Source organism: Pristis pectinata, chromosome 21 (genome assembly GCF_009764475.1).
Source record: "Pristis pectinata isolate sPriPec2 chromosome 21, sPriPec2.1.pri, whole genome shotgun sequence".
NCBI lineage: Eukaryota > Metazoa > Chordata > Chondrichthyes > Rhinopristiformes > Pristidae > Pristis > Pristis pectinata.
Genome location: NC_067425.1, coordinates 36,503,131 through 36,645,032, shown reverse-complemented (window position 1 = coordinate 36,645,032; position 141,902 = coordinate 36,503,131). Strand labels below are relative to the sequence as shown.

Here is a 141,902-nt window from a genome sequence, read left to right as displayed (position 1 = left end):
CAATCACAGTGCTTTGTCAATCGATTTTGTAATCCCTTCAAAAAAATTCAGTCAAATTGGTCAGGCAGGATCTCCCCCTAACAAAGCCATGCTGACTATCTTTGATCAAGCCCTGCCTTTCCAGATGTAGGCTAATGCTGTCCCTCATATTTTTTCCAATAACATCTCCATCCCTGACATTAGACTCACAGGTCTGTAATTATCTGGTGTATCTTAGTGAATGGGGTGTCTTATTAATCTAATTTTTGCTTTCTTTGATAGAGACCTTGGGAGAGAGACACACAAAGTGAAATGGGAGGGGGTTGGAGGGAGATGCCTATATGAGGATTGGGTGATGGTGTGGTGAGGAGGGGTTGGATGGGTATGTGTGCATTAGGGTAGAGTGATGGTGAGGTGAGGAGGGGTTTGCACAAGTCTGCCTACACTAATGAGAGTGACGATGAAGTGAGGGAAGTTGTTGGAGCAGAAGGGGAGAATAAATCATCTATAATCTCTGCAGCTTCGTTTACTAAAGGTTCTGCCGTAGTGGTGGAAGCAGAGTCGCTAACAGATGAGCACTTGAAGCCCTAGTGCTCATCTAGGGCATTGAAGGCCTTGAAGCCTATTGGCCAAGTGCTGGGAGATATAATGAATATTATCCATGGCTTGGTGGGCCAGGACAAAAGCAATGGATCTGGGGAACGGGAATGGGGTTTAATCATGTTAACAATGTTTTACCTCCAGACTACTTGCGCAGAAGTCAAGATCTTAAACTGCTCAAATGGGTTTTGATGTTCCTATTCTCACAAGCCACAAATGAAATGCCAGTGTGTAGGACAGTGTAGGGCATGAAAAGAAGGAGTTGTACTGACAAAGCTGAACTTTTGAGCTGGCAGAATTACAGCTGGTGGTAAATCTGGTGTGGTTGTCATGAGGGAACTGTGAAGAGGCAATGTCACCATTCACTGTGGTGATTCTGTAGTCTGGTGAGTTCCAGAAAATGTTGACTTTTGACATTTTTCCTGCATTTGGAACTACAGATGCAGCATTTGAAGTCAAAATTAGCTTATTATGATAAGATTCCAGTTATTTTAAATGTGAATTGCCTGTAGCTGTGTCCTGCTGATACATACCCTCCAAACCCAACCCAATCCCTCAGGACTCTGTTACTGGACAAACCTTTGCTTTCTAATTAACAAATAATTTAAAATCATCCTTGTTCCGTTCACCCTCTTATCTGCTGCATATTTCCAAATTCCACATGAGCAGTAAATTCTCACCACTTCCTGCAGCTTAATTGAAGGGAAATAGTTTCGAGTTTGTGAGTAATTTTCTTCCTCAGATCAAGGAGTCTGATGGGACACACTGGTTCCTCCGAGATGTTTACCTAAAGAGCAGCAAACAATGTCCCACACCAATGCTTGTAGTTTGTCTGATTCACCATGAAGCAACTCATTCCAGCAGCTGCAGGTGAGATACCCAACCCAGTGGTGGGCTGGGGGGGCAGTGAGGGGACTGTTCAGATGTGGTTTTTACAGAAGTGGAAGTCCACAATCTTCTCCTGTGATGCAGGAGACTACTGCAGAGTGACCAGGGTGGGGTAACACCGCGGGGTGATGCAGAGTAATACTTCAGCTCAGCCAGGCGGGGATGATCTAGGCACTCACAGTAGTGTGTCCCTTTCTCACATCAGGCTGAAATTTTAAACTGCTTTTGGGTAGGGTTGTGATATCATTTAAAAAAACAATCACAAGTTACCTCTGAATTCAGTCACACTATTAATCAATAATAGATTTTTGCATATACAAAAGGAAAACATTTCACCTTAAAAAAAACCTCTAAATTCTCGTCATGTTCAGATCCCCCTCTCTAACCTCTTCCATCCTGGAACCATTTGATTTCTCCGCTCTCTCAGCTTTGGTCTCCTGCACACGCCCCAGTTTCCTGACCTCACCTTGGGCCGTTCTGAGACCTATTCACGAATTGTTATACCAGGAACTTCCTTGGATGAGAAACCATAGAACCATACAGCACAAAACAGGCCCTTCAGCCCACCATGTTGTGCCGTCCATCAGACCACCCTCACACTACCTAACCCCTTCCTCCCGCATATCCCTCTATCTCACGTTCCTCCATATGCCTATCCAACAAGCTCTTGAACCTGTTCAATGTATCTGCCTCCACCACCACCCCAGGCAGTGCATTCCATGCACCAACCACTCTTTGGGTGAAAAACCTCCCTCTGACATCTCCCCTGAACCTCCCACCCATAACCTTAAAGCCATGACCTCTCGTCTTGAGCATTGGTGCCCTGGGAAGGAGGCGCTGACTGTTTACTCTATCTATTCCTCTCAATATTTTATATACCTCTATTATGTCTCCTCTCATCCTCCTCCTTTCCAGTGAATAAAGCCCTAGCACCTTAAGCCTCTCCTCATATTCAATACTCTCCAATCCAGGCAGCATCCTGGTAAATCTCCTCTGCACCCTCTCCAATGCCTCCATATCCTTCCTATAATGAGGCGACCAGAACTGAACACAGTACTCTAAGTGTGGCCTAGAGTTTTGTAAAGCTGCATCATCACCTCGCGGCTCTTAAACTCAGTCCCGCGACTTATGAAAGCCAACATCCCATTGGCCTTCTTAACTGCTCTTTCCACCTGTGAGGCAACTTTCAATGAACTGTGAATATGAACACCCAGATACCTCTGCTCCTCCACACTGCCAAGTACCTTGCCATTTACCCAGTACTCTGCCCTGGAGTTCGTCCTTCCAAAGTGTACCACCTCACACTTCTCCGGATTGAACTCCATCTGCCACTTCTCAGCCCAGCCCTGCATCCTATCAATATCCCTCTGTAAGCTCCGACAGCCCTCCACACTATCCACAACACCGCCTATCTTAGTGTCGTCCGCAAACTTACTAACCCAGCCCTCCACCCCCTCATCTGAGTCGTCTATAAATATCACAAAAAGTAGAGGTCCCAGAACCGATCCGTGCGGGACACCACTAGTCACTGCCTTCCAATCCGAGGGCACTCCTTCCACCACAACCCTCTGCTTTCTACATGCAAGCCAATTCCTAATCCACACAGCCAAGCTTCCTTGGATCACGGACACACTTCCCTCCTGGACACACTTAACATTCACTAGCCATAGAATGTAAGTTCAGGGAGGTCTTGGTACAACTTTCTAAAACTTTGGTTAGGTTACAGCTGGAACACTGCAACCATCCCTAGGGTACTTCATAGTTGGCATAGACATGGTGGGCTGACTTCTGTGCATTATGACTCTACAGCTCTTATGAATGGCAAAGCAGTCTCGAAGGGTGAAAAGGCCTACTCCTGCCTCTATATCGTATGATTAAGATATATTGCTTTGACCAAGCAGTTGGACATGTGTTGTGATAACTCCTCCTTTGGCTCATTATGAAAAATGTTTTTGATATTCTTCTAGCAAAGCACTTTCAGTCATCTTCCAGTTAATGATGATATCTAAAAGTGGAGATGTTTGTTACCCCCTCCTCCTCCCCCACCAAGCAGCTATTGCCCTTATACCAGTAATTACCTTCTCCTGTTCCTGTGTCCATGGGTCACTTTTGGGAAATGCCAATATCGGGTAACTCATCCAATTGTTGGAAAATACCACATGGTTTGAAGAGATGTAAACAGTAGGTGGCACTTTGCATCCATATAGCGCCTTCAATATCACTCCAAAGAACTTCATAGGAGCATTTTCAGACAAACTTCTTAGGCACAGAAGGAGACATTAGGACAGATGACCAATAATGTGTGGGGTCTTTAGGAGGCAGAATACTTGAGGTTCAGGAGGGGAGTTGCTGAGCTCCAGCACAAGTGGATGGTAAATCCTGGGGATGTGCAGGATGAGAGAACTGCAGTGACCTGGTGACATTGGTGATAATGGACGGGAGAAATGAGGCCACAACAGAATGTTAAATCGAGACTTGGCCAGTCTTGGAACCATTAGGTGAGGGGTTAGGACAGGCTGAGTTCTGGTTTGGGCAAGGTGGAAGATGGGAGAGTGGCCTGCAAAATGTTGGAATTGTCAAAGGTTTGTCAGCAGGGGCAAGATCAGGAAATGGTAAAGAGATGCCCACTACCAGGTTCCATTCCACATAAGATCAAGATCCAAAACCAGAGCTTCAGAATGAAGAGGTGAAACCAGATCGAGGACAGAAGTCTACAATCTGGATCCAGTGCCAGGGTGAGAAGCGGTAGCAGATCTGTAGCCAGTGCTGGAGCATGGAATAGTGAAAACAGATCTAGAACAGCGTGCTAAGATCTTGATCCAGAACCAGAGTGGGGAGTAGTGATACCAGATCTAGAGCCAGATCTTAGTGCATGAGCCCACCAATCACAATGAAATTTCACATCCAAAGTTGCAAATCCAACACAGGGTCTGAGTTTTCCATGGTTAACTAATCTGCATTTTGTATGGTGCAAAGACTAGTCACTGATTGATAATATTCAAGTGCATTTAAGAAGTTTTCATCTTCAGTGAAGATCAGCTTCTGTGCAGATTGGGCCCTTCTCACCCAAAGTCTGCATACCAAACCCAGGAATAACTCAGCGTTGAAGCCCAGACCCACTCTTCGAGGCCACGGTGTTGCTGCACCACTGCATTCCAATGTGGTCATTGTGGCCTCATTTTGTCCAACAAAACTTTCTACTTGGAGCATGGGATTGTACTCACTTTCTCAATCTTAATTCATAATGTTACATCACTGCAGTCCTACCTCACAAGATGCTGGGCTCTGGGTTATACCAGGCTCCCATGAGCTTAACCCCCATACCAACTTACCTTCCTCGCAGCTGTTTCCCATGAATCCTGGGCAGCATCTCCTTTCCAGGACACTCACATTCTTGTAGGTCACCTTGTATGTGGGCTTGAAAATAGTCCTATAACTAGCAGAATAAACCAGTGGATGATTACGATATAGTTCAAAACTTCAGCTTGTTATTCCTTAAACAAATAACAAAACAATAATTTAAGCATCTAGCCAAGTACCTGAATTGCCAAGGCATGGAAGACTATGAAACAAATACAGTAAATTGGATCAATACAGATGGGTACAACAGGAGGGCCAAAGGGCCTGTGATTTATGACTCCACAACTTCTTGACTCTAAATGTTTTATCTCCATTTTATCTCAAGAATAATATAACCTAACGCATTAGAACAAGTATAGTTGAGATTGGAAAATTTGTTATGTATTTAAAAATTCTCTACAATGACTCAGTCTGTACAGGTAGGATTGCCTCCGATAACCTCCTCTGATGTGCTCTGGTGTAATCAGTTGACTCCAGTGGGGTGTCCCAGCTGGTAACTTGTCATGACTGAGCTGTGCCTGACACCTCATGGTGTCCTCCAGATACAGCACAACCCTCTCCTGGCAATGCACTTGACTGAAGATGCAGCTCCAGAATGTTGCCAGAGATATGTGGAGTCTCCATCCTTCCTAGTAATGGCTTCTACACTGAATAAATCATGATATCATTATGCTCACTTCCAATTACTCAAAGGCCTCTCACCCCATTCCAAGGCACCACGCCAGGAGTGTGATGGAATAGTCACAACTTGCTTGGCCGAGTTCAGCTCCAACATTGCTCAAGCACCTCAGTGCCATCCAAAGTAGCCTGTGTGATTAGCAACCTATCCATCACCTGGACATTCATTCCCTCCACCACCAGCACACAGCAGCTGTACCTTCCCTTTCTCTGCAGCACCCTTGTCACTGTACACTACCCTTTTGGTTACACTGTTCATGTCACCATATTAAGCTGCATGGGATCCTTGGTAACTTGGCCATTTGAAATCAGAACTGACTTGTCCATAGAAGACAGAGGATAGTGGTTGATAGGACTTATTCTGGCTGGAGGTCTGTGACTAGTGGTGTTCTGCAGGGACCCGTACTGGGACCTCTGCTGTTTGTGTTATATATAAATGACTTGGATGAAAACATGGATGGGTGGGCTAGTAAGTTCACAGGCAATACAAAGGCTGGTGGCATTGTGGATAGTGTCAAAGATTGCCAAAGGATACAGCGTGTGGAGAAATGGGAAAGTAAACAGATAATGACAGGACCGTTAACAGTGTTGATGTACAGAGAGATCTTGGGGTCCAAGTTCATTGCTTCCTGAAAGTGGCTACACAAGTTCATAAGGTGGTAAAGAAGGCATACGGCAAGCTTGCATTTATTAGTTGAGGCATTGAGTTCAAGAGTCAGGAAGTTATGATGCAGCTTTATAAAACTGTGGTTAGGCTGCATCTAAAGTATTGCAGTCGCTCCATTATAGGAAGGATGTGGAGGCTTTGAAGAGGGTGCAGAAGAGGTTTACCAGGATGCTGCCTGGACTAGAGGGCAGGTGCTATAAATTGGACAAACTGGGGTTGTTTCCTCTGGAGAAGCAAAGGCTGAGGGGAGACCTGACAGAGGTTTATAAGATTGAGAGGCATAGACAGCTGGTATCTTCCAGGGTAAAATGTCTAATACTAGAGGGCATGCATTTAAGGTGAGAGGGGGAAGTTCAAAGGAGATGTGCGGGGCAAGTTTTTTTTTTTACACAGAGAGTGATGGGTGGAGGCAAATGTGCTATGGTGGTGGAGGCAGATATGATGGAGGTGTTTAAAAGGCTCTTAATTAGGCAGATGAATTTACAGAGAATGGAGCGATTATAGACATCGTGCGAGCAGAAGGGATTAGTTTAATTAGCTTAATTAGTTTGGCACAACATCGTACATGTTCTATATCACTGTACTGAGCTATTATCTTGTTTTTAAACATCCCCTTATTTGAACCCTTCCTAATCCTCATTATTTAGGTTAAAACCTAAATGGAGTGAAATAACAATTTCTGTTGAAAAGTCTCTTACCTCACTAAACTGGAACATTGCCTAGGCCAGCGACAATTCTGATAAACCCGATGAAACATTTTCTCAGAACCATTGTGGACTTGGCATGGTATCATCTTCCACACTGTGTAGTGGCACCAATTTCTGCAGGGAAATGAACATGCTCCATTTAGTCAAGTGGTTGTTTCTTGGTGGCACTGAGAGGCCAACATCGGGACCTGAAAATATTATGATGGAATTGGTTAGCAAGATATCGGGAAAAGGCTTCCTCTAACAGAGGGAATGTTAAGAGTCAGAGCCACACAGCACAGACACAGGTCCTTGAGCCAACATGCCCAAGCTGACCATTGAATCGCATAGGTAGGAAAGGGATTCAGGTTTCGCTGAGAGAGTTTAAGGAGCTAGGGTTCAAACCTCAAACCTCTAGATTACCACACTTCAAGCCTCTAGATTACCACCCAAGCTGAATGCAGGTTGGATAGGGTGAAATTGCTCACAGATTTCAATGTGTGCGTCAAAGTCTGGGAGATCAGATTCTATATGGGACGATCCAGTACAGAGAATCGTGCAGTGCTGGTCTGAGGAAGCAGATGAGCTCCTACGTGATTGCTTTGAGACAGTGGATTGGTCCATGTTCAAAGACTCAGCTGCCAGCCTTGATGAATACGCTACTACCATCACAGACTTTATCAGCAAGTGTGTGGAGGACTGTGTACCAAGGAGGACAATACAGGTGTTCCCAAACAGGAAACCATGGATGAACTGGGAGATCCACTCCCTACTGAAGGCGAGGACTGCTGCACACAAATCTGGTGATCCTGATCTGTACAAGAAATCCATATATGACCTTTGGAAAGCTATCAGGGATGCCAAGAGGCAATACCAACTCAAAATAGAGTCCCTGACCAGCCGCCAGTTATGGCAGGGCTTACATGCCATAACAGGCTACAAGACGAAGTCGGGCTGCATAGCTAACAACAGCGCATCCCTTCCTGATGAACTTAACGCATTCTATGCGCATTTTGAACAGAAGGGAAGTGGATTGTCACCATCCACCCTGACAGCCACCAATGAAGCTGAACCTGTGATCACAGTGGAGGATGTAAGATCAGTCTTCCGGAAAGTGAACACGAGGGAAGCACCTGACCCAGATGGTGTCCCGGGCCGTGTGCTCAGATCTTGTGCTGATCAGCTGGCAGAAGTATTTGCGGACATATTTAACCTCTCCCTGCTTCAATCTGAGGTTCCCACCTGTTTTAAGAAGACCACTATCATCCTGGCACTAAAGAAAAGCAAGGTAACATGCCTCAATGACTACCGACCAGTGGTTCTTACATCCACCATCATGAAGTGCTTTGCGAGGTTGGTCATGGCATGCATCAACTCCAGCCTCCCAGACAATCGACTCACTACAATTCGCCTATCGCCAAAACAGGTCTACAGCGGACACCATCTCCCTGGCCTTACACTCAGCTCTGGAGCATCTGGACAGTAAAGACACATACGTTAGACTATTGTTTATTGACTACAGGTCTGACTTCAATACAATAATCCCAAGCAAGCTTGTCAACAAACTCCCTAGGACTCAACAGCTCCCTCTCTAATTGGATCCTTGACTTTCTAACCAACAGACCGCAATCAGTAAGGATAGGCAGCAATACCTCCGGCATGATTATTCTCAACACTGGTGCCCCACAAGGCTGCATCCTCAGCCCTCTACTCTACTCCCTATACACTCATGACTGTGTGGCCAGATCCTGCTCTAACTCCATCTATGTTTGCAGATGATAGCACCGTTGTAGGCCGTATCTCAAACAGCGATGAGTTGGAGTACGGGAAGGAGATAGAGAGCTTAGTGGAATGGTGTCATGACAACAACCTCTCCCTTAATGTCAACAAAAGAGCCGGTCATTGACTTTAAGAAAGGGGGCAGTGTACATGCACCTGTCTACATCAATGGTGCTGAGGTTGAGAGCTTCAAGTTCCTGGAAGTGAACATCACCAACAGCCTGTCTTGGTCAAATCACGTAGACGCCACGGCCAAGAAAGATCACCAGTGCCTCTACTTCCTCAGGAGGCTAAAGAAATTCAGTTTGTCCCCTTTGACTCTCACCAACTTTTACCGATGCACCGTAGAAAGCATCCTATCTGGATGTATCATGGCTTGGTACAGCAACTGCTCTGCCCAGGACCACAAGAAACTGCAGAGAGTTGTGGACACAGCCCAGCACATCACGGACACCAGCCTCCCCCTCCTTGGACTCTTTACCTCTCGCTGTCTTGGCGAAGTAGCCAGCATAATCAAAGACCCCACCCACCCGGGTCATTCTCTCTTCTCTCCTCTTCCATTGGGTAGAAGATACAGGAGCCTGAGGGCACGTACCACCAGACTTAAGGACAGCTTCTACCCCACTGTGATAAGACTATTGGACAGTTCCCTTATACAATGAGATGGACTGTGACCTCACGATCTACCTTGTTATGACCTTGCACCTTATTGCACTGCACTTTCTCTGTAGCTGTGACACTTTACTCTGTACTGTTATTGTTTTTACCTGTACAACGTCAATGGACTCTGTACTAACTCAATGTAACTGCACTGTGTAATGAATTGACCAGCATGCAAGACAAGTTTTTCACTGTACCTCAGTTCAAGTGACAATAATAAACCAATACCAATTCCCAGGACACTGTCACCACCGCTGAGGCAAGATGGAACTGTTCTTTTTGAATGGGCTTCACTTAAATTGAGTTGGAACCAGTTTTTGAAAGCGCTGTAGACAAGACTCTAAATAAAAAAAACTGCTCGAGGAACTCAGCCGGTCAAACAGCATCGGTGGAGGGAAAGGAATTGTTGACGTTTTGGGTTGAGACCCTCCATCAGATCCTGGAGATCCAGATTTTAAACCCAGCGACGATGTAGGACTATCAATATGTTTCCAAGTCAGAATGGTGTGCAGTTTGGAGGGGTGCCAGCAGGAGGTGGTGATCCCATGCTCTTACTGCCCCTGTCCTGGAAGGCACAGATCACAGGACTGGGACGTGCTCTCGGAATAGCTTGGGCATGTAATGGCACTGCATTTTGCAGATGAAACACACCGAAACTGTGTGCTATTAGTGAAGAGAGTGAACATTTAGGGTGTCTGGTGGGGTGCTCATCAAGTAGCTGCTTTGCCCTGATGGTATTGAGTTTCTTGAGAGTTGTTAGAACCGTGCTTATCTGGGTAGGTGCAGAGCATTCCATCACATGCCTGACTGGTGCCTTGCAGATAGTGTGAGGATTTGAATATCAGGAGGCAATGCCGACATTCTCCCTCCTCACTCTGAGATCAAGCTCCCTCCCCACCTGCGCTTCATGATCCCTCTGTTCACTCCCCCTCCCCAACCTCTGTTCTCGCTCACACTTTGAGAGCAGCAGTTTAGAGGTTAAAGTGCTGTGTGTGAGGTGGAAGAGCTGAGGCGTTGTCTCCAGAGGCTTCAGCGAGGATCTGAGTACTGGTGAGATCTGTTACATTCTTCTGTCGTCCTGGTGGTTTAGAGATGGCAGTCAGGGCAGTGACATGCTCCTCCTGCAGGATGTGGGAGATCAGGGAGACTGCCAGTGTTCCTGAGGACTATACCCAAGGGAAGTGCATCCAGCAGCTGGAGCTGCAGCTGGACTCACTCTGGAGCATCCATGACAGGAGCTTTAGTGAGGTGGTCACACCTAAGGTGTAAGCAGCAAGTAGCTGGGTGACCACCAGTGGAGGTAAAAGGAATAGGCAGAGAATGCAGGATTCCCCTGTGGCCATTCCCCTCGGTAACAAATATATCATTTTGGATGCTGTTGGGGAGGATGGCCTTTCAGAGGAGAGCAGCAGCATCAGCCAGGTCTGTGGCGTGAGCGAGACTCAGGGGTGGTGTGTTGCCTCCCAGATGTCTGGGTCAAGGACGTCTCTGAGCGGTTCAGAACATTCTCAAGGGGGAGGGCAAGCAGCCAGAGGTCATTATACATATTGTTACCAATGACATAGGTAGAAAATGAGGTCCTGCAGAGTAAATATAGGGAATTAAGCAGAAGGTAGGATTCAGAGGATTGGGCAAATGAATGTGTGACTGAGGAGCTGGTGCAGGAGGGAGGGATTCAGGTTCTTGGGAGATCAGGGAGACTGCCAGTGTTCCTGAGGACATGCCCAGTGTTCCTGAACCTGATCAGGTTCTTCAGTAGGAGAGCTGACCTGTACAAGAGGAACAGGTTGCATCTGAACTGGAGGGGGACCGATATTCTGGTGAGGAGATTTGTTGGAGCAACTTGGGGTGGGGCCCAAAGCAGTAGTGTGCTAAATGAGAAATTTGACACAAATATAGCAGTTAAAGCAAACAAGTTCAATAGGCAGGACATGCAGGGGCAGGACGGGGAGTGGGGAAGGTCTGAAATGCTGAAGTGCATTTATTTTAATGCAAGAAGCCTGACAGGTGAGGCAGATGAACTCAGGGCATGGATCAGTACATGGGACTGGGATTTAAAGCTATTACTGAATCATGGTTGAGGGATGGGCAGGACTGGCAGCTCAGTGTTCTGGGGTACAGATGCTACAGGTGTGAGAGCTGGAGGTAAGGGGGGGGGGAGCTGTTTTTTTGATTAGGGAGAACGTCACAGCAGTACTTACAGAGGATATTCCCAGGGGAATGTCCCACGAGACTACACAAAAGAAGTGGGGGTGGGGGGGGGGGAGTGATCACTTTAATGGGATTGTACTGTAGGCCCCCCCCCAGTAGTCAGTGGGAATTAGAGGAGCAAATATGTAGGGAGATCGCTGATAGCTGTAGGAATAATGGGGTTGAAATACTAGGTGATTTCAGCTTCCATAACGTTGACTGTCATTGTCTATGGTCTATTGACTATAGACTGCCATAGTGCTCAGGGATTAAATGGGCAGGATTTGTAAAGTGTGTCCAGGAAAGTTTTCTCATGCAATATGCAGATAGCCCTACTTGGGGGGGGGGGGGGGGGGGGTGGGGAAACAACACTCAACTTCTCTTGGGAAATGAGGCAGGGCAAGTGGCTGAAGTGTCAGTGGGGGAGCACTTTGAAACCGGTGACCATAATTCTATTAGTGTTTAAATAGTTATGGTAAAAGGTCAGAATGGTCCACAAATTAAAGTTCTAAATTGGGGCAAGGCTGATTTTGATGGCATTATAAAGAAACTTGCAAAAGTTGATTGGGAGAGGCTGTTAGCAAGTAAAGGGGTGTTTAGCAAGTGGGAGGCTTTTAAAAATGAGAGAGAGGGCGAGTTCAGAGTGAACCTGTTCCTGTTAGTGAAGGACAAGGCTAGCAGGATTAGGGAATCCTGATTGACGAGAGACATTGAGGCACCGGTCAGGAAAAAGGAGGTGGCATATATCAGGTATAGGCAGTTGGGATCAAGTGAGTCCCTTCAGGGATGTAGGAGTACATGTACAAAGAAAATCAGAGGGCAAAAAGGAGATGTGAGATATCCTTGGCAGATAAGGTAAAGGAGAATGCTATTAGGGGTATATTAAGAGAGAAAGGGTAACTAGGGCAAGAACCAATGTGGTCATCTATGTGTGGAGCCACAGGACATGGGCAAGGTCATAAATGACACAAGGACAGCTGCTGCCCCGCTGTTATAAGACTATTGAACGGTTCCCTAGTGCGATACGATGGACTCTTGACCTCACAATCTATCTCATTATGACCTTGCACCTTATTGTCTGCCTGCACTGCACTTTCTCCATAGCTGTGAAACTTTACTCCGTATTCTGTATTGTTTTACCCTGTACTACCTCAATGCACTGTGTAATGAATTGATCTGTATGAATGGTATGCAAGACAAGTTCTTCCACTGTACCTCAGTACATGTGACAATAATAAACCAATTTTAATTCCAATTCATCTTCATTTACCGTTAAGGTCATGGAAGCTATGGAACTCAGGGAAGAGATAGTGACTTCCTGAAACATATTGATATTGTGAAAGAGGATGTGTTTGTGGTCTTGAGGAACATAAAGGTGAATAAATCCCTAGGACCTGACAAGTGTTTGCTACAAAAGTGTGGGAAGCAAGGGAAGAAATTGGTGGGGCCCTACCAGAGATTTTTGTGTCTTCATTAGCCATAGGCGAGGTACCGGAATACTGGAGGATGGCTAATGTTGTGCTTTTTACCGCTGCCAGGGAACTACAGGCCAGTGGATAGATTGGATGTTTTCCCTGTAGTGAAGGAAGCTGACGGGTGACTTTATAAAAGATTATAAAATCATGAGGGACATAGATAAGGTGGATGGTCACTGTCTTTTTCCCAGGGTAGGGGATTGTAAAGCCTCAGGGCATAGGTTTAAGGTGAGAGGAAAAAGATTTAGAGGGGACCTGAGGGGCAACTTTTTCCACACACAGGCTGGTGGGTATATGGAACGAGCTGCCAGAGGAAGTGGTAGAGGTGGGTACAATTACAGTGTTTAAAAGACATTTCGACAGGTATGTGGATAGGAAAGGTTTAAAGGGATATGGGCCAAACACAAATGGGACTAGTTCAGGTAGGCAACTTGGTCAGCATGGACGATTTGGGCCGAAGGGCCTGCTTCCGTGCTGTGTAACTCTATGACTCTACTGCTCACGCTGCCTTTGCTCTCAGGTAATGCTCCCACCCTTACTCCACTCTCACTCACCTGTTCACCCTCACATTCACTCTCCCTACCATCATCTAATTCTTCTCGGCAGGCAGCCCCTTGGGGTTAAGGATGACTTGCTTCCACTCCAGTTCTTTTCTTTGTGAGGTGGCTGATGAGGCCGATGTATGAACGGCAGGCACAGGTGCATGTGGGGCAGGAGATGTGTAATGGGGTGGGTGGGCATTTTGTGAGGGGCTGTGCTCCTTCTGTCATGTGCCCTGGACTTCTGTGTGCTCCCGATACATGGACTCAAAGTTCTCTGTGCCAATCTCAATGCTCCTTCTCCATTTTAAGCAGTCACGGGCCGGAGAGTCCCACAAGTTGTTGGGGATGTTACACTTTTTGAAGAGGCTTTGAGTACATCCTTGAATTGTTTTTCCTGACTTTCTGGTGATCCCTTGAGAAAGTGTGTGTTTCAGGAGCCTGTATCACACACTCACAAGAACCGGCGGCCTCACACCACCTGCTCCCCCGGCCTCATGCTGACCTCTCAGTGACCACAGTCACTGCCCACGCTCTCACACTCACGCCTTGCTTTCACTATCTTCTCCCATTATCAACGCACTCTCGGTAATTCCAAACATGAATCTCCAACCTCTGCCAAGCCTGTCACTCTCCCTCTGCTCATGTCTCAGTACCAGCCCCCGCTGAGTTCCTGTTCCTATATTCCCTACCTCTCCCCCACATTTTCCCAGCTCTTAATTTTCCGAAGATCTCCCCACACCCTCACGCATCTCTCTAAGGCAATGGTTCAGTGAAAGGGACGTTGTGTTCTGCCGTTGGCCCCACACTGACCAGTTGAAGTGACCCCACACTCAATGTCTCCTGTGGCCACACAAGGACCCACCAAATGTCCCCACACTAACTGGCCCAAGTAACCCTGCACTGACTCGCTCCCGCAATGGCCTGAAATGACCCTTCACGGACCGGCACAAGTGACCCCACGTTTTCCGGGTGAGGTGGGCGCGGACTGCCATGACCAAGGAACCCCTCCCTGAGCACCGACCTGCGCCGACCCTCCTCCCCACCCCGAGCCTTGCATCTTACCGGCGCCCGGTGCCCAGCTCTCCTGCCGCTTGCTCCATCAGATGCGTTAGACTGAGTTGGCGAACCGGGGGTGGAAACGGGTGGTGGAGTAAGGTGGCGCCGCCGAAGCCCGACAGTAGAAGCAGGCAGCAGACAAGGAGTGGGGTCATCCTGGTCACGGCCACCGCTGGAGAGCTGGACTCCGCTCTGTCAGACACCAGCTCCCTCTCCGGCCACTCCCCCGCCCCTCCTCTTCCTCCCTCCCCTCCTCTTCCTCCCTCCCCTCCTCTTCCTCCCTCCCCTCCCCTCGCTCACTCCCACTCCCAGCACCCACCCCGACCAGCTTTTAATCCCCCTGATGAATTCCAACAGCCCGGAGCGGCCCCTTGCTGCCGGCCCTGCTCCCGACTCCCCCGGACGCTGCGGGAAAGGGTGGAGAGGAGGACATCTTCACCCCCTATTCCTTCCTGCTCCTGGCACTTGATGTGGACCGAAGTAACTTCCAACCCTCACCGAATGGAACACACCTAACACCCGTGGTCGGTAACGCACACACACTGCTCGCCCTCAGCCCTGACAGCTCCCCAGTGTAATCCCAATCCATTCCCCGCAACCATAGAACACTACAGCACAGAAAACAGGCCATTCGGCCCTTCTAGTCTGTGCCAAAACAGTATTCCGCTAGTCCCATCTACCTGCACCCAGTCCATAACCCTCCAGACCTCTCCCGTCCATGTATCTATCCAATTTATTCTTAAAACTCAAGAGTGAGCCCGTATTTACTATGTCAGATGGCAGCCCAATCCACACTCCCACCAGTCTTTGATTGAAGAAGTTCCCCCTAAACTTTTCCCCTTTCACCCTAAAGCCATGTCCTCTTGTACTTATCTCTCCTAATCTAGGTGGAAAGAGCCTACTCGCATTAACTCTGTCTATACCCCTCATAATTTTGTAAACCTCTATCAAATCTCCTCTCATTCTTCTGCGCTCTAAGGAATAAAGTCCTAACCCGTTCAATCTTTCCCTGCAGCTCAACTCCTGAAGACCCGGCAACATTCTAGTAAATCTCCTCTGCACTCTTTCAATCTTACAAATATCCTTCCTATAGTTAGGTGACCAGAACTGCACACAATAAATTTGGCCTCACCAATGTCTCATACAACCTCACCATAACATCCCAACTCCTATACTCAATACTTTGATTTATGAATGCCAGGATACCTGCGACGCCACTTTCAGGGAATTATGCATCTGAACTCCCAGATCCCTTTATTCCTCCGCACTCCTCAGTGTCCTACCTTAATTTGTCCTTCCAAAATGCAACACCTCACACTTGTCTGCATTAGATTCCATCTGCCATTTTCTGGCCCATTCTTCCAGTTGGTTCAGATCCCTCTGCAAGCTTAGAAAGCCTTCCTCGCTGTCCACTACGCCTCCAATCTTAGTATCATCAGCAAACTTGCTGATCCAATTTACTACATTATCATCTAGATCATTGATATAGACAACAAACAACAATGGCCCCAGCACAGGTCCCTGAGGCACACCACTAGTCACAGGCCTCCAGTCTGAGAAAATCATCCACTACCACTCTGTCTTCTCCCACACAGCCAATTTCGAATCCAGTTTACCACCTCTCCATAGATACCTAGTGTCTGAACCTTCTGAACTAACCCCCCATGTGGGACCTTGTCAAAGGCCTTACTAAAGTCCATGTAGACAACATCCACAGCCTTTCCTTCATCTACTTTCTTGGTAACCTCCTCGAAAAACTCCACAAGATTCGTTCAACACGATCTATCACGCACAAAGCCATGCTGACTATCCTTAATCAGCCCTTGGCTGTCCAAATACTTGTATATCCGATCTCTCAGAACACCTTCCAATAATTTACCCACTACTGATGTCAGGCTCACTGGCTTGTAATCACCTGGTTTACTTTTAGATCCTTTTTTTAAAACAATGGAACTACATGAGCTACCCTCCAGTCCTCCGGCACCACATCCATGGCTAAGGACATTTTAAATATCTGCCAGGGCCCCTGCAATTTCTACATTCGTCTCTCTCAATGTCCGAGGAAATATCAGGCCCGGGGGATTTATCCACCTTTATTCGCTGTAAAGCAGCAAGCACCTCCTCCTCTTTAATCTCTATATGTTCCATGACACTATTGCTTGTTTCCCTTCCTTCCATATCCACGATGCCAGTTTCCTGAGTAAATACTGATGCAAAAAAACTGTTTAAGATCTCCCCCATCTCCTGAGGCTCCACACATAAACGACCACTCTGATCTTCTAGGGGACCAATTTTGTCCCTTACTATCCTTTTATTCTTAACATACTTGTAGAAACCCTTCGGGTTTACCTTCATATTATCTGCCAAAGCAACCTCATGTCTTCTTTTTGCCTTCCTGATTTCCTTCTTTAGTATTTTCTTACTTTTTCTATACTCTTCAAGTACCTCATTTGTTCCTAGTTGCCTATACCTGCTATACACCTCTCTCTTTTTCTTAACCAGATCACCAATATCCCTTGAAAACCAAGGTTCCCTATGCTTGTTAACTTTGCCTTTAATCCTGGCAGGAACATGCAAACTCTGCACTCTCAAAATTTCGCCTTTGAAGGCCTTCCACTGACTGAGCACATCCTTGCCAGAGAACAACTTATCCCAATCCACTCTTTCTAGAACCTCAACCCGAGGACCAGACCTGTCCTTATCCATAAGGAACTTGAAACTAATGACATTATGGTCACTGGACCCAAAATGCTCACCTACACATACTTCTGTCACCTGACCTGCCTGGTTCCCTAATAGGAGATCACATGTGACAAATTCCAAGCCATCCAACCCTTTCACAGTGTGGGAGTCCCAGTCAATATGTGGAAAGTTAAAATCCCCTACTATTACAACTTTCTGTTTCTTACATCGGTCTGCTATCTCCCTACAGATTTGTTCCTCCAATTCCCTCTGACTATTGGGCAGTCTATAATACAACCCTATTAGTGTGGCCACACCTTTCCTGTTCCTCAGCTCCGCCCATATGGCCTCTGTAGGTGAGCCCTCCGGGCTGTCCTGTCTACGCACGGCTGTGGTCTGTTCCCTGACCAGTAATGCCACTCCTCCCCCTTTCATCCCTCCCCCTCTATCATGTCTGAAACAATGGAACCCCAGAACATTAAGCTGCCAGTCCTGCCCTTCCTGCATCCAAGTCTCACTAATAGCAATAATGTCGTAATCCCACGTGCCAATCCACGCCCTAAACTCATCTGCCTTACCTACAATACTCCTTGCATTGAAATAGATGTACCTGAGAACATTTCTATCACATACAAACCTTTGATTTCTGTCGATACCTGTAGAATATTGAGAACTCAATCCGAGATATCGCGGACCCTGGCACCAGGGAGACAACGGACCATCCGGGATTCTCGATCTCTCCCACAGAACCTCCTATCTGTCCCCCTAACTATCAAATCCCCTATCACTACTGCTCTCTTCTTTTCCCTCCTTCCTTTCTGAGCTGAGGGTCCCGCCTCAGTGCCAGAGACACGACCACTGCAACTTGTCCCTGGTAGGTCGTCCCCACCAGCAGTATCCAAAATGATATACTTACTGTTGATGGGAACGGCCACAGGGGTGCTCTGCTCTTTCGGTCTGTACCCCTTCCCTTTCCTGACAGTCACCCAGCTACCTGCCTCCTGACTTATAGGTGTGACTATCTCCCTGAAACTCCTGTCTATTTCTGCCTCTGCCTCACGAATGCTCCAAAGTTCATCCAGCTCCAGTTCCCTAACTCAGTTTGTCAGGAGCTGCAGCTGAATGCACCTTTTACAGGTGTAGTCATCAGGGACAACCATGTTGTCCCTGACTTCCCACATACTGCATACAGAGCACACGACTGCCCTAACTGCTGCCATCACTACCTTATAATTAATAAGTTAATTAAAGAAACTTACCAGCCTTACCTCTCTGGGAGCAAGCTCTTCCTCAGCTCACTGAAGCCTCTTGAGCCAAAGCCTCAAAGCTCCACTCCTATCCTGGGCCGCTCTTCACTAGCCGCTCCTCTTCAGTTACTCCTCCTCATATTTGTCCCTGCCAATTACCTCAAGTGCACACTCCCTCTAATCAACCACTCAACACTCTGTTTAACCCTTCAGTTGCCCTCCACTTATTAAGCTTTTTAAATACACTCACCGTACCTGAAAGGGAACTGCTGCTCCAACGGCTGCCGGGCTCCTTCTGTAAAAGAAGCAGGGAATGGGCACTGACCCGCACACATTCAGCCCCGCACACATTCAGCCCCATTCCCTCACATACCATCCCAGAAATGCAAAGCCCCAGAAATGCCCTACCCCTCCCCTGAAAATAAAACCATAGCACAGAATGAGGCCATTCGGTCTATCGTTTGTCTGCTGGTTGAGTAATTCCAAGCTCTCCTCACCTTCCGGCAACTCCATGCCTCTTCAAGCACACTTCCTGGTACTATTTACATATAGGGAGGGTTTCTGCCTCTCTCATCCTGTTAGGTAGTGAGTTCCAGACCACAGCACCCTCTGGTTGAAAGGAATTCTCTTCTTCTGACATTTATTGTCAGAGGGTGATGGTCCCAGTGTGCAGCAGAAACCCAAGTGGTCATGGGGATAACATGTAAACCCTTTGCAGACAATACACTCGTCCTGTGTGTGTGTCTGTGTGTGTGTGTGTGTCTGTGTGTGTGTGGGGGGGGGGGGGAGGGGTGTTTGTACAGGTAAAGGTTACATGTTTGACTGGTGCTGCCTCAATAGTTGGGCGAGTAATTACAATGCATGTTACCTATGACACACACTTCAGTCGAGAAACACCAGTGGTGAAGGGAAGCATTGTTTCGTGTGGTAGACGTGGCACCAATCAGGCAAAAGGTGTCGAGCTTCAGGTCTGTTGAACTGGGCAAGTAAAGAGTATCTCATCAAATTACTTGACGTGTATCCAAGTCATGAGGCCCATAGGTGTAAAGAAATCATTCCAACTCAAAACAGATTGAGCCCCAATATCTGCAAGGATGTTGACTGCAGCCGTCCATATGTGGTGTTATGGGACAAGGATACTTTACTGGAAATGAAGTAATTCCTTCCAGTGGTTCAGAGATAGTGGTCACTAGAAAAGAATATTATTGTTGGTCTTCAAAGTAGTGCAGTGGGATCAGTGTAAGAGGAGGAAATGAAATCAGTTTACTATTGTCACATGTACCGAGGTACAGTGAAAAACTTGTGTACCATTCATACAGATCAATTCATTACACAGTGCATCGAGGTAGTACAGGGTAAAACAATAACAGAATGCACAATACAGTGTAACAGCTACAGAGAAGTAAGGAGTTCTTGAATAAAGGTACCACATTTAGAAACATAGAAAACCTACAGCACAATTCAGGCCCTTCAGCCCACAAAGCTGTGCCGAACATGTCCCTACCTTAGAAATTACTAGGTTACCCATAGCCCTCTATTTTACTCAGCTCCATGTACTTATCCAACAGTCTCTTAAAAGACCCTATCGTATCAGCCTCCACCACCGTTGCCGGCAGCCCATTCCACGCACTCACCACTCTCCGAGTAAAAAACTTACCCCTGACATCTCCTCTGTACCTACTCCCCAGCACCTTAAACCTATGTCCTCTTGTGGCCACCATTTCAGCCCTGGAGAAAAGCCTCTGACTATCTACCCCATCAATACCTCTCATCATCTTATATACCTCCATCAGGTCCCCCCTCATCCTCCGTCGCTCCAAGGAGAAAAGGCCGAGTTCCCTCAACCTGCTTTCATAAGGCATGCTCCGCATTCCAGGCAGCATCCTTGTAAATCTCCTCTACACCCTCTCTATGGCTTCCACATCCTTCCTGTAGTGAGGTGACCAGAACTGAGCACAGTACTCCAAATGGGGTCTGACCAGGGACCTATATAGCTGCAACAATACCTCTCGGCTCCTAAATTCAATTCCCCGATGGATAAAGGACAATACACCATATGCCTTCTTAACCACAGAGTCAACCTGTGCAGCCGCTTTGAGCGTCCTATGGACTCGGACCCCAAGATCCCTCTGATCCTCCACACTGCCAAGAGTCCTACCATTAAGACTATATTCTGCCATCATATTTGACCTACAAAAATGAACCATTTCACACTTATCTGGGTTGAACTGCATCTGCCACTTTTCAGCCCAACTTTGCATCCTATCTATGTCCCGCTGTAACCTGTAACCTCTGACAGCCTTCCAAACTATCCACAACACCCCCAACCTTTGTGTCATCCACAAACTTACTAACCCATCCCTCCACTTCCTCATCCAGGTCGTTTATAAAAATCACAAAGAGCTAGGGTCCCAGTACAGATACCTGAGGTACACCACTGGTCACCCACCTCCACGCAGAATACGACCCTTCAACAACCATTCTTTGCCTTCTGTGGGCCAGCCAGTTCTGGATCCACACTGCAATGCCCCCTTGGATCCCATGCCTCCTTACTTTCTCAATAAGCCTTGCATGGGGTACCTTATCAAATGCCTTGCTGAAATCCATATACACTACATCTACTGCTCTCCCTTCATCAATGTGTTTAGTCAAATCCTCAAAAAATTCAATCAGGCTCGTAAGGCAGGACCTGCCCTTGACAAAGCCATGCTGACTATTCCTAATTATATTATACCTCTCCAAATGTTCATAAATCCTGCCTCTCAGGATCTTCTCCATCAGCTTACCAACCACTGAGGTAAGACTCACTGGTCTATAATTTCCTGGGCTATCCCTACTCCCCTTCTTGAATAAGGGAACAACATCCGCAACCCTCCAATCTTCCGGAACCTCTCCCGTCTCCATGAACGATGCAAAGATCATCATCAGAGGCTCCGCAATCTCGTCCCTTGCCTCCCACAGCAGCCTGGGGTACATTTCATCTGGTCCCGGCGACTTATCCAACTTGATGTTTTCCAAAAGTTTCAGCACCTCCTCTTTCCTAGTATCTACATGCTCAAGCTTTTCAGGCCGCTGCAAGTCCCCACTACAATCCCCCAGATCTTTTTCCGTAGTGAATACTGATGTAAAGTATTCATTAAGTACCTCCGCTATTTCTTCCAGATCCATACACACCTTCCCACTGCTGCACTTGATAGGCCCTATTCTTTCGCATCTTATCCTCTTGCTCTTCATGTACTTGTAGAACGCCTTGGGGTTTTCCTTAATCCTGCCCGCCAAGGCCTTCGCATGTCCCCTTCTGGCTCTCCTAATCTCTTTCTTAAGCTCCTTCCTGTCTTCCAGATCTCTAACATTACCTAGCTCTCTGTACCTTTTGTAAGCTTTTCTTTTCCTTTTGACTAGATTTATTATAGCCTTTGTACACCACGGTTCCTGTATCCCCTCATGACTCCCGTCTCATTGGAACATGCCTATGCAGAACTCCACACAAATATCCCCTGAATATTTGCCGCATTTCTTCCGTACTTTTCCCTGAGAAATCTGTTCCCAATTTAATCTTCCAATTTCCTGCCTGAGAGCCTCATAATTCCCTTTACTCCAAGTAAACACCTTTCTAGTCTGTCTGTTCCTATCTCTCTCCAGTGCTAACGTAAAGGAGATAGAATTATGATCACTATCACCAAAATGTTCACCCACTGAGAGATCTGACACCTGACCAGGTTCATTTCCCAATACCAAATCATGCACAGCCTCTCCTCTTGTAGGCCTATCTACATATTGTGTCAAGAATCCTTCCTGAACACACTCAACAAACTCCACCCCATCTAAACCCCTCACTGTCTGGAGATGCCAATCGATGTTTGGGAAATTAAAATCCCCCATCACAACAACTCTGTTATTCTCACACCTTTCTAGGATCTGCTTCCCTATCTGCTCCTCAATATCCCTGTTACTATTTGCTGTCCTCCAGTCATCTGGCACCCTATCTATAGCCAGTGAAGATTTAAAAATCTGTCAGAGCCATAAGACATAAGAGCAGAATTAGGCTATTCAGCCCATCGAGTCTGCTCCATCATTCAATCATAGCTGATTGATTTTTCTCTCTCAACCCCATTCTCTGCCTTCTCCCCATAACCTTTGATGCCCTTACTAATCAAGAACCTATCAACCTCCACTTTAAATATACCCAATGACTTGGCCTCCATAACCATCTGTGGCAATGAATTCCACAGATTCACCGCCCTCTGGCTAAAGAAATTCTGCCTCATCTCTGTTCTAAAGGGACATCCTTTTATTCTGAGGCTGTGCCCTCTGGTCCTAGACTGTTCCACTACTGGAAACATCCTCTCCACATCCACTCGATCCAGGCCTTTGAATATTTCGGTAGATTTCAATGAGATTCCCTGCTCATCCTTCTAAAGTCCAGCAAGAACAGGCCCAGAGCCATCAAATGCTCCTCATACATTAACCCCTTCACCCCTGGGATCATTCTCGAAAACCTCCTCTGCACCTCTCCAACGCCAGCACATCTTCCTTAGATATGGGGCCCAAAACTGCTCACAATACTCCAAATGTGGTCTGACCAACGCCTTATAAAGCCTCAGCATTACATCCTTGCTTTTATATTCTAGTCCTCTCAAAATGAATGCTAACATTGTATTTGACTTCCTTACTAACCGACTCAACCTGCAAGTTAACCTTTAGGAAATCCTGCACTAGGACTCCCAAGTCCCTTTGCATTTCCAATTTCTGAATTCTCTCCTCATTTAGGAAACAGCGTATGCCTTTAGTCCTTTGACCAAAATGCATGAACATACACTTCCCTACGCTGTATTCCATCTGCCACTTCTTTGCCCATACTCCCCACCTGTTCAAGTCCTTCTGCAGACTCCCTGCTTCCTCAACACTACCTGCCCATCCTACACCTATCTTTGTATCATCCACAAGCTTGGCCACAAAGGCATCAATTCCGTCATCCAGATCATCTGCAAAGGGATAGAAGCAGAATGGGCTGGTGATGAAGAAAGGACAAATGAAATATAAAGTGGTGAAATGTGAGTTTTTCATTTTGAAAGGATGTAGAATGAAATATGATGTCTTCAATGGTGAGAAGCCAGTTTATATTGGCATTAAAGGGATCCTTTAGAAAGGATTCAGAAGGTAAGGAAACATTAGCCCTTTTGTGAAGGGCAGTGGTTTACAAGGATTAGCGAGTCTTGTTGTAATAATGCAAGACTTTGGTGAGACCATACCTGCATCTTCCAATGGATTTTTGGTCCCTGTGTGTCTAAGGAAATCTATACTTCCTATGGAGATTGTGCCACCTGCTTTCAGCTTTATTCTTGAGAGAAAGATTTTCCTCCACTTGGGTGGTTTCATTTGACGGTAACTGTGAGAGGGGTTAACTGCGTAGATGCTGAGAAGTTAGTTTCTCTTGCTGGGAAGGCAAAAACGAGATATAGAGTCATAGTCAACCTTTTAAACCCTGTAAGAATTATGTATGTTTCTATGAGATCTCCACTCATTCTTCTAAACTCCTCTCCTCAAATGGCAATCCTGCCATTGCTGGAAACATGGAGCCAGAGTTGTACAACACAGAAACAGCCCTTCAACCCAACTGGTCTACGTCTACCGTGATTCCTATCCATGCTAATACCATTTACCTGCAGTAGACCCATATCCCGCTACTCCTTTCTGATCCAAGTAACGGTCCAAATGCCTTTTAAACATTGTAATTGTATCTGCCTCTACCACTTCCTCTGGCAGCTCGTTCCATGTAACCACCACCCTCCATGAGATAGTGTTGCCAGTCATTTGGAGCTCAGCCTCTGATTGTACACAAATGCAAGAGTCATCTGCATATTGCAGCTCAACTACTGAGGTTCAGATGACCTTGGTTCTCCACTTGTACCATAGATTGAACAGCTTCTCATTAATTCTGAAGATTAGCCCCATTCTTGTGGAAGATTTGTTAGAAGCAGATGTGACACTATAGCAAGAAAGATTGAGAAAAATGTTGCAGTGATATAGCTTTGTTTGACAAATTTCTTTACAGAAGTTAGTTCTCTTCCAGACCCATTGGGTAATATCATGGCTGGCATGACATCGTGGAGCAAGCACAAAATGGGGACTAATCTCTGTGGACAGCCAAAATTGAGGAGTGTATTCCACAGTTTCTCCCAATCCATGCGGTCAAAGGCTTTGGCAAGGTTGAAGGCAGCCATGTGGCTAGTGCTGCTCCCTGGATTTTTCTTGCAGTCATTGAGCAATGAGCAGAATCCTGTCATTGAATTTCCCTGTGCAGACAACAGTCAGATAGGTCCCCCTTCTCAAAGGCCATCAGAATTACACTACACTATAAATCGATAAACAGATGTTAATCCCAGTGCCACGTTCTCATCTCTAATTATTTCTATAAATTGTAATGCCATTATTAGTTTATTTACCTCCTCCTGAGATTAAATTTGACCAGTTTACTTTTTTCTGTGCATTTTCCTTAGCAAAGCACTGGCAGTGAGGTTTGAGGAGGCTGCAGGCTCGGGGGACAGGGTGGCTTCACACTTCAACAGTAAACAGCTCTGCACATGAGACCATTCAACCCATCAGCTTTCTGCCAGCTCATACAGCAATCCCGACCCCTCCCTCACTAATTTCCCCTACGTTCTCCCCACGTCCTCAATGAACTTCCCAGACTTTAACCACCCCGCCGTCCATTAGAGGCAGTTCACAGCGGCCAATCAACCCACCAACTCCTCAGGTCTTCTGAGGCCGTAAACGGCGCCGTCCAGCGCCCGAGCCCATCGGTCGTGGGCCCAGCGGGAGCGGGAGGAGTTGCCAAGGCGACGGGCAGCGCCCGCCTGTCAATGCGCGGGGCGACATAGCTGGAAGCCCCGCCCCTGTCCCTGGGAGCCCCGCCCCCTCCGCCTCCCTGGGAGCCCCGCCCCCTGTCTCTGAGAGCCCCGCCCCCTCCTCTCCCTGGGAACGGGCCCCGCCCCCTGTCACTGGGAGCCCCGCCCCTCCTCTTCTCCCTGGGAACGGGCCCCGCCCCCTGTCACTGGGAGCCCCGCCCCTCCTCTCCCCGGGAACGGGCCCCGCCCCCTGTCACTGGGAGCCCCGCCCCTCCTCTTCTCCCTGGGAACGCGCCCCGCGGCCCGAGCGGTTTCCATGGTGACGGGAGCGGGCGGACAGCGGCGCCGCCGCCATGTTCAGTGCTAAGCTGCTCCTGGTGGGTCCGAGCGAGGTGAGACGGGGATAAACGCGGGTCCGGCGGAGTTCCGAGGTTGATTGTGAAGAAACACAGGGCGGAGAGCAGGGGGGTGCTGCTTAATGTAGGGTATAAATAAAATTAAATGCACAAGGCCAGGGGCTGTTAAATGCAGGGATAGGGTGCAGGGAGGGAAGGGTTCAACACTGGGGGTGGGGGTGGGGTGGGATGGGGGTTGGGGTGAGGGTGGGGTTAGGAGGCGAGTAAACGCTGTGGCGGCTGGTTATTCCAGCTCCGAGAGCTGGAGACGGAGGAGTTACTGACACAGGTCCCGGGGCCTTGGTGCTGCCGAGGTAAACACAGGCCTGGAATTGGCAGGTGACAAATGGACGGCTGAGGGACAGTTGTGGCGTGGGGGTTAATCACAGAGGGCACGTTAGTTGTTGGGGAGAGGTCTGGGTGATGATGGCTGTTGGGACAGTGTGAGGAGCAGTTTGGTGGGATGACTTTTTAATGATCCTCCAGCCATCAGAATCTTATTTCCAGATTATTCCTGGATTTTTAGCTCTGCGTTTTTCTCTTATTCCCTATGCCTATCGCTCTTTCTCTTGCTTTAGCTCTAAAAAAAAATTAGGTTACTATTTGCTGATGCCTTAATTCTGGGAAACTGCAGAAGGAATCTGTTAAGGAATTAGGATGGAAAAGTTCAGTTCACTCCATTCTGCAGCTGTATAAAACTCTGGTTAGGCTGCATTTGGGGTGTGGTGTTCAGTGCTGGTTGCCACAGGGTGGATGTGGAGGCTTTGGAAAGGGTGTAGAGGAAGTTCACTGGGATGCTGTCTGGATTAGAGAGTTTTCACTATAAGGAAAGGTTGGATGAACTTGGGTTGTTTTCTCTGAAGTGTTGGAGACTGAGGGGGGACCTGATAGAAGTTTACAAAATTATAAGAGGCATAGATAGGGTAGATAGAATCTCTTTCCCAGGTAGAAATGTTAAATACTAGAGGGCATAGCTTTAAGATGAGAGGGGGAGGGTTTAAAGGAGATATGCAGGATAAGTTTTTTTCACGCTGAGAGTGGTAGGTGCTTGGAATGGGCTGCCAGGGGTGGTGGTGGTGGAAGCAGACATGATAGTGACGTTTCAGAGGCACTTAGACAGACACATGAACATGGAGGGATGTGGATCCTCTGCAGGCAATTGGGATTAGATTCATTTGGTCAGCACAGATTTGAGGTGAAGGGCTTATTTTTGTGCTATATTGTTCTATGTGTTTGGCACCGTGCCTGGTACTGTGGTCCAGTGGGGAAGGAGAAATGCAGTGGTTATTGGGGATTCTATAGTGAGGGGAACAGATAACAGATTCTGTGAAACCGACAATGAATCCCGGATGGTGTGTTGCCTCCCTGGTGCCAGGGTACTGTCATCCCGAAATCAATTTCCCTTTCCGTCCACTGTGCCACGAGGTCGATTCGAACAAATACCTTTATTAGCAGTGCACTGCTAGGAGAATTCTCTTCAGCACTCGCTAAGCGTCGCTTCCCGAGTTCTCCCCGAACAAAGGGCAGACAGACATTTATACAGGAATTGTCACGCACATCCCATGCAAACGGCGCCGTGAGTTTCGGTCAAGCTAAAGAGATCCCTAGACAGCTATCACACCTTTTGTCTTAGTATAATTGAGTTATAATCAAGGCTTTCAAAGGCAGGTATCACCCTTCATTGTTCAGACCAAGTCTTCACCTCGATGTTAATTACACTCAGTATCGCCACCGTCTGACATATCGGAATGGTTCGTTACCTGAAACAAAGGCAGTTAACATACTTAACATTCCAACCTAACTAGTGGGTCAGCAGCTTGCTAGTCCTTGCTAAAGAAATATAAATGCATATATATATTTTGTTTGCCAGTTATAGGTATGGTTGCAATTCTTAACCCTTCACTTCCTCAGTACGGGATGTCACGGACCGGGTCCAGAATATTCTGAGGGGAGAGGGTGGTCAGCCAGAAGTCTTGGTACATGTAGGTACCAATGACATAGGTAGAAAAAAAGAGGTCCTGAAGGAGGAATACAAGGAGTTAGGAAGAAAGTTGAGAAATAGGACCTCTAGGGTGGTAATTTCAGGATTACTACCTGTGCCACATGCCAATGGTAGTAAGAATAGAAAGATCTGGCAGATGAATGCATAGCTGAGTGACTGGTGCAGGGGGCAGGGCTTCAGATTTCTGGATCATTGGGACCTTTTTTGGGGGAGGGTTTAAACTAAACTCCAAAGGGTCCAATATCCTAGCGGGAATGTTTAATTTAGCTGTTGGGGGAGGGTTTAAACTAATCTGACAGGGGGATGGAAACCAGGATGTTAGGATACAAGATGTTAGGGTAAGGGAGGAGGTTTATAGAAACAAGTCCAAGACAGTGTGCAGTGAGGATGGCAAGAAGGACAGGCAGGTGAAAAGTCAGGATAATTTGCTGAACAATAGAAGTACAACAAACCAGGATGTTAGGATACAGGATGTTAGGATAGATAGAAACAAGTCCGTGATAGTGTGTAGTGAGGATGGTAAGAAGGACAGGCAGGTGAATAGTCAGGATAATTTGCTGAACAATAGATGTACAACAAAATCAATAGCAGGTACTGGACTAAATGTACTATATTTAAATGCACGTAGCATTAGGAATAAAGTAGATGACCTAGTGGCACGACTACAGATTAATAAATACAACATTGTGGCAATCACTGAGTCATGGCTTTATGACGGATGTGATTGGGGACTAAATGTCCCGGGGTACACAGTGTATAGGAGGGATAGGCGGGTAGGCAGAGGGGGTGGTGTGGCCATGATGGTTAGTAATGATATAAAATCAATAGAAAGAAAGACATTGGGTCAGAAGAGGTGGAATCCTTATGGGTGGAGCTAAGAAATAGCAAGGGTAAAAGGACAATAGTAGCAGTTATATGTAGGCCCCCTAATAGCTGTCAGGAAGTGGCAGTAAATTGCAGTTAGAAGTAGAAAAAGCGTGCCAGAGTGACAACGTTAAGATAATTATGGGGGATTTTAACATGAAGGTGGACTGGGAAATCCAGCAAGGCAGTAGATCTCAGGAGAGAGAGTTTGTGGAATGTCTGCGGGACAGCTTTTTGGAGCAACTTGTTGATGAGCCCACCAGGGGATCGGCTGTTTTGGATTGGGTGCTGTGTAACAAACCGGAGGTGATTAGGGAACTAAAGGTAAAGGAACCATTGGGAACTAGTGATCACAATATGATTGAGTTCAGTTTCAAATTTGAGAAGGAGAAGCTGATAACTGGTGTATCGATATTTCAGTGGAACAAAGGAAATTACAGTGGTATGAGAGAGGAGCTGGCCCAAATTGATTGGAAGAGTAAGCTAGCTGGAGGGACGGCGGAGCAGAAATGGATGGAATTTCTACAAGAAATAAGGAAAATGTAGGATAGATATATTCCAAGAAAAAAGGTTTTGAATGGGAAAAAAAGCACAAATGTGGATAACGAGAGAGGTGAAGGCTAAAATAAAAGCAAAAGGGAGGCCATACAAGGAAGCAAGAATTAGTGGGTAAACAGAAGACTGGGAAACTTTTAAAAACCTGCAGGAAGAAACTAAGAAGGTCATTAGAAAAGAAAAGATGAATTATGAAAGGAAGTTGGCAGATAACATTCGAAAGGATACTAAGAGTTTTTTTAAATATATAAGGAGTAAAAGAGAGACACGGGTTGATATAGGACCAATGGATAATGGTGCGGGATGATAAAGAGATGGCAGAGGAACTAAACGAGTATTTTGCATCAGTCTTCACTGTGGAGGACATCAGCTATATACCGGTTAGTCAGGGGTCTCGGGGGATAGAACTGAGTGCAGTTAAGATTACTAGAGCGAAGGTGCTGGGAAAACTAAATGGACTAAAGACTGATAAGTCTCCTGGACCGGATGAGGTGCATCCCTGGGTTCTGAAGGAGGTGGCTTTAGAGATAGCAGAGGCATTGGTGATAATTTTCCAGGAATGGATAGACTCCGGCATGGTTCTGGAGGACTGGAGGGTCGCAAATGTAGTTCCGCTGTATAAGAAAGGTGGGAGGCAGCATGAAGGAAATTACAGACCTATTAGTCTGACGTCGGTGGTGGGAAAGTTATTAGAATCGATCCTCAAGGATGAGGTTATGGAATACCTAGAGGTGCAAGGCAAGATAGGTCCAAGCCAACATGGTTTTGTGAAGGGAAGATCCTGCCTGACCAACCTATTGGAGTTTTTTGAAGAAATCTCAGGTAGGGTGGATAAGGGAGAGGCGGTAGATGTTGTGTGTTTCGATTTCCAAAAGGCCTTCGACAAGGTGCTGCACAAGATACTGATTAATAAGATGAGAGGTCATGGAATTACAGGTAGGATAACAGAATGGGTGGAGCATTGGCTGGTTGGCAGAAAGCAAAGGGTGGAAATAAAAGGATCCTGTTCTGATTGGCTACCGGTTACTAGTGACGTTCCGCAGGGATCGGTGTTGGGGCCTCTTCTTTTTACCCTGTACATTAATGATTTGGATGATGGAGTAAATGGTTTTGTGGCTAAGTTTGCAGATGACACCAAGATAGGTGGAGGAGTAGGGAATATTGAGGAGACAGGAAGGTTGCAGAGGGACCTAGATAGTTGAGGAGAATGGGCAAGGAAATGGCAGATGAGATTCAATGTTGAGAAATGTGCAGTTGTACACTTTGGAAACAGAAATAAATGGGCAGATTATTATCTAGAAGGGGAGAAAATTCAAAGTACAGAAGTACAAAGGGACTTGGGGGTACTCATGCAGGATACCCTAAAGGTTAACCACCAGGTCGGATCGGTGGTAAGGAAAACGAATGCTACGTTGGCATTCATTTCGAGAGGTATAGTGTATAAAAGTAAGGAAGTGTTGATGAGGCTCTGCGGGGCACTGGTGAGGCCTCATTTGGAATACTGTGTGCAGTTTTGGGCCCCATATCCTAGGAAGGCTGTGCTGATGTTGGAGAGGGTTCAGAGGAGATTTACGAGGATGATTCCTGGAATGAAAGGGCTTACATATGATGAGCGTTTGTCGGCTCTTGGACTGTACTCACTGGAGTACAGAAGAATGAGAGGGGACCTCCTAGAAACATTTAAAATGTTGAAAGGACTGGACAGAGTAGATGTGGCCAAGCTGTTTCCCTTGGTGGGTGAGTCCAGGACCAGAGGGCACAATCTTAGAATTAGAGGGTACCGGTTTAAAACAGAGATGAGGAGAAATTTCTTTAGCCAGAGAGTAGTGAATTTATGGAATTCTTTGCCACATACAGCAGTGGAGGCTAGATCATTGGAGGCATTTAAGGAGAAGATAGATATCTAATTAGTCAAGGTATCAAGGGATATGGGGATAAGGCTGGAAATTGGGGTTAGAATAGTTTTTTTTTCTCTCATTGCCCCCCCCCCCATTTCTCATTTTCTTTTTTTCTCCTTTTCTTTGGAGCAGACTCGATGGGCCGAATGGCCTCCTTCTGCTCCCTTGTCTTGTGATCCTTTCAGGAGGTCATTGGTTGTCATAGGGTAGTTTCATGGTAAAAGGGCCATTGGCAATGGAAAGAGTGATAAACAACATGACTAGGAGTGGAAAAAAATATTTTGCTGGTTCAGCTGACAGGGTCATGTGGATTGTGGGACATTATCCACCCACGTCTGCAGGTTACCCAACCTTGGTGATGCTACTTTTGCAATATTGTGCTCAGTTTTAGTCACCCTGCTGTAGAAAAGATGCCATTAAGCAGGATAGAGTGCAGAGGAGATTTACGAGGATGTTGCTGGGACTCGAGGGTGTGAGTTATGGAGAGAGGTTGAGCAGGCTGGGACTTTATTCATTGCAGTGTACGAGAGTGAGGGGTGATCTTATAGAGGTGTATAAAATCATGAGGGGCATAGATAGGATGAATGCACATTGCCTTTTTTTCAGGGTTGGGGAATCAAGAACTAGAAGACATAGGTTTAGGGTGAGGGGGAGAAATTTAATAGGAACCTGAGGGGCAATGATAAAGAAAACAGTACACAGTGATGTGAGGTAGAATGGACAGAAAAGCTGACATATTAACTCTATTTAGAAAACACCACCTTGCATCCCATTAAGTTGAAACTTACAATATTATTATGGTACTTCCTCAGGAAGGTTTGCATCTTTTATGAGTACATGATCTACATATAAACCTTGATATACTGTGGAGATCCATCATGATTATAAGGTAATTTATTTATGTTCTTGGATTTATCTTTTTAGAGTGGAAAAACTGTTCTGGCAAATTTTCTTTCTGATGCAACAGAAGCCACTGGTGGTGAGTACAGCCCTACTCAAGGAGTCAGGTACGTGGTTTATTTAGGAACAAGCTTGCCTCAGAATGTATTTTGTAGTACATAAAATGATGACAGAGTGGCAACAATATACATATCTTTGATATTACCTAAAACTCATGTACAGCTCAGCCTTGTATTCTGTATGGTTATTAGCATTTGCAGATCACAGCACAGGTGGCTGCTTTGGGACAGGGAGCAGAAAGTTCACTAAATGTCTTTCCCATTTGTGGTTGCCATCTATTTATCATGTCTGGATGTGTTCATGTAGTGGCTGCACATTTAGACTTCGTTATGATACCGCCCTGACTTGCCACACCGCAGTCTCCTGTGTAATCACAGTGAAGGGTTGCACATGAAAATCATGGTGATACTGAAGGGAGCATCTGTGGAACTTTAGGAAGGAAGAGGAGAATGCAGTTTTCTTATTGCTTGGCTTTGGTAAGGATAAAGACTTCAAAAGACAACCATCAATCTGTCCAATACCCAAGCTGGCTAACTACAACCCAGTTAGTCGAGTCTCAGTCAGCAGCAAGTTGATGGAAGTTACCACCAACGGGGCTATCAAGTGGCACAATCATTATAACCTGCTCCCTGATGCAAGGTTTGGATTTGGCTCCAGAACACATCACAAACTTGGTTCAAATATAGGCACAAAGGAAAATGTTTGCGGTCAACCATCCCAGCCCCAGAACATCACTGAACCTTGCCTGTTGTAGTCCTGATGAAGTGCTGTTGGATAGGGAGCTCCAGGATTTAGATGCAGTGATGGTGAAGGAGTAGTGATGGTGGAATCTGCAGGTGTTCCCATGCGCCTGCTGCCCTTGCTCTTGTTGGTGGTAGAGGCTGCAGCTTTGGGAGTTGTTGTTGGGTATAGCCTGGATGAGTAACTGCAGTGCATTTTGTAGATGGTCCACACTCCAGCCACTGTGTGAAATGCTGTACAAAATTTGTTTAAAGTGGACTGATTTGTGCTGAATAGTGTCAAGCTGCTTCATTGTTGTGGGAGCTACGCTCATCCAGACATTCAGAGAGTATTCCGTCACTCTTCCTGACTTGTGACTTCTACGTTGTAGATGGTGAAAAGGCTTTGGGATGTCACAAGGTGAGTCACCCATTTCAGGATTCCAGCCCCTAACCTGCTCTTGTAGCCGTGATATTTATATGGATAGTCCAAGTTGAGTTTCTGGTCAGTAGTGATGGTGGGAACTCTCTGACAGTAATGCGTTGAATGCCAAGGGTAGGCGATGTTAAAGATGGTCATAGTCTGTGAAAATAAACGAAAAATGCAGGCACTGGAAATCTCAAATAAAAGCAGAAAATGCTGGAAATACTCAGCAGGTCAAGGTGCATCAGTGGGAGGAGAAACAGGTAGAGTTTCAGGTCAGACCCTTTGTCAGAACTGGGAAGGAGACAAATGCTCGTTAAGCTGCAGGAAGGCAGGGGAGGAGAAATGTGTCTGATAGGGTAAAACCGGGTTGACCATGGAGATAAACTGTAAACAAGGTTATCTGGTGAATGAGTGAACGGGAACAGTTAGAAAGTGAGAACATGTAAACAAAAGAATGTAGGATTGGCAAAATGTAGAGCAGGAAGGTGTTCCTGACAGGTCTGGCTGGGCTTGTCCTCCAGTCCAGAGGAGAAAGGAAAAACAACAGACAAGCTGAGCCAATATCACAGATCAATGCTTGATACAGGCAGAGAAATGAAGTTACCTGAAGTTGGAGTATTCATTATGAAGTCCAGAAAGCTACAATGTGCCCAGGTGGAAGATGAGCTGCCATTTCAAGAATCAAGTGATCTTTCAAGAATCACTAGGTTATGGAATGGTTCCAGAGGACTGGAAAATTGCAAATGTCGCTCCACTCTTTCAAAAAGGAGGGAGGCAAGATACAGGAAATTATAAGCCAGTTAGCCTGACTTCAGTGGTTGGTAAGATGTTAGAGTCCATTATTAAGGATGAGGTTTCAGGGTACTTGGAAGCTCATGATAAAATAAGCCGAAGTCAGCATGGTTTCCTTAAGGGGAGATCTTGCCTGACAAATCCATTGGAATTCTTTGAGGAAGTAACAGGCAGGATAGACAAAGGAGAGTCAGTGGATGTTGTTTACTTGGATTTTCAGAAGGCCTTTGACGAGGTGCCGCACATGAGGCTGCTAAACAAGATAGGACCCCATGGTATTACGGGAAAGGTACCAGCATGGATAGAAGATTGGCTGACTGGCAGAAGGCAAAGAGTGGGAATAAAGGGGGCCTTTTCTGGTTGGCTGCCGGTGACTAGTGGTGTTCTGCAGGGGTCAGTGTTGCGTCTGCTACTTTTCACATTATATGTTAATAATCTGAATGACAGAATTGATGGCTTTGTGGCCAAGTTTGTGGATGATCAAAGACATGTGGAGGGGCAGGTAGTGTTGAGGAAGCAGGGAGTCTGCAGAAGGACTTGGACAGATTGGGAGAATGGGCAAAGAAGTGGCAGATGGAATACAGTGTAGGGAAGTGTACGGTCATGCACTTTGGTAGAAGGAATAGACTATTTTCTAAATGGGGAGTGAATTGAGATATTGGAGATGCAAAGGGACTTGGGAATCCTAGTGCAGGATTCCCTAAAGGTTAACTTGCAGGTTGAGCCGGTAGTAAGGAAGGCAAGTGCAATGTTATCATCCTTTTGAGAGGACTAGAATATAAAAGCAAGGGTGTAATGCTAAGGCTTTATAAGGTGTTGGTCAGGCCACATTTGGAGTATTGTGAGCAGTGTTGGGTCCCATATCTAAGGAAGGATGTGCTGGCATTGGAGAGGGTCCAGAAGAGGTTTACAGCAATGATCCCGGGGGTGAAAGGATTAATGTATGGGGAGCGTTTGATGGCTCTGGGCCCATACTCACTGAGTTTAGAAGCTTGTGAGGGTGGGGGAAGGTGGGATCTCATTGAAACCTACCAGATATTGAAAGACTTGGATAGAGTAGACGTGGAGAGGACGTTTCCAGTAGTTCGAGAGTTTAGGACCAGAGGGCACAGCCTCAGAATAGAAGGATGTCCCTTTAGAACAGAGATGAGGGAGAATTTCTTTAGCCAGAGCGTGGTGAATCTGTGGAAATCCTTGCCACAGATGGCTGTGGAGGCCAAGTCATTGGGTATATTTAAAACAGAAGTTGATAAGTTCTTGATTAGTAAGAGCATCAAAGGTTATGGGGAGAAGGCAGGAGAATGGGGTTGAGAGGGAAAAATAAATCAGCCATGATCGAATGGTGGAGCAGATGGGCCGAATGGCCTAATTCTATTCCTATATCTTATGGTCTATTCCTCAAACTTGAGCTGGCCCTCATTGTAATATACAGGAGGGCACGGACCGATAGGTCAGAGTGGAATGAAGACTTAAAGTGGCAGGCAATGGGAAGCTCTGGGTCGTCCCTGCAGACAGAACACAGGTGCTCTGCAAAGCGATTCCACCAAACTGCATTTCGTTTCTCCCATATAGAAGAGACCTCATTGTGAACACCAGTGATGATTGGAAGTGCAAGTGAATCGTTGCCTGGGCTGAAGTGCTGCTGAGTGGTCATAACCTGGAATCTTTATGGCATGAATGTTACTTGCTGCTTATCAAACCATGCCTGAATGTTTTGTTGCTGTCTTGCTGCATGCAGGCATGCATTGCTTCACTTGTTGAGAATTGCAAATGGAATTGAGCATTGCACAATCATCAGTGAACGTGAAGTGATGAAGCTGCTGAAGATGATTGGCCCAACTGAGGAACTCTTGTAATGATGTCCTGGAGCTGAGATGATTGACCTCTGAAAACCACAATTATCTTCCTGAGATATGACACTCCAACCACTGGAGTGTTTTCACTATCATGTCCATTAACTTTAGTTTTACCTGGTGCCATGATGCCATTCTTCATCAAATGTTACCTTAATGTCAAAGGCAGTCACTTTCTAGAATCCAGCTGTCTGTGTTTGGACCAAAGCTGTGAAGAGGTCTGGAGTGGTCCTGGGGAAAGTGAGTAAATCCCACTTAATAGTAATGTTGGTGATATCTTTCATCACTTTGATCAAGAGTAGACTGATTGGGTGGTAATTAACCAGATTGAATTCATTCTGTTATTTGTGAATAACATACACCTGGTTAATTTACTTTGTTGTTGTCCTGTGTTCCTGTGTTGTAGCTTCACCAGGTTGGAACCTCATAATTTTTAGGTTTGTCTGGTGCTGCTCCTGGCATTAATAGTAATGGTGGAGTAAGGATTATGCTGGGTCATGAGGTTATAGATGATGGTGATATACATTTTTGATGCTGTTGATGATCCACTGTGCCTTGTGGATGCCCAGTTTTAAGCTGCCAGAACATTTGTAGTGCTAATGTTTGTAGTACATTTGATGGAGCGTGTCCTCAGTCTGAAGATGGAATATTTTTCTCCACAAGAACTGTAGGGTGGTCACTTCTACCAATGTTCTCCCAACCAGAGTACATTCTGTACCTTTGTCCTTTGCTTCATCTAATTGCAGCTGAGTCCATTTCAAAGCTATCCCAAATCCAAAGAACTGTTTTCTTAAACAGGGTCAGTCAATGCTCAGTTTTGTTTTCCTGAACTTTTCTTCCTTGAGGTGTAGCAAAGGCTAAGTGATTTCATGAGGGATTTTGGCTTTCGTTATAGATTGGGATAAGCAGATTAAGTTGAGTCACAAAAGCTGTGAATTTCTTGTGTAATCAGGATTTTTTTGTGTAACAATATCCACTAGAAGCAATAAGGGCTAAATTGCATTAGATGTAGTAGTGACCTAGATTTAATTAACAGTTTGACAATCTATGAACATTTATCTAATGGTGTTCTTGATATAGTTAGAAATCACTATGGATTGAAAGAGACATTTCAAGAAGTGGTTATCATAATTCTAAATTTGGAAAAGGCATACTTCAGCGCAATTGAGATTGAGAACGTCCACGATATGTCAGGCAAATCTGTCAATGATTAAAAGAAGAGAGGTATTGGAGACATGAGAAACTGCAGATGCAGGAATCCGGAGTAACAAACGTTTTGCTGGAGGAACCCAGTGGGTCGAGCAGCATCTGTTTAGGGGGTGGGGGAGGGAGGTATTGCTGGTTTCAGATCGAAACCCTGCATCAGGAGGTAGTGGAGGGTTGTTTTTCAAATCGGAGTCCTGTGACCTGCAGAGGAGGTTTACAAGGATATTGCTGGGTTCATTGTTCATTGGAGCGTAGGAGAATGAGAGATGATCTTATAGATGTGTATAAAGTCATGAATACACAGTCTTTTCCCCAGGGTTGGGGAATCAAGAACCAGGGTGAGAGGGGAGAGACTTAGTAGAAACCTGAAGGGCAACTTTTTCACCCAGAGGGTAGTATGTGGAATGAGCTGCCAGAGGAAGTGGTTGAGGCAGGTACATTAGCAAGATTTAAAAGGTACTTGGACAGGTACATGGATGGGAAAGGTTTAGAGGGATATGGGCCAAATGTGGGCAAATGGGACTAGCTTAGACTTGGTTGGCATGGACCAGTTGGGCCGAAGGGCCCATTTCCATGCTATATGACTCTATGACCTGTGATGTGCTGCAGGGATCGGTGCTGTGTGCACTGTTGTTTGTCAAATGTATTAACAATTTGGATGAGAAAGTAGGTGGCATGATTAATAAGTTTGCGGATGATAACAGGATTGGTGGTGCGGTGGACAGTGAAGAAGGTTGTATAAAAGTTACAACAGGACCTGGAGCAAATGGGAAAGTGGGTCAAAGAACGACAGATGGAAGTTAATTCAGACCAGTGCAAAATGATGCATTTTGGGAAGTTAAACCAGGACAGGACATATACAGCCCTAGAGAGTGTTGTAGAACAAAGAGACCCAAGGGTACAAGTACATAGTTCCCTGAAATGGTGACACAGGTAGACAAGGTGGTGAAGAAGCCGTATGGCACACTTTGCTTCATTGGATGGGGTACTGAGTACTAGAGCTGGGACGTTATGTACAGTTGTACAAGATGTCAGTGAGATTGTACATGGAATATTACGCACTGTAAAGCAGTGGCTCTACCAGCAGTCCTAGAATCAATAAATCAATGAACAGTTAAGAAATCCAAAAGTATCCATCTTGTATGATAGCCTTGTGTCTGGAAATAGAGAAAATAATTCTCCAATTCTCTTCAGAAGTTAAGGAGGAATGTAACAAAATAAATGGAGAAATATGCAGAGTACAAACTGTATTGCATGTCCACTGATGGGGTCTGTTCACTCTGAGAGAGATAGCGTAGAATATCAGAACCGTTAATGCAGGGAAGGCTGTTGAGCCTATTGATTCTGTTCTGACTTTATGCAAGAGGAATTCAGCTGGTCCCATTGGCCCCATGGCCCTGCAAATCCTTTCTTTTAAGATACTTAACCAGCTACAATGGTATTAGTGCTGGCAGTCATTCCAAAATGTGTGCACTCATGCTACTTTTTTGTTCTTTTGACAATTGCCTTCATTCTGTGTTCCCTTGTTCTTGATCCCTCCACAGAGAATAATTTCTGTCTTTCTGTATCCTTTATGATTTTAAGTATTTCTGTCAGATGTTCCTGCAACCTCCACTGTTCTAGATGACAGGTCTTAGCTTTTTCAGTCTATCCACATAACTGAAGCTCTTCATTCCTTGGTAAATCTCTTGTGCACCCTTTAAAGTCTTTTCAATTTTCCTTCAGTGACTTCCTTGCTCTATTCTCTGTAGTCACAGGATCCTTTATGCATTTTAACCACTTTATCAACCAACCTAGGCACTTTAAATGAACTGTAGCCCCAGATCTGTCTTCTATTCTTCTCTGCTTTTAGAATTGTGCCACTTAGTTTTATCGCTGCTTATTCTTCTTGTGCCGTAGAGTACGATAGCACAGAAACAGGCCCTTCGGCCCATCTAGTCCATACCGACCTGGTCTTCTGCCTCGTCCCATGTACCTGCACCCGGACCATATCCCTCCAAACCCCTCCTATCCATGTACCTATCCAAAGTTCTCATAAATGTTACAGTCGAACCCGCATCCACTACTTCTGCTGGCAGCTCGTTCCACACTTGCACCACCCTCTGAGTGAAGAAGTTCCCCTCAGATTCCCCTTAAATGTTTCACCTTTCACCCTAGTATGACCTCTAGTTCTAGTCTCACCCAACCAGAGGGGAAAAAGCCTTCATGCATTCGTCCTATCTATACCCCTCATAATTTTGTGTACCTCTAAGATCTCCCCTCATTCTCCTGTGCTCCAGGGAATAAAGTCCTAACCTATTCAATCTTTCCCTATAACTCAGGTCCTCAAGTCCTGGCAACATCTGTGTAAATTTTCTCCGCACTCTTTCAAGCTTATTGATATCTTTCTTGTAGGTAGGTGACCTGAACTGCTCTCAATACTCTAAATTCAGCCTCACCAACATCTTGTACAACTTCAACATAACATCCCAACTCCTGTGCTCAATGCCCTGATTCATGAAGGCCAATGTGCCAGAATCTCTCTTTATGACCCTATCTAGCTGTGATGCTGCTTTTAAGTAATTATGGACCTGTATTCCCAGGTCCCTTTGTTCTGCCGCACACCTCAGAGCCCTACCATTCACTGTAAGTCTTACCCTGGTTTGTCCTCCCAAAGTGCAACACCTCACACTTGTCTGCAAAAAATTCCATCTGTCATTTTTCAGCCCATTTTCCCAGCTGGTCAAGATCACGCTGCAAGCTTTGATAGCCTTCCTCGCTGTCCACCACACCCCCAATCTTGGTATCATCTGCAAATTTGCTGATCCAGTTTACAACATCATTAATATAGATGATAAACAACAATGGGTCCAGCACCGATCCCTGCGGCACACCACTAGTCACAAGCCTCCAGTCAGAGAGAGAACCATCTACTACCACTCTCTGGCTTCTCCCGCTAAACCAATGTTGAATCCAATTGACTACTTCATCCTGAATGCCAAGTGACATAACCTCCTAGACCAGCCTCCCATGTGGGACTTGGTCAAAGGCCTTGCTAAAGTCCATGTAGACAATGTCCACAGCCTTTGCTTCATCAACCTTCTTGGTAACCTCCTCGAAAAACTCTGTAATATTGGTTAGGTATGACCTGCCACGCACAAAGAATGTCACACTTCTTTTTCCTCAGTATTATATTTCATAGAAGATAAGATATCTTTATTAGTCACATGCACATCGAAACACACAATGAAATACATCATTTTAGTAGAATGTTCTGGGGGCAGCCCACAAGTGTCGCCACATTTCAGGCGCCAACATAGCATGCCCATAACTTCCTAACCCGTACGTCTTTGGAATGTGGGAGGAAACCGGAGCACCCGGAGGAAACCCATGCTGGCGCTGTAAAGCGTTATGTTAACCGCTACACTACCGTGCCTGATATGTCACCTTTCAGCCCATTCAACCAAGCTGTGTCTATATTTTCTTGAGATCTATAATGTATCCTACTTCCTCAACTTCGTGTCAGTTTTTTTGGACTTCAGATTTAAATAAGTTATGTACATTAATGCTAATAAAAAATCATCTTGTATTCTAGAATACTGGAATTCGAGTGTCCAAATGTGAATGCTGGTGGTAAAAATGTTGGATGTGAAGTGGAACTCTGGGATTGCTCTGGTGATCAGAAGTAAGGAAACAGTAGAATTAATAAATCTGTCAGTTACAACAGACATCTGTATGGGCAAGAGCCCAGGTGGATGCATGGTTCAGGTCTGAATTCTTCCACTTTACTCTAAATGTGATAGATATGTGATAATCATTAAGGAAACTTGGCCCTTAAGGCCATAAAATGTGAAAAGAAACCACTGGGAGTTATTTTAAGAAGGTTAAAATTTGAAAGCAGAGTTAAAATTTGTATAGAACCTTGGCCAATATCACGCTTGAAATACTGGGCATAGTTTTTATGTTCCTATCAAGATAAAAATGTGGGCATAATTTACAAGGACGACCTGGAACTGAGTTAGCACAACTTACTTGGACAGATTGAATAGTTTGAGGCACTTTTCTTTGGAACAGAGAATATCAAGGTGGCCTGACAGCACCTTTTAAAAAAAATGAGAGGGTTCACTAGGATAGAAATTCCTCTCCTTCATTACACTCTAACTTCATCCCAATTGTATTTGGGTAATAAAACTTTCCCCAATATACAGTTCTTCCACATTTCTGTAATTTCCCTGTGGATGTGCTCCTCTACCTCTCACTATTTGGAGATCTACAGTATATCCCAGTAGTGTGATTATATCCTATTTGATTTTTTTTTTGCAACCAAATGAATTCTGTTCTTGCCCCTCAAGAATATCTTTCCTCTGTAACATTACAATATCATCTCTGATCAGCACTCAGTCCATCTCCCTTTTTCCTTAAATGAAATCTGATTGTTTCTGCACTCAGCTGGTCAGACAACATCTGTGTAAGATTCTTCCCTATCATTTCTGAAAAGTTTGTAACCATGAATATTAGGTGCCCAGTGCTCTCATTTTTAAGACCTTTCCATTACTGCCACACACTTATTTGTGCTGGAGGCTCTGCAACCTTATTTACATACAAGCATTCTAAACTTCTATTTGTATTCCTCACAATCCTTTTCATCTGCTACTGGAACTATCTCTGGTACCATCCCATCCAAGAGGCATTTAGACAGGCACATGAGCAGAGGGGATTTGGCACCTTGGTCAGCAGACATCATGGGCCAAAGAGCCTTTTTCTTTGCTGTACTGTTCCATGTTCTATTCAATGCTCTCACTCTTTTACACATCATTGTCCTTACCACATCTGTATGCTGATGCTCATCTCTTAGCAATTCATTTCAAACTTCCCAACCATACTAGTGAACCTCCTAGTGAGGATGTTGTTCCCAGTCCTGTGACGTGCAATCCATTCCCTTGGAGCAGATCCTCCTGCCCCAGTACCAGTTCCAACGCCCGCCTCCCCAAGCTGGTGTTGATCCTTTTTATCATCTGGCACTGAACACGATTCAAAGATTACTACCATGAGAGTCCTTTTTTTTTAAACTTCTTCCCCAGCTCATGAAATACTGACTGTGGGACCTCAGTACTTGCCCTCTCCATGTCATTGTTACAAATATACCACAGCTTCTTGTGTCATGCCCTTCTAGCAGAATATTCTGTGCCCTCTCCTTAATTGAGGGAAAGAGGATTGATGCCACTAAGGGGAGGCTAATTACTTGAGTACATAAGGGAGAAAGGTATAGAATATAGTGCCAGTGAAGGGCAGCACATGTGGAGCATTGATATCATTACAGATCTGTTTGGACAAATGGCCTGTTTTTAGCCTTAGAATGGCAAAGAAATTATTCTTCAATTCTTCAGCTATTCTGAAAACAAGATATTTAATTAGTTGGATATTATCAGATGTCTTTTTGGATATTATTGAATCTTGAGTGTTCACCTATATGTATTTGGTCTTTCTCAATTGTTATATTAAATATCACATGTTGTTATTTTCATCTCTAAAGGTTTGAGACCTGCTGGCCTGCTTTAATGAAAGACTCCAATGGAGTTATCATTGTGTTTAATGTTGATATACCCAGCCACCTGAAAGAGATTGAGACGTTCTATTCCTACTTTGTTCAGCAGCAACGGTTACATGACTCTCAATGTCTTCTCATTGCTCACCACAAACCAAGCTCAGCAACTGGTAGAGGTCGGCCAAGTCTGGGTAAGTAAAGGAATTGTGTGGCTCCAACTATTGTATCACAGAGGATGGTTTCTAGCGAAATCCAATCAATCATCAAACAATTTCTGATTCAAGGAGTCAAATATTAGACCAAACCACTTAATAAATTGTGGGTGAACCTTTATTATTAAATATGTTTTGTGTTATATGTTGATAAGCACATATAATAGGGTGTCCAAGCTCTGTACGGATGGCAGCTGGGTGAAGGTAGAACCTGGGTTGTTAGAGCTGTGTTAACTGATGTGTTGATGTGTTGCTGTGCTGCACTTTGTCTCCAGCAACAAATGGAAGAACTGCATTGTCTCCCTCTCCATTCTCCCTCTCGAAGACTTTTGTCAGATTGGTAACTACATTGTAAGCCACAAGATATAGACTTTTGGATTAATTGCAGTAATTACTTTCTTGACATGAGCAAAAGGATGATCCTACTTCCTATAAGAGATTGAATCATAGTATGGAAATGAAAGGGTGCAATAGGTGTTCATTTGGGACTTAAAGCATGCAGCAATCCCTGATTACTAATGGGGCTGAGATGTGTGCCCTGCATATGTAATCACTAATGAGGACCAGTTTGACTGTAACTAGAAATGGCTCTTTAACTGGCATCTGACCAGGTCAGCATTGAGTGCATTGGTCCCAAATGTGCATGGAAGCTCTTTATTCTTCAAACTTGTCAATTTTCAGTGTAATAATTTTACATTTAAATAGAATAATGGCTATAAGGTTTGTTTTTTTTCCTTCACGTTAATCAGCAATCATTGGTCATAATCATGAGACCTGTAAACCTAAATAATCAAAACTTCATTTGCAGAGACCTTTTGTTTCAATCTGCTGGCCTACTGTGGACATGCATATGTGAGAAACAGCTGTATTGAATAGTTTTATTTTAAAAATTCTGCTGGTCTCTTGGGATGTGCTGGTGCGTACATTTTGGTCACTTCGGTGATAGGTCCAATCATAGCTAATTTTCTTACACTGACTGACTATTTATTGGTGGAGCATGGGTGGTTATTTAAACTTTGCTTGTGATGAGGGACTGTCAGAATTTATGGATCCCTGGGTTTGTGGCTCTGAGTGGCTTCCCATCAGTGCAAAAAGTAAGCAACTGCATGTTAGTGACAATCAGGTAACTTCCAGACCACTCAGGTGCATCAGCTACAAGGGCTTCCACCTCATCAATGTGCTTCTGCAGGTCAGTACAAGATTCCTAGTTAGCAGTATTGATGCCTTCATTCTCTGGCAATCTATTCTATGTATTCTCCTCACATCACTCTCCCAAGCAGATAGATCAGCCATCTACTCGGGGACTTGGAACTCTCCCTCTGCCCCACCTCAAAACATGGGTTATTATATTTTGATGCCAATGGCCACACTTTCCATGGATGGAGAACACCATGAAGGCAACTAACTTTAAGTTGCTCATGAGTAAATTGTACTCCACTCTTTGCAACCATGGAGCTGGAGTATCTGCCATTACATCACACATTCTTTGCTGCTCCAAAAATATTCCTTTTGTCTTGACCTTCAGCTGAACAAAGCTTGAACAACCAACACCCTCTGCCATTTTTCCACTATTTCTCTGTCTCTGCCATCTCCAGCTGCTTGTTTTGTGAGAGCCACAAGGTGAAACCCTGTTTTCATTCTAACTGGACTATCTAGTACATGGTGGGCATGAGTCCTTGGAATGTGAGAGTTCCTGTATAAAGAAGTTATCATCGACTTGTGTGTTCTGGAACATTAAAGAGAGAAATTGAATATGTCAGATTAAGAATGTTTCTGATCATCGTTATTTATACGGCTGATGACAAGACCACAAGTGGTTCTTGCAGTGTGACTACTTGCAAGAGAATGTGTTTTCATGGTAGTTTTAAGGCACCTGTATTCAGTTTTGCAGGTCTCATGATGATGACCAACTATTGGGCATTCATTCCTCCTATCAGTTATTTCCAGATCTATCACCTCTGCCTCTGTTAATTGCACGAAAGTTGGCTGACCATCTTTGGTCACCTCCTCCCAGCTATTCTGTACCAGCCCCAGCACGGTAGTGTAGCGGTTAGCGTAACGCTTTACAGTACCAGTGACCTGGGTTCAAATCCGGCTGCTGTCTGTAAGGAGTTTGTACGTTCTCCCCGTGACTGCATGGGTTTCCTCCAGGTGCTCTGGTTTCCTCCCACATTCCAAAGACATACAGGTTAGGAAGTTGTGGGCATGCTATGTTGGCGCCGGAAGTCTGGCGACACTTGGGGGCTGCCCTCAGAACACTCTGCACAAAAAGATGCATGTCACTGTGTGCTTCGATGTGCATGTGACTCATAAAGAAATCTTATCCTTTCATATGGTGGGTGGGAAAAGAGAGAACTTTGAATGAGTAATGTTAGATGTTGAATGGATGGAGATCATTTGTTAATATCAATCCCCAGTTGTGAACAAAACTGATCCTGATTATCTTGAGCTCCACACATTGAGGAATCAGAGAACAGTTAGAACAAAACCACGCATTTTCTTCTGTAGACTGAAAGGTGAAGCTTCAATTAATAGTCAGGAAAGTGCCTAGGTGAGTGGGGTTTGATGGATATATCATTTGTTTGTAATAGGGATTTGGTTTCTGCTCCTAACAAGTTTTGCTTTTTTTCTCCATTAGCCCAGCAACTAAACAAGCTGAGTTTGATCCATTCAAACCTAGAAGAGGATCCAGAACAAGTCCGTACAGCTTTCCGTCAGTATCTGGGGACAGTTGTCAGTTCTTTGTCTGAAAGCAGAGACAAAGAAGAGATGTCAATCATCACCTAAACTGCTGAGGGATTTTAAATAGTTCCCGAATGGAGCAACTTCAATCAAAAATCCAAAATTGCATCCATTGGCATAGTTCCAGCTCTTTTCCCTGTTCCACTTCTTCACTCATCATATTTGCCCACAGAGAATGCAGGTGGATTATCGGATTCCTGTGCAGTACCACTGCCTGCACTCTGATCCTGCTGTCTGCGGCTATTCTGAAAGGCCAAGGAAGTTGCTTCCAAATATTTTTCATACTTTACCATGATATCTAGGCAACAAATTGGAAATGCAAGGAATATTAGTAACTTCAGAGTCCAATATTCAAAATGGGAGATAGCGAACAGATTTAGATTGAATGTGATTGAAGTCAGATGCATAGTATTTATTACAAAATATTATCAGTGCCCTCTTCCAAATGTTTTTTAAAAAAGACAATGTCTGTTTAGTTTTGAATTTGCATTGTTCTTTTAAGATTTCTTTTAATTGGCATTAGCCAGGCAAACCAATGATCTACCAAACCAAACTTCCACTTGTCTGTGGCTCAGAGTGGAATGACTAACTGAAAGTCCATGTGTATCAGTATTAACTGACTATTAAAATACATTTTGTAAATATTATCCGTTTCTTTCTTAATGTGATCACCACGAATATATTAGCTAGGCTAAAACTTTGCTCAGCAGATAGTTGTAACGAAAATATTCTAATTCATTCCTTGTTCTTTCCTGATTCAGCAGCAAGAGGTATTTGCAAAGGAGGCACTGTACACACGTTAAAGGTTATAGAAACTACTTTATTAGAGTTATATAAAGAATAAAATACAGACAAGAATACTTAAAATGCAGAAGGAAGCAAAATAATACTTGTAAACCAGTCAATTAACTCATCTATGTAATGCCGGAGGGAACCTCAGCTGTCTAACAACTTTCACGCAGCCTTCTGTCTGTCTTAGCACCAGTCGCAACCCAGCCTAAGGGAAAGTCCCCATAACAACTGATTAACTTCTACAATCCCTTCAGAGTATGGTCCTGATCAGGCCTTGTACAAGGAATTGCCATCAGAAGACCCGAATAGGTGTCAGCCATGGTGAGCAAGTATTTAAATCGTTGCTGCTGTGGCAGGGGTCCAATGTAATCGATCTGCTCTATCTGGGCAGCCGGTCTTTCAGGGAGAGCTCTCCTAACCTGCTGACAAACATTGCATGCAGTGACAACTTCCTTGGTCATGTCCACTGGTAATCGTATACCTCGTTGCTTAGTACATTCAGTGGTACCATGCACACCCAGATGACCAGCCATGTCATGTGCCCATCGTCCCATAGCTCCAATTTTTTTTTAATCCTGGCAACATCCCCAAATCTTTGCACTTTTCAGTGCAATCACACATTTCTAGTTACACAGTATTCAGGATCTTCCAGCATAATTTCTCTGCTATTCTATTTTACTCATGTTTTTCTCCTTGTCCCATCAAGTCTCTGCCAGCTTTGAGCACACCCACTCTCCCATCTCATTCAACCTATTGTCTCTCGTGCTATTAACACCCCATTGATTCCTCTACCACTTTGCTACATTAGGGGCAAAAATTACAGTAACCAGTTAACTTTAAGCACATTTTTGGAATGTAGAGGAAATTGGAGCACCCAGTTTAAAAAAACAAACAGTAACTGGATGTGCAAATTCCACACTGCCTGAATTCAGGATTGAACCAGAGTTGTTAGAGCTGAGGCAGCAGCATTACCCATACCCTTTCGTCATCACTGTTAAAGCATCATCTTGACATCCTGCTACCTTTACAGAGTCTATGAATATATACTCACCGACTCCTTAATATCCCGCTCTTCCACCATATCACTCAATATCCTCCCATTCACTGTACATTCTGTTGTCTTGTCATTTGCCCAGCTATAGGAAGGATGTCATTAACATGGAAAGGGTGCAGACAAGATTTATGAGTATGTAACCAGGACTGGAAGGCTTGAGTTAAGGATAGGCTGGGACTCTTTTTTTCTCCCCCCTGGATTGAACGAGGCTGTGGCAACCATAGAGGTATATAAAATCATGAGGGGCATAGATAAGGTCAGTCTTTTTCCCCAGGATAGCAGAGTCTAACACTCGAGGGCATAGGTTTAAGGTTAAGGGGAAAGATTTAAAAGGGACTCTAGAGGCAACTTTTTCCACGCAGGATGGTGGGAACATGGAAGAGGAAGCTGTAGAGGTGGGTACAATTATAACATTTAAAGGACATTTGAAAAGATATATGGAAAGATTTAGAAGGATATGGGCCAAACGCAGACATATGGGACTAGTTCAGGTAGACAACTTGGTCAGTGTGTACGTGTTGGGCCTAAGGGCCTGTTTCTGTGTTGTACAATTCTATGACTTCCACTGCATCATTCAATATCCTCCTATTTACTATATATTCCATTTTCTTGTTGCACCTCCACCAATACATTACTTCACACCTCTCTGGATTAATCCTCATTTGCCTTTTCCTTCCAAACCATGTACATCTTTCCTACTCTTTTCAACACACAGTATTGCGAACCATGGAATATGTTGGTGATTGACCCGAGGAGCTTTGATACAACCAAAGTTGATCCGCATCAAGGGGAAAGAATTACACCTCAAAGGAAAATGGTTGTGATTGTTGTTCAATCGTTTCAGCCTCAGGGCATTCCTTAAGGAGTTGCTTGGCATGGTGTCCTAGGCCCAACCATCTTCAGCTGAAGGAGAAACCAGGAGTTCTCCAGTCCTGGTTACATCTTTGTGAATCTTGTCTGCAACCTTGGCATTCAATGGCATTCCCATCAGTTACTCCAACATCAACATCCTAAGAGGTCACCTTTGACCAGAAACACAGCAGAAGCAGCCCCACAAATACTTGGGCTACAAGAGCAAGTCAGAGGCTGTATATCCTGACTTGGGTCCTGATATCCTAAAGCCTTTCCACCATCTACAGGGTGCAAGGAATATGATGCAGTGCTCATCATTGGGTCAATGTAAATCCAACAACTCTTAAGCAGCTCAACATCATCCAGGACAGTCCACTCGATTGGCACCTGATCACCACCCCCCACCATCACTTTATGCTGGCAGTGTGTATCATCTCCCTAATATGCTGCAGGATTGTGTCTAGGTTGTCCAACTCCCAATCCTGCAAATTCAATGGCCAAAACAGAAAAGGGCAGCAGATGCCTGGAAACATGCTACCCAGCCTTGGAAATACATCGCTGCCCTTAAATTCTGGAACTCACTCTTCAATAGCACTTTGCAAGTATGTTAACTTATGCTTGTGATGTACTGTGCTGCTGCTGCAGAAAGCTCATTTTCATGGCATTTATATCCTGGGTATGTATGCCTATGACAATAAGCTTCATCAGGAGTGCAGTGTACCACTCTAAATGGCAATTACTGATGGGGAGTAAATGCAGCCCATGTCAGACACATCTCTAGAAACAAATTAAGAAAGCCCATTGAAGCTTTATTAACTGGCCTTTAATTACTTGGTTTATCTGAGTAGCCTAGACAAGCAATGGCAGTGCATTTTGTAGCTGATGTACACTGGAGCCAGTGCACAGCTGGTGCAGGGAATTTCCCACCTTTCAGCTCGTGCCTATATGTTCTCTAGCTCTTTCTGCAGGCAGGCATTGGCTGCTTCATTTCCCAGCCTGAAGAGTTACAAACTGAATTGAACATTGCACAATGACCATTGCACATCGCCACTTCTGACAGAAGGTCATTGATGAACAAGTCGGTTGGTCCCAGGAACTGCAGTACTATAAGGCTAGTGCGATCTTCCTTTTTGTACCAGAACCTCTACCACAAAAATACTCTCCTATTGATACCCCTTACACCATTCCCCAAAACAAAATCCTGAATTGCTTTCCCCCAACCAACCTTTTTGGGCTTACCACATAAAACTATCCCAGAATATGATTCAAGAATTCTTGCCCTTTATACCTTCAATGTTGATATATCCTGGTCAATGTTAAGGTAACAGAAGTGCTCATTATTATTGCCTTTGTGCTTTTGCACCCAAGATTATTTTCTGCAAACTTTATTAAGATTGTGCCACTGCCCCAGTTTTTTTGTTCCTTAGTTCAACTCATACAGCTTCATTTGATGACCCTTCTCACATCTCATCCCTTCAGTGATTGTTTCTTTAACATTGGCAAACCCCTCCTCTTTAACCACCTAAGCTCATGCAAAAAATTATAATCAGGAACATTAAGCTGGCATCCTATTCCTTTTTTTTTTGAAAAGTAAATATGAATGCCCATTGCTGAGAATCTGTCATGAATGTGGCTCGATTTGAGATGTTTAAAATGGACCTATGGCTGTGACCACTACAAAGACACCACAGACAGGTAGATAGCCCAAGTTGAATTAATTAAAATGAATTTTAACCACAGAAAACAAGCTTTATTGAGTTTTGCACTAGATAACTAGTTTCTTAACATCTCCAAAAGAATTCAAACTGCTGCTCAGTATCTGGAGGATCTCAGAAGAACACTTTGTACATCACTCATACCAGTTGCTAAACTACCCATCTTCTTGCCCTAACAAGAGCACATAAAATGCCAAAATCTAAGCAATTTTTTGTATTGCATTTTGGACAAGAATGAGAATGGTCTATTTTGCTGTCAGGATTTTCATAGCCCTTCATCTTACAGCTTGACTCATGATCCAAAGGTGAAAGATTCCCCCACTGTACCACCTGCTTCTAACTTCATTACATCTTGTGCTGCTTCCAATTTCTTTCTTCACTTTCTGTTCGTGCACTCTCAGCTTGCAAGTGCTTTAATTCATCCTTGTACTTCTCTTCGATTTTCACAAGCAATGCTGGTAATTTTTGGGCCAACTCAGTAACGAAGGTCAGGCTCTCTGGAACACTGCTAACTGCATTATTCTTCCACGTATTGTCCAAACTGTTCAACCAGTGAATCCTCTGCTCCAGTTTCAGCTCAGCCATCTTTTGCTCTTCCAGCTCACTAAGAAGGGCATGCTTGGCTATAATTTCACATTTGTAACGGTGTTGAAGCTGAGTGATTTCCAAAAGTAGTTCCTGGTACTGTTCCTCCGTGTACAAGTGTTGGTCCTGAACATTGTCTTCAGGAAGCAGAATATTTTCAGGAATATAAAAAATATGTTGCAAAATTCCCTGTTCAACCCTTTCGAAGATCACGTCCAAACGCTCTTTCATCAACTGGAGAAAGCTCTCTGTACAGGCACGGAGCTGAGATGGTGTGACGCTGTTGTCTGGCAGCTCTTTCAGTTTCTTAAGGATTACGCGTTCGACAACGAGCATTACATCAAGGAGAGAATCCTGGATTCCACTGTGAACTCGAAGTACACAGGTCTGAGGAGAAAACCCAAAGAACTGGGTTTCGTATGTCATCAGCCTGTCCGCCATTTCAAAATCTGTGAAGTTAAGAAAAATAAACAATGAGCAACGATGTAAAGGCTAGAACAGACGTAACATCAATTTTAAAAAAAACATCTAAATGACAGGGAAGGAGCTGACAACGTGCCATGGTTTCCGGCACAAACAACCCACCGCCTCCCGCCGACCCCCTCCCATAACCTCTCCATCCTCCACACCACTGCCTGACCCCTCTCGCCCCTGTTCACTCCTCCCTCAAGTTCAAGTTATACTCCCCTACATTGCCCACCCCAGTCCCCCCCGCCTCCAGCCCACCCCAGTCCCCCCCCGCCTCCAGCCCACCCCAGCCCACCCCAGTCCCCCCGCCCAGCCCCCCCCGCCTCCAGCCCACCCCAGTCCCCCCCCCCCCGCCTCCAGCCCACCCCAGTCGTCCCCCCCGCCTCCAGCCCACCCCAGTGCCGCCCCCCCCCGCCTCCAGCCCACCCCAGTGCCGCCCCCCCCCCGCCTCCAGCCCACCCCAGTGCCGCCCCCCCCGCCTCCAGCCCACCCCAGTGCCGCCCCCCCCGCCTCCAGCCCACCCCAGTGCCGCCCCCCCCCGCCTCCAGCCCACCCCAGTGCCGCCCCCCCCCCGCCTCCAGCCCACCCCAGTGCCGCCCCCCCCCGCCTCCAGCCCACCCCAGTGCCGCCCCCCCCGCCTCCAGCCCACCCCAGTGCCGCCCCCCCCCCCCCCACCCCAGTGCCGCCCCCCCCGCGCCTCCAGCCCACCCCCCCGCGTCCTCGCCCTCACTCTGCAGTTTCCACTCCTGAAGCAGGGTCTCGCCGACCGCTCTCCCCTGCAGCCGCTGCCCGACCGCCGGCTCCCGCAGCCGTCCGCGCCGACCGCTCTCCCGCCGAAATGGGCTGCGCATGCGCACTTGGCCCGGGTCCCGGCCCGTGGTCTCCGCGTCCGGAAGTGACGCCATTGGCGCCGGCCGGAAGCACGAAGATGGCGTACCAGAGCCTTCAGCAGGAGTACCTGCAGATCCCGCTGGTGACCCGGGCCTACACCACGGCCTGTGTGCTCACCACCGCCGCCGTGGTAGGATCGGGGGCCGGGCCCGCCCACACCGGAGCTGGGGGGGATGGCCCGGCGGCCTGTCCGGGGAGGGGGGTCCCGAGGGGTCGGCTGGGCCGGAGGCCGGGAGCCGGGCCGGGGATGTGGGTAACGGCAGGGCGGGGGACACAGACCGCCGATGGCGGAGTCTGGAGCAACACAGCCCGCTAAGGCGCTCAGCGGGTCGAGCAGCATCTGTGGGGGAGGGGTGTCGCCCTCCCCCCTCCCCCTCCCCCCCTCCCCCCTCCACACTCCCCTCTCCTCCCCTCCCCACTCCCCTCCCCTCCCCACTCCACACTCCCCTCTCCTCCCCCCTCCACACTCCACTCCCCTCCCCTCCCCACTCCCCTCCCCTCCCCACTCCACTCCCCTCCTCCCCTCCCCACTCCACTCCCCTCCTCCCCTCTCCCCCTCCCCTCTCCCCCTCCCCTCTCCTCCCCCCTCCACTCCACTCCCCTCTCCTCCCCCCTCCACTCCACTCCCCTCCCCTCCCCACTCCACTCCCCTCCCCACTCCACTCCCCTCCCCACTCCACTCCCCTCCCCCCCCCCACTCCCCTCCCCCCCCCCACTCCCCTCCCCCCCCCCACTCCCCCCCCCCCCCCCTCCACTCCCCTCCCCCCCCCTCCACTCCCCTCCCCCCCCCTCCACTCCCCTCCCCCCCCTCCACAGATGCTGCCCGACCCGCTGGGCTCCTCACATTGTTTGTTGATGTGGGTAGCGTGGCTACACCGGCTCCCGGCCGGGTGCAGAGCCGACGTGTCTGTCGGTGAGGCCGGGCTCCAGCACTCCGCCCTGCTTCCTCGGGGGTCGAGGCTCCGGGTTTGGGGCGTTGGGGGAATCTGCAAGCGGAGCTGCCTTGGTTGCCTCGGACACACAGGTGCACAGCCTGCCCCATGTGGGAGCTTGGACACGGTGTCGTGACCTGGACAACCGCAGTGCAGAGTGTCATCAGGTGGAGAACTCAGGTCTCAGAAGTGGGCAGCAGCCGGCATCAGTGTGGAGGACGAAGAATTTCTCTTTCCACAGATGCTGTTGACATTACCGAGTGCAGCATTTTCTGCCCTTATTTCAGATTTTTTGGTTTTCATTCACTGTGATGGAAATTGCAGAGGCTCTAATCATCGTTTTCAATCTTTCCCAGCTGGATTTTCCCATTGTTTTGAGAGGAATGAATAAATGAACTGAGCAATTACAGGCCTGTTAATTTATGTTCACTGGTTGCTAAATTACTGAAATCCATTCGTCTACAGTGAAGTGTAATAAAATGCTGGAAGAACTCAGTGGGTCAGGCAGCATCTGTGGAGAGAAATGGACAGTGGACATTTTGGGTCAAGATTCTTCAGCTGGATTTACAATGCAGTCCTTCTGATAGCAAAGCAAATAATAATCAGTGGAGGTCGGCATGAATTTATGGATATATCGGGAAAGTAGAGTGCAGGAACAGGCCTGAAGGTCCACCACGTCTACACCGACCATGATGCCAATCTAAACTAATCCCATCTCCTCACCTCTACACTGGCTACCACTCCTCTAGCTTTCAGTCCTCCAGCAACTTGCTTATTGATTTTAATGTGGTGCTTTATCAAAGATCTTCTGAAAGTCCAATCAAACAACATCAGCAGCACTACCTTCTCTGTTACTTCAATGTAGAATAGACTTTTTAAGATGTAGACAGTAGCTCTGAAATTTCAAGGGCATGTGATGTGATGTGCTCCTTACACAGAGCTTGGAGGTGTTCTTGAAGCATAGCCTCCTCTACTTTGAACCGTTATGGGCTAGAGGTTCCCAGGAGTCAATAGAGATGTTACATTTCTTCAAGGAGGCATTGGGCACATCCTTGAATCTTTCTCTCCATCCACCGAGTAATCTCACCCTGCTCAAAATATTGTCTGTTTCATGTCTGGTGTCAAGCATGCTACTCTTTTACTGTCTATACATTTGTAAAATGCTTTTCAGTGCTCTTTGTTCTTTTTATCTCTTTCAATCTCCTGCTTAGTCTCCCTATGTTCATCTCAGTTTTCTACTGCATTGATAGTCTCACACATGTTATATCTCACCTTTTCATATCTCCTTTCAACCTCTCTGTTTTTAATCATTCAGAGACCTGGTGATTTGAATGCCCTTCTTTTCCCCTGGATGGGAATGTATTTATTCCCACCGGTTCTGCCTCTTTGACTTCCCATTGATCAATTACTGTTTTGCTTACCTATTTTTATAATTCTGTTCCACTTACTCCAGATCCTTTTTTCCATCTTACTGAAATTAGCCCCTTTTCTAAAGCTAATAACTGCTTCATCCAATCCCAGATGAGCAGCTCTGGGGCTAACTGCTGGTACTTACCTGTGATTCCGGTTGGAAGGTGGTTAATGTCTGTGGTGATCACCAAACCGACAATCTCCCGCCCACCAGCAAACCTGATTCCTTGCCCTAATCCCTCAGAACACTGCTGGGAGTGGGTGTATCTGTGGGGCTTTGGTTGGGGTTGAGGAGGGGTCTAGAGTGGAGCAGGAAGATGTTCCATGGAGTGGAGGAGACTGGAGGGACCTGACATGGAGGACCAAAAGATAGAGGAGTGGTAGCCAGTGTAGAGGTGAGGGGATGGGATTAGTTCAGATTGGCATCATGGTTGATGCAAACATGATGGACCTTAAGGCTTGTCCCTGTGCTGTTCTGCACATCACATTCTCATACCTCTGAGCTTTGGTGCCTGAGGGGAAATATGGGGAAATAATTATCCAATATAGAGGTGATAAAGATAGCTGCATGATTAACTTTTAATTTTTTTTTACATATACCCTTCCAAAAGATATGGAAAGCCATAGTGGTGTGTCTCAGCCACGTCTTTGCATGGTCTTTGGGTGGGGATGAGACCACTCCGTGCTCCAAACAAGGGAGATGGCCAAGAAACATCTCCAGTAAATCCTTCACTCACGTGGAGGGGAGCAAGGATCATGTGTTGTCAGTGTCAGGTGGCCAGAATGGGCATCAGTGATCAAGTGGCAGAGAGTTCGACAGCCTGCTGAGCTCAGCAGCTCATTGGTCAGCAGCAAATGCTATGTCTGTGAGGCAAATGTACCAGGATACCCAGCCACGGAAACATAGTTCACTTGATCCTTCTCATTCACTGGAATGAGAAACAGCACTCTGTTCCTGTTCCAATGAGATGTCAGCATTCTGAAATATTAACTCTGTTTCTCTCCCCACAGATGTCCACAGTTTAGTGTTTTCTGTTTTCATTTTGGTTTCCAGCATCTGCAGTGTTTTGCTTTCGTAGCATTGCTTCCTTTCTGATTTAGGTGGGAACACACTCATCAAAGAATTTCTCGTCATGTTTTAGAAATTCATTCCCGTTTGGCCTTGTGTTCTTGCTTTCCCGGTCTGCAGTAGGATAACCGACATTATCACTGCTCTGGTCTTGTGTCTTTTCCATTATTTGCCTACCAATTTACAGCTTTCTTCCCATAAATGTAGATCCATACGCACTTGATGTAATAGCTCCCCAATTGTCGATTGGTACCAAACATAATCTGTTTTTGGCTGAATGAATTTGCATCAGCCCTTTTCTGTATTATATAATAGTTTAATCAATCAGTAATCAACCATGTTTTTCCTGTATATCTTTTAACAAGGAATATTAAATCCCCAGTCTTGCTTTGAGCCAGATGTATGTTATTCACACTGCACCATTGTTTTGTGGCTTGCAGTTCTCCAACCTCCCATAGGATATAGGGTGCAGGGGCTGGCCATTCAGCCCAACCGGTCTATGCCAGCATTAAGTTCTACTTGCCTCTTTGCAAGAGTTGCAATGATACCTTTAGCTGGGGCAGGATGGGAGGACATCCTCTCCCAGCTGAAGGTATCTTTATTCCCTTCTCTCTCATATGCTTGTTCAGCCTCTCTCTAAATCCATTTGTACTATATTCCTACATTCAGAAGCTTAACTGACTGCAGGATTTCAACCTGTGTAATTGGGTCTATGGATTAAAACTTATGGTTGTTACTGTTCCCCTAAAAGATTCTGTAGCGTTTTATTAATGTCCTTTATCCTGGCACCTGGGAGGCAGCAGATGATGCAGGACTTTTGCTGGCACCTGTAGAGGATACCTGTCTGTTCACCTGTCTGTCAGTGCTGGATAAGGACTATATTTTTACCCCTTGCTCTACCTTCCCCATTTTCCCAACTCTACCATTGGAAGTACTGTGGACTGCCCTCTGAGACTTTGTCGCATTCAGTGTTTTTATGCTTGTGGAAGCTTATGAATAAATTCTTTGCTGAGTTTCTATGCATTGTAACAATAGCTGCAATCCAAAAGTGATTCATTGTCTGAAGTGCGTTAGGGTGATTTAAAGAGTAATTGCTATTGTGTGCAAATATGTAGTAAGCAAGCACTATACGTACGTGCAACATTTTTGTTGATGAAAATTGTGTATTTCATTTCTTTCAGCAATTAGAAATAATCACACCATTCCAGCTGTACTTCAATCCAGAGTTAATATTTAAACATTACCAAGTAAGTGTTGTGTTTCTGTCTCTGATGTATTGTGACACAATATATGTGCTCACCTTTATGATTTTCAGTGCAGCAATAGCTATTCCCATGGTGCACGAATAAGTGCAATACTGCACAAGGAAAACGCGCTGTCCAACTGAAGTAGCAGCTTTCTTTTGTTCTGATGTCAGAAAATAATGGGATTTCTGAGCCTCTTTTCCTAATATCACAATATATAACTATTAAAATAACTACATTGAAGCTAACTTTTGTGTATCATGTTGGTGTCTTTAATGAGCACTTTCCTCCCCCAGCCGAAGCCTCAATGCCAAACCCCCACCTTAACCTTTTACAGTTATCCTGTGCTGTGCATCAATTTCCTGTGACTCTCTATAATTGTCTCCAACTGGGTTATTACCAAGGAGAAGCACTTACATTTACATTTCCAATCTCTGCTTAAGAAAAGGGAACAAAAGGAGGCTCATTAGCCACAATGGCTTCTCCAATACTCACTAAGTCTCAACCTCTCTTGCAGCTCAAATGTCTGTCAGGCTGCAGCTTGAATAAATTCGATGACTCTGTCTCTACAGCAGTCGAGGCTAGGGAATTCTAAAGGTTCATGACCTACTGAGAAAATAAATTCTCTGTCTGAAGTGAACAACTGATACTAAAATTATGTCCTCTAGTTCTAGACACCCCCACTATATTTCATAGTTTCTTAATGACATTGGAAGGCAGTTATTCAGCTCACTGAGTCAATGCCAGCTCTCAAAGCAATACCACCAGTCCCTTTCCTCCATCTACTTCACATGCCCATCAGCTCCTCAATCACCAATGCCTATGGTAATTTACAGAGCTTTTTAACCTATTAACCTGCACGTCTCTGGGATGTAACACAACGACTGGCTCTGATGCACAGCAGGGGGAAGGTGGAGTCAAGGAGAGCCACAGTCTTAGGAGACTCAATAGTTAGAGGGACCGACAGAAGATTCTGTGGCCGTGACTGAGACTCCAGGATGGTGTGTTGCCTCCTGGGTGCCAGGGTCAAGGATGTCTCCGAGTGGTTGCAGAGGGAGGGAGAGAGGGTGAGCAGCCAGAGGTCGTTGTACACCTTGGTATCAACGACATAGGTAGAAAAAGGGATGAGGTCCTGCAGAGTGAATATAGGGAGTTAGGCAGGAGGTTAAATAGCAGGACCTCGAGGGTTGTAATCTCTGGATTACTCCCAGTGCCATGTAGTAGTGAGGGTAGGAAGAGGAGGATAGGGTGAATGAATGTGTGGCTGAGGAGCTGGTGCAGGAGGGAGGGATTCAGGTTCTTGGACCATTGGGATCTCTTCTGAAGCAGAGGTAACTATAAAAGGAACAGGTTGCATTGTACTGGGAGGGGTGGGGACCAATATCCTGGTGAGGAGATTTGCTGGAACTACTCAGGAGGGTTTAAACTAGTCTGGCAGGGGAGTGGGACTCAAACAGTAATGTGGCAGATGAAAGTTGAGGCAAATATAGAAGTTAAAATAAACAAGTTCAGTAGGCAGGGCAGGGAGCAGGAAAGGTCTTGTAGACTAAACTGCATCTATTTTAATGCAAGAAACCTGACTGGTGAGGCAGATGAACACAGGACGTGGATCGGTACATGGGACTGGGATGTTACAGCTGTTACTGAAACATGGTTGAGGGACGGGCAGGACTGGCAGCTCAATGTTCTGGGATACAGATGCTACAGGTGTGATAGAGCTGGAGGTAAGAGAGCAGGACAGGTTGCACTTTTGATTAGATCAATACTTAGAATATTCCTGGGGGAATGTCAAGTGAGGTTATGTGGGTGGGATTTAGAATTAAGGGGATGATCACCTTGATGGGATTGTAATGTAGGCCCCCAGTAGTCAGCAGGAATTAGAGGAGCAAATATGTGGGGGGATCACAGTTAACTGTAAGAATAACAGGGTTGTCATAGTAGGTGATTTAAACTTCCTTTATATTGACTGGGACTGCCATAGTGCTAAAGGGCTTAGATGGGGCAGAATTTGTCCAGAAGTTTTCTCAAACAGTATGTAGATGGCCCTACTAGAGAGGGAGCAGCAGTGGACTTCTTCTTGGGAAATGAGGCTGGGCAAGTGGCTGAAGTGTCAGTGGGGGAGCTCTTCGGGACCAGTGACCATAATCCTATTAGTTTTAAATAGTTATGGAAAAAGATAGGACTGGTCCACAAATTAAAGTCCTCAATTGGGGCAAGGCTGATTTTGATGGCATTAGACAGGAACTTGCAATGGTTGATTGGGAGAGGCTGTGGCAGGTAAAGGGATGTTTGGCAAGTGGGGGGCTTCTAAAAGTGAGGTAGGGAGAGTCCAGGGCCGACACATTCCTGTCAGAGTGAAGAAGGCTGGCAGGCAACCTCTTCAGCCCTGGTTAACGAGGGGCATTGAGGCACTGGTCAGGAAAAAGAAGGAGGTATATCAGGTATAGGCAGCTGGGATCACATGAGTCCCTTCAGGATGTAGGAGTACACTTATGATTAATGATTTGGATGAGAATGTAGATGGCGTGGTTAGATCAACTGGGAAAGTGATATTTAATATATAAAAAAGTGGTATTTAATTTGGACAAGTGTGAAGTGTTTCATTTTGGAAAGTTAAACCAGGGCAGGACTTGCGCAGTAAATGGCAGGGTCCTGAAGAGTGTTGCTCGACGGAGAAGCCTAAGGGTACAAGTACATATTGCCCTGAAAGTGACAACACAGGTAGACAGAGTAGTGAAGAAGGCATGTGGCGTGCTGGCCTTCATTGGGCATTGAGTACAAGAATTTGGATGTCATGTTACAACTGTACAAGACATTGGTGAGACCATAGGAGTATTGTGTGCGGTTCTGGTTACCTAGCTATAGGAAGGATGTTATTAAATTGGAAAAGGTGCAGAAAAAAATCATGGATGTCACCAGGACTGGAGAGCTTGAGTTATAGAGATAGACTGGATAGGCTGGGACTGTTTTCCCTGGAGTGCAGGAGGCTGAGGGGTGACCTTATGGAGGTATATAAAATCATAAAAGGCATAGATAAGGTGAATGATTGCAGTCTTTTTCCCAGGGTAGGGGAGTCTAAAACTAGAGGGCATAGGTTTCAGGTGAGGGGGAAAGATTTAAAGGTGCCCTGAGGGGTGTTGGATATATAGAATGAGCTGCCAGAGGAAGCTGTAGAGGCAGGTACAGTTACAGCATTTAGAGGACATTTGGACAGGTATGTGGATGGGAAAGGTTTAGGGGGATATGGGCCAAAGGCAGGCACATGGGACTACCTCAGATAGGCAACTCGGTCGTCATTGGGCTGAGGAGCCCATTTCTGTGTCGTATAACTCTATGACTCCATGTGGGTCGAAACCAGAGCACCCTAAATAAACCCACTTGGTTACAGGGAGAACGTGCAAACTCCACACAGACAACACCAGAGGTCAGGATGAAATCCGAACTGCTGGAGCTGTGAGACTGCGGCCCCAGTAGCTGCACCTCTCTGTCACCCCAGGGAAACCATCATCACCTCATTGTTGTACAGGTACACCCTGCTCAACCTCTTCAGCCCAGAATCAGCTTCGTGAACTTTCTCTGCACTGCTTCCAATGCAAGCATATCAGTGCTTATAAAGTTGCATTAAAGCTTCCCTACTTTTATACTCCACGCCCCTTACTATAAAGGCTGACATTCCAATTACCATCCTAAATATTTGCTGTACCTACATGATATGTTTTTGTGTATGACGTACTAGGACACCCAGATACAGGTACTGCAACATTTTGTAGTCTCATTCTATGTAAATAAGAATTTGCCTGTTTATTCTTCTGCTCTTCTCCGCTCACACACCATTTGCTGACTTCTCACCTGCTTACTTAAACTACCTTCAACCCTTTGCAGACCCTTTGTACTTCCTCACAACTTGCTAATCCACTTATTTTCACAGCATTAGCAAATTTGGCTACAGTCTACTCAGCCCTTTCATCCAAGTCATTAGTATAGATCATAGATAGTTGGGTCCCAGCAACAATCCAGGTGCACCCCACTAGTTATTGATTGCTAAACTGAAAATGATCTATGTATCCTGACTTTCTGCATTCTGTGAAGCAGTGTTCTATCTATGCTAGTATATTAGCCCAACCCCATGTACTCTTGTGCTGTCAGCTTATAATGTGACAACTTATTGAAGGCTTTCTGGAAATCTAAATACACTACATCTACTTGTTCCCCATTATCTATTCTGCTGTTACATCCTTGAAGAACTGTAGCAGATTTGTCAATTTCACCTTTATATAACTGCTTGATTGTCTTATGATTTTCAGTAATGTTAATTTGTGTTTTTTTTGTAGGTTTGGCGATTAATTACAAATTTCCTGTTTTTTGGTACAGTGGGATTTAACTTTTTGTTTAATATGATCTTTCTGTATCCTTTAACAGTTGTACAGATAGACAATTAGAAATTTGGAAAAAAAAGAGCTGCTCTGTTGCACAGAATTATGCTGTTCTGTTTAACCAGTGACTTGTGTCCATTTTTGCATTTGCAACAGCAAAAAAAAATGGTTTAGGGCCATGTTGATCCTTCAAACATTTTTTGCTTGCCATGCTCTTATTTTGATACATTGCCTTAACCATTGCAACTGCAGATACCGGTATTGTCGAATGCTAGAAGAAGGATCGTTCAGGGGTCGCACCGCAGATTTTGTTTTTATGTTCCTTTTTGGTGGATTTTTGATGACCGTATCCTTCAACCTTTGCTTAATAGCCTATATACGAAATAATTCTAAAACAAAATATATAATCCAAAATTTCTTTAAGGATCAGTAAATTAATTAACTGGATATACTATTATAACATTAATAATACAAGATATTTAGGTTTGAGACCCGGCATCAGGACCTAGAGTGTAGAGGGAAGATAGCCAGTATAAAGAGGTGAGAGGAGGGGTGAGACAGGGACTGGTAGGTGATTGGTGGAACCAGATGAGTGGGGGAGTGATGGGCAGATTGAGCCAGGTGGGGGAGAGGGGAGTTTAGAGACAGGGTCTATCTGCCCATCATTCCTCCTTTAACTGATTCCACCAATCACCAATCAACCCGTCTCACCCCTCCCTCTCATGCCTTTATATTGCCTATCTTCTCTCTACATTCTGGGTCTTGAAGCAGACTCATTACCCAAAAGCTTGACCTGCTGAGTTTTTGCTCCAGATTCCAGCGTCTGCCATCTCTTGTGTCCCTGTCATTATCACGCAAGGGTTCGATCAGCATTCTGATTTAAAAACCACACGATTTGTTCGGATCAAGTCCAATGCCAAATTGTTTACTCTTTAGTTTCCCTTTCTCCTCTCCCCACTTCCCTTCCTAGATTCTGACACTCCCGCCGAAGACAGTTATTCTCCTTAATTTTGTGCCAGGTTTTCGGCTTGTTTGTTAACCTGGTGTTCCTGGGCCAGGCCTTCACCATTATGTTAGTGTACATTTGGAGCAGGAGGAATCCTTACGTCAGGATGAACTTCTTTGGACTCCTTAATTTTCAGGCGCCTTTCCTGCCCTGGGTACTAATGGGGTTCTCGTTATTACTTGGCAATTCAATCATAGTGGATTTGCTAGGTAAGGAAGCAATAACACTTAAACAAGAATATTTGCCAGTATTTGAGCTTTGAATTCTGTCTATGCCTGTTGTATCTCATCATTTTCTTTTGTCAATTGGGGAGGGCACTAGAGAGAAACCTTGTGCCACATACGGACCAGATGCTTTTCTCAATCCAAATATGTGGCCTGTGAGTAAGGTAAGATTTTATTAGGGGCTTGACATTCTTCTTGTAAGTTGTTACTCAGTAGTGTTAAAGCAGTAGTTTACAACACTGCACAGATATTGTGTTAACCATGGACCATTATTACACTAGATCAAATATCAATGAACGGCCAGTGGGGATAGGCTCCAGCCACCGTAATGTCTGCTCTCCTGTGTAGGTTTGCATTATACATATGGATTTCACTTGCATTCTCAAGATACCTATGGTTTCTGCTACATCAAGTCAGATTTTCTGCTGAAATTCACAAAGATGATCCCGATTATGGCAGGATTGTCTTGTGTGGACAGATTGAACAAGTTCATCTGTATGCAATGGATATTAGAAGAATGAGTGTGAATCTTATTGAAACACATAAAATTCTTTGTGGGCTTGACAGGGAGGATGTTTTCTCTAACACCAGAATACAGGGGCAACCATTTATGACAGAGGTGAGGAAGATTTTCTTCTTTCAAAATTGAGAGTCTTTAGAATTCCCTGCTCCAGAATGCTGTGTATCCTGAGTCCTTCAATATATTCAGAGCTGAGACAGATGAATTTTTAGCTAGTGAGTCAAGGTTTATGGGGAGAGGACAGGAGAGTGGGATCAGCCCTGATTGTACTGACTGGCGGAGCAGGTTTGAGGGACGGAATAGCCTGCTCCTGTTTCTCGTGGCGTGCTTGCTCCCATCAATTGAGTAATTTAACTAATTATAAATTGGTCATGTCTTCTCATTTCTTATTAATTCATATGTGTTCATTCATTTTTACCTTTGGAGAATATTTTAAACGTGGTCTTTGCTGTCTTCTGTGAACCAGCACTTGCGTATCCCTTCTAAATACTAGTCATCTCTTACCTCCCCCTTGCTAACTGCTTTTTTCTGTGGTGACTGACTGTCAGCATTTCCCCTCACACCTTTCTGTTATGTCTCCCATTGTTTGGCTGCAAGATTCTATTGTTCTCACACAGAACATGGAACAGTACAGCACAGGAACAGGCCCTTCAGCCCACCATATCTGTGTCGACCATGATACAAATTTAAACTGCACATCTGCCTACTCATGGTCTATATCCCTCCATTCCCTATCCATTCACATGCCTGTCTAAATGCCTGTTAAACATTGCTATTGTATCTGCTCCATCACCTGTACTGGTAGCTACCACTTTCTGTGTGTAAAAAAAACAAGAACAAAACAACTTGCCTCATAAATCTTCTCTCATTTTTCAATTTTGGCTGCTCCCCCTCCTTTCTAGTTTCACATTCTACCTCATTATGATGTGGTTATCATTTCCAGTAGCTGCCTTGCCCCTTCCAATACCTGTTTTCCTCAAATCATTTTCTGTTACCCTGTTGCATCCTCATTTTTCTCTTGCATATCCCTTTTGTCCTTTTTTCCATAGTTCTTCCTGCAGGGGAGGTGAATCTCTGGAATTTTGTATCCTGTGGGTTGTGGAAGCTGAATCATTGGGGATATTTAAAGAGGAAGTAGAAAAACTTTGAAAGATTGGGGAATTAGGGGCTATGGGGAACTGGTACAGAAGAGTCGAGGCCAGGGGCAGATCAGCCATGACCATAACGAATGGTGAGGCAGGCTTGAAGTGCTGAGTGGCCCACTCCTATTTTTTAATGTTGATTTGTGCTTCCAATATTTGCTTTAGTCCTTTGCTGTGATTAATTATATTCAACTGTTGTACCATCCCCTGCATGTCACTCTATTCCAGAGTACTGTAAAAGCATCTTTGGTTAACTCTGAGACTGCTCCTCTCCTGTGTCTAAGCTTAATGGTTGCTGAATTTCAGGCACTCTGTTCTTCAAGTTTCCGTTGTTTAGAGTTTATAGTAACATGCATCACTGGAGTCTGATGGCTGAACAGCCTTTAGGCAGTCTGTTAGCCCACTCCACATTGTTCACTGCTCCTTGCCGTATTGTGAAAAAATACTGTTTTGCCAGGAGCTGCATTCAAGAAACTTTTTGATCAGGCCGAAAAAGAAAACTAATGATAGTGGACTTGGTTTTCAGGGAATGAATCTGGGCAAGGGGAAACTGTGGCAGTGGGAGAGTTTAGTGGAAGCAATCATAATTTAGTAAGATTTAGTACGGTTGTGGGTTAGGACAGAGATAGACACAGAAGAAGAGCTCTGAACTGGGGTAGGGTCAATTTTACTGGGTTGAGGTGTGATATGGCATATGTGGATTGGGAATGTGCTTGAAAGTAGATCTGTATTGGAGCAGTAGGAGATTCAGTGAGGATATTTGGTTTGGACCAAATTAAAACAAAACATACAGCTTCCCAGATCTAGACTTACATGGATGTTGAGGAAAATAGAGGGAAGTTGCTGGCAGAAGAGGGAACTTATGACAAATGTCAAGAACTCAACAAACAGTCTAGACAAATACAGTGGCATGCAAAAGTTTGGGCAACCCTGGTAAAGATTTCTGTTACTGTGAATAGCTAAGCGAGTAAAAGATGACCTGATTTCCAAAAGGCGTAAAATTAAAGATGACACATCTCTTTAATATTTTAAGCAAGATTACTTTTTCATTTCCATCTTTTACAGTTTCAAAATAACAAAAAGGGAAAGGGGCCCGATGCAAAAGTTTGGGCACCCTGCATGGTCAATACTTAGTAACACCCCAGTATCACAGCTTGTAAACGCTTTCTGTAGCCAGCTAAGAGTCTTTCAATTCTTGTTTGGGGGATTTTCGCCCATTCTTCCTTGCTAAAGTCTTCTAGTTCTGTGAGATTCTTGGGCCATCTTGCAGGCACTGCTCTTTTGAGGTCTATCCACAGATTTTCAATGATGTTTAGGTCGGGGGACTGTGAGGGCCATGGCAAAACCTTCAGCTTGTGCCGCTTAAGGTAGTCCGTTGTGGATTTTGAGGTGTGTTTAGGATTGTTATCCTGTTGTAGAAGCCATCCTCTTTTCATCTTCAGCTTTTTTACAGACGGTGTGATGTTTGCTTCCAGAATTTGCTGGTATTTAATTGAATTCATTCTTCCGTCTATCAGTGAAATCTTCCCCGTGCCACTGGTTGCAACACAAGCCCAAAGCATGATCGATCCAGCCCCATGCTTAACAGTTGGAGAGGTGTTCTTTTCATGAAATTCTGCACCCTTTTTTCCTCCAAACATACCTTTGCTCATTGCGGCCAAAAAGTTCTATTTTAACTTCATCAGTCCACAGGACTTGTTTCCAAAATGCATCAGGCTCGTTTAGATGTTCCTTTGCAAACTTCTGGCGCTGAATTTTGTGGTGAGGACGCAGGAAAGGTTTTCTTCTGATGACTCTTCCATGAAGGTCATATTTGTGCAGGTGTCGCTGCACAGTAGAACAGCGCACCACCACTCCAGAGTCTGCTAAATCTTCCTGAAGGTCTTTTGCAGTCAAACGGGGGTTTTGATTTGCCTTTCTAGCAATCCTACGAGCAGTTCTCTCGGAAAGTTTTCTTGGTCTTCCAGACCTCAGCTTGACCTCCACCGTTCCTGTTAACTGCCATTTCTTAATTACATTACGAACTGAGGAAATGGCTACCTGAAAATGCTTTGCCATCTTCCTATAGCCTTCTCCTGCTTTGTGGGCATCATTTATTTTAATTTTCAGAGTGCTAGGCAGCTGCTTAGAGGAGCCCACGGCTGCTGATTGTTGGGACAAGGTTTGAGGAGTTAGGGTATTTATAAAGCTTTGAAATTTGCATCACCTGGCCTTTCCTAATGATGACTGTGAACAAGCCATAACCGTAAGAAGCTAATGAAGGTCTGAGACCTTGGTAAAAGTTATCTGAGAGCTCAAATCTCTCGGGGTGCCCAAACTTTTGCATGGTGCTCCTTTCCTTTTTTCACTCTGAAATTGTACAAAACAAAAATAATGCACCAATCTTGCTTAACATGTTGAAAAGAGTGTTTCATCTTTAACTTTATGACTTTTGGAGATCAGTTCATCTTCTACTCACTTAACTATTCACAGTAACAGAAGTTTTGACTGGGGTGCCCAAACTTTTGCATGCCATTGTATGGGTGCTAGGGTGAAATTAAAAAGGAAATAAGGGAGGAAAGATTAATAATTGAAATCAGATGGATTCAAGTCAGTAACAAAAAAGCACACTGGTGGGAATGTACTCTAAGCCTCCTAGAGGGAGGGAGATGGAAGAGCAAATATGTAGGCAACTTCCTGGTTTGCAAAAGTAGCAAGATAAGATTTGAACTACCCTAAAATCAACAGACAGCACCAAAGAGAAGGGTGCAGAAGGTGCAAAAAAACAGGAAAAAATATTGTTGGTAAAATTAAGGACAATCTAAATGTTTTATATGTGCCAAGGGAAAGAGGAAAACAAAAGTTGGCCCCAATTGGTGCATGGAGATGGAAGATGTTTGTATAATTCTCAATGATTGCTTTATGGAGGAGGAAAAATGTCACAAAAGGAGGAAGAAAGCAAAGTATTGGAACTGATAAATACAGGGGGTACTTATTAAGTGTCCCAGCATTTTTCAAGGGGGATAAATCACCTGGATTAAATGTATCCCAATCCCTTAAATGAAGCATGAGTAAAAAGTAATGAAACTGGCCATTGGCTTGGTGCTGGAAGGTGGTTCATATGGTGCCATTTTTTAAAAAGAGAAAAGGTGTGGACTGAATAACAGTAGAAGGCTGGTGGACACATTTTTGGAAAAAGTCCTAAAGGGCAATATCATTGTCATTGTAAGAGATGCAGGTCAATCAAGAAGTCTGCGAGGATGTTTTGCATGACCACAAGAGGTCATGCTTGACCAGTGACAGAATTTTCTGAAGAGGTTATAAGGAGGGTTAATGGGGGAGCAGCTCATTTCATGTTAAATACATGAATTTTAACAAATCAGTTGGCTAAGTCCCATATAATGGATTAATTAGGAAAGTAGGACCCAAGAGAAAGTGATAATTTGGATTAAAACTTGGCACAGTATGAAAACTTGAAAGGAAATGGTCTAAGAGAGTTCTAGTGACTGGAGAGCTGTGTGCACTGGGGTTCTCCACAGCTCTTCACTTTTCACAGTACTTATTAATCATTTGCACTTTGATGCCATGACTGAGAGATCTTTGATGCCCAGATGGCAGTGTGGCAGGAAGGAAGTTGTAGACTGCGAGAAGACTTGGCACGGTAGTATAGTAGTTAATTTACTGGTCTAGTAGCCAGAGTTCTGGACTGTACATCCAAAGATGGAAGTTGGAATTCCACCATGGGATAACTGGGTAACTTAAATTAAAGTGATGAAGGGTGCCTTGTGAGCCTCTCCTGTCAGGCGTGGGGTGGGGTTGGGGGAAGGTTTGTAGAGGACCCCTTTTATTTTCGCAGGTGTTATGTGGCAGGCCCATCGTTCACTTCATTGGACAAGTTGGCTCTGACTTGATCCTTGTCCTTGAGAATCCTCCCAAACATGTAAACACTGCCACCTTGAAGGTCCAGGACAGCAAAGTCATGGGACCTCATCCTGACTTGCAGTAAAACTCAGATAATAGTCCTGTACCTGGCTCACTTTTTAGTCCAGAATGTGAGCTCAGGGTTTGAGTGGAGCATTTGGCCAGAGCTTGGGCTCTTGACTGTGGGTTGATTGTGTGGCTGGTGCCGGGGTTGGGGTCTAGAACACCAGGGGGCAGGAATATGGCGGAAGCCAGGATCTGGAATCCTTGCATATTTCCCACTTTCTTTAAACTCACTGGGTTCACCAGAAACTTTATTATACAACTGTGTAGCATGTAAAAAACAATGAAATAAAAGTGGGCTTGAGAGTTAGTGGAATAACATCCCATATTCTGGAAAATCTGCTAGTCCCAAAGTCTAAATTGCCAGATTACTGGAGTTTTACTGTACACAGCTATTCATTTATTGTTGCTGCAGCTCCTTACCTGAACAGCATTGTGAAGTATCTTTGCCAGGTAGGGTGCAGACATTCTGAAAGATGGCTCATCATCACCACCTTGAGGTTGTCTCTGAACTAAGCTGCCCCCTTTAAAAGCACAAACGTTACCTTTGTTCACAGTGCCCAGGTGTCCGAATCAAGTGCTTTGTTCCTCAGTCCAAGAGATGAGCATTTAATCTTGATGTGCACTTGAGTGCAGTAGTTCAAAGGTGCTGCACTGTTGGAGGCAGTGACTTTCAGATGGGATATTAACCCTATCTAGCTGATCAGTAAAGTGCAAACAATCCATTGATACGATTGGAACATGAGGAAAGGGTTTTGCCCATCACTCCTACATTTACCCTTGTTTGTAAATTGACCCACTGTTTCACTGCTGCATTTTCCCACATTGCAACAGAGACTGTACCTCAGAGTCATTCATTGGTTGTGAAGTGCTTTAGGACATCCTGAGGACATGAAGGGCCCTGCATTAATGTAATTTATTTTCTGTATAGTTCTGTGTGAAGCAACAGTATTGGATTTTTTTGATGGATAGCAAAATAAATGATTGTTTATTGTAAATGAAAGTCTTAGTTGAAAATCTGAAGATATTTTCTGAACCACAAGTCACTGTCTTTTTAAATTAAAAATGATGGAAACATGGTGGAACAGTGTGATCTGGAAGAAAGTGCGTTGTAAACAGGCTCGCAGACTAGAAAGCATCCAGTAGATAGTGTGTGATGGACTTGTGGCCTGTTCTGTTGTCCATGTCTTCCGAACCCTGCACCTCCCTGCCATGGCCACAAATTTCTCGCCTGTCTTTCCAATCTTGCTTTCCTCTTTTATGGTCCCCAGCCCCCACTCTACCCTCCATCCACTTGTATTTACAAATCCCAGGAGCTCCTGATCCCAGAAGCAGTTAACCATTTAGACACCTTTGCTGATCAGTGGTGCTTGCTGATTCCAGGACCTTTAAAGATTCCAATATCCCACTATGATCTTGGAACATCACACTGTCTTGTACAGAGTTCCCATATACCCACCTCTCAGACCCTATCTCCTTGAAGTACAGCTACAGCCTAACACTCCACCCATACTGCTAAATCTCAAGCATTTTTTCCACTTCTCTGTGACTGCATTGCCTCCAGTAATCCTACTCGCTTTAACACACTGGCACCTAAAGCCTCTGTTTCCACTGTCAGGCAGTCAGCAACCAAAGGAAACAGATTTAGTTAATGAAAAATTTCTGGAGGGAAAGTTAGACTTCTTTTACATTGAGGTTTCATAGTTTGGAATGCACTACCTGTCAGGATGATAAAAACAAATTTATTAGTAACTTTCCAAAAGTGCTTGTTATTGGATAAAAGGTGAAGGCAAAAGCTATAGAGTTATGAGAAAAAGATTAAAGGAGTAACTTGACGTCTGTGACTGAGTGGGACTAATAGTATTTTCGAAGAGCTGGTGTGGTGTAATGGGCTGAATCACCCCTGTACTGTATGGTTCTAGCAGGTCAGACAGCAGATTACAAGTTGATGATGATGCTAAGGAGGTGATGATATTTCTTTTGGAAACATGATGTACCTCTGCCTTCCATGCTTCTGAGGTAACCTGGTTATTTTTCACTTCAGGAATTGCTGTGGGCCACATATATTATTTTTTGGAAGATGTATTTCCAAACCAACCTGGAGGGGGACGGCTGCTCAGGACTCCAAGCATTTTGTAAGTTTTACCAAAGCTATGATTGAATGTTTCAATACAGGCATCAGGGCAATTCTACTGAGTGTGGTCTCAGTATATAGCAGCACCAAAGCAGTGGGATTTGGGATCAAACATTATTGAATCATTTAATTGAATTTGCCTTTCTTCTAGACATATGTGGTATAAAAACAAATGCTGGAAACATTCTAGCCTTTTTCTGTATGCTACCCAGTCCAGGTTAGGCACCATCTGTGGAAAGAGAAACAGTTAATGATTCGGGCCGCAGACCTTTCATCAGAACTGGAAAAGAGAGAAAACAAGTTGCAGAGAATATGGTTAGGACAAGGGGAATATATCTCAATATCTGATATAGTGAGGCCAGGGTTGTCATGGGGATAAGTTGTAGAGGTTATCCAGTTGTGGGCAGTTAGAGAGTGAGAAAGGATTATAAAAAGTTCTGAAGTGCTGGGCTGTGGGACGTGTCCAGTGGGTCATGCTGTGTGCTAATGAGAGAGAAACTGAGCCAGTCTCACAGGGTGACGACCTGGCCCATTTTGATACGGACAGAGAAAATGAGTTACCTGAAGTTGTAGAGTTTGATATTGAATTCTGAAGGCAGCAACATGCCCAGCTGACAATGAGTCTTGTGTTGGATTGCAACAGATGATCACAGACAGATGGGACAGAGAACTGAAGTATTAGGCAACAGGAAGCCCTACAGACTGAGCGCGGGTGCTTTGCAGACTGGTCACCCAATTTGCATTTGGTTTCTCTGGTGTAGAGGAGATCACAGTGTGAACACTGAGGGCTCTACACTAGATTGGAAGCAGTGGAGGTGAATTGATGCTTCACTTGGAAGGACTGTGTGGCTCCCTGTACGGTGGGAAGGGAAGAGGTGAAAGAGTGGGTACTACATCTTCTGCAGTTGCATGGAAAAGTGCCATAAGAAGGGAAGTAATAGGTGGAGGGGGAAGAGCAGACCTGCAGAGTTAAGAAAAGGAAAGATTCCTTCAAATACAGAGAAGTGGATGGAAGAGGACGGTGTGTCCAGCTGAATTTTATGGGAGTGGTGGAAAATATAAAGGATGGATGCAGAGGCTGATGGATTGGAAGGAGACGGGGGGAGAGGAGAGGAGTAAGAACAGAGGCGCCTCCTGCACTGTTACCATGAGGTCCAATGCATGCTTGAGTACCAACACCTCATTGTCTGTTTGGGCATCTGTAGCCTTCAGGACTCAGTACTGAATGCTGCAGCTTCAGGTAACTTGTTTTCTCTGTCTGTATCAGCACTGGTCCTTCCTGCTGTAAGGCATCTACCTGTGATATTGACTCAGTTTTTCTCTCACCATTTCCTGATCTGCTGGGCATGGCTCACAGCCCTGCATTTTATAATGTTTTATGCTCCTTTGTTTGTATTTGCACTCTCAAACTGCCCAGATTAACCCATCGCCTGATGACTTCTATAACTTACTTCCTTCACCCTGTCGCAGATATTCCCTTTCCCACCTTCTATCCAATGTAAAACTAACTTTTCTCTCTTTCCCAGTCCTGATGAAGCATCTTCAACCTGAAACACTAACTCTGTTTCTCTTCCGATAGTTGCCTCCTGACCTGCTGAGTGTTTCCAGCACCTGCAGGGTTTTTCTTTGGCTTTCACTCTGTGATGTGATGGTGATTTCTTCGATGTGCCTGATGTCTCCACAATGAACTTCACCGACAGTGTGGATCTCTGCACAGAATTTTCTGGTTTATGAAAGTGCTTCACATGTTTGCAGAAGAAACTCCTTACCTTCCACCTCATCACCCTGAGTTTCAAACCATTCTCTCATCTTCCCTTCTGATGATAATTGGCTACCTAGAGCTCTTCCATTAGAACAATAGAAAAATACAGCACAATACAGGCCCTTTGGCCCACCACATTGTGCCGACCATCTAACCACACCTAAAACTATCTAACCCCTTCCTCCCACATATCCCTCTATTTTAAATTCCTCCATATGCTTATCTAGCAATCTCTTCAACTTGACCAATGTATCAGCCTCCACCACCACCCCAGGCAGCACATTCCATGCACCAACCACTCTCTGGGTGAAAAACCTCCTTCTGACATCTCCCTTAAACTTCCCACCCATTACCTTAAAGCCAGGCCCTCTTGTATTGAGCATTGGTGCCCTGGGAAAGAGGCGCTGACTGTCCACTCTGTCTATTCCTCTTAATATTTTGTATACCTCTATTATGTCTCCTCTCATCCTCCTTCTCTCCAATAAGAACAGCCCTAGCTCCTTTAGTCTCTCCTCATAATCCATACTCTCTAATCCAGGCAGCATCCTGGTAAATCTCCTCTGCACCCTTTCCAATGCCTCCACATCCTTCCTATAATGAGGCGACCAGAACGGGACACAGTACTCTAAGTGTGGCCTAACCAGAGTTTTGTACAGCTGCATCATCATTGTTCCACAAATACCCTGAGTTTGGTCTGCAGTCTTCAATTGGAACTAAGGTTACATTAAGCCAAGTCAGCAGTGGAATTGTATGTAATTGCAGGTGCTCTCACTCTTGGTTCTTCTCTCAGTCACTCCATCCTCCTCCAGCTCTCTTCCCTATTCCATCCCAAAACAACCCTTGGGCAACAGGAGGAAACAAGAATCAGAGGGTGAGATAGATACTCAATAAGCAAGGGGGTGAAAGTTTACTGCAGGTTGATGGGAATGTAGAGGTGAGGTTACAATTAGCTCAGTCATGGTTTTATTAACCGGTGGAGTCGACTCGAGAGGCTGAGTGGCTTAGTCGTGCTCCCAATTTATGGAATTGTATCCTGGAAAACAGGACATAGGTGAAAAAAGGATGAGTGAAAAATGATGCTGAAACCGTGGGATACAAACAAAGAAGCAAAGCACTGCAGGACAGAACTGGCTGGGTGTCTAATGCCAGGGGTCAGTCTCTAAACTAGGCTTGTTATTTCAGAGATGAGAAATTTCTTCGACAGGTGACAGTGAATATTTGAAATTTCTACCTGGGGGGGCTATGGAAGCTCATAACCAAGAAAAAGAGAGACAGATTTTTTATAAAGGGAATTCAAGGGATATGGTTTTAGTTTTGGAAAGTGGTGCTGAGGCAACAGATGTGCCATGATCATATTGAATAGAGGAAGCAGCCATGAGAGGACAAAGTGGCCCACTCCTTCTGTTTCTTACAAACAATCCAGTGAACCTTAGCTGCACTTCCTATGAGGTAAGTGTGTTCCTCTTTAAATAAGCAGACCAAGACTACAGGTGATACTCCAGGTGGTCCCACTAATGCCCTGTGCGGCTGAAGCAAGACTAAGTTCTTCTGGTACTCCACGCCCCTTGCAATGTTGATGACAAGAGTTTGAAGTCTGCTAAGGGAGGAGATATGACGGTGGTTAATGTGCCATTACAAGGAAGGTCTCGGGATTAGATTTTGCAAGTGTAGTTGGTTTGAGCAGTTTGGGCCTCTCTCTGAATTCAACTGCCTCTCAGGAACTTCCTTCTGTAGCACGGTTTGTAATCACTATTATTATCACAGAGCATATCCTGACAAATCAACCCGTTTGTATGCAAGCATGACGTTCTACAGATGCATCATTAGCCTAGAGCATCACGTACCTTTTACCCCTGTGACTTAAGTTATCGACTGAGTCAAAGATCTGCAGGCACGGTAGTATAGCGGTTAGCGTAGCGCTAATACAGCGCCAGTGACCCGGGTTCAATTCTGGCCGCTGTCTGTAAGGAGTTTGTACATTGTGTCTGCGTGGGTTTCCTCCGGGTGCTCCGGTTTCCTCCCACGTTCCAAAGATGTACGGGTTAGGAAGTTGTGAGCGTGCTATGTTAGCACTGGAAGTGTGGCGACACTTGTGGGCTGCCCCCAGGACATTCTACGCAAAGGGATGCATTTCACTGTGTGTTTCGAAGTACATGTGACTAATAAAGATTTTATCTCATCTTAAAATAGGTCTTGTACCAGCAGGCACAGATACCTGTCGAGCCGCTAACTCAAACTATATGCCCATCCAATTTCCTCTGGCCACAACCCTGTCCCCACCCTGTATCCATCAACTGCACTCTCCACTTCCCACCCTGTACCTATAGACCGATAAGCTGCTGCACCCACTGAACTCCTACCAGATACCAACACCCCCCTCAGCATCTGTCACTTAGTCCCACCCCACCCAGTGTTACTAGTGCAGCTCCCACTGGTCACTTTGCTCCATTGTACGGAGCTGGTGTCACCTCGTTTATAACACAAACTACTCCTTTAGCAGAAGACACCTTTAGATAAGATTTCTTTATTAGCCACATGTACATCGAAACACACAATGAAATGCATCTTTTTGCATAGAGTGTGCTGGGGGTAGCCCGCAAGTGTCGCCACGCTTCCGGCGCCAACATAGCACGCCCACAACTTCCTAACCCATACGTCTTTGGAACGTGGGAAGAAACCGGAGCACCCGGAGGAAACCCACGCAGTCATGGGGAGAACGTACAAACTCCTGACAGACAGCAGCCGGAATTGAACCCGGGTCGTTATCGCTGTAATAGTGTTACGCTAACCGCTACACTGTGCATTCTGCTTGTCCCTGTTGTCTGGAACTTATTCCAAGAGCAATGCCGGTTTTATTAGTGCAGCGGCCTTAGTTCTTTCTCACTACTGCACACTGCTGTGTTGAGGTGACAGTGGTAGTTGTAACTTAGGCTGGACTGTTTACCTCTGATGTCAGCTTTGTTGAAATCAAAAAAACTGCAGATGCTTGAAATCTAAAATAAAAACAGAAAATGCTGGAAATACTCAGGTCAAGCTGCATCCGTGGGAAGACAAACTGAGTCGGCATTTCAAGTTGGAAACTCGTCAGAACTGGGAAGAAGACAAAAGATGCTCATTAAGCTGCAGGGAGGGTGGGGAGGAGATGTCTCTGATGGGGTGAAACCGAGGTTACCATGGGGTTGAGCTGTGAACAAGGTTACGTGGTCAGTGAGTGATTGGGAGCAGTTAGAGAGTGAGAACATAGAGTAGATTCTAAATGGGAGCAGTTAGCAGTTACATTGACAAAAGAATGTGGGAGTTACAAAATGCAGGAAAACATGGACTGTTGCTGTGGAGCTCGATACAGCTCCTCATCTTCTGCCTGAGCACATTGAGATAAGATAAGCGATAAGATATCTTTATTAGTCACATGTACATCGAAACACACAGTGAAATATATCTTTTGCGTAGAGTGTTCTGGGGGCAGCCCGCAAGTGTCGTACATTCTTTTGTCTATGTAACTGCTAACTGCTCCCATTCAGAATCAGGTTTATTATCACTGATGTATGACGTGAAATTCGTTGTTTTGCAGCAGCAGTACAGTACAAAGACAAAATCTATAAATTACAAAAATAAAGCGCAAAAGGTAAAGGAATAACGAGGTAGTGTTCATGGATTGTTCAGAAATCTGATGGTGGAGGGGAAGAAACTATTCCTGAATCACTGAGTGTGGGTCTTTAGGCTCCTGTACCTCCTCCCTGATGGTAGTAACGAGAAGGGGGCATGTTCCGGATGGGGAGGGTCCTTAATGATAGATGCCGCCTTTCTTAAGGCACTGTCTCTGGAAGATGTCCTAGATGGTGCAGAGGGTTGTGCCTGTGATGGTTTGCTGAGTCTATAACCCTCTGCAGTCTCTTGCGATCCGGTGCATTGAAGACTCCATACCACGTGGTGATGCAACCGGACAGAATGCTCTCTGCTGTACAGCTATAGAAATTTAGAACATAGAACACTACAGCACAGTACAGGCCCTTTGGCCCACAATGTTGTGCCAACATTTTATCCTGCCCTAAGATCTATCTTTCACATAGCCCCCTATTTTTCTATCATTCATGTGTCTATCTAAGAGTCTCTTAAATGTCCCTAATGTATCTGCCCCTCCAACCTCTGGAGGCAGTGCATTCCACACACCCACCACTCTCTGTGTAAAAAAAACTTACCCCTGACATCCCCCTTATACCTTCCTCCAATCACCTTAAAATTATGTCCCCTTGTGTTAGCCACTGTCACACTGGTAAAAAGTCTCTGACTGTCCACTTGATCTATGCCTCTTATCGTCTTGTACACCTCCATCAAGTCACCTCTCATCCTCCTCCTCTCCAAAGAGAAAAGCCCTAGCTCACTCCACCTATCCTCATAAGACATGCTCTCTAATCCAGGCAGCAACCTGGTAAATCTCCTCTGCACCCTTTCTATGGCTTCACATCCTTCCTGTAGTGAGGCGACCAGAACTGAGCACAGTACTCCAAGTGGGGTCTGACCAGGGTCCTATATAGCTGCCACATTACCTCGCTGCTCTTGAACTCAGTACCCTGACTAATGAAGGCCAACACTCCATGTGCCGCCTTAACAACCCTATTGACCTGCGTGGCAACTTTGAGGGATCTATGGATGTGGACCCCAAGGTCGCTCTGGTCCTCCACAATGGTAAGAGTCCTGCCATTAACCTTGTATTCTGCCTTCAGATTCAATCTTCCAAAGTGTATCACTTCACAAGGGTATGTTAGAGTCTTTGGTGACATACCAAATCCCGTCAAACTCCTAACGAAGTAGAACCACTGGTGTGCCTTTTTTGTTGTGGCATCAATGTGTTGGGCTCAGGATAGATCCTCTGAGATGTTGACATCCAGGACTTGAAGCTGCTCATCCTTTCCACTGCTGACCCCTCAATGAGGACTGGTGTGTGTTCTCCCGACTTCCCCTTCATGAAGTCCACAATCAATTTCTTGGTCTTGCTGACATTGAGTGAGAGGATGTTGTTGCAACACCGCTCAACCAGCTGATCTCTCACTCCTGTACGCCTCCTCATCAACCATTCATTCATTGACAGATAACCTTGTTTATACCTTATCCCCATGGTAACCCTGGTTTTACCCTATCAGAGACATCCCCCTCCCCCACCTTCCCTGCAGCTTAATGAACTTCTTTTGTCTCCTTCCCAGTCCTGGCAAAGGGACTTTGACCTGAACCATTGACTCTGTTTCTCTTCCCACTGATGCATCCCAGCCTGCTTAGTATTTGCAGAATTTTCCGTTTTGATTTCATATGACGTTGTTTGTGTTCAGCACTTACCCCGGCAATCTCTGTTTGTCATTGGCAGCAAAGCTATTTTTGACATTCCTGAAGAGGACCCCAACTACAACCCACTGCCTGAGGACCGACCTGGGGGCTTCAACTGGGGCGAGGGGCAGTGACTTGGAGGCGAGCCATGAACAACCGCCAGCCACACATACTCTTGAGAACCTCAGAGGATGTATTTGTTCTCATTTGCCTCCCTACTGCTTGCCTTGGTTCATTTCAAAGAATACAACCTTGCAGATTGCCAACGACCCACCAACCAGCAAGCACCACCTGCGTGATGGATACCTGCCTTTCCTGAGGGTGAATTACAATTGGCCAACAGTGCCTATGCCTGTTATACTGGAATAGCCGATAGTTTCAATAAGGTTTACTCTATGGAACTGGACATCTGAGATTCACATTAATTTGCAGAAGATCAAATATCTGAGGTGACAGTCATATGTGTGGCCATAATTTTTATATAACTTTTTTATGAACAGTGGCTGACTGGTGTCAGACTTGTAAGTATTATTTGACAATGAAATCGGAACTCGACCATCAAAATCTATCTGATTCTTGACATTAAATTACTGAACCAAAAGCAAATGGATGGAGCCTTTGATCTGTACCAAGCTGTGTTAACACAGTTCTACATTGCCTTTGCATAGACCAAGTACAGTCCACCTCTGCAATTAGTATATTTTGAGTTGTCAATATATCAGTCAGGATATTTTGTTGAACTGAAACACTTGCAGCATAATCCTGCATTTATGTCATTTGGACGGCATGAGATTGTCAGCATTGTTAAACAGGCTAATCCACCGCTAGCCTCAGATGAGTTTTAACTTGACTAAGTACATGTGTAGCTGCTTTTAAGTAATTGTCCACTGGTGGTCTGAGGATATCTGCATACCCATGTTGTCAGCAGTTGGCAGCACTTCCGGCTGAGAGAGAATGATGTGAGTTCAAACCTCACTCCAGAGATCACCGATAAAAAAAACTAGGCTAATGTTTCTAAGCAATATTAAGGGAATACCACACTGTGGAAAGTACTGTCTCTAAACTGAGACATTAAAGTGTCTGTTCTTTCAAGCAGATGTGTAAGATCACAGGACAATATTTCAAATAAGTGCAGGTTTATCCCCCAGTTGACTTCACTGGGCAGGTGTTCTGGTCATTTATCATTCTGCCATTTATGGGAGTTAGTTGTGCTCAAATTTCCACATAACCAAGTACTATCAATGTCCTATTTTAGTTAACTTACCTGTGGCTGGATCAAGGTAGAATATATTGTTAGATGGATAGCCCCACACTGCATATGAATAGTGCTAGACATTGCACTGGTTAGTGTGAAGAATGGATCAAATGGAAGGTAAGACAGAGGCTCCTTAATCGACTTCCATTAATTTCTTGCACATTATTTAGCAGAATCTAGGTGTAAAATATCTCAAGCAAACTGTTTACAAATATGCTTAAATCAGTCTGGTTAATATGAATGTATTAAAACGTTCTTGCTTCAGTAATGGCCATTAAGGTCACAGCTCTAATACTTACAATTTCCCACATAGATCTTAGCTGGTCACCCTCTTATGTGAGGTTCCCAACCTTGTGTCAGAGCAAGCTTTGTTTCCCAGGTCATGGAAACATAGTAGGAAATAGCATGAGCAGTCGGATGCTGATGGCAGAGGAACTGTAACATGACTGGAACTTTGCAGTAGTGAAACACTCTGTATTCCTGGTGTTGGTTTGCTGCTGGAAGGGAGAAGGATCCAACTCTGGTGACAGAACACAGGTGGACCCATGCTGGGCACTTGGGAGGAAGGACTGCAGGCTGGAAAAAGGCTTTCTCACCAAGTATTTTTCACTGAAAGCCATGGCTCCATAGCTCATGTCCCTGAGTCTGAGGTGCTGCTCCAGAGCTTGAAATCACAGCCCAGGTTGGCTTCAATGCAGTAGTGGGGGGCTGCAGCACTGTTGGGAGCCATCCTATCACAGCACCATTTGCCCTCTCAGCTGGACACAAGCTCTTGTGTCACTATTTCAAAGATGAGGAGCAGAATTTTTCCCAGTATCCAGGTGATTGTTTATACCTTTTGTAAACATCAAGAGCAGTCGATCTCTTTTTTGTTAATCTCTCTGCTGTTGTAGGTCCCTGTGCACAGACTGACTGCCACATTTCCTACCTGCTTCATTGCTGCTGGCAGGTTGTGAGGCTGTGGAAGGGCACTCTATAATGCAAGCTCTTATCTGTCTAACCCTGCTTCTCGGTCTAGGTGAGTGAATTCAGGTCTTGGGTTAAGCAATGCAGGCCCCAGCAGCCACTGAGGAGGGCTGAGCCAGGTGTCATTTTCGTGTTATCAGTGTTTACTGTTGAGAATATCCTTTACTGTCATGGGTACTTTTAAAAATTCCCATTGAAAAAACACTTGGCTCATTGTCCATTGACCTTGGTAAATTTCAGGCAGCATTCGGTCTGATTCATAGAGAGTTCAGCATTCCTACTGCAGTTCAGCTGGCAGAGACGTGGGTTGTCAGTGACTGCACCCTTGTTAAGGCTCATGGACCTCAGTTGTAGCTGATAGCTTCAGACTGTAATCCTAATTTGATGTAACTAGTGAGCTAAGATTTAATCAGGTTGTTTTGTCAAGGGTTTCTCTCTCCCCACCACTCAAATGTTATTGTTGGTACTGTAAAATCCTTCATGGCCACTGGGTTTCAGTTTCATCGATTGTTGAACAGGGTGTCGGGGTGGTAGGCTGGCACAGGCTCCACCCTCCTACCTCTGCTATGCTTTCTGATTTCAGCACCACTCCCTCCGGGCCGTGGTTTGTGTGTATCAGATGGAACTAGACCAGGCTCAGCTGGTCAGTACCAATCAGCTACATGATTAATGGCCCCTGCAATATTACACGATGCCCCACACCCACTGCACTGTACCTCATCCTGGCTACGTCGTGAAGCTGAAGAAGGGTACTGTCCGAGCCCTTGGGGCTGGGCTGGGGCTGGCGGCCACTGAGCTTCCTCACCATGTGCTTGCAGATTATGGCAGGTGTAGGTATCACCTGGAGCTGCAGCTACCCCATGGATTTGGAACCATCTTTTATTCCTGTGGCCTGGTACCCATGGGCCGGAACCACAGATCACTATAAAAGGTTGAATCCTTTCAATCAATTTACCATTTTACCAAATCTACGTTAGACGAAGTGTTTGGATATTTTTAATCATAAAATGCAATTCCCATAAGCAGAGTATTGTGAAGCTGTTGGGTGTATCTCTGGTTCCATTTACAGCATGTTAACTGATATTATTGATAGAGACCTACACTCTGTAACTAGTTTCTTGTTCAACCTTTCAGATGTTTGACAAGAGTTTCACCTTTTTATTCTGATACTCATCTCCAATTTATGGAAAACCTTGTGATAGAAATTAAATTATTTTCATTCATATTTCTCCAATTCTTAAGGTTCTTCTGTACACATAGAACAAAGAACAATTACAGCACAATTCAGGCCCTTCGGCCCACAAAGCTGTGCCGAACATGTCCCTACCCTGGAAGTTACTAGGCTTACCCATAGCCCTCTATTTTACTCAGCTCCATGTACCGATCTAACAGTCTCTTGAAAGACCCTATCGTATCAGCCTCCACCACCGTTTCCAGCAGCTCACTCCACGCACTCACCACTCTCTGAGTAAAAAACTTACCCCGGACATCTCCTCTGTACCTACTCCCCAGCACCTTAAACCTATGTCCCCTTGTGGCCACCAATTCAGCCTTGGGGAAAAGCCTCTGACTATCTACCTTATCAATACCTCTCATCATTTTACACACCTCTATCAGGTCCCCCCCATCCTCCGTCGCTCCAAGGAGAAAAGGCCAAGTTCCCTCAGCCTGCTTTCATAAGGCATGCTCCGCATTCTAGGCAGCATCCTTGTAAATCTCCTCTGCACCCTCTCTATGGCTTTCACATCTTTCTTGTAGTGAGGCAACCAGAACTGAGCACAATATTCCAAGTGGGGTCTGACCAGGGACCTATATAGCTGCAACAATACCTCTCGGCTCCTAAATTCAATTCCCCGATTGATGAAGGACAATACACCATATGCCTTCTTAACCACAGAATCAACCTGCATCACCACTTTGAGCGGCCTATGGACTCGGACCTCAAGATCCCTCTGATCCTCCACACTGCCAAGAGTCCTACCATTAAGACTATATTCCGCCAACATATTTGACCTACCAAAATGAACCACTTCACACTTATCTGGGTTGAACTGCATCTGCCACTTCTCAGACCAACTCTGCATCCTATCTATGTCCCTCTGTAACCTCTGACAGCCCTCCAAATTATCCACAACACCCCCAACCTTCGTGTCATCCGCAAACTTACTAACCGACCCCTCCACTTCCTCATCCAGGTCGTTTATAAAAATCACAAAGACTAAGGGTCCCAGTACAGACCCCTGAGGTACACCACTGGTCACCGACCTCCACTCAGAATACGACCCTTCAACAACCACTCTTTGCCTTCTGTGGGCCAGCCAGTTCTGGATCCACACTGCAATGTCCCCTTGGATCCCATGTCTCCTCACCTTCTCCATAAGCCTTGCGTGGGGTACCTTATCAAATGCCTTGCTGAAATCCATATACACTACACCTACTGCTCTCCCTTCATCGATGTGTTTAGTCAAATCCTCAAAAAATTCAATCAGGCTTGTAAGGCAGGACCTGCCCTTGACAAAGCCATGCTGACTATTCCTAATCATATTATACCTCTCCAAATGTTCATAAATCCTGCCTCTCAGGATCTTCTCCATCAGCTTACCAACCACTGAGGTAAGACTCACCAGTCTGTAATTTCCTGGACTATCCCTACTCCCCTTCTTGAATAAGGGAACAACATCCGCAACCCTCCAATCTTCCGGAACCTCTCCCGTCTCCATGGACGACACAAAGATCATCGTCAGAGGGACCACAATCTCCTCCCTCGCCTCCCACAGCAACCTGGGGTACATCTCATCTGGTCCCGGTGACTTATCTAACTTGATACTTTCCAAAAGTTTCAGCACCACCTCTTTTCTAATATCTACATGCTCAAGCTTTTCAGGCCACTGCAAGTCCCCACTACGATCCCCCAGATCTTTTTCTGTGGTGAATACTGACATAAAGTATTCATTAAGTACCTCCGCTATTTCTTCCAGATCCATACACACTTTCCCACTGCTGCACTTGATAGGCCCTATCCTTTCGCATTTCATCCTCTTACTCTTCACATACTTGTAGAACGCCTTGGGGTTTTCCTTGATCCTGCCTGCCAAGGCCTTCGCATGTCCCCTTCTGGCTCTCCTAATCTCTTCCTTCCTTTTAGCCTTGTACTCCTCCAGATGTCTAACATTACCTAGCTCTCTGAACCTTTTGTAAGCTTTTCTTTTCCTTTTGACTAGATTTATTATAGCCTTCGTACACCACGGTTCCTGTATCCTATCATGACTCCCCTGTCTCATCGTAACATGTCTGTTCAGAGCTCCACACAAATATCCCCTGAATATTTGCCACATTTCTTCTGTACTTTTCCCAGAGAACATCTGTTCCCAATTTAAGCTTCCAATTTCCTGCCCGAGAGCCTCATAATTCCCTTTACTCCAAGTAAACATCTTTCTAGTCTGTCTGTTCCTATCCCTCTCCAGTGCTAACGTAAAGGAGATAGTGATCATAATTCTATCACCAAAATGTTCACCCACTGAGAGATCTGACACCTGACCAGGTTCATTTCCCAATACCAAATCAAGCACAGCCTCTCCTCTTGTAGGTCTATCTACATATTGTGTCAAGAACCCTTCCTGAACACACCTAACAAACTCCACCCCATCTAAACCCCTCACTGTCTGGAGATGCCAATCGATGTTTGGGAAATTAAAATCCCCCATCACAACAACTCTGTTATTCTCACACCTTTCTAGGATCTGCTTCCCTATCTGCTCCTCAATAACCCTGTCACTATTGGGCGGCCTATAAAAAACACCCAGCACCGTTATCGACCCCTTCCTGTTCCTAACCTCCACCCACAGAGACTCCGTAGACAGTCCCTCCACGACGTCCACCTTTTCCGCAGCCATGACGCTATCTCTGATCAACAGTGCCGCTCCCCCACCTCTCTTGCCTCCCTCCCCGTCCTTCCTGAAACATCCAAAACCTGGCACTTGAATCAACCATTCCAGCCCCGGAGCCATCCAAGTCTCTGTAATGGCCACCACATCATAGCTCCAAGTATCGATCCAAGCTCTAAGCTCATCCGCCTTGTTCACAACACTCCTTGCGTTAAAATAGACACATCTCAAGCCTGTCCGAACACATCCCTTCTCTATCACCTGCCCATGGCACCCACATATTCTCATCCCTGGCTGGCTTGGCAGATGCCCTGAGAAGCAGGGGTTAAAGAGTCTGGGGGAGAGAACTGTAAAACAGCAGTAAGTTTACAGATATCTTCCTTGGGGTAATTGAGAGAAAAGCAAAAATCACCAGATACTGTAAGTCTTAAATAAAAGCAGAAAATGCTGTCAATATTCATCAGATCAGAACTAGGAAGTCTGCAAAACAGATGTGTTTCAGGTTGCAGCGAGGGGGCCGAAAGCTGAGGGAATGTCGATGATAGAAGGAAACCAAGAGAAAATGGATGAAAGGGAATGGCATGACTGAAAGAGGTTGGGGTTGGCATGTTGATGGCAGCTAGTCTATCTGTCTCTGCAACTTACATCATCTCTGTTTTCTCAATTCTGAAAAAAGGCCATTAACCTGAAACATTAACTCTATTTCTCTCTTCACAAATGCTGACAAACTTGCTGAGTATTTCCAGCAATTTCTGTTTTTATTTGAGAAACCAGGAGACCCCAGTCAATGTAGAGAGATTTCCCTGAAGGAGGAGACTGAAACACCAGTCAGGTTACAGATATCTCTCTGAGGAGGATTGAGAAATTGTTTCACTATAGAAGTATGGCTTGTGGCCCAGTGTTAGCACCTTGCCTTATGAGTCAGTAGGTCAAAGGTTCAGGTCCCACTCCATAGGCCCAAACAGAAAATCTAGAGTGACACTGAGGAAGTGCTGCACTACTGGAGGTTCCATCATTGAACTAAAATGTAAAACTCAGGTCTGTTTTGCCCTCTGTGTGAAAGAACCTGTCACACTATTTCTGGGAAGAGCAGGTGACCTCTCCTGATACCCTGTCTAAAATTCATTCTTCAATCGAAATCACCTACCAACGTCGTCATCATCTCATTGCTGTTCATGGGAGTTTGCTGTTCACCAGTTAGCTGCTGTGTTTCCTGCATGAACAGGAAACTCAAATGCTAATTCAAAATAGGGCATTAGCTGTAAGACTTTTGGGGTATCCCAAGATTGTGAAAGCTGCCATTAAATAGCAAGTCCTCTTCTACTCTTGTAGGTGTTGGGATGGTATAGAAACAATCACTTTTTAGTTCCGTTAGGGGAATGCTCATTCTTCTGAACTAGTTTCACTCGCCAGCCACTATGGGAAGGCAGGGGAATTGGGGGGCTAGTTCTACTGTGAGGTGTTGGTGGTAGTTACATGTACTAAAAGGCAGAGTTCTATAGCTACGTCAACTTGCCTTTAAACCACCTTCCTGCCGTCTGAGCTCTAGTAAACCTCAGCCATGCACTAGTTTGATGAAATACGGCTGAGAGATCTAATGTGAACCAATTGTACTTATGTATTTCCATGTAACGTTCTTTAGTCTAAAGAAAAGAATTCTTCTCTATCTTTACTGCAGGATTACTTTCATTATAAATTGACAGCTAAGGTGTGGAAAATTATCAAGGGCTTAATGTATTTTGTAGGGAGAGCTGCTTAATACACCCAAAGAGTTAATACAATAGGACTGCTGACAGAAACAAGGGCCTACATTAATAAATGTATTATACAAGATGGTCATGCTACAGAACACATTTGTATAAAATAATTGTGGAAATAACCTGTTTTAGGCCCTGAGGGGCTTTGTGTTGGCACTGATAGCGATGGCTGCTCAGGGGCATCCAGATGGCTGAGTGAAGAATATTGGAGCAGGGGAAGGCCGTTCAATTCCTCAGCTCTGGTCCACTACTCATTTACATCGCCTGATCAGTAACTTGCCTCCATTTACCTAGTTTGGTTCTCTCATTCTCAATATCCCTACCTAGCCAAAATCTATCAGTTGCAGTCTTGGAAATGTTCAGAGAACCTTCACTTTCTGTGACCAGAGATGTGGATAGCTACTCACACCGTGTGAGGACGTGCTCTCTGACATCACCCCTGAATCATCTCTCTCAAATTTCAGGTCATGCCTCTTCTCAGTTTCAAAGTCAAGGTCAAGTTTATTGTCATGTGCGCAAGTATGTGAAAGAACTTACTAGCAGCAGCATCACAGGCACTTAGCATCAGATCAGTGGCATTCACAAGGAAAACATAAATTGAACAAATAAAACAATTTTTACAAAAAAGACACAATTAGACCAAAAAACAAAGTCCATTTTAGTGCAAAGTGGTCACAATGTTGCTAAATTTCCCCTCCAGCGTAAATAATTTTTCTTATTTACCTACTAACTCCTTTAATCATCTTAACCACCTGAACATGATACTCCATATTGGAACTAATCATGACTTAGAACAGTTGTAGCATAACATCCGTACCTTTATCCTCCAAACCTTGAGATAACATCTAACAATCCAATAGCCTATTAATTTCTTTTGCCATTTTGCTAGTTTTTGGTGATTTCTGTTCATGGGATCCTGAAACCTCTCTGTCCTTCCACACTCCTGAGCTTCTCACCATGAGGAAAACACTCTCAAAAAGTGTCAAAAATCTGCATCAAGAGTTAATGTTCAGGTTAATGATTTGTCATCTGAACTAGGAAAGGTTAGCAGCAAATACCTTTAAAGATACAGAGGAAAGGGGAGGTCTGTGATTGGGTGGAAGCCAGGAGAGGCTAAATAACAAGAGAGGTGATAATGCAAGGGGCAGATAAGGGGACAAAATTTCCATCTGGAGGATGTACAAATGGGGAAGTGGAATCAGCTGAAAGGGCCGGGAAGCCAAAATAAAAAATCTTGCAAGTTCTGAATTCACCGTTGAGTTGGGCAGGCTGCAATGTGACTGTAGGTGGTGGTCCTTCTGTTTCCTTGTCACCTTTCTTCAGGTGCTCATTTATACCAATCCTCGAATTCCATATTCCCTCAATTCCCAGCAGATTCCACCACTCACCACTCGGGGCAATTTACAGTAGCCAATTAACCTACTAACCTGCAAGTCTTTGTGGGAAGAAACCCGTGTAGTCACGGGGAGAACGTGCGTATTCTGCACACATAGCACCGGTGGTCAGGGCTGAACTGGAGCTGTAAGGCAGCAGCTCTATCTGCTCCATCATTGGAATCTCTACAATTAGGGCATTTGCTAACCTTTAAGAATATAGAAATCTGTAAAAAATTAAAGGTGGTACCAGGCCCCATATTTGTAGAAGGGTCAAATTGTGGAAATGTAGCACAACCTGAGGAACTTGCCGTGCATGTCTCAACCTCTTCCTTCATTGTCTCAGCCTCCTCCCGGCCCCACCTCCTACAGGTTCTGCCTATTTCCCATCATCTGTCTCTTGCATTATCTTCGTCACCACGTGGACCAACCTCAGCCAGCGTCCTGTCTATGCTACAATCCTTGCTTGAATCCATGCTGTGTTTGTACCTGGACTCACTTCTTCCCTGATCACCTACATTTGGCTCACCTCACCAATACAGGTTAATGTGGCTGCTTGTAACATCTCAAGGTGTTTCCCATTTCACTGCTGCCTTTACCTCTTAATTCTGATCCTTTCCCTCATCTTGCTGAGGGCATATTCAATTTGTTTCCAGTAACTGTGTTCAGGATTTATAGTTATGATCCCCCACTCGTCATATTGATTACTGAGCTGTTGAGAAGAGGAGGGTTCACGTGAAGCACTAGGCTCAGTTGTGGAAGCATGCGTTGATTCTGAACCCAAGGTGTACTCAAAGGAAGGAGGATATGTATTTGAAAACACATAAATTGTAAGGTTTCAGAAAGTTTGATTGTTCAGAGGTCATCAGTACTGTGAGTGAGTGGCTTCCTTCTGAGGTGCTGCCAATCTCCAGTGACTCCAATGGTACAAAGCAAAAGGGTGAAGCAAGTGCTCCCATTCTTGTTGCACAATAAGGACCTGGTATCTTGTGTGCAAGTTCAAACTGACGGGTGGAAGTATACCAAGTTCCTCAAGAGGATATTTCGATCTTCTGTATAGTTTGGGGATGCCAGAAAGTCTGGATTTTAAGGAACCTTAACATTTAAAATATATCGGGTATATTGGGCCCCACACTCAAAACAACTTGGTCTCAGCTAGATGGAGGGGGTGTGGTGGTGATGAATAGGTGAGCTTCCTTGGATAGAGGCAGGCAGGAGTAGAGAATTCCTGCCTCTATGGTGGTCCGAGAGGAGGTATGAATTGGTTTCAGCCTCTGCAAAGTAGAGGGTAGTGTGCCAAATGACCATGATGTCAACAGGGTTATTGACTGGGGGTTGATCCTGAACAATGGGTCCTCCAAGAAGCCCCATCTCACTTCAGTTTTGAACTCAACATGATATTCAGCTCTTCCTTCCTACCTCTAAACTATGGATGGTTGTCCTTGAGTGAGCTTGGTCACCTTCAGAAGATCTGGAGCGGCTAAGAGGCAGGTGTGGAGGAAGGTGGAAATTGGCCATTTTTCTACTCAACTCCCCTTCTGAACTTGATGCACCCCACATACTAATGTCCAGTCTGAACATTGTGAAAGGCAGCACTGGTGTTGTTTGATAGATGCTGGACTCCAGCTCTTCATTTCCTCACCACCCCCGAACATCAAGCTGCACTACCTGGTCACTGACTTTCTCTCTTCCTTCCATACCCTCCCACTGAACAGTCTCCCAACAATACTCAGCTCACTTTTCCCTAATTCCCCAAGAGCCAGAAGCAAGAATGCCCTGTTGATCCATTGTTTCAGCTTGCTCTTGTCCCGGGAATTTATCATTTCCTACCTTCACATATTCTCACTTGCTCAGTCACTTCCCACCTAAATCCTCGATACACCAATGCCCTCCACCACTCTTAACAGTTTGCAGTTTCCTGGCCCAAGGCATCACACTTTCACCTTGGACAGCCAGTCTCTCTGCGCCTCCACAGCCCGAGAGTTTCCTCTGGTGATAACAGATAAGAGATATCTTTATTAGTCACATGTACATCAAAACACAGTGAAATGCATCTTTTGCGTGGAGTGTTCTGGGGGCAGCCCGCAAGTGTCGCCATGCTTCCAGCACCAACATAGCATGCCCACAACTTCCTAACCTGTACGTCTTTGGAATGTGGGAGGAAACCGGAGCACCCGGAGGAAACCCACACAGACACGGGGAGAACGTACCAACTCCTTACAGACAGCGGCGGGAATTGAACCCGGGTCGCTGGCGCTGTAATAGCGTTACGCTAACCGCTATACTACCATGCTGAGACTTTGGGATTAGGGGCATAACCTCAGGAGAATGATTTGTTTGTTTATAACTGAGATGAGGAGAAATTTCTTTGGGCAGAGGTTCATAAATCTTGGAACTGCCTACCCTTGAGATTTGTGGATATTCATAGAACGAAGAACAGTACAACACACAAACAGGCCCTTCGGCCCACCATGTCTGTGCCAACTATGATGCCAATTTAAATTAATCCCATCTGCCTGCACGTGGTCCATATCCCTCCATCCCCTGCCTGTTCATGTCCCTGTCTAAATGCCTCTTAAACTTTCTATTGTATCTGCTTCCACCACTTCCCCCAGCAGTGAGTTCCAGGCACCCACCACTCTCTGTGTAAAATAAAAACTTGCCTTGCAAATCGGCTTTAAACTTTCCCCCCTCTCACCTTAAAGCTATGCTTTCTAATATTTGACTTTTTCACCCTGGGAAAAAGACTCCATCTACCCTGTCTATTCCTTTCATAAGTTTATGTACTTCGATCAGGTCGCCCCTTAGCCTCCAACGCTCCAAGGAAAACAGGTTTATCTAACCTCTCCTCATAGCTAATCCAGGCAACACCTTCTGCACCCTCTTCAAAGCCTCCACATCCTTCCTGTAATGCAGTTACCAGAACTGCACACAATACTTCAAATGTGAGCTAACCAAAGTTTTATACTGCTGCAACATGACTTGCCAACTTTTATACTCAATGCCCCGACCAATAAAGGCAAGTATGTCATATGCCTTCCTTACCACCCTATTGATTTGCATTGCCACTTTCTCGGAGCTATGGACTTGCACCCTAAGATCTCTCTGTACATTAATGTTCCTAAAGGTCCTGCCATTTACTGTATACTTTTCTCTTATATTTGACCTCCCAAAGCGCAACACCCCTCACTCATCCTGATTAAACTCCAGCTGGCACTTCTCCACCCACATTTCCAACTGATCTATATCCTGCTGAAGCGTTAACAACCTTTCTCATAATCCATAATTCTGCCAGTTGTCATGTCATCTGCAAATTTACTAATCATCCCACCTACATTTTCATCCAAGTCAGTCAATGGACACAGTCCAGCACATCACAGAGACCAGCCTCCCCTCCATGGACTCTGTCTATATCTCTCGCTGCCTTGGTGAAGCAGCTGACATAATCAAAGACCTACCCACCCGGGTCATCCTCTCCTCCCATCAGGCAGAAGCTACAGGAGCCTGAGGGCACGTACCACCAGGCTCAAGGACAGCTTCTATCCCACTGTTATAAGACTATTGGACAGTTCCCTTGACCTCACAATCTACCCTGTTATGACCTTGCACTTATTGTCTACCTGCAATGCACCTCCCTGTAGCTGTGACACTTTACTCTGTATTCTGTTATTGTTTTACCCTGTACTACCTCAATGCACTGTGTAATGAATTGATCTGTACAAACTGTATGCAAGACAAGTTTTTCACTGTACCTCGGTACAATAAACCAATACCACTGATCACAGGCCTCTAGTCAGAATAATGTCCCTTCATCACTACACTCTGTCTTCTGTGGCCAAGCCAATTTTGAATCCAATCTACCAAGTCAAAGTGGATCACATGTGTCTTAATTTTCTGGATCAGCCTACCATGAGGGTCCTTGTCAGATACTTTACTGAAGTCCATGTAGACAACATCCACAGCCCTACCCACATCAACCTTCTTTTGTCAATCACTGAGTATATTGAAGACTGAAGTTGATAGACCTTTGGACAGCAAGAGATAGAGCATGGAAGCTGTCCCTTCAGCTCAACAGGTCCCTGCTGACCATCCAACACCCATGTTTACACTAATCTTCTCTAACTCATTTTATTCTCCCCACAGTCCCCATCAACTCCCCCAATTCCACTACTCATCTGCACACTACGGGCAACTTAGAGTGGCCACTTAACCTACTAACCCATATGTTTTTGGGATGAGCCCATTGTCGCTGGAGCTGTGAAGCAGTAACTCTTCTAGCTGCACCACTGTTCTTTTCTGCAGGTTGGTTGGTCTTGAGGTACAGAATCGGTCATTATTTTATAAACAGACTTGAAGATCCATTCTTCTGTCTTCATCCATCACCATTCACTTCTATCAGGCCAAACTCAAATAATTCCTTTGTCCCCACTCACTTCTGCCTAATAAAAAGGAGCCTATTTGCTTCTGGAGTGTGTGGGATATTCCTACTTCCAACCATCCTCAAGTACTCTCCCTCACCTCTTCCTCCAGTACATTGATCTCTTCCTGCTCTTGCCCTGAAATGGAATCTTTTTTTCAATTTTTCTGCCAAATTCCACTCATCTCTTAAACCCATCTTTGAGTCTTTCCTTCATCAACCCATTATTTCCATTTTGTTATCAATACCGACTATAAGACTGCAGATTCCCACCCTGCACCCTGTAAGAGCTCCATCACCATGGTATCTCTTCTGATGATGCCACCTTCTATAACAGTGCTTCAATGGGTCTTTCCTTTTCCTTCACAGTGAATCTTTGTCAAGGACTCGGTAAACCACAGTGGACACCGTTCATTCCATTTCCTGCACTGCTTTTGTCCATGCCCTCCCTCCCAGAAGTACAGTAAGGGTTCTGTTGCCCTCACCCACCACCCAACCAGTCTCCACATTCAGTGGACCATCTCCAGCACGTGGCTTCCACCAACACATACATCTTGTCTCCTACCCTTTCAGCATTCCAGGATTGTTCTACTGTCACACTCTGGTTCACTCATAACTCACCAGCAACACCCTCCTTCCTAATGAACCTTCCCATGTGAACGAAGAAAATGCCCACAGGCCAGTTCTCGGCACACTTTCCAGGCAAAATAGCAATTAGAGTCATGCACAAGGACACTGAATGGTCATTCAAGAAGGGTAGCAGGGATGAGGCCGGTAACTACAGGCCAAAGTCAGTGGTAGGGAAGTTATTGGAAAACATTCCAAGGGTGGGATTAATGTAAGATAGGCATTGTGGTTTTGTTAGGGGGAAATCCTGACTGACATGTTTGGTTGAATTTTTCAAAGACAACAAAATACATAGATGCAGTGAAGTTGATGTGGTTCACATGGACTTGATCCACGAAAGGCCATTGACAAGACCCTACATGGGAAACTGGTTCAAAAGGTTAGAGCCCATGGGATCCCAGGCAAGTTGGCAAATTGGATCCAAAATTACAAATCGATTCCAAGCTCACAGACTCTCACAGCTTTCTCAATTTCTCTTCATCTCACCTTGCCTCCTGTAAGGAAATGATTCCACGCTCCCAATTCCTCTGTCCCCATCATATTTGATGCAATAACAAGATTTTCCTTACAGGTGCCACTGAAATGACTTTGTGAACGGTGGCTTCTCTTCTACCATCACCCTTGCATCTCATCCATTTCCCATGCCTCTGGTCTTTCCCCTCCCTCTCCTCCAGGACAGAACAAGGACAGAGTTCCCTGGTTCTCACCTCCCCCCCCATTCAACATATTCTTCCCAATTTCTGCCACCTTTAAAGAGATTCTACACCAGACATATCTTCCTCTTCCCTCCCCTTTCAGCATTTCACAGGGACCGTTCCTTTCGTGACTCCCTGACCCGCTCTTCCATTCCCGTCAACCACTCCCTTCTAATGGCACTTGTCCTTGCAACTCCAGGAGATGCAACACCTGTCCATTCATCTCTTCTCTTCCCACCATTCATGGACCCAACCAGCTTTTCCAGGTGAAGCCGTGATTCACTTCACATCTTCCAATCTCGTGTACTGCATTCAGTGTTCATCATGTGGTTTCCTGTACACTGCAGAAACCAAACACAGATTGGGTTATTGATTTGTGGAGAACCTATACTTAGTCTGCATGATTTGCACAGCTCAGAAACAGGCTCTTTAGCCCAACTGGTCCATGCTAACCAAGTCCCATTTGCCTGCATTTGGCCCTCCAAACCCTTCTAATCCATGTTCCTGTCCAAGCACCTTTTAAATGTTGTTAATGTACCTGCCTCACCCATTTCCTCTGGCAGCTCATTCCGTACACAGACCACCCTCTGCATGAAAAAGTTGCCCCTCAGGTTACTATTAAATCTTTCCCCTTGCGCCTTAAACCTATGCCCTCTAGTTCTTGATTCCCCAACCCTGGGAAAAAGATGCTGTGCATTGACTCTATCTATGCCCCTCATGATTTTACAGTGGCATGCAAAAGTTTGGGCAGCCCTGGTCAAAATTTCTGTTACTGTGAATAGCTAAGCGAGTAAAAGATGACCTGATTTCCAAAAGACATAAAGTTAAAGATAACACATTTCTTTAATATTTTAAGCAAGATTAATTTTTTATTTCCATCTTTTACAGTTTCAAAATAACAAAAAAGGAAAAGGGCCCGAAGCAAAAGTTTGGGCACCCTGCATGGTCAGTACTTAGTAACGCCCCCTTTGGCAAGTATCACAGCTTGTAAACGTTCACTGTAGCCAGCTGAGAGTCTTTCAGTTCTTGTTTGAGGGATTTTCACCCATTGTTCCTTGCAAAAGGCTTCTAGTTCTGTGAGATTCTTGGCTGTCTTGCATGCACTGCTCTTTTGAGGTCTATCCACAGATTTTCAAAGATGTTTAGGTCGGGGGACTGTGAGGGCCACGGCAAAACCTTCAGCTTGTGCCTCTTGAGGTAGTCCATTGTGGATTTTGAGGTGTGTTTAGGATCGTTATCCTGTTGTAGAAGCCATCCTCTTTTCATCCTCAGCTTTTTTACGGACGGTGTGATGTTTGCTTCCAGAATTTGCTGGTATTTAATTGAATTCATTCTTCCCTCTACCAGTGAAATGTTCCCCGTGCCACTGGCTGCAACACAAGCCCAAAGCATGATTGATCCACCCCGTGTTTAACAGTCAGAGAGGTGTTGTTTTCATGAAGTTCTGCACCCTTTTTTCTCTGAACTTTCCTGCGTCCTCACCACAAAATTCAGCATCAGAAGTTTGCAAAGGAACATCTAAACAAGCCTGATGCATTTTGGAAACAAGTCCTGTGGACTGATGAAGTTAAAATAGAACTTTTTGGCTGCAATGAGCAAAATATGTTTGGAGAAAAAAGGGTGCAGAATTTCATGAAAAGAGCACCTCTCCGACTGTTAAGCACGGGGGTGGGTCGATCATGCTTTGGGCTTGTGTTGCAACCAGTGGCACGGGGAAGATTTCACTGATAGACGGAAGAATGAATTCAATTAAATACCAGCAAATTCTGGAAGCAAACATCACACCGTCTGTAAAAAAGCTGAAGATGAAAAAAGGATGGCTTCTACAACAGGATAACAATCCTAAACACACCTCAAAATCCACAACGGACTACCTTAAGCGGCACAAGCTGAAGGTTTTGCCATGGCCCTCACAGTCCCCCGACCTAAACATCATTGAAAATCTGTGGATAGACCTCAAAAGAGCAGTGCCTGCAAGATGGCCCAAGAATCTCACAGAACTAGAGGACTTTAGCAAGGAAGAATGGGCGAAAATCCCCCAAACAAGAATTGAAAGACTCTTAGCTGGCTACAGAAAGCGTTTACAAGCTGTGATACTGGGGTGTTACTAAGTATTGACCATGCAGGGTGCCCAAACTTTTGCTTCGGGCCCTTTTCCCTTTTTGTTATTTTGAAACTGTAAAAGATGGAAATAAAAAAGTAATCTTGCTTAAAATATTAAAGAGATGTGTCATCTTTAACTTTATGCCTTTTGGAAATCAGGTCATTTTTTATTCACTTAGCTATTGACAGTGACAGAAATGGACCAGGGCTGCCCAGACTATTGCACGCCGCTGTATATCTGGTGGTGATTTGTGTGTGAATTAACCTGAGGTTTCTCGGGCTGTTCAACGCTTCGAGTGTGATCGCCGCACTCCCGATGCTCGGGCTCGCCGGCTGTTGCTGCCTCCACAGACGCTGCCCGGCTTCATTAACTTTCCCCCAGCGTTTCGTGTTGTCGGTTCATTTGGTTTCCTGCCGCCGGCGGTCGGAGACCCTGCTCTCCCTTCACCCCCGTACCGCCCGCTGCTCGGAGGCCGGTGACCGGGTCCCGGCTGCCTGCCGCCGGCCGGAGCGGTAACCCCGGCGGGGCGACCGGCCGGGCCTGAGCATGGCCTCGCGGTGGAGCGGGCCGGCGGGCTGGCGCCAGCTCGGACTGCGGTGGTGGGGGCTGAGGGAGGCGGCCGCGCTCCGCGGGCTGAGGGAGGCGGTCAGCCCGGGCCGGGCGGTGCGGGAGCGGGACGACTCCCCTGTTGTCCGCTACATGGGGAAGGGCCGCAGGAGGAGCCGCGTGTTTGTGTGGGGATTTGCCCGCACCGGGGCTCTGGGCCTGCCCGCCGCGGCCCGCCAGAGAGCCGCGAGTATGCAGCTGAGGCCTCGCCGCCTGGAGCTGGAGCCGGAGCCGGAGGCGCGGGTGAGAGGCCGCGGGGGCTGCAGCGGGTCTGGGTGGTGGAGGCCCGGCCCTGGCCCTGGCCCAGGCGGCTGTTGACACCAGTGAGGGAGGTGTGGATCCTGTCACAAATGGAGCAGGGGGAGAGACCAGGACCCTCGGGTCCGATGTGTTGGGCAAAGGACAGGAGGGGTGTGAGGGAGACCTGTTTTCCACATGATCTGGGGCTCACTGCCTGCAAGGATGGCTAGTCAGGGTTTCCACGAAAAGCCTGGGATAGATACCTGAGGAAAATAATTTGAGGAAAGAGGTGGGAGGAGTGAAGAAGTTTCTTTTACAAAGATTTAACTTGGCTTGATGTGCCCAGTGGTCTCCTGTGCCATTATAATTCCCTGAGTCTGGTTGTTTTAAGGTGCATTGAGGAACAAGGTGGAGATGTTTAGGGAGGGAGTTACAGAACTTAAACCTTGGTAGCCGGAGGCACAGGGTCTAGTGACAGAGCTAGTGGCTGGGGGATGCTCAAGGGTTAGAGAAGTGAGGGTAAGTTACGGGGCATGGAGCTGTAGGAGATTGCAGAGATGGGAAGGGCAAGATCGTGGGGGAATTTGACAACAAGGGTGATCATTTTGAAGTGATGGTTTTGCTGAAAGTGAGGAATTGAAGCAGAATGATGTTAAGGATACAGACCCATCAGGAAGGGAGAGGAGGGCAGTATACCCCAGTGAAGTTCGGTGTTATTTGTAGTCTTAATGAGGGGTGGGCATAAACACAAATATGTGGGAGAGGTGGAATGTTCAAGTACTGTGGAAAGCCACCTTTGCAAGGACAGTGGTGTTGATTGGGTAATTTTTGGAGAGGTAGTGATGATGGTTGATTTTGAAATGGGGGGGAGGGTGCCCAGGGAGAGGGAATCAAGATAACGGGTTTACGTGCTAGGGAGAGAAGTTGGAGCATCTGCAGGCTAATGGGAACAAGGTCACGGAGCAGTAGTTGGAACACGTTGAGTTCTGAAAGGTGATGGAAGCAAAACTTGAGAAAGCTGCGGGTTTGAAGCTGGGGCATTTGGGAGGTTGGGGAGGGGCTGGAGGAAGGGAAGGAAGAGGAATTGGTGGTCACATTGGGAGTGGCAAAGTGGTTCATGAGTTGGAGCTGAGGATGGGGGAGTCAGGAACAAATGAGATGAAGGAGAAGGGAAGCCAAAATTATCTTTCCATTCTAGAATATTCCTGAAATACCAAGTAGTTTTGGCAAAGTGGAGGAATTTACAGTTTTATGTGACCTGGCGATGAACAATAAAACTAATTGCTGATACATGGAGCCCTCAGGCTTAAGATTGGAAGATCAACTGCACAGCAACAAGTAAAGATGTGTGGTGATTGTAAACTCTGATTTATGTTTTGTGCCGTAACTTGATCTGAGATACTGTAGATTCATTGTCGAACTGGGTAGGTGCATGATATAAATGTTCATAATACAAACAGTCTGCTCTTATTCACGTGACAGATCTCCTCTGCTGCCTGTGGCTATGGATTCACATTACTGGCTTCACAAACCACTGACATTACCAAGGTCTGGGGAATGGGCCTCAACAAAGATTCTCAGATTGGATTTCACAGGAGTCGACAGGACAGGAGTGAGTTGCTGTTCCCTCTACATTTAATTTTACTTGAATGGAGATCTGAGTTCGGTGTTGAGATGCTCCTGCTATTACATAAAATGGTAATTCAGTCCCTGGGATCTCTGCTGGTGTTTGTAGTCAGAGTTTCCTCCACTCATCCTAAATCTATTACTGTGTTGTTCTATTCCCTTCTCTTGTTTATCCAGCTTCCCAATAAATTCACTAATGCTACTCACCTCATTTCCAAGATCTACCTTCTGGAGATTCTGGGTAAAGAAATTTCTCCTAAATTGTTAATTTGTGTCTTAGGGTGGCCAGAGAGCAGGTGTCTAAAAGAGTAGGCAAAACAACGTAAAGGATGACTATCTGGAATGTATGAGATGGGTTTTTAGATCAGTATGTTCAGTTCAGACTAAGCACAGGATACTTTACAGCTAGTACTGTGTAGTGAAAAAGGATTAACTAATAACCTTGCTATGAGGGGACAGACTTGCCGTAAAGTGATACAGTTTTGCATTGTTCAAAATTAATGTGGATCAATCTAAAACCAGGATTTTCAATCTAAAGTGAAGCTTTGAAGATACGAGGAGCAAGTTGGCTGGGGCAGATTGGGAAACTACATTAAAGTGGACAAGCAATGACCAGCATTTTAAAAAAAAACACAAGATTTGTCACATATAAACACTCTACAAAGCACTAAACCACAACAGGAAAATTAGTCCAACCATGAATTACGGGAGAAAGTACTAAACCTAAGGAAAAAGCATCAAAAGTTGTCAGAAAAGGAGGTGAGCCTGATATTGGGGAGCTTTTTGGAATTCAGCAAATGATGAATTAGAAATTGGAAATGAAGGGCAAATATAATATGCAAGTGAACCAGTGAGAAACGGAAAAACAGACTGTAAAAAGGAAAATACTAGCGAGGGCAAATGTGGAAATGGTAGAGGGATTAAACAAACACTTTGTCTGTCTTCATAGAACCATAAAAACGTTCATCGTAGAAATGGGCGCACTCGGCCCACCTCGTCCATGCCGAAAGTGATGCCTACCTACCTTAATCCCATTTGCCCACATTAGACCCATATCCCTCTATTCCTAAGCAAATACCTGTCCAAATGTCCTTTAAACATTGTAATTTTATCTGCCTCCAGCACCATTGCTGGCAGCTCGTTCCAGATATTTGCCTCCCTTTGGAAAGATCTCCTTTAAATCTCTCCCCTCTCACCTTAAACCTGTGCCCTCTAGTTCTAGACTTCCCTGCCCTGGGAAAAAGACTGGTCAATCCTATCCATGCCCCTCACAATTTTATAAACCTCTATAAGGTCACCCCTCAGCCTCCTACATTCCAGTGAGAATAAACCCAGTCTATCCAATCTCTCCTTATATTTACAGCACTCCATTTCTGGCAACATCCTGGTGAAGTTCTTCTGTACTCTGTCTATTGCTACTACATCCTTCCTGTAGAGTGGTGACCAGAACTGTATATGTTACTCTAAGGGCAGTCTATCAATGTTTTGTACAGCTGCAACGTGACGTCCCAACTCTTTCTGATATGAAGGCAATCATACCAAATGCCTTTTTCATTACCTTATCAACCTCAGAGTCATACAGCACAGAAACAGGTCCTTTGATGCAACTGGTCCATTGCCAACCAAGATATCTATCTAAGTTAGTCCCATTTGCCCGTTTATCTGTCTCAACCACTTTCTCTGGCAGCTCATTCCATATATGGACCACCCTCTGGGTGAAAAAGTTGCCCCTCAGGTTCCTATTAAATCTCTCCTCTCTCACCCTAAACCTATGCCGTCTAGTTCTAGATTCCCCAACCCTGGGAAAGACTATGTGCATTCATGTGATCTATTCCCCTCTTGATTTTACATACCTCCATAAAATCACCCCTCATTCTCCTATGCTCCATCGAATAAAGTCCTAGCCTGCTCAGCCTCTCCCTATAACTCAGTGCCTCGAGTCCCAGCAACATCCTCGTAAATCTTTTCTGCACTCTTTCTGGTTTAATGGCATCCTTCCTATAGCAGGGTGCCCAAAATTAATACAATATTCCAAATGTTTTGTATATCTGCAATATAACATCCCAACTTCTGTATCAATGCCCTAATGAAGGGCAGCATGCCAGAAGCCGCCTTCACCACCCTGTCTACTTGTGATGCCACTTTCAGGGAACCATGTATTTGCACTCCTAGGTCCCCCTGTGTCACTATTTTCAGGGAGCTATAGACTTGCACGCCAAGGTCTCTCCGAACATCAGTACTCCTTAGGTCCCTGCCATTTACTCTACCAGAATTTGACTTCCCAAAATGCATTCACAGAAGAAGACACAAAAAGCCTGCCAGAAATACTGGAGAACAAAGTGTGTAGTGTAAAGGAAGAAATGCATGAAATGGGTAATCATAATTAAATACCACTAGAGAAGTGAATGAGCCGGAAAGTCGACAGATCCCAAGGAGCTGATGATCTGCACCCAGTGGTTTTGCGAAAGGTGGCAGTGGAGGTGCTGGATCCTCTGGTTATCATCTTCCAAAATTCCAGATTCTGGAATGGTTGCTGCAGATTGATGGTTTGCAAATGTGATCTTACTGTGGAACAAAGGGAGGCAGAAAACAGGACACTACTGACCGTGAGACACAGGAGGTTCTGCAGATGCTGGAAATCTGGAGCGACACACACAAAATGCTGGAGGAACTCAGCAGGTCAGGCAGCATCTACTGGGGGAAATGAGCAGTCGACGTTTTGGACCAAGACCCTTTATCAGGACTGAAAGAAGGAGGGCAGAAGCTGGAATAAAAGGGTGGGGGGAGGGGAAGGAGCATGAGCTGGTGGGTTATAGGTGAATCCAGGTGAGGGGGGGAATGTAGGTAGGTGAGGAGGGGAGGGAGCCAGTGGAAGTGGGAGTGATGTGAGAAGCTGGGAGGTGATGGGTGAAAGAGGCAAAGGGCCTGTTCAATTCTGGCTTCTGCCCTCTTTCTTTCCAGTCCTGATGAAGGGTCTCAACCCGAAATGTCGACTGTCCATTTCCTTCCATGGATGCTGCCTGACCTGCTGAGTTCCTCCAGCATTGTGTGTGTGTCGCTCCAGACTACTGACCTGTTGCTTCACATCGATACTTGTGAAAATGCAGAAATCTGTAATAAAAGATGCAGTACCAACACACTCTGAAAATAATACGACTTATGAAAAGAAAATCTTGTTTAACTAATCTATTGAAGTTCTTTGAGGCTTTCTCTTATGGAGTAGATCGGGTGGGGGGGGGGGGTGGCCATTGGGCAAGGTATATTTGGATTTTCTGAAGGTTTTGGATGAAGTCCCACCCACAAGGTTAGAACACCTTGGAAGTAGCAGCCCCTCAGATTCCCTTTAAACTATGACCTCTAGTTTTAGAATTCCCTACCCTGGGAAAAGGGTTTACTGGACTGATATTTGCTGAATTTGGGAGTAATATACGAACCATGGATTGAAAGTTGGTTAACAGATAGAGAAAAGAATAGGAATAAATGGGCCCTTCTCCAGTTGTTGATACTGACTCATTCATAGTCTATATCAAAGATTTGACTGAAGGGACCAAATGTCACAGAACTAAGTGGGGATGTGAGCAGCGGTGAGGATGTGAAGAGGCATCAAAGACATATGGACAAGCTGAATGAGTGGGTAACAGCACGGCAGAAGGAGGACAATGTGGAAACGTGAGGTTAGTCACTTCAATAGGAATGGTATTGGTTATTATAGGGCAACCCACCCGTTCCAAGTATCAGTCCAGTAAACCCTTTTCCCAAGGTAGGGGAGTCTAAAACTAGAGGTCATAGGCTTAAGGTGAGAGGGGAAAGATGTAAAAGGAATCCGAGGGGCTGCTACTTCCAATATACCCCAATGGTGGGTGTATGGAACGCACTGCCAGAGGAAATGGCAGAGGCAGGTATAATTACAATGTTTAAAAGGTCGATGGATAGGAAAGGTTTGGAGGGATATGGGCCAAATGTGGGGGAATAGGACTAGATCAAGTAGACAACTTGGTCCTCATGGACCTGTTTCCATGCTGCATAACTCTATGATTCTATGACTCTCTAACTGCTTCCAATGCAGTTCCTTAAATAAGGGGGTCCATACTATAGCCAGTTCTCCAGGGGCCCACCTACATAACTTCCCTACTTTGGAATTCGATTCTTCCAGTAATAGATGATATTCTGTTAATTGGAACTGGCTTTGACGCGTTTCACTCATACGGCACAGAAAGTCACAGGGTGATACAACACAGAAGCAGCCCTTTGACGCACCAAAAGCTCTTCTTTTGTTCTCAGGGGATGATGGATGGGGAGAACCCAACAAATGGCCACTCTCTGTTCAGCAATTGGTCACATTGACCATGTCATCCTTGCTCCTCAGAGTGTCCGTGACAACTAACCTTTGCAGTTTACTGAGCCAGTGTTAATATTTTAATACTGTGATGGCAGGGAATGATGGATTACTCATCTGTCAGCTGCTCCAGGGCATTGTGCTTCACCAGTTCTTTGTCCCAATACAACCTGCATTTCTCTGCGTAAAAAGTAATGAATGGAAAAGTTAGCCATTAAAGTCCTGAACTTGAATTCTTATAAGAAGTTGCAGTAGGTTACAAAAGAAATGCCTTCTAGGTAAAATAGTCAGTGATCCCAAACTGCACGGTGTCTGGTTTGGCTGAATGCCTTGCACTGTGCAGTGAAGAGGTTGACGAAAGGCTAAATGTGACCATGACTCCAAGTGCATGTGAAATCTTGCCTCTCACAGCAGTCTTCATTGTACCTCCTCCCACCCTGCTTCTTGTGAGGACCAATTCCATTCTCCAGATTTCTCTGGCTCGGTCGTATTCTGACAAGACTTTCCACACCACTCCCTTTGGATGTCTTCCTTTCCTGGTAACTTTGGCTTCCCCTCCCCCAAGGACCAAATGTCCTCTGTTTCCTGCACTTCTGCTGTCACCTCTCCACCTCTCACCTAGATCAAGGGTAGGCTTCCATTGCCGCCTTCTGCCTCAACATTCAGTGGATCATTTTCTGTCATTTCCACCACCTTCAACAGGATTCCATCACCAGATACACCTTCCCCTTCTCTCCCCAGTCAGCATTGCAAAGCAACCATTTCTTTTGTGACTCCCTAGTTCAGTCTTCCATCTCTGCTAACCTTTTCATGGCACTTTCCCATGCAACCCTAGAAGATGTACCACTTGCTCTTTCTCACTATCCAGGAACACAAATGAGTGAAGCCGTGATTCAGTTGCATTTCTTCTTGTCCAGTCTACTGCATTTGGTATTCACCATGCGGCCTCCACTACATTGGAGAAAACAAATGCAGATTGGCTGAATGCTTTGTAGATCCAATCAGTCCACCAGAATGACCCTGAGCTTCCTGTTGCCTGTTTAATTCTCCACCCCACTCGCACTCTGATGCCTGACTGTGGTCTCCTACACCATCCAGTGATGCTCAATGGCAGGTCCAGGAACAACACCTCATCTTCCTTCTGGGGGTATGTGGTAGCCCTTGGGACTCAATATTGAACTTAACGTCAACTAAAATCCACACCTTTTCTCTCTCTCAACAGATGTTGCTGGATATTTAATTTCCAGTTTGTTTTGTTTATTTTCTGTTGCTAATTGTTGGTTTTTAAAGTAATTATTACTGTGACAAATCAGCATTTTCTGATTTTTGTAATGAATTCATTATTCCTGTTTCAGCGAAGGGCTATGAGTACGTCCTGGAACCTTCCCCAGTCCCACTGCCTCTGGAGAAGCCTCAGGAGACACGAGTGCTGCAGGTGTCGTGTGGGAGAGCACATTCGCTGGTGTTGACAGATAATGAGGGAGGTCTGGACTTTTCTTTCTATTTAAGCACATTTACCCCTGTCCTCTTTGCATGATCCAAGAAGTTCCTATATATTCCAACATTTCTTCCCCTTAAAACTTTGGCCGTTTTACATTTATTTGGAGTTCACTTTCAGTAGATCCGGTTGCTTAATGGAAGAAATAATTGTAATCATCAATAAATTCCCTTCCCCATAGTCACATTGGGAAGGGAATGCCTCTTTCAGTTCCTCCTACAGCCATTTCAGTTGAGCCCTGAGAAGTTGGACAGGTTCTGGGCTGGCAACCTCATTCTGCTGATGGTCTGCTGAGCAGCAGTTGATTCCCACCTCAGATCAGGACAGCCCACAGTAGGCACGTCAAAGCACGGGAGAATTGTGAAGTCCTCCAAATCGGTGGGCAGGGTAGGGGTTTTGGGGGGTCTGGTGCAGGAGTAGTGGAGGATGGCAGTGGGGGAGGAGTGTTGTCACACTGGAAGAGCTTTTGGTGGAGGTGTGAATGGATTTAGTTTTGACAGTGTTTTACAGACTGGCACAATTATTTCTTGAAGTTGGTGAGTGAGTGTGCTGGTGGAGAGTGACCTTGTCTTATCCCAGCGCTACCTTCTTCACATTGTTATACCCGTCACACCTTGCTGTGCTTTGGCTGAAGGTTTTGGAGCTGTAACAACTGGAAATTTTTTTTTGCAGTATTCAGTATGGGAAACAATGCGTATGGACAGTGCGGGAGGAGCATTGTGGACAGTGAGATTTATAGGTAAGCTGCCTTGAACTCTGCATCAGATCAGAAATATCTTCCTAAACTTTCTATCTATCTATCTGTCTATCTACTTATTTATTTATAAGTCACATGTACATCGAAACACACAGTGAAATGCATCTTTTGCGCGGAGTGTTCTTGAGGCAGCCCGCAAGCGTCACCACGCTTCTGGTGCCGACATAGCATGCCCACAACTTCCTAACCCATGCGTCTTTGGAATGTGGGAGGAAACCAGAGCACCCGGAAAAACCCACGCAGACACGGGGAGAACGTACAAACTCCTTACAGACAGCGGCGGGAATTGAACCCGGGTCACTGGCGCTGTAATAACGTTACACTTAACCTGGCGGCTATTGTGGAATCATAGACACTCACAGCGCAGAGGAGACCATTAGGCCCAAGATGTTCATTAAATCAAGAAATTGAGGTATTTGGGTTACTTCCCAGATCTTGATCCCTGAAGCTTCCAGCTCGTCATGTGCCCATCTAGGGATCTTTTAAAGTGATGTGGATATCTCTGCCTCCTCCTCTTCTTGCCCAGGTAGTGAGTTCCACCCCCACTGCTCATTGAGTGAAAAACTTCAGGTCTTCCACACATTCGCATAAGTCTGTTTTCCCCCAGTTATCAACTGCTATAGTTTCCTCTTGTGACCTCTCAGGATTTTGTTTATTTAAATCTCTTCTCGATCTGCTTTGCCTCAGTGTAAATAGCCCCAGCCCTGTCCCCGTGGCTGTTCTCCAGCCCTGACAGTATCCTTGTAAATAAAAACAGAAAATGTTGGAAACACTCAGCAGATCAGGCAGTGTCTGTGGTCTTCAGCCTGGGACTTTAGCTCTGTTTCTCTGCATGTAGACGTCGCCTGACCTGCTGAATGTTTCCAGCTTTTCCTGTTTTTATTTCAGATTTCCAGCATCTGTAGTTTTCTTTATTTTCAACATCCTCATAAATCTCTTCAACAACCTCTCCAGTCCAGCCGCATCCTTCCTATTGTGTGGTGATCGGAACTCATGACACGGCTTTATGTGGTTCCCATGTGTCCTTCTTACTATGGTGCGGTCAATAGTCACAAATACTCTATACACCTTCTTTGCTATCTTACTTACCTCTCCTGTTATCTTCAGGGATGTGTGGTCATGCACTCCAAAGTCTCTCTACCCTTTTGGTATCTCATCTTGTGTTGTATGTTCCCTTGCCTTGTTTTTCTACTCAAAGTGCATTAGCTCACACTTTTTTGGATTAAATTTCATTTGACACTTTGTACCCACCTAACCAGAGCATTGGTACCTTCCTGCAGCCAAGAACTTGCTTCCTCCCTATCAACTACCATTCCAGTTTTGGTATCAAAGGCAGACACCTTAATCATGGTGGTTACATTAAAGTTCATGTGTACCAGAGAAAGCAAGGGACATGGTACACTCCACACAATCCTCCATTCATTAAAGCTCTTGTTGACCACAACGCTTTGTTTCTCACATAAGCTAATTTTATAATCCAACTTGTCACCTTGCCTTGGATCCTACAGGCTTTTACTTTCTTGATCTATATCTGCTCACAGGACGTTGTCAAATGCTATAATGCTAAAATCCATGTAGACTACATCACATGCATTGTTCTCATCAACTCTCCTCAACAGAGTCAATAAACGTTAACCAGGCGTGACAGGCCTTGACAAATCCATGCTGATTGTCCTTGATTAACCCTTTGCTCTCCCTTGGAAGTTTTTCCAGTAATTTCTCCACTATTGCTGTGAGGCTGACGACCCAATAGTTACTCGGTCTATCCCATTCTCCACTTTTAAACATTAGCAATCTTCCAGACACAATGCCTGTTGTTAAAAAGCACTGAAGGATGATAATCGAAACCATGATAGACACCCAGCCATTCTCCCTGCATCCAGCCTAACAAGTTTTGTCAGAATTTTGTACACTCCCATCATATTAAGTTGATCGGGTCTGTATTCATGAGTTCTGAGTGGAGAATGAGTGAGTACAGTCCCAATCAACTTGATCTCCCACCATCCAAGAATCAGTCTGGTGAATCATCATTGCACTCTCTCTGTGGCAAACATTTCCTTCCTTAAGTAAGGAAACCAACAGTGCACGTAATATTCCAGGTGTGGTCTTACCAAAGTCCTGGAGAATTGAAGTAAAGACATCTTTAGAACTGTGCTCAAAATGAAGGCCAACAGTGACTTGTGTACAAGGACCCATTATTTTGTAAACCAACAATCCCCAGTCTGTCACAATTGAAGTAACACTCTGCCTCCCAAAGCAGGTAACATTTGTGTGTGAACTAGGATGATCTATCTGAGAGTGCCGAGGGTACTTACGGGAATTTCAGGTTTGGAAACAGGTTAAAGAATTTGTACTCTTTGTCGTCTGTTTCCTTCTTTGGAATTCTCTTGCCAGTAATCTGCGGAGCTAATAGTCTTCATCCAGTTCTGTGGTCTTTGGCGCCACTTGATTGTGTTTTTTGTTTGGATACCTCTGAGTCAGACACAAGGCACGTGGTCTGCTTCTGGGATCACACTGTTATCACCCTGCTGTTGGTGATGTACGAGAGGGGTCTTTTCTCGTCCTTCCCTTCCTCGGAGAATCTGGTTCCTGATGCCGCACCGTACTTGCTTTGCAGGATATTTTACTTTAATTAAATATCAAATGATCAAAGTACAAAGAGGCTTTGATTGGTGCAGGATGGCTGCACTAGCTGCATTTCCTGGTGCTGCCATTCTGGGGCTACAGCACCAGAAGCTTCAGGCTGTCCTAACATGGATGATCATCCTTGCTGTTCTTGCGCACTGGCTCTGGTTAATTTAATATTTTATTATTTTTTCCAGCGGCAGCCAAATTATTCACCGTATTGAAGGTTTGGATAGCAGAATTGTTGAGGTGACGTTTCAAATCTTTATTTCTCTTTAATGTGATGAAAGTGTGTGATTCTCAAGTAGCACAAGAAAAGTATCTTTAAACGTTGAATAAAGACTTGCCATCGTTTGTTGTTAACTTTTTGAAATGTTATTTAATTTGTGTGACTGTAATGCTGCTTCTGTCTGGCTCTGGCTTGGTAATGACTCCATTGATCCATGTACCAGTTGATAGGAATTATAAACCAGTTTCACTGAGAATCTTATCTCCGCGCAGTGGAGTCCAGAGTTCAAGATTTTAGCATTTGTCTGGATATTTTAGGAAGGAGCTAAACTCAGATATTTGAACTTTAAAAAACCCTGTCTTTTTTCAGTGTGGTTGTTCACAGCTTTAAGTACGGGCAAGTTTTCTCTGAACATGTCCAGGTTCTTCTTGCTACTCTGGGCACTTTGACAATTTATCCGAGCCTGACCCAACTCACGCTCTGCTCCCTCAGTCGCACCAGGCCATTGCCTGACCCAACTCGCGCCCTGCTCCCTGAGATATAGCAATCCATTAACCCACTACCTGTCTCTGTGTCCGGTTTCTTCAAATGTTAAAATCCTAAGAGATAGGATCTCTGTAGATTTGAAAAGGCAAGGGCTTGGTGTGGGGGAAATCCTGTCTTACTAATTTGACTGAGTTTTTTGTGGAGGTAGCTAAGAAGATTGATGAAAGCAGGGTGGTAGACATTGTATGAAAGTTAGTAAGGCATTTGACAAATTTCCACATGGTTGGCTGATGCAGAAGGTTAAGGTACATGGGATCCAAGGTGAGTTAGTTAATTGGATCCAAAATGGAGTAGGTGACGGGAGGCAGAGGGTAGTTGTGGAAGGATGTTTTTCTGATTGGAAGTCTGTGACCAGTGATATACGGCAGGGATCAGTGCTGGGCCTTCTATAAAATAGTGAAGAACGTTGTCTAAGGCTACAGCAGGATGTAGACCAGATGGAAAGTTGGGCGAAGCGTTGGCAGATGGAATTAAATCCCAACAAGTGCAAGGTGATGCATTCTGTCAAGTCAAATAAGGGTAAGGCACATATAGTAAATGGTAGTGCACTGAGGAATGCTGATGGACAGAGAAACTTCCAGGGCTCCAGGTCCAAGTGGTAGGGTAGTGAAGAAGACACATGACATGCTTGCCTTCCTCGGTTGGGGCACAGAATATCAAAGCTGGGACATTATGCTGCAACTTTACAAAACACTGGTTATGTTGCACTTGGACTACTGTGTGCAGTTCTGGTCACCACACTGTAGGAAGGATGTGATTGTGCTGGAGTGAGTGCAGAGGAGATTCTCCAGGATGTCCACGGGATTGGAAGACTTTAGTTACAAGGAGATATTGAATAGGCTGTACTTGTTTAACCTGCAAAGGAGGCTGAGGGGTTACCTGATAGAAGTATTATAGGATTATGAGAAGCATAGACAGGGCAGTCACAATCTGTTTACCGTGGTAGGGGTATCAAAAACAAGAGGGTATAGGTTTAAAGTGAAAAGGAGGAGTCTTAAAGGGGATGAGAGGGGAAAGTTTGGTTGGTATCTGGGACTTGCTGCCAGAGGAGCTGGTGGAATCACTGTGTTTAGGAGGCATAGGTAAGGCACAGAATGATACAAACCTAATGATGGCAAATGGGCTTAGTATAAGTAGGCAAGGTAGTTGGCATGGAAGTGGTGGGGCAAACGGCCTGTTTCTCTTCTGTACAACTCTGTGACTTTGTTAAAACATTGCTCTTAAGTTGTGGCCATAAGGAATAAAGTTTTTTGGGCAGGGGATGTGTCATTTCCTGTCTGTTGTCATAAATGGCTGTGAGCACTGAGGTTTGGTGTCACCATGTCAACATGCGGAGGGGGAATGGTTCTCTCCTCATCCTCCTGATCATGTTGTTCAGTAACAGCTGAAATATCCAGAGTCATTAAACAGGCCAAAACTAAAATTGTGGCACAGATGTACAGGATAAAAATACAGAGGTGTTGAGCCCTTCTGATAAGGCGAATGGGAAGTTATAATTGTGATTCTTTGAGCCAAATGATGCTGCCCGAGGACTGGTGCTGTACGACAAGCTCTGTCTCTGTAGTTGGAAAACCCTTTGTCAATGTGTGTTCTGATTTACAGGTTGCTTGTGGACAGGATCACAGCCTCTTCAGAACAGACAAGGGTGAGGTCTATTCCTGTGGATGGGGAGCTGACGGACAAACAGGTGGGGGTTCCGCTTGGCCTGGAGTTTGACCGGGTCCCTTCAGGATTCAGTTCAGTACCTCAGCTTGTAATATCTCCATATTTCCTTGCAACAGGAAGCCATTTGCAATCAAGTCTATGCCAGATCATCAAAGCAATTCCAATCCCCCACTAAATTTGTCTATAAACGATTCTCCCCACATTCCCATCAACTCTCCCTTAGATTCTGCCAATTCACAATTACAGCAGCCAATTAACCTTCCAAACCTTCCAACCCACTGTCTTTGGGATGTGGGAAGAAACTGGAGCATCTGGGGGAAACCCCAGCAGTCACAGGGAGAATGTGCAAACTCCACACAGACAGCACCAGAGGTCGGGATCAAAGCCTGTATGCTGGAGCTGTGAGGCAGCAGCTCTACCAGCTGTTACACTGTGTCACTCTGTAGATTAAAGCAACGAAGACTCGCATGCAAATGGTAATTATTTGCTTAAAGAAATCTTTGAAGGTGGCAAGAGAATTTGAGCAGCATCAGGGATCCTTGTTCGTTTATAAGTAGTGGCACAGAGGGTAAAAACAAATAAGTTGTGTAACAGCTTCTTCAAGCAAGGGTTAGAGTATTGTGCCCAGATGTGTGCACTAGAATGGTATTGGGGAAGAGATGCACCGAAAGCTTAAAGCAGAGAACATTAACAAGTGATCTAATAGATGTTCAGAACTGAAGGACTTAGAGCAAAATTAATGGTCTTGCAAAGGTCAAAACTGAGACAGCAATGTGGGGTGTTGGGGGAGGGGACCAGAGGTGAGGTGGAGAAGCAGCTGCACACCAAGTGCTGGATGACACTGACCCAGTCCTTCCCGGAATGTCAGCTGTGATCTGCCTGTGCTCGGGATTACCTGTGCAGACCCTGGTGGTCTGCTTTGCTGTCCAGATTTGTGTTCTCTTAATCAATTTTTGTGTCCTCCTTTGCTGCAATCTAAACCGCTCCCAGTCTTTGGGCTTCCTACTTTGACCGACCACTTTATGTGGCTCCTCCTTTTACCTAAGACTACTTTGGACATCTTTTGCTAGCCGTGGGTTGGGTTACATTTTCTTTTGCATTTTTACACTGGGCAGGGATGTATAACTGTTGTGGTTCCTGCATTGGTTCCTTCAGTGCTAACCACTGCCTATTCCCTGTCATACCTCTTCATGGTGTTCCCCAATCCGCCAGAGCCAGCTCACTGCTCACACCTTCATAGTTAGCTTAGATTTAGGATCCTAGTTTCAGGTTGAGCTGCTTCATTTTTCACCTTAATGAAGAATTCTATCATGTTATTGTCTCTCTTCTCTGGTAGACCCCACATCACAAGATTATTAACTAACCCTTTTCCATTGCACAGCACCAGGATAGCCTGTTCTCTAGTTCACTGCTCAGTATGCTGGTTTAAAAAGCCGTCCTGTGCACATTCAAATAATTCTTCCTCCACAGTAGTATTGCTGAAATGGTTTGATGAGTTGATTTATAAATTAAAGTACCCTATGATAATTGTCCTACCCTTGCTATGTGTATCTTTAATTTCCTGTTTGATGCTGTCACCTATATCATCACGACGTTTGGAGCCCTGCAGACAACTCCCACCAGTGTTTGCCACCCGACGGTGATTGTCAGGTCCACATCTTCATTTCCTGAACAAAATGAAGTTCTCTCCTTCCTCTCCATTCCACTTGGTACAGCAGTCTCTCTATGTTGACAGCTAGTACTGTCAAAAAGGTTTTCGTTGGCTTTGTTTATTAGAGTTTACTCTTTAGTTATGGACTAGTTAAGCATCCCTGACCATTCTTTACTTAGGTCTTGGTCACAATGGTGCAGTTTCTAAACCAACCAGGCTGACAGGAGATATTGCTGGAGTGAACATTGTGCAGATCGCAACGTATGGAGACTTCTGTTTGGCTGTATCCAAAGATGGGGGTGTGTTTGGCTGGGGGAACTCTGAGTATCTGCAGCTTGCTACAGTTACTGAGACCACACAGGTAAGCATGGTTCATAGAACAGGACAGCACAGGAATTTGGCCCACCATATCTGCGCTGACCATGATGACAATCTAACTAATCCCATCTGCCTGCACATGGCCTACATGAGAACTTAAGAAATAGGAGCAGGAGTGCCATCTGGCCTGTCGAGCCTGCTCTGCCATTCAATAAGATCATGGCATCTGGCCGTGGACTCAGCTCCACCTCCCTGCCTTTTCCCCATAACCCTTATTCCCCTACTATGCAAAAATCTATCTAACTGTGTCTTAAATAGATTTAATGAGGTAGCCTCTACTGCTTGCCTGGGCAGAGAATTCCACAGATTCACTACTCTCTGGGAAAAGCAGTTCCTCCTCATCTCCGTCTATCTCATCTATCCCTTTCATAATTTTATATGTTTCTATAAGATCCCCTCTCATTCTTCTGAATTCCAGCAAGTAAAGTCCCAGGAGACTCAATCTCTCCTCATAGGCTAACCCCTCATCTCTGGAATCAACCTGGTGAACCTCCTCTGCACCGCCTCCAAAGCCAGTATATCTTTCCTCAAGTAAGGAGACCAGAACTGCATGCAGTACTCCAGGGGCGGCCTCACCAGTACCCTGTACAGTTGCAGCATAACCTCCCTGTCTACCTTTAGGCCCAAGGGACCCCTGTCTTCAAAGGGACCTATGTTAACTTTAGCCACCCTTTTCCGCTTTATATAGTTATAAAAACTTTTACTATCTGTTTTTATATTTTGTGCTAGTTTACTTTCATAATCTATCTTCCCTTTCCTTATTGCTTGCTTAGTGGTTCTTTGTTGCCTTTTAAAGTTTTCCCAATCTCCCAGTGTCCTGCTACTCTTGGTGACTTTGTATGCATGAGCTTTTAGTTTGATGCCTTCTTTTATTTCCTTAGTTATCCAAGGCTGGCTCTCCCCACCTTTACTGTCCTTGCTTTTAACTGGAATATACTTCTGTTGAGCACCGTGAAAAATTTCTTTGAAAGTCTTCCACTGTTCCTCAACTGTCCCACTATATAGCCTGTGTTCCCAGTCTGTGCTAGCCAACTCCTCCCTCATCCCGTGTAGTCTCCCTTGTTTAGGCATGATACACTGGTTTTAGATCAGTACAACATGGTGGGCCGAAGGGCCTGTATTGTGCTGTATTGTTCTATAGATCAAACTATTGCACCCTCCATTTGAATGAGATATTCAATCATACTCTGATCGCTCTTTCCAAGAGGATCCCTAACTACGAGATTGTTAATTTTACCTGTCTCATTGCACAGGACCAGATCTAAGATAGCATTTTCCTTTGTAGGTTCACTAACCTGCTGTTCAAGAAAGCTATCACGGATGCATTCTATGAAGTCCTCCTCAAGACTGCGTCGACCAGCTTGATTCACCCAATCTATGTGCAAGTTAAAGTCCCCCCTGACAACTGCCATTCCCTTCTTACATGCATCAGATATTCCTTGGTTTATTGCCTGTGCCTATTCAGTGGCCTAAAGACAACTCCCACCAGTGATTTTTTTTTCCTTTACTGTTCCTAATCTCTACCCAGATGGACTCAACATTCTGCACCTTAGATTTTATATTGTCTCTCACTATCGCCCTGATCGCATCCTTAATTAAGAGCGCTACCCCACCTCCCTTACCTTCCTGCCTATCCTTCCGTATTACCTGATACACCTGGATATTTAATTCCCACTCATCTTCACCCTGCAGCCACATTTCTGTGAAGGCCACTAAATCACACCACTTTGTACTGATTTGTGCCATAAGTTCACTGACTTTGTTTCGAATACTACGGGCACGCAGATAAAGTGCCCTCATTGTCCTCACTTCGCACATTCCCTGCTTGTTTGTGTTTGTCTGAATGCCTCTTAAATGTCACTGTCATATCTGCTTCCACCACTGACCCTGGCAGCATGTTCCAGGCACCCACCACTCTCTAGGTAAAAAAACTTGCCCCGCATATCTCCCTTAAACTTTCCTTAAGCCTATACCCCCTAGGTTTTGACATATTCACCCTATGAAAGACTCTGACTGTCTACTCTATCTGTGTCTCTCATAACGTTATATACCTCTATCAAGTCAACCCTCAGCCTATGATGCTCCAGAGAAGACATTCCAAATTTGTCCAACCTCTCCTTATAGCTAATACTCTCTAATCCAGTCATCATGCTGGTGAACCTCTTCTTGCACCCTCTCCAAAGCCTCCACATCCTTCCTGTAATGGGGCGATCAGAACAACACACAATACTCCAAATGTGTTTTGTACAGCTGCAATATGACTTCCCGACTTTTATTCTCAATGCCCCGACCGACAAAAACAAGTATGCCATAAACCTTTACCACCCTATCCACTTGAGTTGCCATTTTCAGGTAACTGGACTTGCACCTCAAGATCCCTCTGTACGTCGATGCTCCCAAGGATCCTGCCGTTTACTGTACACTTTCCTCTCACAGTTGACCTACCCCAAAATGCATCACCTCACACTTGCCCGGATTAAACTCCCTCTGCCATTTCTCTGCCCAAATTTCCAACTGATCTGTGTCCTGTATATCCTTTGACAACCTCCCTCACTATTCACAACTCCACCAATGTTCATGTTGTCTGTAAACATATGAATCAGACCACCTACATTTTCATCCAGATCATTTTCACAGTCACCATAACACCCCTTCACCACTACCCTCTATCTTCTATGGCCAAGCCAATTTTGTATCCAGTTTACCAACTTACCGTATATGTGCCTTAATCTTCTGGACCAGCCTACCTTGAGGAACATTGTCATAAGCTTTACTAACATCCACTGCCCTATTGTTCATCAATCATCATTGTCACTTCCTCTAAAAACTCAATCAAACTTGTAAGACCAGACCTCCTCTGCACAAAGCCATGCTGACTGTCCCTAACAAGTCTATGGTTTTCCAAACGCAAGTAAATACTGTCCCTAACAATCTTCCCCAGCAACTTCCCTACCAATGTCTCACCGGTCTATAATTGCATGGCTTATCCCTTTTGCTCTTCTTAAACAAAGGAATAACACTGGCAATTCTCCAGTCTTGTGGGACCTTATCTCAGGGTGTTACCAGTTTCCTTCGTCTCCTCCTTGCCTTCCTGGTATTCAGATGTAACTCCCGTTATTTAGGTTTTGATGCTGTTCTGTGCTGAGATTACAGGGCTGTTATAGTTAGAGTTGTAGGACCAAGGGTCACACAGCTCAGAAACAGGCCCTTCAGCCCACTGTGTCCAAGGCAACCATTGGTATGGTAATCCCATGGACAAATTATATGATCTGTGGCAGGGTTTTGAGTCCTTTCCTTTGACGGTATAAATTGTTTTATATTCTAAGGTAATTAAGATTATTTTATTGCCGATTTTGTATAATTATGAATTTCTGTTTTGATGACTAATATTTACATAAATCCATAAGAAGGTTGCCAAAGGATACGACAGAATATAGATCAATTACAGATATGGGCAGAGAAATGGCAGATGGAGTTTAATCCGGGCAAGTGTGAGGTGTTGCACATTGGCAGGTCAAATGTCAGGGGACAGTACACTGTTAGTGGCAGGACCTTTAAGAATGTTGATGTACAGAGGGATCTTGCAGTCCAAGTTCATAACTCCCTGAAAGTGGCCTGCAAGTAGGTAGGGTGGTAAGGAAGGTTTGCCTTCATTGGTCAGGGCATTGAGTACAAAAGTCAGGAAGTCATGTTGCAGCCGTATAAAACTTTGGTTAGGTCACACTTGGAGTATTGTGTGCAGTTCTGGTCATCCCATTACAGGAAGGATGTGGAGGCTTTGGAAAGTGTACAGAAGGATGCTCCCTGGATTAGAGGATATGAGCTATAAGGAGAGGTTGGTCAGGCTTGGATTGTTTTCTCTGGAGCGTTGGAGGCTGAGGGGAGACCTGATAGAGGTTTATAAGATTACGAGAGGCATCGGTAGAGTAGACAGTTGGAATCCTTTTCCCAGGGTAGAGTTGTCAAATCCCAGAGGGCGTGCATTTAAGGTGAGAGGGGGCAAGTTTAAAATGTGTGGGACAAGAGTGGTGGGTGCCTGGAATGCACTGCTGGGGGTGGAATTGGAAGCAGTTACGATTAAGGCATTTAAGAGCCTTTTAGATGAGGAGTATGAAAATGCAGGGTGGAGGGATATGGGCCATGTGCAGGCACAAGGGATTCGTTTAATTAGGTGTCATGAGCTTAATTAGTTTGGCACAACAAGGTGGGCCGAAGGGCCTGTTCCTGTGCTGCACTGTTCTGTGTTTGCCCTCTGGACAGAGATCGGTGACTTTTTCCTGTCGACGATTTTGTGTTCTCACAGTAAAACTACAAACTGGGAATTGATTTTCTTCAAATGTTTCTTTGCCTCTGTTGAGGAAAACCCAAATCCATAAAACCTCTGGAATGATCCCAGTTTCTGAGATAATTCCCTGACTTACAGGCAGGTCGCCAATGGGAAGGAAGATTTTGAAATTTCTGGGGGAGACCTAAGATTCTAGAACATGGTGATGTGAGAAGGGGAGGGTGGGGAGCTGGGCAAAGCCTAGGCTGTGGTAGTCTGGATGCATGTAAAGTGTAACTTTCCTTCTCTCTAAGTTTGAATTGTCCTTGCAGGTGAATGTGCCGAAGCAGCTCCCGTTTAAGGGCCTGGGAAAGATAAAGTCTGCGGCGTGTGGTGGTACTCACGCTGCAGTCCTCAATAGTAAGTTGTCACCTTTTGTAACAGCATGTTCTAGAACATAGAACAGTACGAAACAGGAACAGGCCCCCGGCCCCGAATGTTGTGCCAAACTAATTCAATACCTAACTAAACTAATCCCTTCTGCCTACACAGTGTCCATATCCCTCCATTCTCTGCACACCCATGTGCCAATGTAAGAGCCTCTTAAACACCTCTATCGTATCTGCCTCCAGCACCGTAGCACATTTGCCTCCACCCACCACTCTCTTTGTAAAAAAAAACTTGTCCCGCATATCTCCTTTGAACTTACCCCCTCTCACCTTAAATGCACGCCCTCTAGTATTAGACATTTCAACCCTGGGGAAAGAGATACCGGCTGTCTACTCTATCTATGCCTCTCATAATCTTATAAACTTCTGTCAGGTCTCCCCTCAGCCTCCACCGCTCCAGAGAAAGCAACCCAAGTAGGTCCAACCTGTCCTTATAGCACCTGCCCTCCAACATCCAACCTACAGCATCCTGGTGAACCTCTTCTGCACCCTCTCCAAAGCCTCCACATCCTTCCTGTAATGGGGCGACCAGAACTGAATGCAATACTCTAGATGCAGCGTAACCAGAGTTTTATAAAGCTGCGACATAACATCCTGACTCTTGAACTCAGTGCCTCGTCTAATAAAGGCAAGCATGCCGTACACCTCCTTTACCACCCTATCAACCTGTGCAGCCACTTTCAGCGAGCTATGGACTTGGACCCCAAGATCCCTCTGTACACCTACACTGTTACGGGTCCTGTCATTAACAGTGTCCTGTCCCTTTACATTTGTTCTCCCAAAGTGCAACACCTCATACTTATCCGGATTAAACTCCATCTGCTATTTCTCCATTCATATCTGCAGCATCCACGGCTCTACCTGGATCAATCACCTTTGTCACTTCCTCAAAAAGCTCAGTAAGACACGACTTACCCCGCACAGAGCCATGCTGACTGTCCTTAAATAGACCAAGAATCCTATCCCTAAGAATCCTCTCCAATAGCTTCCCTACCCCTGATGTGAGACTCGCTGGTCTGTAGTTTCCAGGATTATCCCTATTTCCCTTCTCGAACAACAAAACAAAATTTTGTTGCCAGTCTTCCGGGACCTCGCCTGTGGCTGGAGAGGACACAAAGATCTTGGTCAAGGCCCCAGCATTCCTTTTCAAACCTTCCACTTCGTCATCTTTCTTAATTCCAAGTAATGGGATTGTGCACCGGGGATGGGCTTAACACACGTGGAGAGTGCAGTTAGGTATGACTACTGGGTCTGTGGTTCAGAGTTCACTTTGTGGTTCGGAGCTGTCCAGGGCTGTCCACATTGGCCCAAAACTTGTCAAAATCACATCCACCTCGAGCAAACCTTTAACATTTCATCTAAACAATGGCACTCCCTCATACCACCAGGGTTTTGTTGCAGTCTCAGCGGGGGGCCGAGCCCACTGCCCTTGTCCCCAGGAATGTTCACGCTCTCTCAGCTGATCCACTGGGCGACCCCCTTTGATGCTCGTTACCTGAAAGTGTTCACAAGAGTATCCGTACTTTCTGAACACATCTCTACTTTGCCAAAAATATTTCTTTGTTGTTTGCAGGTGATGGCAACATGTTTGTGTGGGGCTACGGGATCCTGGGGAAAGGATGTAACCTTTCTGAGTCCAGACTGCCGGAGATGATCCCACCAACACTGTTCGGCTGCTCTGAGTTCACACCCCAAGTGCGAGTTGATCGCGTTGCCTGTGGGCTCCATCATTTTGCTGCCGTCACTAGTGAGTATGTTGTACAGATCGAGGAGGTGTTGGAACAGTTGGTTTGTTTTGCTCTGGCGTCTGATCACGTTCCAAGTTCCCATCCTCTCGCACTTGTACATCTCGCGGTCTGTATCTCTGAGGCCAACAAATTCAGCCTGTGGTTCCTTGAATTGTAGGAATCTTCAGGAATGGGCAAAGCTCCGTGTCTGGTAACTCATGCCCCAGTCTAACCCTACCACCCCTTTGTTCAACACTCACCCTTGTACTGCTGATACACTCTGTGTGCACTGGTTCCCCAGCTCCTCACCACACTCCACATCCACACCCGATCCTTGCTTTCTGTTGCAGCCAGTTTTCAATTCACTTTTGAATACTTCACCTGCTGCATTGTGTTTTCTGGCCTCTTGTTCGATAACCTGTGTGATGTAGATGAAATCTTTCTTGTAGGTTGGAGGAAGCAAGTAGACCACAGCACAGGTCACCCTGCCCCATCCTCACCACACATTCTCAATGAAAGCTTTAATCTCCTCTTCCTCAGCTCTCTCCCTGTGGCCCTGGAATTATTTTGTTTTATATTTATATCCACATCCATGTGGAAAGTTACAATTGAATTTGTTTCTACCTCACTCGCAGACCTTGCATCAAGATGAGAATGACCATTGCACTTCTATGGTTTGCCTGAATCTCTGGTTTCCCCTCAGCTGTGGAAATATTTCCTCCTTATCTACCCAAAGAAAATCCTGAATGCCTCTGCTATATCTCCCATTTATCCCATAAAGGGAATAATCACAGTTTCTCCAGGCTCTACGTACAACTGAACTCCCTCTGCCAGGCATCATTCCAATCAATCACCTTGGCCTCTCTTCTTGACATCGTTCCTCAAGTGTAGTCATGGAATCATGAAGTACAGGGACAGCCCACCATGTCCCTGCAGACCTCCATGTTTCTCTCTGTACTAATCCATGTACCAACACTTGGTCTGTGGCCTCTGTGCCTCGGCAATTCAAGTGCTTGTCCAGAAATGTTGTGAGAGTCTCTGCCTCCAGCACGCACTCAGGAGGTGTGTTCCAGATTCCAGCCTCCATCTGGATGAGAACATTTTTCCTTAGGTCACCTTTAAACCTCTTACACCTCACCTTAAACCTTTTGCTTTCTGCCTTTAGACATTTTCGTTACAGGGAAATTTTCTCACTAATCACCCCATCTATGTCCTTTGTAATTTTGTACACCTGGGAAAACAAATCCTGCCTCTCCTTGTAACTGAAGCGCTCCATGGGATTGGGATTTCTGTAAAAAGTTCATGTTCAGTTGCACAGAGATTACTGAAGCTTTCGTTGCAAGCCATTGGCTTTTCACCCGGGCTTTGTTCTGGTAAAGCACCAACACAGACATGATGGGCTGAATGTTCTCCTGTGCTGTAACCATTCTGTGTTCCTGTGATGGTTGGAGATGAGCAGATGTAGCAGTTTCACCATCCTCCAATTACACAAGGACAAACGAAAGAGCAGAGTGTGTTGTTTGGCCCCTCATTAACACCCCACTATTTAGTAAGACCACACTGACCTTTCAGTTCAGCGCCAGTTTCCCACGTTAACCCCATATCCCTCAATTCCCTTAATATCTAAACATCCATAGATCTTTTGAATATCTTTATCTTTATTTCTTTATTTCTTTGTCATTGTACTGTTGCAACAACAACACAACGAGATTACGATGGCACTCCCTTGCCTAATAAAAACCAAAATAGTAAATTGATAAGAGCAATTATAACTATAAAATAAAACAAACATACTTACACAAATATAAAGTATAAAAAAAAGGCAGTGTGCAAATGAACTGTGATAATAATGATAATCAGCAGCATATCAATATATTAAATAACACCATGCTAAGTCCGGCCAGTAAAGGGGGGGAAGACATAGTACGTGTGTGTATGTATGTATAGGAGGTGTCAGTCCATGTTCAACAATTTAACAGCTTTGGGGGAAAAAGGCTGTGTTTCAGTCCTGTAGTGTGTGCCTGTATTGCCTACCAGAGGGGAGTAGTTTAAAGAGGTAGTGAGCAGGGTGAGCTGGTTATCCAATGATGTTTAAAGCCCTGCTCCGACATCGAGCCTGATAGATGTCCTCCATCGCTGGTAACTGAGTCCCAATGATGTTTTGGGCCATCTTGATGACTCTCTGCAGAGCCTTCTGCTCCTTCCTAGTGCAGCTGGCATACCAAGCAGTAATGCTGTATGGCAGGATGCTCTCCACTGCACACCGGTAGAAGTTCACCAGAATGTTCTGAGACAGTCTGGCTCTCCTCAATTTCCTCAAAAAATCGAGGTGTTGCTGTGCCTTCCTAATGACGGCTGAGGGGTGTATTGCCCAGGAAAAGTCCTCAGTGATGTATGCCCCCAGCAATTTAAAACTGGAGACTCTCTCCACAGCCTCGCCACCAATGAACACTGGACCAAGATCTATCTTCCTTGACTTCCTGAAATCCACCACAATCTACTTTGTGACTGAACATCCACAGCTCCCTAGGGAAGAGAATTCAAAAGATTCAGCACCCTGTTGGTGTAGAAATTTGTTCTCATCTTGGTTCTGAATAGTCTACCCTTTCTTTGAGACTGTGACCCCTAGTTCTAGACACAAGCCAGGTGAAACGTCACCCCTACATCTGCCCTGTCAGGCCCAATATAAACTGTATACATTTCAGTGGGATCACCTCTCATTCTTCTCAACTCAAGAGTACAAGCTCTGCCTACTTCATGTCACTCCATCTGTCAAACCTACCCAATCCTGGTGACCGTTGTTGAGTGCAGTCCCTCTGTCACAAACATCTCCGTCTGTGGGGTTGGGAGCAGAGCAGACCCAGACACAATGTTCCAGGTACAGTACGTTGTCTTTACCTGCACTCGAATCCTCCAGCAATATAGGACAACATACTAGCTACCTTTCTACTAGTGTTCAGTGATTGCTGCTTCAATGCCAAGTCCCTTGGTAGTTTCAATGCCAAGTCCCTTGGTAGTTTCAATGCCAAGTCCCTTGGTAGTCCAATGCCAAGGCACAGGTACTGACAGAACCAGGCAACTTGGACAGAAACCCCCAAACTCATCATTTCACATGTTTCCCAAACTTATTTTGTTCGTCACATTAAGTGATGTATAATATTTCATATTTCACCATTCCAAGTATAAGGTATATTATTCCATATCATTGCTTTAGTGTGAGATCAATTACACTGACACAGGACTGTAGTGGTAGGAGACTGGATAGTTAGGGGGGCAGACAGGAGATTCTGTGACTGCAAGAGGGGACCCCAGGATGGTGTGTTGTCTCCCTGGTGCCTGGGTCGAGGGGGTCCCTGAGTGGTTGCAGAACATTCTCAAAGGGGAGGGTGAGCAGCCAGGAGTCGTGGACATTGGCATAAATGACTGGTAGAGAAAGGGATGAGGTCCTGCGGAGTGAATATAGGGAGTTAGGAAAGAGGTTAAAAAGCAGGACGTGGAGGGTGGTAATCTCTGGATTACTCCCTGTGTCACGTGCCAGTGAAGGTGACAATAGGAGGATCCAGCAGATGGACGTGTGGCTGAAGGGTTGGTGCAGGGGGCAGGGGTTCAGATTGTTTGGACCATTGGGATCTCTTGGGCCAGGGGTGACCTGTACAATAGGGACGGATTACACCTGAACTGGAGGGGGACCAATATCCTGGTGGGCAGATTTACTAGTGCTGCCAGGGAGGCTTTAAACTAGATTGGCGGTGGGGGGGGTGGGGATTCAAATTAGAAGTGAAGCTGGAAGTTGAGACAGAATTCAATGACAGTAGGGCCAGTATACAAGACAGGGAGTGAGGAAAGACTGTTGGGTTAAATAGCATTTATTTCAATACAAGAAGTCTGACAGGCGAAGTGGATGAACGCAGGATGTGGATGGCTACATTGGACTGGGATATTATAGCCATTACGGAAACCTGGCTAAGGGAGGGACAGAACCGGCAGCTCAGTGTTCCAGGTTACAGGTGCTATGGGTGGGATAGAGGTGGAGGAGAGAGAGGAGGGGGAGCTGCATTTCCGTTTAAGAACATCATGGCAGTTGTCCGAGATGAAATTCCTGAGGGATCGTCCAGTGAGGCTTTATGGGTGGAGCTGAGAAATAAGAAAGGGATGATCACCTTGTTGGGGTCGTACTAAAGGCCCCCTAATAGAGGAACAAATATAACAGGGAGATTGTGGAGAGTTGCAAAAATAATAGGGTTGTCATAGTAGGGGATTTTAACTTTCCAAACATAGAGTGGGACTGCCGTAGTGCTACGGGCTTAAATGGGGTGGAATTTGTTAAGTGTGTTCAGGGAAGTTTCCTTGGGCAACATTAGAGAGAGCCCTACCAGGGAGAGGGCAAAGCTTGACCCACTCTTGGGTAATAGGGCAGGGCAAGTGACTGAGGTGTCAGTAGGGGAGTGCTTTGGGACCAGTGACCATAGTTGTATTCGTTTTACACTAGTTATGGAAAGGGACAGATCTGGTCCACAAGTTAAAGTTCTAAATTGGGGCAAGGCAAATTTTGACAGTATTAGGCAGGACCTTGCAAAGGTTAATTGCACTAGGTTGTTTGCAGGCAAATGGATGAATGGTAGGTGGGAGGCTTTAAAAAGTGAGATATGAAGAGTTCAAGATCTGCATGTTCCTGTTAGAGTGAAGGGCAAGGCTGGCAGGAGTAGGGAACCCTGGATCATGAGGGATATTGAGGGTCTGGTCAGGAAAATGGAGGCATGGGTCAGGGAGCTGGGATCACGTGAATCCCTGGGGGAGTTTAGGGGATGCATGAGTGTACTCAAGGAAATCAGGGGGGCAAAAAGGGTGGATGAGATAGCTTTGGCAGAGAATCCATAGAGATTTTATGAGTATTTAAGGGGAAAAGAGTAACTGGAGAGAGAATAGGGCCCCTCAAAGACCGGGGGGCGGTGGGGGGCACCTTTGTGTGGAGCCACAGAAAATGGGTGAATATTTCTCCTCTGTTTTTACCATGGAGAAAGACTTGAAGACTTCAGAATTGAGGTGGTTAATGGGGATGTCTTGGGGATAGTCGACATTACAGCAGAGGAGGTGCTGAATGTCTTAAAGCATGTGAAGACAGATAAATCTCCAGGGCCTGACAGGGTGTATCCAAGAACGCTGTGGGAAGTTAGAGAAGAAATTGTGGGAGCCCTGGCTGAGATATATGCATCATCGTTAGTGACGGGTGAGGTGCTGGAAGACTGGAGGGTGGCGAATGTTGTGCCTTTATTTAAGAAGGGCTGCAAAGTAAAACCTGGGAACTGTAGACCAGTAAGCCTAATATCTGAGGTAGGCAAGTTATTAGACAGGATTCTGAGGGATAAGATATACAAGCATTTGGAAAGACGGGGGTTGATTAGGGGTAGTCAGCACAGCTTTGTGCGTGGGAGGTCACATCTCACGAATTTGGTTGAGTTTTTTGAAGAAGTAACCAAGAAGGTCAATGAGGGCAGGGCGGTAGACGTAGTCTATATGGACTTCATTAAGGCCTTTGATAAGGTTCCGTATGGTAGGCTGCTATGCAAAGTTAGATTGCAGGAGATACAGGAAGGGATGGCGAATTGGATACACAGTTGGCGTGATGGTAGGAAGCAGAGGGTGATGGTGGAAGGTTATTTCTCGGACTGGAGGCCAGTGACTAGTGGTGTTCCCCAGGGGTCGGTGCTGAGCACATTGCTGTTTGTCATCTATATCAACGATTTGGATAAAAACATACAAGGCATGGTTAGTACGTTTGCAGATGACACTAAAATAGGTGGTATAGTGGACAGTGAAGGGTACAGGGGGATCTTGATCAGCTGGGTAAGTGGGTTGAGAATGGCAAATGGAGTTTAATTCAGACAGGTGTAAGGTGTTGCATTTTGGGAAGACAAATGAGGGTAGGACTTTCACAGTGAACGGTAGGGCCCTGGGGAGTGCTGTAGAACATTGTGAACATTGCAAAGTGATCATAGTGTTGCTATACTGAGGTAGTGATTAGAGTTGTGCAGGTTGGTTCAAGAATCGAATGGTTGAAGGGAAGTAGCTGTTCCTGAACCTGGTGGTGTGGGACTTCAGGCTTCTGTACCTCCTGCCCGATGTTCCCCAGGGGCCGGTGCTAAGCCCATTGCTATTTGTCATCTATATCAATGATTTGGATGAGAATGTACAAGGCGTGGTTAGTAAGTTTGCAGATGACACTAAAATAGGTGGTGCCATTGACAGTGAAGATGGCTCTCAGGATTTACAGAGGGATCTTGATCAGCTGCAAGAAGATGGCATGGCCCGGATGGTGGAGATCTTTGATGATGGATGTTGCCTTCTTGAGGCAGCGTCTCGTTAAGCTGGAAAGAGTTCAGATTTATGAGGATGTTGCCAGGATTCGAAGGACTGAGTTATGGACAGAGGTTGAGCATGTTGGGACTTTGTTCACTGGAGCAGAGGAGAATGAGAGGTGATCGTATAGAGGTGTATAAAATCAAGAGGGGCTTCGATAGGGTCAATGCATTAGTCTTTTTCCCAGGGTTTGGGAATCAAGAACTAGACGACGTGGGTTTGCGAGAGGGGAGAGATTTAATAAGAACCTGAAGGGTGACTTTTTCGCCCAGAGGGTGGTCAGTATATGGAACAAGCTGCCAGAGGAAGTGGGTGAGGCAGGTACATTAACAACATTTAAAAGGCACCTGGACAGGTACATGGATAGGAAAGGGTCAGATGGATATGGGACTAGCTTAGTCCCATATCCATCTGACTTTATTGGTCAGCTTGGAGCAGTTGGGCTGAAGGGCCTGTTTCCGTGCTGTATGACTCTAATTATCCTTTACATACATTCCTTGAATGAGCAGTTTAAAAGTCTGTAGCACAGGACCCAACCCCTCAGTGCCCAATGGCAGTGAGACCTTAGACCACAGTACTTCCCCACTGAGCCTTTGCGGTGGCTGCACCAAGCTTCAATGTGTCCCTCACCCTGGAATATGCTATTGGGACATATGCTAACACTGAAACACCAACAGATTTTGGGCAGACCTGAGGGAGTCTTTCACAGAGTTGATCACCTTCCAGAACAGCAAATGAATGTCTGTGGGAAGTGTGTAGAAACCAGAGTTCTGTGCTATGAAGCAGCCCGGGATGAACCTCGAAGAAGACCACTGTGTTCCTTTCGGACCTTCCTGGCAAGTGCAGGGTCCAGAAGGAAATGAAGATGGTCACTGGCCATTCCCCCCACCCCCCCCCCCCCCATAGTTAGCCTTCCATCCTCTGCCTAAACCCCACCACCCTGGTGTCAGAGGGACTAGTTGACTGATGGAAGGTCACAGAGATGTACAGCACAGAAACAAGCGCTTCAGCCCACAACATCTGTGCTGACCTTCTGATCCCGTTTGCCCACATTAGCTCAGTGTCCTTCCGTACCTTGCCTATTTAAGGGTCTGTCTAACCGTCTCCTAAACATAGAGGTTGTATCTGATCCCACCACCTCCTCTGGCAGCGTGTCCCAGATATCAGCCACTCTCTGTGTGGGGAAAAGGAACTTACCCCTCAGACCCCCTTTAAAACTCCTTCCTCTCACCTCAAGCCTGAGCCCTTGTTTTTAATACCCCTATCTTAGGAAACAGATTTTGACTATCTGTCCTGTCTCTGCCTCTCATAATCTTACGCACTTCTATCAAGTAAACCCTCGGGCTCCATGCAAGTAAAGCTTGCCCGGCCTTTCCTTGTATCTCAAGGCCTCCAATCCAGGCAACATCCTGGTGAATCTCCTCTGCAGTGAAACCACATCCTGTCCTACAGTGTGGTGACAGAACAGCACAAAATGCCTCAGATGCAGCCTAACTTGTGTTTCATAAAGTTGTAGCATAATGTCCCAACTCTTACATTTTGTGCCCTGACCGATGAAGGCAGGCGCCCCATTACGTCTTCTTCACCACCGTATCCACCTGTGTTGCCACTTTTAGGGAACAATGAATTTGAACTCCATGGTCTCTCTGTTCGCCAACATTCCTCAGTGCCCTACTATTTACTGAATATGTCCTACTCCCCATTTGACTTCCCAAAATGCATCACCTCGCACATGTCAGGAGTAAATTCCATCTCTGCCCAACTTTCCATCGGATCTATATCCTGCTGTACCCCTAGACAACCTTCCTCACTACCCACAACACCACCAATGTTTGTGTCATCCGCAGGGTTTGGCTGCAGGTTGTGGCTTGAACGTCGTGTTCTGTGATGTTACAAACTACTGCCATTGTTCAGACATCACCACTGCATGGTCTCTTTGTTACACTGGAGCAAAATCATCTGTATTCAACCAATAGTTGAAGCTCTGTATGTAGGAGTTGATTTTAATGTTTGTGTAATAAACCGAGAGGTAACAGTGTCCTTGTGTTCCAGATCGTGGGGAGCTCTTTGTATGGGGTAAGAACCAGCGGGGTTGCCTTGGCATTGGAAGGATGGACGATCAGTACTTCCCCTGGAGGGTAAGTTCTCCAGGAACCTGATATTTGGTGTTGGTTCTGACCATTTCCATATCCAGGTCACAGAATCCAGCGTGACAAACAATGTGAAATGAAGTCAAGCAGACTTCTGTAGTAACACACGCCCTTTAATGAATCTCTTGGATCAGCCCCAGAGGGTCAATGAATTAATGGATCTCCTCTCATTTGTAGACTTGCTGACATTAACATCTCAACATAAGATGCCCAAAGAATGGTTATTTTCTGAAGAGGGCAGTGATGCTACAGAGGTTAACTCGCCCCCATTGTAAATGTTAAGTGCTGTGTTCAGTCTTAAGCCTTGATAAATCTCCTGATATGAGGGTGATGCACTCCTCTAATGAAACAACTATCTCAGACCCATTTCATTTCACATGTGCTTGTTACCTGAAGTCAATTCGAGTTACAAGACAGAAATCCCCCATGTGTCTGATCTCCTCTGGAGTTTAGCACCTCTCTCCACCGCCTGCGGAGATGGGACCCACTGCTGCTGGGGGAGGTGACTAATTGTACCCGTCGTGTGTTACAGGTGACGGTACCAGGAGATGTCACGGATGTGGCTTGTGGGGTCGACCACATGGTGGCGATGACAAAATCATTCATCTGACCTGACAGCCCACGAACAGGGGTGATTATAAAAACATCTCCGATTCTCGGCAAAAACTGTTCCAAGTACTCACTTTGGACTTCACAATGGAGGCTTGTTTTTGAACAAGACATAGATTTCTGCTTTTCCTCAGGTGTCCACAGTGGGCCAGATGTGTCCCTAGCATGTTCAAATGTCAGGATGTGACCTCCCCACAGCCTGGCTGTTCTCCTTCTTTGGCAATGACTCATTTTCTTTTATTCCCTTTAACACTGAGTGGTGAACTTAACTTACTGACCATGCTGTGAGCATAATGCTGCAGCTGTGGTCACAGCGTTGACCAATGGATGTCACTACCTGATCACACTGGGATTTGTACCTCAACCAATCACTCTGACAAACTGGCTTCTCTGGGAAAGAATTCTTCTGTTTCAAATGCCAAAGGTCTCAGCTAATCTTTCGCTGTGATGTAGTTCCTCCCCTCCTCGTCTCCTAGCTTTCATTAAACTTCACATAAAAGTACCTGCAGTGAGAGAGCCCTGTGGGAGATCTGAGCTGCTGTGTCCTCACCAAATCCCAGGCACCACACACCGATGAGGCCACAATGGCAGCACCCAGCAGCACAGCTGTCCGCCTTCACTGGTGTGTCATCTGCACTGAGGCGGGAGCCTTGGATTCATGTGGGAAGGCTGTGATATCCCTGCTTCCCTACCATCAGTCAAACTTCTCCATAGAGTCACACAGCACAGTCACACCCAACTGGTCCATGCTGACCAAGATTCCCATCTAAGATAGTCCCATTTGCCCACTTTAGGCCCATATCCCTCTAAAACTTTCCTATCCATGTACCTGTCCAAGTACCTTTTAAATGTTGTTAATGTACCTGCCTCACCCACTTCCTCCGGCAGCTCGTTCCATATACTGACCACCCTCTGGGTGAAAAAGTCGCTCCTCAGGTTCCTATTAAATCTCTCCCCTCTCACCTTAAACCTGTGCCCTCTAGTCCTTGATTCTCCAACCCTGGGAAAAAGGCACAGTTGTTAAAAATAACGCTGGCAGTGGGTGCATTGAATGGAGTGCAGTCCCCAACTGCCAGTCCCCGGTAGAAGGGCCCCAGATTCTCCTGGTGTTAGACACAGTTACTCCAAGGGCTTCCTGTGACAGTGGAAAGGGGAGCTGGTTCCTGAGGAACACTGGTGGAACTGCATGACAGTGTGTGTCTGACTGTATTTATACAGTCTGGGTCACAGCTGATAAGGTGGCCACAGAGCCAGAAATAATGGGGTGAATGGAACGAACAAGACGGGGTGTTGGACGTGACTGAGGGGGGTTTCCAGCGGGTGGGAGAGGACATTGTGATGGCTGTTACAGTGAACAGCAGTATTCGAGAAGTGCATCAAGGTCAGCCCAAAATTGGTGGAAATCCCCAGGGCTGTTACTAAAGACTTCTGCCCCTTTCCCAGTGTCTCATGGGGAAAGCTACTGGGATTCTCATTCTAATAAATAGATTATAAAAGATAATCAAAGGAGATAGATGCGATGAATTTGCTTGAGTTTGATGTTATGGATAAATTTGTTCGTGTTTTATCACTGAATTGAGGAGGGAAGCTCCACACCAGAATTCTATCGGTGAACCCCAACGTGTTGCAGAAACTACAGCCTCTCTGAGCAGAGGTTGATCTATTACCAGGCAGTTTTGGCAATGGACCACTCGTGACCAGAGTTTATCAAGAGGTCAAATGTGAGATGATGCATGGTTTATCTTCAGACATCTGGAGGCCCCGGAGTCGGTGGCAAGGGAGTGGTTTTTGGAGAGTCTGAGGGAGGGCAAGGACTTTATAAAATATCTTTGTCCATCAGCCGCGGACAGCCTCAGTCCATACTGAGAATGAGAAAGATGCTAAATAAATGTGTCCCTTTTATCTTGTTTACACTTGTCTGAAGTCTGCCTCGTTACTCAGGCCTTGTCAAAGGATAGACATTGCACCTTCCTGTGTGTGCCGAGTGTGACTCTGTACAGTGGAGCCGTTCTGATCGCCTGCGCCTCCTCACCACTGGACCAAGCCCGTGTTCTGAGTCCACCTCACACCTGCAGATCATGCACCGGCACCTCGTACTCCGGAGAACTGGAGTGGGAGCAGCTTGCCCTCGGCCCCGGGGAGGTTGCCCTAGTTTGAAGCGTACACCTGGATTCCCACTGCACTGTCTGTTCCAAGGGACCTGCATCCCAGCTTTTTGAGGGAGAATTCCAGAAACAAACTGTGCTCTGTGGAGGGAAAGTTGCTTCACAGCTGAACATCTAAGATTGGTCTGAGCTCGCCCTCAAGAGGGGAGTGAATCCCAATCCCGCGGTAAACTCTCAGGTTACATCACCCCTCGGGGTCCTAAAGGGAGAGCAGGACCTATTCTCACAACTCATGCCTCAGAACATCAGGTGAATCGGTACACACGTGAACACATCACCATCGGGTGAAAGCGGCACTGACAGTGGGCACAGGAAGGGAAAGGTCGTGCTTGGTGCACTGTTGGGACTGTGGGACTGACCGACCCTGATGTTGGGACTGTGGGACGGACTGACCCTGATGTTGGGTCTGTGGGACGGACGGACTTACCCTGACGTTGGGACTGTGGGACGGATGGACAGACTGACCCTGATGTTGGGTCTGTAGGACAGACTGACCCTGATGTTGGAACTGTGGGACGGACTGTTGACGAACTGCTGACAGTAGTGAGGTCGGAGCTGCAGCCTCATTTCCACACCCACCGTTGGAGCCTGGGGTGTGAATCGGTTTCAGCTGTTTTGCCTCATCACAGACCTCGACTAATTCTCCACCTTTATTGCAGTGAGGTTCCCAGGGATTACCGTGGTGGGCAAGGTCTGTGTTGTTTACATAATAACTGTCAAGGCAAAACACAGATAAAGTGTCTCATCCATGGCTACCAATAGAAGTTAATGATTGTACTGAATCAAAGGGAAACATTTATGAACTTGTGGGGATAAAATACTTAGTCCTCTGCTGAATTCAGGAATTTTCCCAATCCTCAGGCTAAGGGAAGGTTGAATAAATAGAACTGGCAAGAAGCATTGAAACAGACTGCAGATCGGTAAAGAGGAGATCAGTTCCTGTGTGACGATGAAAGCTGTGTGACTTTGGTTCGGTGTGTGGGAAACCATACCTCGCAAATTTGATCGAGTTTTTTGAAGGGGTAACAAAGAGGACTGACAAGCGAAGGGCGGCAGGTGTTACCTGCATGGACATGTTAAAGGCTTAGATGGGGTGGAATGTGTTAAGTGTGTTCAGGAAAGTTGAAGAAATCTATAGAGGGCCCTGCTAGGGAGAGGGCAAAAGACCACGGTGACAGTGGGAAAGCACTTTGGGACCAGTGACCAAAGTTCTATTAGTTTTAAAATAGTTATGGACAGGGACAGAACTGGTCCACAGGTTCAAGTTCTAAATTGGGACAAGGTGAATTTTGATGGTACGAGACAGGAATTTGCAAAGGTTGATTGGAGTAGGTTGTTTGTGGGCAAAGGGACCACAGGCAAGTGGGAGACTTTTAAAGGTGAGGTAATGAGAGCTCAAGGTCTGCTTGTTCCTGGTAGAGTGAAGGGCAAGGCTGGCAGGAGTAGGGAACCCTGGATGGTGAGATTGAGGTCCTGGCCAGGGAAAAGGAGGCAGCATGGGTCAGGTACTGGGAGCTGGGGTCAAGTGAATTCCTGCAGGAGTATAGGGAATGCAGGAGTGTACTCAGAGAAATCAGGAGAGCAAAAAGGGGGCATGACATCGCTTTGTCAGAGAAGATTAAGGAGAATCCAAAGAGATTTTTTACGAGGGGAAAAGAGTAACTGGAGAGAGAATAGGGACCCTCAAAGACCAAAGGGGACAGCTTTGTGTGGAGCCAGAGGAGATGGGCAAGGTCTTCAATGAGTATTTCTCTTCAGATATGAAGACTTTGGAACTTGAGATAGTTAATGTGTCATCCCGGAATTAAGTTCTCACTTCTGTCCGCTGTAAAGTAACACAGTGCCACGAGGTTGATTCGATAAAACGCGTTTATTAGCAGTATACCACTGAGGAGAGGTCTCTTCAGCACTCGTTAAGAGTCGCTTCCCGAGTTCTCCCCGTACAAAGGAGCAGACAGAAATTTATACAGGTATTGTCACACACACTTAATGCATGCGGCGCCGCGAGTTTCAGTCAGGCCACAGAGATCCCGAGACAGACCGCACCTATTGTCCAGCATAATTGAGTTATAATCAAGAGAGTCAAAGACAGGTCTCACCCTCATTGTTTAGGACAAGCTTCCCCCTCGTTGTTCATTGCACCCAGTACTCCTATTGTCTAGCATAACAGGACTGAAACCAAGGTCCCGGACATAGTAATTAACACGTATCCATGAGTCAGCAGCTTGCGAGCTCTTGCTTGCGAGGTATTTTTTCATCAGCTATAGGTATGGTTACAGTTTTTAACCCTTTACTTCCTCATTCCCTCCTGTTATCATTACATGATCATCTAGTGCGGTGCCGAGAATGGGGCCGACAGTTTATTAATAAGGACCTTGCAACAGGTATTTAGACAGGCCAGCACCACACAGCATACTATTATAATAACAATTAGCCCCACTGCTCCAAGCAGCAGGTATGATGCCCACGATCCTCCTAGTAGCCACCTCAACCAACCCGTCCCTCCTGTAAGTCCCTGCCTAAAGCTATCTACTTGCTTCTGAGTGTCCTGAATGGCATGGGGACTGTTGTAGGACTCATCTCTCACATTGGTGACACATTTGTCCCCTACTATGGCACATACTCCTCCTTGCTGAGCCAACTGGTAGTCCACAGCATACCGGGTCTGCTGGGCATAAAGTCAAAGCTCTGCCAGTTCCTGGTTCACTGCCTTCAGGCCCTTCATAGTACTGTTACCCAGCGCGGCCAGTCCACAAATAAGGTGGTTCTGGATTTTTGCGGCTATAGCTCCCACTGAACCCCCCCCCCCCCCCCAGAGAGACAGTACTCAGAAACCCATAGCCTAATGACAATAAGGGAGATCCCAACATAATAGGATCCCTCCAGTCCTCACAGAACTCCTCACTAACTGGCCGCACCACAAGTCTTCGTCAGACATGAGCCTTCTGGGGGCAGGAGACTGTGACCAGCCCGATCGTTCCCATTGCAAACCAGGCTGGCAGAGTGGGGGTGGCGGTAGTGTAAGTGCCATTAAAGAGGAACACATAGCCTTCCTTAGCCCAGTAACAGGTTCCATTACCCGATTACAGTGGACTGGGCATCTGAGAATACCAAGAGATTCCAACAACATCTCTCCCATGCTCCCTCAGCTAATTCTCCCTGGTTAGCCATTCTAAAGAGACATTAGACAATTTCACATGGGTCTCGTTCCCTTCCCCACAAACCCATCGCTCCCCTGCAAGTAACGTAACGCACCTAGTTGCAGCACACTCACACCTAAACCATCCCGCCCCCAAATCCACATATTCTCTCTGTACAAGTGGTGGTGGCACATGATATCGTGCGCCGTACGATCGCTATCCCACAACCCCACCCTTTACCAGTGAAGCAGCGGGAGAAGGACTGGTGGTCGGTTGTGCTACTAGGACCTGTTACTGTGCTTTGCCAGCATTTACCCGGCAGCAGCCTCCCGTAAGTTCCCGTCTGCCCAATGCACTTTGTTTTTGAGTGTTCATTACTGTAAGAGGGCCCGAGGGCTCCAGCTTGGTGTGGCTACAAAAAGACCTTCCACTGATTCTGCCAAGGGGTAGCAAACGGTGCGATTCTGGTGTAGTTGTATATGTGCTTTGTAAAAAAGTTATCCTCTAATGCCCACGCAAGAGTACTGGTAATGGTAAGGAGTCCGAATCTAAGAAACATCATCTTTCTTCTGGCGGCCATCGTTTACAGTCACTCAGATGAATCCAGCGTTCCTGGCCCTGTACTTTCACAGCTGTAGGAGTTTGGAGTAGTATCTGGAAGGGGCCCTTCCACTTATGTCCCAGTTTAGGGTGCTCCCAATCTCGTATCAGTACCGAATCTCCAATTTCTAGGTCAGGCAGTTCCACATCCTGTCCTTCCAGTGGTTTAAAGGCACTGTTCACCTGTGAGTGAAGAAACTCTAGAGAGGATGTAAGTTGTCTGAAATACCTTTGTAGTTCACCCCCCATGATATTAAGGTCAACCTGGGTGGGGGTTTGGGTGTCAGCGTCCCGGATGTCCATAGACGATTTCGGCAGCCAACACCCCGGTGGCCAAGTGGGGGGTAATTCTCATGTGGTATAATGCTAAGGGGAGAATCTTCAGCCAATCTAGACCCATCTCTGATACTAATTTGGTTAATTTATTCTTCAGGGTGCTGTTAGCTCGTTCTACGATACCCGCTGACTGAGGGTGGTAGGTGCAGTGGAACTGCTGTTCGATATGCAGTGCCTCGCACAACTCCTTATTTATTTTCCCTATGAAGTGGGGACCATTGTCTGAACTTATCCGTCGGGGTACCCCAAACCTTGGTATAACCTCTGTAAGCAATAACTTCACCACCATTGAGGCCTTATTGTTGGTGGTTGGAAAAGCTTCAATCCATCTACTAAATACATCAACAATAACAAGACAGTACTTATAACAATGTACACACGGTAATTCAATAAAATCAAGTTGTATACATTCAAAAGGACCCCCTGGCAAGGGGGTTTTGCCAGGGGTGCACCTCACCCCTTTCCCAGCATTGGTTTGTTGGCATATCAAACACAACCGTATTTTGCCTTGTGCTGCTTCCTCCAATCTGGGGTTCCACCAGGTACCTTGTAAAATGTTACTCATTCCCTCCTTGCTAGGGTGGGTGTCAGAATGCAGGCAGTCAATAAGCATCGGTAACAAAGAATCAGGTACACATACTTGACCAACTGGAGTAACCCAGAGGCCGTGTGGCACAGAGTGCGTACACCCGTGCGCCTTCCACATTTGTTTTTCTGAGTCAGGGGCATCCCCCTGTAAGTGCTACACAGTGACCATGTCTGAGGTTCCCTGCGCTGTTATCTTTGGCTTGCAGGCAGCTGCCTGTTTTTCCGCAGTCGAAACGATTTTAGACCCCTGATGTGCTGCCAATTTAGCCTCTGTGTCTGCCCTGTTATTGCAGACACAGGACACAGGGAGGCGTCTGAAAGGTGAGCCGAGCATTTAATGATGGCCAATTTGTTAGGGAGGAGGATGGCCTGGAGGAGGTTCTTTGCATAAGCCGCATTCTGTATGGGGCTACCTGTAGAGGTCAGAAATCCCCTGTGTGCCCAGAGTTGGCCAAGATCATGGGCAACTCCGAAAGCATAGCGGGAGTCAGTGAAGGTGTTAGCTACTTTGTCCTTGGCTAAAGTACAAGCTCTGGTCAGGGCAAAGACTTCTGCTTTTTGGGCAGAGACTGGGGGCTGCAAAGACGCAGACTCCACAACATGGGAGTCGTTTACTATGGCATAGCCGCAAAGGCGGGTTCCCTGTTCGGAAACGGAGGAACTGCCGTCGACATACAGGTTTAAGTCTGCTGACTGGAAGGCCTTATCCGAAAGGTCCGGACGGGGTGTAGTCAAAAAGTGGTTACGCAGTAAACAGTCATGTGGTGGATCTGCAAGATCCTCCAGTGGGGCCTCTAGAAAGGTGGCAGGGTTAATGGTGGTGCAGTAGGCAAAAGTGAGGAGTGGGTTATTCAGGAGCGCCACCTCACATCTGGTTAAGCGGGCTTGGGTAAGGTGTTGTGTCTGATGAGAGGTTAGGAGTGCCGTTACGCTATGGGAGGAACAAACAACCACTGACTGTTGCAGGGTAATATTGGAGGCTGCTGTTACCAGGGAGTAGATGGCTGGAAGCAGCTGTGACCGTGGCAGGAGCCCCCTAGCAACTGGGTCCAGCCGAGTAGAGTAGTATGCCACCGGTCTTTTTCTATCCCCATGGGTTCCACAGTCCTCCAGGACATTCACAAAAAGCTGAAATGGATGATCATACAGAGGGCGTCCCAGGGCTGGGCCACTGGCAAGGGCCTGTTTGAGCTTATCAAAGGCCTCCTTTTGCTCCTTGGTAAGTTCAAAAGGTCCCATGGACTGGCGTGAAGCCAGGGGTGTGAGGTGCTTGGTAAGGAGGGCCACATTAGGTAGCAATTGTCTGCAGAAATTTACTAGACCTAAGAAGTCGCGCATACCCTTCGGGGTAGCGGGCGGTGGGGTGGCAATGATGGGTGCAATATGTTCAGGAGTGAGCCACCGCTCAGTAGCACTTAAAAGGGTGCCCAGAAATTTCACCTGACCATAGAACCATAGAACCATAGAACCATACAGCACAAAACAGGCCCTTCGGCCCACCATGTTGTGCCGTCCATCAAACCACCCTCACACTACCTAACCCCTTCTTCCCGCATATCCCCCCATCCCACACTCCTCCATGTGCCTATCCAACAAGCTCTTGAACCTGTTCAATGTATCTGCCTCCACCACCACCCCAGGCAGTGCATTCCATGCACCAACCACTCTCTGGGTGAAAAACCTCCCTCTGACATCTCCCCTGAACCTCCCACCCATAACCTTAAAGCCATGACCTCTCGTCTTGAGCATTGGTGCCCTGGGAAGGAGGCGCTGACTGTCTACTCTATCTATTCCTCTCAATATTTTATATACCTCTATCATGTCTCCTCTCATCCTCCTCCTTTCCAGTGAATAAAGTCCTGGCACCTTAAGCCTCTCCTCATATTCCATATGCTCTAATCCAGGCAGCATCCTGGTAAATCTCCTCTGCACCCTTTCCAATGCCTCCACATCCTTCCTATAATGAGACGACCAGAACTGAACACAGTACTCTAAGTGTGGCCTAACTAGAGTTTTGTAAAGCTGCATCATCACTTCGTGGCTCTTAAACTCAATCGCACGATTTATGAAAGCCAACATCCCATTGGCCTTCTTAACTGCTCTTTCCACCTGTGAGGCAACTTTCAATGAACTGTGAATATGAACCCCCAGATCCTTCTGCTCCTCCACACTGCCAAGTACCTTGCCGTTTACCCTGTACTCTGCCCTGGAGTTTGTCCTTCCAAAGTGTACCACCTCACACTTCTCCGGATTGAACTCCATCTGCCACTTGTCAGCCCAGCTCTGCATCCTATCAATATCCCTCTGTAAGCTCCGACAGCCCTCCACACTATCCACAACACCACCTATCTTAGTGTCGTCCGCAAACTTACTAACCCAGCCCTCCACCCCCTCATCTAAGTCATCTATAAATATCACAAAAAGTAGAGGTCCCAGAACCGATCCCTGCGGGACACCACTAGTCACTGCCCTCCAATCCGAGGGCACTCCTTCCACCACAACCCTCTGCTTTCTACATGCAAGCCAATTCCTAATCCACACAGCCAAGCTTCCTTGGATCCCTTGGCCTCTGACCTTCTGAAGAAGCCTACCATGAGGAACCTTATCAAACGCCTTACTAAAATCCATGTAAACCACATCCACCACACTGCCCTCATCAATCTTCCTGGTCACCTCCTCAAAGAACTGTATCAGGCTTGTGAGGCAAGATCTTCCCTTCACAAAGCCATGCTGGCTGTCCCTAATCAGTCCATGATTCTTAAGGTGTTCATAAATCCTATCCCTTAGAATCCTTTCTAACAGCTTACCCACCACAGACGTGAGACTCACCGGTCTATAATTCCCTGGCCTATCCCTATTACCTTTTTTGAACAAGGGGACCACATTTGCAACCCTCCAATCCTCCGGCACCATCCCCGTAGACAACGAGGACTCAAAGATCCTTACCAGCGGTTCAGCAATCTCCTCCCTAGCCTCTCGAAGCAGCCTGGGGAAAATCCCGTCAGGCCCCGGAGATTTATCTGTCTTAATATTATTTAACGACTTCAACACATCCTCTCTCTTCATATCAACAACCTCAAGAACATTACCCCTACCAGCACTCCCTTCCGCATCATCAAGACCCCTCTCCCTGGTGAATACCGAAGAGAAGTACTCATTCAGAACTTCTCCCACTTCCTTCGCCTCCAGGCACATTCTCCCACCTTTGTCCTTAATCGGACCTACCTTCACCCGAGCCATCCTCCTACCCTTCACGTACTTGAAAAAGGCCTTGGGATTTTCCTTAACCCTACTAGCCAAAGCCTTTTCATGTCCCCTTCTAGCTCTCCTCAGCCCTTTCTTAAGTTCCTTCCTCGCTACCCTATATTCCTCACGGGCCCTGTCTGAACCTTGCTGCTTATACCTCACGTATGCTACCTTCTTCTCCCTAACAAGTCGTTCCACCTCTCTCGTCACCCACGGTTCCTTCACCCTGCCATTCCTCCTCTGCCTCACCGGGACATATTTATCCCTAACATCCTGCATAAGATCCCTGAATATCGACCACATCCCCATGCTACATTTTCCTTCAAAAAGGACATCCCAATTTACACTCCCAAGTTCTCTCCTTATAGCCTCGTAGTTAGCCCTTCCCCAATTGAAAAACCTCTTGTCCTCTCTGCACCTGTCCCTGTCCATGACAATTTTAAAGGTTATGGAGCAATGGTCACTGTCCCCCAAATGCTCACCCATCAATAGATCCTTCACCTGTCCCGGTTCATTTCCTAAAACTAGATCTAACATGACATTCCCTCTAGTCGGCCTGTCAACATACTGCGTCAGGAATCCCTCCTGGACACACTTAACAAATTCCGTCCCATCTAAACCTTTGGCACTAAGCAGGTTCCAGTCTATATTTGGGAAGTTGAAGTCTCCCATTATAACAACCCTGTTATTTTTGCTTCTCTCCAAACACTGCCTGCCAATCTGCTCCTCTATATCTCTACTGCTACCGGGGGGCCTATAGAATACTCCTAGTAGAGTAACTGCTCCTTTCTTGTTCCTTAATTCCACCCATACGCTGGGTTTGTTTTACTTTCTGTGGAGGTATTATGTATCCCCAAGAATGGAGTGCGTTAAGTAGTCTGCTGGTGTCCGTGATGTTGGCGGGCTCCGAGGGGCTTGCCAATAAAAGGTCATCGACATACTGGACAACAGTGGATTTGTCAGAAACTTACAACCCTTGGAGTTGTTTATGAAAAACTTGGGAGAAAATAGTCGGAGAGTGTATAAATCCTGGTGGGAGATGCGTCCAGGTGTATTGCTGACCTTGGAAGGTGAAAGCAAACAGGTACAGCGAGTCGGGAGATAGGGGAATTGCAAAAAATGCATGCTGGAGGTCCACAATAGTAAAAATACAGGAGTCGGCAGGGATGCTGCTGAGAATGGTGACTGGGTTTGGGACCGCGGGATGTGGTGGCTCCACTATCTCATTGACCTTATGCAGGTAGAAATATAGAAAAACTGCAGCACAATTCAGGCCCTTCGGCCCACAAAGCTGTGCCGAACATGTCCCTACCCTAGAAATTACTAGGCTTACCCATAGCCCTCTATTTTACTCAGCTCCATGTACCTATCCAACAGTCTCTTAAAAGACCCTATCGTATCAGCCTCCACCACCGTTGCCGGCAGCCCATTCCACACACTCACCACTCTCTGAGTAAAAAACCCACCCCTGACATCTCCTCTATACCTACTCTCCAGCACCTTAAACCTATGTCCTCTTGTGGCCACCAATTCAACCCTGGGGAAAAGCCTCTGACTATCTACCCCATCAATACCTCTCATCATCTAATACACCTCTATCAGGTCCCCCCTCATCCTCTGTCTCTCCAAGAAGAAAAGGCCGAGTTCCCTCAGCCTGCTTTCATAATGCATGCTCCGCATCCCAGGCAGCATCCTTGTAAATCTCCTCTGCACCCTTTCTATGGCTTCCACATCCTTCCTGTAGTGAGGCGACCAGAACTGAGCACAATACTCCAAGTGGGATCTGACCAGGGACCTATATAGCTGCACAAAACCTCTCAGCTCCTAAATTCAATTCCCCGATTGATGAAGGACAATACACCATATGCCTTCTTAACCACAGAGTCAACCTGTGCAGCCGCTTTGAGTGTCCTATGGACTCAGACCCCAAGATCCCTCTGATCCTCCACACTGCCAAGAGTCCTACCATTAAGACTATATTCCGTCAACATATTTGACCTACCAAAATGAACCACTTCACACTTATCTGGATTGAACTGCATCTGCCACTTCTCAGACCAACTCTGCATCCTATCTATGTCCCTCTGTAACCTCTGACAGCCCTCCACACTATCCACAACACATCCAACCTTCGTGTCATCTGCAAACTTACTAACCCATCCCTCCACTTCCTCATCCAGGTCGTTTATAAAAATCACAAAGACTAAGGGTCCCAGTACAGACCCCTGAGGTACACCACTGGTCACCGACTTCCACTCAGAATATGACCCTTCAACAACCACTCTTTGCCTTCTGTGGGCCAGCCAGTTCTGGATCCACACTGCAATGCCCCCTTGGATCCCATGCCTCCTTACTTTCTCAATAAGTCTTGCATGGGGTACCTTATCAAACACCTTGCTGAAATCCATATACACTACATCTACTGCTCTCCCTTCATCGATGTGTTTAGACACATCCTCAAAAAATTCAATCAGGCTCGTAAGGCAGGACCTGCCCTTGACAAAGCCATGCTGACTATTCCTAATCATATTATACCTCTCCAAATGTTCATAAATCCTGCCTCTCAGGATCTTCTCCATTAGCTTACCAACCACTGAGGTAAGACTCACTGGTCTATAATTCACTGGGCTATCCCTACTCCCCTTCTTGAATAAGGGAACAACATCCACAACCCTCCAATCTTCCGGAACCCCTCCCGTCTCCATGGATGATGCAAAGATTATCATCAGAGGCTCTGCAATCGCCTCCCTCACCTCCCACAGCAGCCTGGAGTACATCTCATCCAGTCCCAGAGACTTATCTAACTTGATGCTTTCCAAAAGTTTCAGCACCACCTCTTTCCTAATATCTATGTGCTCAAGCTTTTCAGGCCACTGCAAGTCCCCACTACAATCACCCAGATCTTTTTCCGTAGTGAATACTGATGTAAAGTATTCATTAAGTACCTCCGCTATTTCTTCTGGATCCATACACACTTTCCCACTGCTGCACTTGATAGGCCCTATTCTTTCGCATCTTATCCTCTTACTCTTCTCATACTTGTAGAACGCCTAGGTGTTTTCCTTAATCCTGCCCACCAAGGCCTTCTCGTGTCCCATTCTGGCTCTCCTAATCTCTTTCTTAACTTCCTTCCTTTTAGCCTTGTACTCCTCCAGATGTCTAACATTACCTAGCATTACAACTAATAGCCTATCTAACATTACCTATATATATAAATGACTTGGATGAAAACATGAATGGGTGGATTAATAAATTTACAGATGATCCAAAGATTGGTGGTGGTGTGGACAGTGTAGAAGACTGCCAAAGGATGCAGCGGAATAAAGATTAGTTGCAGATATGGGCGGAGAACTGACAGATGGAGTTTATTCTGAGCAAGTGTGAGGTGTTGCACTTTGGAGATCAAATATGAAGGGACAGTACACTGTTATAGGCAGGATCCTTAACAGCATTGATGTACAGAGGGATCTTGGAGTCTAAGTCCATAGGTCCCTGAAAGTAGCTGCACAAGTTGATAGGGTGGTAAAGAAGGCACACGGCATGCTTGCCTGTATTAGTCGAGGCACTGAGTTCAAGAGTCAGGAAGTTACTTTGCAACTTTATAAAACTCTGGTTAGGCCACATCTGGATAATTGCATTCAGTTCTGGTCGCCCCATTACAGGAAGGATGTGGAGGCTTTGGAGAGGGTGCAGAAGAGGTTCACCAGGATACTGCCTGGATTAGAGGGCATGTGCTTTAAGGAGAGGTTGAACCAACTTGGGTTGTTTTCTCTGGAGCAGCAGAGGCTGAGGGGAGACCTGATAGAGGTTTATAAAATTATAAGAGGCATAGACACAGCTGGTAGACAGTCAGTATCTCTTTCCCAGAGTCAAAATGTCTAATACTAGAGGGTATGTATTTAAAGTGAGAGGGGGAAAATTCAAGGGAGAGGTGCAGGGTAAGTTCCTTTACATAGAAAATGGTGGGTGCATGGAACGTGCTGCCAGGGGTGGTGGTGGAGGCAGATACGATAGAGGTGTTTAAGAGGCTCTTAGATGGACACATGAATGTGCAGGGAATGGAGGGAGATGGACACTGTTGTGAGAAAGGTTCTTTTGGGATCTCAAAAATAAAAGGTATCGGGACACACAGTCTTTGTGCTTTAAAAGGAGGATTTTATTCACAAAGACCAATGCAGGAACAGAATGTGAAGGAACAGATGCACACTTGCACACTCTCAAGCAGGAGATCACGAAACGTGGGGGAAGTTGCAACAGGTGAAGTGCACACACACACAAACACACACACAAACACACACACACACGCGCTCACACACGCACACACACACACGCGCTCACACACGCACACACACACACGCTCACACGCACGCACACACACGCTCACACGCACACACGCACACACACACACACGCACACACACACACGCTCACACACGCTCACACACACACACGCACACGCTCACACACACACGCTCACACACACACACACACGCACACACACACACGCACACACACACACACACGCTCACACACACACACACACACACACACACACACACGCTCACACAATGAACTAGTACAATGATCAGGGAATGAACAAATACATTGTCCGGACCCCCTGAATCGGGACAAACAACGGCTCTACGCTACTGGGAATCTACTCAGGACGCTCCTAGCCCCCTGTGGAAGTTCACCCTCTCACCTGTGGTCCCGACCCCGGCAGCAGTCGGAAGAGGACGAGAGCCCACGTGCACCATCCTTTATAGGGCTGTAGCGGGTGGAGCCGCTCGGGTGAAACAAGCCAATGATTCAGGATCAAGAACAAAGGGGGGTTATGAGCCAGTCCTCAGGTGTGCTCTTTAATGGGTGGGGCGGAGCCAGAGCCCTGACTGACAGGAGTGCAGCTTCCGACCTGATAGGCAATGCTATCATCTGACCATGGGGGTCAGTAGTGTTGTCACGGTCATCTGAGCCCTGGCCTTTCATACCACAACCATGTGCTGGCAGAAGGGATGAGGTGTCATTAGCTTTAGTTCGGCACAACATTGTGGTGGGAGGGGCCTGTTCCTGTGCTGTACTGTTTTATTATCACGTTACAGCTGTACAAGACGTCGGTGAGACCACATGTGGAGTACTGTGTGCAGTTCTGGTCGCCCAGCTATAGGAAGGATGTCATTAAGCTGGAAAGTGTGCAGGAGAAGATAAATGGGGATGTTAGTGGGACTGCAGGGTTTGAGCTGTAAGGAGAGGCTGGTTAGGCTGGGACTTTGTTCCCTGGAGCGTAGGAGACTGAAGGGTGATCCTATAGAGGTTTATAAAATCACGAGGGCTGAATGGTCAGAGTCTTTTCCCCAGGGTAGGGAAGCCTAAAACTAGAGGGCATAGGTTTAACTTGAGAGGGCAAAGATTTAAAAGAGACCTGAAGGGAAATTTTCCAAAAAAGGGTGGTAGGTGTGTGGAACGAGCTGCCAGAGGAAGTGGTAGAGGCAGGTACACTCACAATGTTCAGCAGACATTTAGACAGAACATGAACAGAAAAGGTTTAGAGGGATATGGCCCAAACACAGGCAAATGGAACTAGCTTGGATAGAAATCTTGGTCAGCATGGACGAATTGGGCCAAAGGCCTGTTTCTGTGCCGTAAGACTCCATGACTCCACAATGAAAGGGGGAGATGGCAAAAGCCGTTTGTGGGAAAAGAAAATGTCAGAGAGAGTAACAAATATTTTATGTCTATTTTTACAGCAGAAGACACAGCAAACCTTCTGAAAATAGCTGTGGCCTACAAGGTCCGGAGCGAATACGGCTGAAAGAAATTAGAAATTCGTACTGGCGAAATTAGTGAGATTATTTAAATTTTTTTTTCTTTTTCAATCTTTTTATTAGTTTCCAAATTAATACAGATTAACATATAACATCAGTGATTGTACATGTAATACAAAGAGATCAGGAGAACAATCATGACATGGATAATCATAAAGAACAATAAAATATTTTAAAAATCTTTAGATCTCACAATCTCTTAGTAGATGAATATAATATAAAAGAGAAGAAAGAAAAAGATTTATTGTATATATAAAAAAAGAATCGCCAAATC

At 45.7% G+C, this 141,902-nt stretch overlaps 4 protein-coding genes across 5 annotated transcripts; 3 read left to right on the top strand and 1 right to left on the bottom strand.

Moving 5' to 3' along the window:
- Positions 1-25,603: 25,603 nt before the first annotated feature.
- ift22 (intraflagellar transport 22 homolog (Chlamydomonas)) lies at positions 25,604-46,131 on the top strand. Of its 2 annotated transcripts, XM_052035663.1 has the most exons (5): positions 25,604-25,729; positions 31,976-32,058; positions 40,583-40,672; positions 42,521-42,723; positions 45,383-46,131. In XM_052035663.1, exons 1-5 carry the CDS (start codon positions 25,691-25,693, stop codon positions 45,529-45,531), a joined length of 564 nt encoding a protein of 187 aa, XP_051891623.1. In that variant the 5' UTR covers positions 25,604-25,690; the 3' UTR covers positions 45,532-46,131. The 2 variants fall into 2 exon arrangements, with proteins under 2 accessions (XP_051891623.1, XP_051891624.1); XM_052035664.1 differs by lacking the exons at positions 25,604-25,729; positions 31,976-32,058 and having other exon boundaries at positions 40,622-40,755; positions 45,383-46,110.
- Positions 46,132-49,912: 3,781 nt separating this feature from the next.
- Positions 49,913-51,808, bottom strand: mis12 (MIS12 kinetochore complex component). The gene is made up of 2 exons (XM_052035401.1): positions 51,683-51,808; positions 49,913-50,933 (listed from the first exon to the last, which is right to left on the bottom strand). Exons 1-2 carry the CDS (start codon positions 51,801-51,803, stop codon positions 50,245-50,247), a joined length of 810 nt encoding a protein of 269 aa, XP_051891361.1. The 5' UTR covers positions 51,804-51,808; the 3' UTR covers positions 49,913-50,244.
- Positions 51,809-51,864: 56 nt separating this feature from the next.
- On the top strand, positions 51,865-80,274 carry derl2 (derlin 2). Its single transcript, XM_052035402.1, has 7 exons — positions 51,865-51,973; positions 56,436-56,501; positions 60,830-60,903; positions 61,124-61,217; positions 61,891-62,086; positions 69,771-69,861; positions 76,982-80,274. The coding sequence occupies exons 1-7, from the start codon at positions 51,881-51,883 to the stop codon at positions 77,073-77,075; spliced, it is 708 nt and encodes a 235-aa protein (XP_051891362.1). The 5' UTR covers positions 51,865-51,880; the 3' UTR covers positions 77,076-80,274.
- A 13,972-nt stretch (positions 80,275-94,246) lies between these two features.
- On the top strand, positions 94,247-127,634 carry rcc1l (RCC1 like). Its single transcript, XM_052035822.1, has 11 exons — positions 94,247-94,868; positions 96,348-96,477; positions 102,183-102,311; positions 102,998-103,064; positions 105,905-105,956; positions 108,085-108,169; positions 109,978-110,159; positions 114,773-114,860; positions 116,463-116,636; positions 125,026-125,111; positions 125,656-127,634. Exons 1-11 carry the CDS (start codon positions 94,566-94,568, stop codon positions 125,731-125,733), a joined length of 1,374 nt encoding a protein of 457 aa, XP_051891782.1. The 5' UTR covers positions 94,247-94,565; the 3' UTR covers positions 125,734-127,634.
- The last annotated feature ends 14,268 nt before the right edge of the window (positions 127,635-141,902 follow it).

Bases quoted from the DNA above. Each gene is read 5' to 3' on its own strand.
- rcc1l (XM_052035822.1), top strand. From the start codon at position 94,566: ATGGCCTCGCGGTGGAGCGGGCCGGCGGGCTGGCGCCAGCTCGGACTG. The intron at 105,957-108,084 runs GTGACGTTTCAA...TCTGATTTACAG, and splicing joins TGGATAGCAGAATTGTTGAG to GTTGCTTGTGGACAGGATCA. The intron at 114,861-116,462 runs GTAAGTTGTCAC...TGTTGTTTGCAG, and splicing joins TCACGCTGCAGTCCTCAATA to GTGATGGCAACATGTTTGTG.
- mis12 (XM_052035401.1), bottom strand. From the start codon at position 51,803: ATGCGCAGCCCATTTCGGCGGGAGAGCGGTCGGCGCGGACGGCTGCGG. The intron at 50,934-51,682 runs GTGAGGGCGAGG...TTAACTTCACAG, and splicing joins TCAGGAGTGGAAACTGCAGA to ATTTTGAAATGGCGGACAGG.
- derl2 (XM_052035402.1), top strand. From the start codon at position 51,881: ATGGCGTACCAGAGCCTTCAGCAGGAGTACCTGCAGATCCCGCTGGTG. The intron at 56,502-60,829 runs GTAAGTGTTGTG...TTTTTTTTGTAG, and splicing joins TAATATTTAAACATTACCAA to GTTTGGCGATTAATTACAAA. The intron at 69,862-76,981 runs GTAAGTTTTACC...TGTCATTGGCAG, and splicing joins CTCAGGACTCCAAGCATTTT to CAAAGCTATTTTTGACATTC.
- ift22 (XM_052035663.1), top strand. From the start codon at position 25,691: ATGTTCAGTGCTAAGCTGCTCCTGGTGGGTCCGAGCGAG. The intron at 40,673-42,520 runs GTAAGGAAACAG...TCATCTCTAAAG, and splicing joins GATTGCTCTGGTGATCAGAA to GTTTGAGACCTGCTGGCCTG. The intron at 42,724-45,382 runs GTAAGTAAAGGA...TTTCTCCATTAG, and splicing joins TAGAGGTCGGCCAAGTCTGG to CCCAGCAACTAAACAAGCTG.